Source organism: Mytilus californianus, unplaced genomic scaffold (genome assembly GCF_021869535.1).
Source record: "Mytilus californianus isolate M0D057914Y unplaced genomic scaffold, xbMytCali1.0.p SCAF_10, whole genome shotgun sequence".
NCBI lineage: Eukaryota > Metazoa > Mollusca > Bivalvia > Mytilida > Mytilidae > Mytilus > Mytilus californianus.
The window spans coordinates 32,465,240-32,609,418 of record NW_026262582.1 but is presented as its reverse complement, the minus strand read 5'-3'; the positions used below and the strand labels follow the sequence as shown (position 1 = coordinate 32,609,418).

At 33.1% G+C, this 144,179-nt stretch overlaps 4 protein-coding genes and 3 long non-coding RNA genes across 9 annotated transcripts in view; 4 read left to right on the top strand and 3 right to left on the bottom strand.

The window, feature by feature from the left end:
• Positions 1-2,955, bottom strand: part of LOC127718721 (uncharacterized) — a 6,533-nt gene extending 3,578 nt beyond the window's left edge. The window contains exons 1-2 of the mRNA XM_052224777.1: positions 2,775-2,955; positions 163-354 (exon numbers count right to left, since the gene is read on the bottom strand). Coding sequence (XP_052080737.1) covers positions 163-352 — 190 coding nt within the window. The 5' untranslated portion in view covers positions 353-354; positions 2,775-2,955. The remainder of the gene's footprint in view (positions 1-162; positions 355-2,774) is intronic.
• Positions 2,956-43,668: 40,713 nt separating this feature from the next.
• On the top strand, positions 43,669-50,573 carry LOC127718720 (uncharacterized). The gene is made up of 5 exons (XM_052224775.1): positions 43,669-43,992; positions 45,151-45,432; positions 47,076-47,420; positions 49,837-49,944; positions 50,542-50,573. Exons 1-5 carry the CDS (start codon positions 43,800-43,802, stop codon positions 50,571-50,573), a joined length of 960 nt encoding a protein of 319 aa, XP_052080735.1. The 5' UTR covers positions 43,669-43,799.
• Positions 50,574-55,554: 4,981 nt separating this feature from the next.
• Positions 55,555-58,679, top strand: LOC127717963 (uncharacterized). The gene is made up of 3 exons (XM_052223847.1): positions 55,555-55,732; positions 56,354-56,418; positions 58,206-58,679. Exons 1-3 carry the CDS (start codon positions 55,687-55,689, stop codon positions 58,416-58,418), a joined length of 324 nt encoding a protein of 107 aa, XP_052079807.1. The 5' UTR covers positions 55,555-55,686; the 3' UTR covers positions 58,419-58,679.
• Positions 58,680-67,064: 8,385 nt separating this feature from the next.
• On the top strand, positions 67,065-121,415 carry LOC127717961 (uncharacterized). Of its 3 annotated transcripts, none has more exons than XM_052223844.1 (7): positions 67,065-67,179; positions 95,699-96,004; positions 108,384-108,502; positions 114,523-114,685; positions 118,211-118,330; positions 119,210-119,288; positions 121,306-121,415. In XM_052223844.1, exons 1-6 carry the CDS (start codon positions 67,098-67,100, stop codon positions 119,266-119,268), a joined length of 849 nt encoding a protein of 282 aa, XP_052079804.1. In that variant the 5' UTR covers positions 67,065-67,097; the 3' UTR covers positions 119,269-119,288; positions 121,306-121,415. The 3 variants fall into 3 exon arrangements, with proteins under 3 accessions (XP_052079804.1, XP_052079803.1, XP_052079805.1); XM_052223843.1 differs by having other exon boundaries at positions 119,210-119,310; XM_052223845.1 differs by lacking the exon at positions 118,211-118,330 and having other exon boundaries at positions 119,210-119,310.
• Positions 68,464-73,304, top strand: LOC127717969 (uncharacterized). The gene is made up of 3 exons (XR_007989494.1): positions 68,464-68,990; positions 71,017-71,105; positions 72,746-73,304. It is a non-coding gene; the product is annotated as an uncharacterized LOC127717969 (long non-coding RNA).
• Positions 91,463-93,341, bottom strand: LOC127717967 (uncharacterized). The gene is made up of 3 exons (XR_007989492.1): positions 93,273-93,341; positions 92,182-92,208; positions 91,463-91,656 (listed from the first exon to the last, which is right to left on the bottom strand). It is a non-coding gene; the product is annotated as an uncharacterized LOC127717967 (long non-coding RNA).
• On the bottom strand, positions 93,581-94,365 carry LOC127717979 (uncharacterized). The gene is made up of 3 exons (XR_007989505.1): positions 94,346-94,365; positions 93,777-93,814; positions 93,581-93,600 (listed from the first exon to the last, which is right to left on the bottom strand). It is a non-coding gene; the product is annotated as an uncharacterized LOC127717979 (long non-coding RNA).
• Positions 121,416-144,179: the final 22,764 nt, after the last annotated feature.

Here is a 144,179-nt window from a genome sequence, read left to right as displayed (position 1 = left end):
CAGTTTAACACATATTTTAGGCATTAACATATACATGTCAATATATAAAATGACATTTGTAAAATATGTGTGCCATTGTATGTACAATGTACATGTATATGCAAATGACAGGATCAGGCCTAATTTTGTTATAAAATTATTATATTTAATTTTCATTCAAACCTGCATCAATGGTCATGGACTGGAAAGCTTCGTCAAGTAAAAACTTCCTTTCTGAAGCATTTGCCTGACACTCTATTATGTCTCCAACTTCATTTTCTCTTGACTTTAGTGACTTATGATGAGGACAATGGACATTCATGGCAGCTAGCAAATTTTTCAGCTGTGTTTCTCCTATGCCTGCATGAATCATACCTGATAATATAAAAAACATACAAAAAAATAAATGAACAATAAATTTAAAACACTAGCAAAATTATTTAAAGTAGCTATAATTATATAGGTTGGGGCATATTTTCTGTGTACATGTACATGTAGGAAAATGAAGGCAAACAAAATTAATTTTGTGTCTCCTGTGGCAATGAAAAATAGGGAATTATGATGTCTGACCAGGATAAAATGGTATGTTTTAAATTATCACACTACTGGCAGCTGATTTTAGTTCTAGTTGGCTAGTAAGTCTTGCAAATCAAGAGGATTTTTCATGTTGACCAATAAGATTGACATATGCTTAAAGATACTCATTATCGCAAAAAGTTTCATTCAGTTTCTAGTTGGCTAGAACATTATCAAATTCACCACCTCCTCATTTACCCTATATATATTTATGTAATACATATACCCATTTTTTTTATAATATTCTGAAGTCATTTCTTGTATGATATCAAAAATATTTTGGTTATCAAATTAAATTTCCTCAATTTTGGAGTTACATGTGATGACATCATTATTCTACTTTTATGCACCATATAGCATTTTGAAATTAAACAAAAAACATAAATCTACTCTTTCAATTTGAATGGTCAGAACTTTAGATAAAATATCTTTAATATTTAGGTACATGTATCAGCCCACTAAGCCAATCTCGGAATTAAGTATCTTCTGCACTTTTCATAGTTTATTACATACATACATTGACATATATTTATGAATGTATAAATAACCTGCCACACCAAGTCTGTGTGTTCATTACTTGTTTTTCTGCTTTTTATTGATCTGATGAGTTATAATTAAACCCTTTTCAACTGATTTTTATATTTTGTTCATATATTGCGCTGTTACAACACTGTCCCAGGTTGGGCACCTGCAAAAAATTTAACCCCTCCATATTCTGTATGTGCTTGTCCCAAGACAGGTGCCTGTAATTTAGTGATTGAAGTTTAATGCTGTGTAACATATTTGTTTTTTCATTCATTGTTAAGTACTAAAATTGTTGTTAGTTTTTTTGTTTGAATTGTTTTAAATACAATTATCATTTGGGGCATTTTATAGCTGACTATGTGGTATGGGTTTTGCTCATTGTTAAAGGTTGGACGGTGACCTAAAGCTGTTAACTCATATGTATTTGATCTCTGTTGGAAAGTGGTCTTATTGGCAATCATACCACATCTTTTTATTTTTATATGTACTACAATTTTTTATATTGACCAAACTATATCATTATCATAATTGAAAGAACATTTGTTTACCTGCAGCTAATTTTGTATTGACATCAAATGTACCAACTCCTTTTCTACTACATGTACTATTTGCATGATGTGTCTTCCCTAATCTTATTCGAGCAATATCTCCACATTCTGTACATTGTATATACAAAATACCAGCAACACCATAAGGTTTAACTCCCAACGAATTATGTAATTGTAAAGGGACTTCACATTTGGAACATTGTTTCAACTGCTGAACAATATAGTCTAGTTCGACAACATATCTACAGTGGTTTAAGGGAAGTAAATCAGTAGGTAATGGTAATAAGTCAAAATCAACATTTATATTATATTCATCATCAACCACTACTTCATGATCTTGTATATCAGGTACAGACTCAAAAGCAACATTACACAAATCAGATGTTTCAATGGTTTTCAGTTGGGCATATGAGTGGTCAGGTTCTAAGTTTTGACAATGGACTGAGTCAAATGATGGTATATCGTGGTGGTCAGGTTCTAAGTTTTGACAATGGACTGAGTCAAATGATGGTATATCGTGGTGGTCAGGTTCTAAGTTTTGACAATGGACTGAGTCAAATAATGGTATATTGTGGTGGTCTGATTGCAATACACCTTATCGCTATTTAGTCCAATCCGGAAAAAACAGTCATTTAGACAACTTCCTGTTTGGGTCAACAGGCCGCAAACAAAGGTCATCAGTAACGAGCTGAGGGAGGGAAAAATTTAGAAAGCGATCAATAGGAAACTTTGATAGATTATGATCCACTTTTTCCAAACTCAAATTAAAGTCAAAAAAATATTGTGTTTGAAGTATTTACGATGTTTTAAACAGGTCTCATTAAAAAGTATCATGCATGGTGTATTGTTTAAACAGGGTCCCAGATAGCGTCAATTGGATGAAAAAGTTGTGTAATTTTAGATCTTATCCGGAATGGAATAAATAGCGATTAGGTGTATCCACTCCTGTGAAAAACTAGCCCTTGGATTCGTTGGTTTTTCTCTAAATTCTTCTTTTTTGAAAATTTTCCTTGTTTGTTCCTTTGAGACATTGTTCAGCAGACGATACAATATTTTACGATTGTCGTGATTTTATAAAATTTTTCATCATTCAAGGATTTGCAATATTTCAGTGACTAATTCTGAACGTACTTTTTAGATACTCACCACGATATCTCTTTCTTTGGGTGGATCTACGTGTTGAAAATTAGTAAGACAGCTTAAAAATATACCGAAATGAATACAAATTATAAAAAAAATTGATAGTCATTCTAGTATAAATATAAAAGCTGGTTACTTGTCAAAATATTGAAAGCAAGTTTCTTCCGAGATTCCAAAATGGCCAATCTCGATGTCAACAAACCGTAAAAAGGTCGACTTTGTAGTTTTAAATACCGCCCTTAATTTAATTTCTGTGAATTATGAATCGAGAAAGCACTAACTTAGAACAAAAATGGCTAGTGTTTTTATATTATTTTTAATCGAGAAGAAAGTAAATATTTTGCGACGTTCGACCGATTACCGTAATGGCTGCGTACCAATCGACGCAAGGGGCGCGAAAATTTAAACCCGCGAGCCCCCTTAAAGACAAATAGAACAAGAAAAATACCCACTTACTCTCATTACAAAATATAACCAAATGGTGAAAAACTTTATTAAAATTATAAGAAAACATTGGAACAATCTGCAAAAATACAAACAATACAGTGATTTTTTCCCCAAGTGCCTAATATGAGGAAGGCGCTACCTTGAATGCCAGCTTACCAAAACTATGTCCTACATATTGATTGATTGTTGGTTTGCTTAACGCCCAGTGGCAAATATTTCATGCATGTTCAGGACGAATGTCCTACATATAGTTTTTGTCAAAAATAAAATAATAAGTTTAGATGGAAAATGTTTAGGGAAAGATCATTGAACTTCAAAAGGCAGAAGGAGGTATGGTATTTTTTTTTGGTGTGTCGCAGGAAGCATCAAAGCAAAAATTTAAAATAGCCTTCCTGGACGTCATAATTATTTGGACTAGTATTTTTCTTTAAAAATTGATGACAAAAATACTCTGTTCAAGCAGAGGACAAAAAAAAATATTCTGAATCCAGATTTTCCCCATACCTTCTAGTGTTTATATTTTGACTAAATAATTTTGATTGATAGCATTGAAGTGCTTCACGTGTAAAAAATCTGACTCCAACAAAAAACCATACCCCCCTTTGAAGCTAAATGGTTGCTCCCTTATTGTTTTCTGCTGAAAATGAATTTATTGGTGATTTATATAAATGACAATGCTTACATTCATTATCTTGTGCATTTTCATATCCATTTTTCTTTCTTTGCAAATTTTATAAAATTTAAAACAATAAGACATTTGTTTAATTTCAAAACTATGAATACTGTACAGTTATACAATCCATAACTTTATTAAATTAATTTTTTGTTGATTTTCATGAAAAGGTGGAGGATTTGGAATATCTTTTTCATCAATATCTAAAAGTTGTAGCGTTTTTTTTTATTTAGTATTGCAAACAACGCTTTCTGTTTGTTGAATTATTTTTACTTTCTAAATTAGCTGGTTGTTCATATTGTATTCCCAGTTTCCTGCATCTCATATAAGAGGATCATTCTGATTGTTAAAAGAAGAGTTTGAATTTACAGTGAGCCTGCTTAGAATAATGTTTTGATCAGGTTTTTTATTTTCATCTAAGCATATAAGGAACCATAAATAGGATTGTTAAGTTGATAATCTAAAGATTCATCTATTTTCTAGGATGCTATTTAAAATTTGAGGGGGAGAACACTGCTCAGCAGTATAAATGTATTCCTGATCATCTTCTTTTTGTGGGTTTCTACATCAATTTCATGTACTAATTCAGAGTCGATTTTATGTCATTTCTTGCATAATTTGTTTTATTAGCTTACTTTTCAAGTTTTTATACGACGGCAATATAAAATTGAGAATCGAAATGGGGAATATGTCAAAAATTTGCTTTCGAGTAATGCTATCATGTCGCTGTTGCTGTCCAAAGACACATTTGGTTTCCGGACAATAACTTTAGTTTAAGTAAATGGATCTCTATGACAATGTATGAAATTGTACCAGAAGGTTCAATACACAAAAGGAATGTTAGAATTGATTTTGGGGGTTATGGTACCAACAGTTTAGGAGTCAGTGGTCAAAAACAACATTTTTGGGTTGGTTTTTTTTCCATAATTTTTGGGTTTTTTCTCCAAAAATTTACCATTTTTACATTGATTATTTCTCATTTATATATAAATGCAACAAATACTGATATGGGAGGTGATACACACGAAACAGTGTGTGTAATTCATTTTATCGGTAATTTGTGCATTTTTCCTTTGATGTGTATACTCCTTGTCCTTGATAATGTTGACGTCATTATCAGTGGACTGGTCATGATAAAGAAAATATACTGGGTTAGTTCGCAATTGACATGCACAAATGCACCGCAAAAGGATCTTCTTTCCCTTTAATTCACAAAATTGCACATGATTTTTTTCACAGAAACGCACACGTTATTTCATGAATGAAACACTTGTCATTGTTTGAAACTTTCACAGTAATCAGCTGGTAATAAAACGTTAGTTTAGCCTTTTTGAACGATTCACTGATTGTGTGAAAATTTGAACAGAAAATGTACGATAAACCTGATAAAATTGCGGAATTATTGATAGCTTTCCTTACTATTCACAAGGACATATCACTAACATATCGTCCATGCTATTCCGATTTGAGTTTTTATTCCTACATAGTCTGGCATGGCTGGTGCTGTTCCAAGTTGTCTTCTTTTGCTGCATGTTTCTTGAGAAGTATTTGTTTGACCTGGTCAGTCACTATAAAGTGTTACAATTCATATTAAGACGCAACACATAAATAGTGACCAAAAAGGTACCGCTTTCACATGCATGACATGAGAGAATCTAGAAAAAAAATTAAATGTACACATTTTCAACATTTTTGTGGGACTATCATATAAAATTAAGGAGATATGTAGTTGGAGACTGCTGCTGAATAGAAATGTTTGGGCTCACCTGATACCTGTTTTCAAATCAGTCCATATTAAAGTTTGAAGGGTCCAAAATTAAAATATGTTTGATTTCAACTGACATAAAATTTTTGGTGTTTTTTATATGCTAAATCTACATCTGTGGTTGTATCAGGCTGTGCTTGGAGAAGCATTTTATTGCTGTTTTGTTTGTACTTTATTTTATTTTGGTCATGAAAATTAACTTGTAGTTGTGAAGTTGCTAACATTTTTAAAAGATGATAATTAGATAACTTCGCATGGTGACGACACTGATGTTTTCGTAGATTTACTTTTTCCCAGGAATGCTTCATCTGTTGATACATGTATATTCTCACTGTGAACGATTTGTGTCTCAAAAAAAACTTGTAAGATTTCTGCAGTTATTTTTGTTGAATACATACATACACATAGGGTGAAAATTGGGTACTTGGTGCAATTTGGGTACTGTGACGTTATAGCCATAATTGTTTATTGCTATAATAGGTTGAAATGTGCACCTGATAAAAGTATTCGGTAAAGTGAAAATGTTTTGATCAGGTTTAAACTGACGCATAAAATATACTGGTGACTGCTGGAGGCAAAGATTTATATTGCCTCCAAATAATGTGTCTGCAGCTTGAATTTCAAAAGATGTATGTAGCCCACATACTTCCAAGTAACATGCTCTATACCTATCAAAAGTCATGGTATTATCATGGGTTATCATAACTCCATTGTAATTCCCATAAAATCCAATTTTGGACAATATGGGAGCATACAATATATACCTAAATGTATCACTCAGACTCAAGTCTCCTTTTACTATGATTAAACTTAGAGAGTGAAAAAAAAAAACAGTCTCCATCTCCTGGGACTGTTTAAGGTAGATATGTGTCATAATTAATGACAAGATTTGTTGAGAGTTTGTCAAAGGAAGTACAGTGACAGTCTCCAAATTAGAAGATTGTGAATTTGAATATATATATTTTTTTTAAAACTTTTATTAAGTTTTGAATTACACCTGCATTTGTCTGTTAACAGTGACCACATTCCACAGTATAACCAACTTCATTATCACTGTAACTTGATATGGGAAATTCTGTAGCAGATTTTACTACCTTCACCAGGTCAGGAATAACCACCAATTGATGGATTATACCTCAATTGACGTATAATCCACCAATTGACATATATTGGTATAGACCAATTGGCGTATAATGCAATTTTTTTGTTATAAAATGCTAGTGTGAGATAGGAGCATCATTTTGCAACTTACAACCTATTTTATGACCATTATTGAGTCCTCTAAAAGTTTCAGTTTTGTCAAAGCCTGCTGCATCTCTTGAGAATGCATGTGTACAACAATTCTTTTGTTGAAACATCTGTACTATTGACCAAGAATTGACAAGATAACAATAGAAGAAACTGCAAATACAATTATTGATTAAATGCAATATGTTATGTCACTATACTAAACTAGGAATGTTTGACATGTTTTCATACAGTTATATGGTTTTAAGAAAACAATGCTCCATTTTGGTTGAATAATTAGCTTTCAAAAAAAAAATTATACATCAATTGGTCTATACCATTACATGTCAATTGGTGGATTGTACGTCAATTGAGGTATAATCCACCAATTGGTGGTTATTCCTGACCTGTTCTGTGTTCACCTCCGCCTCCGGCTACGTTTCTCCCAAAATTTATTGCTTGCACTGCAGAGGGTTTTTCTGTGTTCCCATGGCTGGACGGAACTTTTACACTCAAATGTTATCATTAATTATGATATTGTGACTTTTAAATAAAGTACCTGTGGTAATTTAGGAGATTTGTCACTGATAATGGAAAGATGAAGCAGACGACGAAACATGGCGTAAGATGTTGTTCTCCAAACTTCGGTTGTTTCCGTGGTACAATAAAATTGAAATAAACTGCTTAAGTTACTAAAATTTCTAAATTCTTGATTTTGTAAACAAATAAGAATTCATGTCACATTTAACATCAAATTTATTCCGTTTTGTCCCGTTTTTTCAAGATCGCGATTAAACGAGAATCTGGCAGCCATAAAAAATATAAGGGTTAAACTAATGTCCTGAAATTGTCCTTACGGATATTCCAATGCTAATTTCGTTTTCATTATTTGAAGAATGGACCTTATATTTGGAGCCAAGCAAGAATACAATGTTTGTTTAATAAATATAATGAAAAAAAAGAAAACAAATATTTTTAAGAGTTAAATAACTTGACTTGATCTACTTCGAAAATTAAAAAAAAAAAATCGTACGAGATTTAACGAGAGTGACGAAACTTTTTAGATTGCTCATGTAGAGAGAGTTATCGTTCTTTATTCCAATTCGATGCTTCTACCATAAGTGCCAGCTAAAGCTGGCATAATATGAGGAAGGCGCTACCTTGAATGCCAGCTTACTAAAACTATGTCCTACATATATATTGATTGTTGGTTTGCTGAAAGCCCAGTGGCAAATATTTCATGCATGTTCAGGACGAATGTCCTACATATAGTTTTTGTCTAAAATAAAATAATAAGTTTAGATGGAAAATGTTTAGGGAAAGATCATTGAACTTCAAAAGGCAGAAGGGGGGTATGGTATTTTTTTTTTGGTGTGTCGCAGGAAGCATCAAAGCAAAAAAATTAAAATAGCCTTCCTGGACGTCATAATTATTTGGACTAGTATTTTTCTTTAAAAATTAATCATGTTAATGACAAAAAATACTCTGTTCAAGCAGAGGACAAAAAAAAAATATTCTGAATCCAGATTTTCCCCATACCTTCTAGTGTTATATTTTGACTAAATAATGTTGATTGATAGCATTGAAGTGCTTCACGTGTAAAAAATCTGACTCAAACAAAAAACCATACCCCCCCCCCCTTTTGAAGCTAAATGGTTGCTCCCTTATTGTTTTCTGCTGAAAATGAATTTATTGGTGATTTATATAAATGACAATGCTTACATTCATTATCTTGTGCATTTTTATATCCATTTTTCTTTCTTTGCACATTTTATAAAATTTAAAACAATTAGACATTTGTTTAATTACCAAACTATGAATACTGTACAGTTATACAATCCATAACTTTATTAAATTAATTTTTTGTTGATTTTCATGAAAAGGTGGAGGATTTGGAATATCTTTTTCATCAATATCATTATCTAAAAGTTGTAGCGGTTTTTTTTTATTTAATATTGCAAACAACGCTTTCTGTTTGTTGAATTATTTTTACTTTCTAAATTAGCTGGTTGTTCATATTGTATTCCCAGTTTCCTGCATCTCATATATATGTGATCAGCAAGAGGATCATTCTGATTGTTAAAAGAAGAGTTTGAATTTACAGTGAGCCTGCTTAGAATAATGTTTTGATCAGGTTTTTCATTTTTATCTAAGCATATAAGGAACCATTAATAGGATTGTTAAGTTGATAATCTAAAGATTTTGCTATTTTCTAGGATGCTATTTAAAATTTGAGGGGAGAACACTGCTCAGCAGTATAAATGTATTCCTGATCATCTTCTTTTTGTGGGGTTCTACATCAATTTCATGTACTAATTCAGAGTCGGTTTTATGTCATTTCTTGCATAATTTGTTTTATTAGCTTACTTTTCAAGTTTTTATACGACGGCAATATAAAATTGAGAATCGAAATGGGGAATATGTCAAAAATTTGCTTTCGAGTAATGCTATCATGTCGCTGTTGCTGTCCGAAGACACATTTGATTTCCGGACAATAACTTTAGTTTAAGTAAATCGATCTCTATGCCAATGTATGAAATTGTTCCAGAAGGATCAATACACAAAAGGAAGGTTAGAATTGATTTTGGGGGTTATGGTACCAACAGTTTAGGAGTCAGTGGTCAAAAACAACATTTTTGGGTTGGTTTTTTTCCATAATTTTTGGGTTTTTTCTCCAAAAATTTACCATTTTTACATTGATTATTTCTCATTTATATATAAATGCAACAAATACTGATATGGCAGGTGATACACACGAAACAGTGTGTGTAAATCATTTTATCTGTAATTTGTGCATTTTTCCTTTGATGTGTACTCCTTGTCCTTGATAATGTCGACGTCATTATCAGTGGACTGGTCATGATAAAGAAAATATATTGGGTTAGTTTGCAATTGACATGCACAAGTGCACCGCAAAAGGATCTTCTTTCCCTTTAATTCACAAAATTGCACATGATTTTTTTTCACAGAAACGCACACGTTATTTCATGAATGAAACACTTGTCATTGTTTGAAACTTTCAGTAATCAGCTGGTAATAAAACTTTAGTTTAGCCTTTTTGAACGATTCACTGATTGTGTGAAAATTTGAACAGAAAATGTACGATAAACCTGATAAAATTGCGGAATTATTGATAGCTTTCCTTACTATTCACAAGGACATATCACTAACATATCGTCCATGCTATTCCGATTTGACACACGGTTTTTATTCCTACATAGTCTGGCATGGCTGGTGCTGTTCCAAGTTGTCTTCTTTTGCTGCATGTTTCTTGAGAAGTATTTGTTTGACCTGGTCAGTCACTATAAAGTGTTACAATTCATATTAAGACGCAACACATAAATAGTGACCAAAAAGGTACCGCTTCCACATGCATGACATGAGAGAATCTAGAAAAAAAAATAAATGTACACATTTTCAACATTTTTGTGGGACTATCATATAAAATTAAGGAGATATGTAGTTGGAGACTGCTGCTGAAAAGAAATGTTTGGGCTCACCTGATACCTGTTTTCAAATAAGTCCATATCAAAGTTTGAAGGGTCCAAAATTAAAATATGTTTGATTTCAACTGACATAAAATTTTTGGTGTTTTTTATATGCTAAATCTACATCTGTGGTTGTATCAGGCTGTGCTTGGCGAAGCATTTTATTGCTGTTTTGTTTGTTTGTACTTTATTTTATTTTGGTCATGAAAATTAACTTGTAGTTGTGAAGTTGCTAACATTTTTAAAAGATGATAATTAGATAACTTCGCATGGTGACGACACTGATGTTTTCGTAGATTTACTTTTTCCCAGGAATGCTTCATCTGTTGATACATGTATATTCTCACTGTGAACGATGTGTGTCTCAAAAAAAACTTGTAAGATTTCTGCAGTTATTTTTGTTGAATACATACATACACATAGGGTGAAAATTGGGTACTTGGTGCAATTTGAGTAATGTGACGTTATAGCCATAATTGTTTATTGCTATAATAGGTTGAAATGTGCACCTGATAAAAGTATTCGGTAAAGTGAAAATGTTTTGATCAGGTTTAAACTGACGCATAAAATATACTGGTGACTGCGGGAGGCAAATATTTATATTGCCTCCAAATAATGTGTCTGCAGCTTTAATTTCAAAGGATGTATGTAGCCCACATACTTCCAAGTAACATGCTCTATACCTATCAAAAGTCATGGTATTATCATGGGTTATCATAACTCCATTGTAATTCCCATAAAATCCAATTTTGGACAATATGGGAGCATACAATATATACCTAAATGTATCACTCGAGACTCAAGTCTCCTTTTACTATGATTAAACTTTAAATTAGAGAGTGAAAAAAAAACCAGTCTCCATCTCCTGGGACTGTTTAAGGTAGATTTGTGTCATAATTAATGACAAGATTTGTTGAGAGTTTGTCAAAGGAAGTACAGTGACAGTCTACAAAATTAGAAGATTGCCCAGTGAATTTGAATATATATATTTTTTTTTAAACTTTTGTTAAGTTTTGAATTACACCTGCATTTGTCTGTTAGCTAGGAATAACAGTGACCACATTCCACAGTATAACCAACTTCATTATCACTGTAACTTGATATGGGAAATTCTGTAGCAGATTTTACTACCTTCACCTCCGCCTCCGGCTACGTTTCTCCCAAAATTTATTGCTTGCAGAGGGTTTTTCTGTGTTCCCATGGCTGGACGGAACTTTTACGCTCAAATGTTATCATTAATTAAGATATTGTGACTTTTAAATGAAGTACCTGTGGTAATTTAGGAGATTTGTCACTGATAATGGAAAGATGAAGCAGACGACGAAACATGGCGTAAGATGTTGTTGTCCAAACTTCGGTTATTTCCGTGGTACAATAAAATTTAAATAAACTGCACAAGTTACTAAAATTTCTAAATTCTTGTTTTTGTAAACAAATAAGAATTCATGTCACATTTAACATCGAATTTATTCCGTTTTGTCCCGTTTTTTCAAAATCGCGATTAAACGAGAATCTGGCAGCCATTAAAAATATAAGGGTTAAACTAATGTCCTGAAATTGTCCTTACGGATATTCCAATGCTAATTTCGTTTTCATTATTTGAAGAATTGACCTTATATTTGGAGCCAAGCAAGAATACAATGTTTATTTAATAAATATAATGAAAAAAAAGAAAACAAATAATTTTAAGAGTTAGATACCTTGACTTGATCTACTTCGAAAATTAAAAAAAAAAATCGTACGAGATTTAACGAGAGTGACGAAACTTTTTAGATTGCTCATGTAGAGAGAGTTATCGTTCTTTATTCCAATTCGATGCTTCTACCATAAGTGCCAGCTAAAGCTGGCATATTATAGCATATATACGTAACGTGAAAAATATAAAAAATTACCTTGCGAAATCAGGGTAACAGTTGAAAGACTTTTGAAAAGGGACCATGCTTAAACAGTTTTAAGCAAAAATCCCGATATACTGTTAGTAATAATCTGAATTATAGGCAAACAAACTTATGAATACGACGGTTAGCAAAAAAATTTGTTAAGTCTTGAAATTTAATATGAGGAAGGCGCTACCTTGAATGCCAGCTTACCAAGACTATGTCCTACATATTGATTGATTGTTGGTTTGCTTAACGTCCAGTGGCAAATATTTCATGCATGTTCAGGACGAATGTCCTACATATAGTTTTTGTCTAAAATAAAATAATAAGTTCAGATGGAAAATGTTAAGGGAACGATCATTGAACTTCAAAAGGCAGGATGGAGTATGTTTTTTTTTTCTTCAAAAATATTCTGATTCCCAAATTGATGAAAAAAAAAATTCTAATCAAGCAGAGGACAAAAAAATATTCTGAATCCAGATTATCCCCATACCTTCTAGTGCCGGTTAATTTTTGACCAAATAATTTTGATTGATAGCGTTGAAGCCCTTTGCATGAAAAAAATCTAACTCAAACGACCCCCCCCCCCTCCCCCTCCGCCCTTTTGAAGCTAAATGGTTGCACCCTTATTGTACATATTGTTTTCTGCTTAAAATAAATTTATTGGTGGTTTATCTAAATGACAATGCTTAAATTCATTATCTTGTGCCATTTTCAAATCCATTTTTCTTTCTTTGCAACTTTTACAAAATTTACAACAATAACACATTTGTATAATTTCAAAACTATGAATACCGTTATACAATCCATAACTTTATTAAATTTTTTGTTGATTTTCATGAAAAGGTGGAGGATTTGGAATATCTTTTTCATCAATATCTAAAGTTGTAGCTGTTTTTTGTATTTAGTATTGCAAACGCTTTCTGTTTGTATAATTATTTTTACTTTTTAAATTAGCTGGATGTTCATATTTTATTCCCAGTTTCCTGCATCTCTTATATATGCGATCAGCAAGAGGATCATTCTGATTGTTAAAAGAAGAGTTTGAATTTACAGTGAGCCTGTTAAGAAGAATGTTTTGATCAGGTTTTTCATTTTGATCTAAGCATAAGGAACCATAAATAGGATTGTTAAGTTGATAATCTAAAGATTTTGCTATTTTCTGGGATGCTATTTAAAATTTGAGGGGAGAACACTGCTCAGCAGTATAAATGTATTCCTGATCATCTTCTGTTTGTGGGTTTCTACATCAATTTCATCATGGTACTAATTCAGAGTCAGTTTTATGTCATTTTTGCATGTTGTTTTATTAGCTTACTTTTCAAGTTTTTATACGACGGCAAAATAAAATTCAGAATGGAAATTGGGAATATGTCAAAAATTTGCTTTCGAGTAAAGCAATCATGTCACTGTTGTTGTCCGAAGGAAGACACATTTGGTTTCCGAACAATAACTTTAGTTTAAGTAAATGGATCTCTATGACAATGTATGAAATTGTAACAGAACGTTCAACTTGCAAAAGGATCTTCATTCCCTTTAATTCACAATATTGCACATTATTTTTTCGCAGAAAAGCACAAATTATTTCACGAATGAAACACTTGTCATTGTTTGAAACTTTCAGTAATCAGCTGGTAATAAAAAGGTAGTTTAGCCTTTTTGAACGATTCACTGATTGTGTGAAAATTTGAACAGAAAATGTACAATAAACCTCAGTGATAAAATTGCATTATCTGCAGAATTATTGATAGCTTTCCTTACTATTCACTACTAAGGACATATAACTAACATACCGTCCATGCTATTCCGATCTGAGTTTTTATTCATACATAGTCTGGCATGGCTGGTGCTGTTCCAAGTTGTCTTCTTCTCTGCATGTTTCTTGAGAAGTATTTGTTTGACCTGGTCAGTCACTATAAAGTGTTACAATTCATATTTAGACGCAACACATAAATAGTGACAAAAAAGGTACCGCTTTCACATGTATGACATGAGAGAATCTAGAAAAAAATTAAATGTACACATTTTCAACATTTTTGTGGGACTATCATATAAAATTAAGGAGACATGTACTTGGAGACTGCTGCTGAATAGAAATGTTCGGGCTCACATGATACCCGTTTTCAAATTAGTCCATATTAAAGTTTGAAGGGTCCAAAATTAAAATATGTTTGATTTCAACTGACATAAAAATTTTGGTGTTTTTTATATGCTAAATCTACATCTGTGGTTGTATCAGGCTGTGCTTGGCGAAGCATTTTATTGCTTTTTTGTTTGTACTTTATTTTATTTTGGTCATGAAAATTAACTTGTAGTTGTGAAGTTGCTAACATTTTTAAAAGATAATAATTAGATAACTTCGCATGGTGACGACACTGACGTTTTCGAAGATTTACTTTTTCCCGGGAATGCTTCATCTGTTGATATATTCTCATTGTGAACGACTTGTGGATATCTAAATATAACCGATGTTAAAAGACATGTATAATGTCAAATCATAACAATACAAATTGTTTAGTCTCAAAGAAAACTTGTAAGATTTCCGCAGTTATTTTTGTTGAATAGGTACAAATTGGGTTCTCGGTGCAATTTGGGAACTGTGACGTTATAGCCATAAGTGTTTATGTGCACCTGATAAAAGTATTCAGTAGAGGGAAAATATTTTGATCAGGTTTAAACTGACGCATGAATGATATACAGGCGACTGCGGGAGGCAATTATTTATATTGCATCCAAATAATGTGCCGGCAGCTGGAATTTCAAAGGATGTAGCCCACATACTTCCAAGTAACATGCTCTATACCTATCAAAAGTCATGGTATTACCATGGGTTATTATAACTCCATCTTCTCATAAAATCCTATTTTGCATGGACAATATGGGTGCATACAATATATATGTACCTATAAATGTATCACTCAGACTCAAGTCTCCTTTTACAGCTGTTTTAATTTATGATTAAACTCCTGGGACTGTTTAAGGTAGATATGTGTCATAATTAATGACAAGATTTGTTGAGAGTTTGTCAAAGGAAGTACAGTCTACAGATAGTGAATTTGAATATATTTTCTTCCAAGCCTTGTTTCGGTAGGCGAGAAAATAATGTTTATAGACGTTATTATCCATATTCATTTTGTTTATTTTTTAATCACGTTTATTATTATTTTGTTGACTACTTATTGCTCAAAATTTTAGAGAAATGTTTGAAAATACGAATTTAATTAACCCAGAAAAGCGAGGGAAGAAATTCTCTAAATCTAATTTCTATTGTCTACAAGTGAACCTGAATCAATAATAATTCATTTTCATTTTCTATGATGAAGTACACACTGTAATTGGCATACACGAAATATCTTTTAAAATCTGTTGATTGATAAATTGTTCTCTTCTCAACGTTCAGTGGCAAGTATTTCATGCAATATTAAGGACGTCTGAAATTTAATGTACAATAAATATGTTGCTCAGTGGGTCCTACAGAGTAAAAGATCTGTGATGAATGGCTGAAAATTGAGGTTGCCACTGGGAATGGATGATATGTAAGATAGGAAAAGAAATCATTGGGTCACCTGCTAGTTTATCATCCCCATTTTGAATAAAAATAAATAGTTTAAGATTAGTGCTTCAAAGATGAAACGGGTATTAAATGTATTGAAATATCGTATGGCAATACAAGTATATCGGGTAACATTTGTGTACTTTTACAAAAAAAAAATCTTCACTGAGAATTCAATCGCGGCATTTGAGCCCTAAAGGACCCTAAAGAAACTTTCCAGTTCTCTTAAATAAAGCGTGTATTGTGAATATTAATATTTCGCGTAATCAAGTATAATAGTTACCTTTTCTATGATTATTTATTAGGAATGCGATTATTATATGAGATATTCTGATTGAAAGATGTATGTAAAAAACGTTTAACAAATATCTCGAAAGTACGCAATATTTTACATGAAAATAACGAACTAGATAATTAGTAAACACGTTAAATAAGTTGGCATTATAGTACTAACAAGCTTATGATCCTGTATCATTTTTTGACATCCGTTTTAAGTATACAAATAATGCATTTTATTCAGTTTGCTTCATTCCCGCCAAAATCGTCCTTATGGCGCCGTCATTTGACGTTGTCAGTGCCCCTCAGTATTGTGACGTTACCATGGACCTTTGACGTTCTACACAATCAACAAGATTTGTGTGTAGAAGCCATAAATGTCCCTTTGGCAGCAAGAGGGTTAAAACTTTTGTTAAGTTTTGAATTTCACCTGCATTTGTCTGTGAGCTACAGGAATAACCGTGATCACATTCAACAGTATAACCAACTTCATTATCACTGTAACTTGATATGGGAAATTCTGTAGCAGATGAATAATAGTGGTCATGGTCAACCAGAGGCAGAGCACCGGATTTTACTTCCTCCGGCTACGTTTCTCCCGAAATTTATTGCTTGCAGAGGGTTTTTCTGTGTTCCAATGGCTGGACGGAACTTTTACACTATAAAAGTTATCATAAATTATGATATTGTAACTTTTAAATGAAGTACCTGTGGTTATTTAGGAAATTTGTCACTGATAATGGAAAGATGAAGCAGACGATGAAACATGGCGTAAGATGTTGTTGTCTAAACTTCGGTTATTTCCGTGGCACAATAAAATTTAAATAAACTACACAAGTTACTAAAATTTCTAAATTCTTGTTTTTGTAAACAAATAAAAATTCATGTCGTATTAAACATCGAATTTATTCCGTTTTGTCCCGTTTTTTCAAGATCGCGATTAAACGAGAATCTGGCAGCCATTAAAAATATAAGGGTTAAACTAATGTCCTGACAATGTCCTGACGGATATTCCAATGCTAATTTCGTTTTCATTATTTGAGTAATTGACTTTATATTTGTAGCCAAGCAAGAATACAATATTTATTTAATAAATAAAATGAAAAAAAAAAAGAAAAAAAAAATTTTAAGAGTTAGATAACTTGACCTGATCAACTTCGAAATTTTTCAAAAAAAATCGTATGAGATTTAACGAGAGTGACGAAACTTTTTAGATTGATCATGTAGAGAGAGTTAGCGTTCTTTATTCCAATTCGATGCTTCTACCATAAGTGCCAGCTAAAGCTGGCATATTACGAATGTTGGTTGTAGGAACCGCATTTCATTAAAATGACAAGAGTTCGGGAGACCAAGATATTAATCTGTAGAATTATTCATCTCATGAATATTCTTTAGTAATTTGCATATTAATCTCAGTGTGTATTTTTGAAATCTCATTGTGTAATTAACAATTCTCAGTGTGTGTTTTTCAATTTATTTCATCTCAGTGTGTCTTTTTAAAACCTCAGTGTGTAATTTTAAATTCTCAGTGTGTGTTTTTCATATTTTTAAACCTCAGTGTGTAATTTCGATTTCTCAGTGTGTAATTTCAATTTCTCAGTGCGTTATTTAAGGTTCTTAAATCTCAGTGTGATTTTTTAAATTCTCAGTGTGTAATTTTTTCGAAAAAAATGGTTTAAACATAGTTTTGACGAGAACGGCTTGCCATAGAAACACATCTCGGAAAGGCCTCCTTGAAACAGTCTGGTCTTGAGCGTAAAATATCATCTTTATTTGGCCAATGAATCAACCACTTTAATTTGTGGGCTAATTGGGGGATGACCACTGTCAATTAAATTGGTAACCAAACTAAGAGAAACTCCAAAACGAAACGAGATATCAGTATGTGGAGAATTTAAACGTACTTCATTAAAATCAAAAGAAGAATGTCTGCTGAACTCAAAATATTGGAAGAAGGTAAAATACAGGTCACAAAGTTCACCAACCAAATAAAACATGTATAAGATGGCAATCCGGTATAAAATTTTGTTGTTTCTTCTGTTTTTCCAGGGACAGACTTGAAGCCCTCATATAAAGTGGTTTATTTTTTAGAACATTATTTTCAAACTGCAGTTGTTGGAGTCGATCTATAAGGATTTTGTTTTCACTTATGGCATTTTCAAATAATATACTGCAATATTCATATTCTCCTTTACCTGAAATGTAAAGAATTATAAATGAACCAAAAATACTACAAATACAATGTATAAACATTTCCTTTCGGTTACAAAGACACTTGAAACTTTTCTTAACACCCAGTCTTTGATAGAACCATGCAGAAGGCTTTTAAGTGGGTCCACATGACATGTCAACCAAATGTAACGAAATTTTGCACATATGTTATGATAGTCAAGAGAAAAAAAAATTCCAACTTTAAAATTTGATTGTATGCTAATTTTAGATTTTGCAGCGCCATCTACTGGAAAAGGCTTAATTTTCCAAAATTTCCACTAAAATGTTACATTTTTGTTACTCTGAATATGCTTAATATGGTTTTGTTTAGCTGGTATTTGAATTGATTTTTATAACAACCATCAATTGCCCTTCGAAACTTGACAAAATGTTGTAACTTGTTTATAGTTATATTCACTACAAAAGTCAAAAAGTCTGAAAAGACCAGTTTTTGTCTGAATTTGCATGAATTTTTACTCGACATTCTTAATTTGTCTGAATAATTTTTAAAAATTCTTGACATAGTATGAATTTGTCTAATAAGGTTCTTGATTTTTCTTGACAAGTGTCTTGACAGTATGAACATTGTCTTAAAATTTCTCGACACTTCCTGTATCATCTGATAAGAGTCTGGATTAGTCTCGACCAATTCTTGACTGTCTTAAATTTGTCTCGATCTGTCTTGACATATTCTTGACATTCTTAATAATGTCTGAATATGTCTCGACATATTCTTGACATTCAAAATAATGTCTGAATATGTCTCGACACATTCTTGACAGTCTTAAATATGTCTTGACACTATCTCAACAGTAAAAATTTCGCCTGAAATGTGAACAGACTTATTCTGCACTGTTTATGACATTCTATTGCTTTTATATATACTCCTTTTTATTATGGCTAAACTAAACTTTGAAGAATCAAGGATTAATTTGGTATAGTAAGATACCCTTTTGGTGCAACTAAGTTGGAATACCCTGAATTATCCCCATGTATTTCAATTTTGATTTATTTTTATTAAACATTTAAGTAATTGTTTTCACTTGGAATATAAGTGGAAGGTATTGACAAACAGCATTTAGATTTTTGCCGTTCGCTAAACTGCCAGTCAAATTTGCTTTACTGAAATAGGTGTCTTGCATCTCTTTTGAACCCCACAATTCATCTTTTGGGTTTGTGTGGCTAAAAAAAGAGAGAGGGGGGGGGGGGGGGCTTTCGTTTAGGTCAAAGAATTTGTTCCCATCTTGATTCAAAAACCTTATTCATTTTTTAGAACAACCCAAAAACATTTTTTATTCAAATTTGAGTGTTGAATTTTATAATGTTTTATCAAAAATAAATATTTGTGATAACTCCTTCCTGAAAAGAAAAAAATGTTTAGATCTATATTATGCATGTCCGTTTGAGAACCATTTCATAAAACCGATGATTTCTATAGAAATCATTGATGGGACCCATTATAAATACATTTTTTTTTATTATTCCTGGAGTAGATAATAATTTTCTTTTAATCTTTGGGAATTATTCAATTTGTTTTTATGTTAAAATAATTAACTTCATAATTTTGATGAAGAAAATCCATTTCAATTCAATTTTTTTTCATCAAAATGATGATTTTCATTTTCATCTATCAACAAACTTTTTAAATTGTAGTGGCATGGTCGGTCAACTGATAAGTTGTATGGCTTATTACAGGTAAAGCAATAACTTCTATTTGACAGTTGCGTGTACTCTGGGGTGTGGAATACCTTAATTTTATGGGGAACATCCTGTCCATGTGTAATACTTAATATATTCCAACAGATGACATTACACAAATTTTTCTTCTGTTAAATGAATGATTTGTATATCATAATTTGCTATTTATATAAACCACATTTTGGTATAATAATTATTGAATGTAGGACAGAAAGTCACAGGACAAAAAGTCCCAGACAAAAAGTCACGGACAAAAAGTAACAGGACAAAAAGTCACAATTCAGTTTTGAGATTATTTTTCTTTAAACAAGAAAACACTCATTTTTTTGTTTTTTCTTGAACTATTATATATGAAGCAACTTTGCAATTAAAATTTATTCAATAAATATCAATAATGATCAAATAATTGTTATGAAAACAAAATGTCAAAGTGGCTTGGTACTTAAATGGCTTCATTGTGCCAAGAGATATATCCTTTGCATGATTAAAATTTAATAAATTTTCATTTATCAAGGCTTATGAACAATTTCCTAAACTTAAAAATGAATATATGTAATAAAAAGAAAATATTTCAAGTTCTTTCTCTTATATATTGTTCCGTACGATCATAAATAATGTACACTGTAAATCATTACGGTAACCATTTGTATCAATTATTTCTGCAATCTTTTGAATAATATAGTATTGCATGTTCATCCTGTTATCGTGTTCTTTGTAACAGGAGTGATAGTGACATTAATGAAAAATTTGAACTAAATATGAATCGGATTTAAATAAAGGCAACAGTAGTACTGTTCAAAATTCATAAATCAATTGAGAGAAAACAAATCCGGGTTACAAACTAAAACCGAGGGAAACACATCAACTAAATAGTGTCTCCATTATAACTTACATTAAGGTTAAATATTTCTGGTCAATATCTTATCTAAGTTATCAAATTTTATAAATGACCCTAAGCTGAAAAGTATCGGCCTCTTGGGTAATTTTTAAGACATTGCAAATTAAGGCAATGTTCGTGTATCGATAAAGAAGAGACAATTCAAGGTAACGAACAGAGAAATGTGCAAATCACAAAAAAAAAAAAAAAACGACGCAGACCGGTCATTTCGGTCATAAAACTTTACGCTGTACTCTGAGTAAAAATCTACTCGAAACACCAAATCTAGTACTTTGATCGGTTGATTTGTGAATCTTTAGTACGATAATCGTACTCCGAAAGTTTATGCGTGAAGCCAGGTGTGTCGACAGGGAAACATTGATTTTCGAACATATATTAAATTGATGGGGAATATATGTGTTCCTTCCGGATTTTTACCATATAAAGTTATATATATTAAATGTTGATATAACTCAATAAATATAGCATGCCGCTAATTATATTAGAACAATTTTATATGGATTAAACACCAAAGAAAATGACAAAAAAAAAGATTTGATCACATGTCATTTTCGATAATATCATATTTCAACGATTGCAATAAAAAATAGGAATACACATGTTGTATACTTTAATCTGAAACTATGAAACTTTATGAATTGACAAGATATTCGAGCCGAACATTGACCGAGTAACGCAGATTGCCTCCTTTAATTTTAGTATGAATCATAAAAATAATGGATCGATATTCTAAATAAAATAATGAAAACATATGAAAGCAGGTTTACTTTTTCATATGATGAAATTGAAATCAGTAATACTAAAGATATTAACCGTAATAATGCATCATACGAAAATAACTATTTATCAATTTCGTGCATACAAAGCGCTTTTCTGTTACCTTCATAAGGAACACTCAAACCATATCATTCGAAAGCTAAAGATACATACTACATACACACCTTTATGACCAAAAAGGACCTACAAATAGCAAAGTTCATCTGAAGTCAACCTCGCCTGAAGGAGTCGGAACCTTGGTTTCTTAATAATTTCTGAATTTATTAACGAAGAATTTAAGAAATTTTGTTAAACATCAATTTCCTGGTTTAGAAAAATCTTTCTCGTTTGAATTGTTTTGAATTTATTATTTCGAGGTCTATTATAGCTTGATATGCAGTATGAGTTTTGCTCATTGTTGAAGGCCGTACATTGACCCATAGTTCCCAATCTCAACGCCATTTTGTCTCTTGTGGTGAGTCGCGTGATTGGCAATCATACCACATCTTCTTATTCTTGTACTTATACATTTCCACAGAAAGTAGACATCTTTCATCCGCTATTCTAATCCACAAAGTTGATTTTTATAAAAACTCTAAGACAACCCTAGTAATTCAATGATGTCGCTTTGTTTAGGACAAAGACGTTTTAAGAATAGAATTTTATGAAGACTATTTGTAACTTATTCTTTTAAAAGCGATATAGAAACAAATCTGTAGAAATATACAATTAAAACTGAACAATAGATAAAAAAATCAAAAACAAATTATTCAGAGAACAATTCATGTCTTTTCACCTCACATTTGACAATCAAGGTTTAATGAACTTTTATACAAATATGCAATTGAAAGCAGATTTGAGTAAAAAGATAATGTTTAAAAAAAACGGTGTCAGAAGACTTTGCACAGATTCCAAAAATACATATTGGTTGAAGTTCATTTCTATGAAATGATGGAGATATTTTGCTACTTCCGGTTTCAAAAAAGTATTTTCCGTTGTCAAGTGCTAGCTTAATTTTCACTGATTTCAAAAATATCGTTTTTCTGTTGTTTTCTTTTTCAAATAAGGGAGATAATTGGCTACTTTTGGTCGGAAAAATGCCACTTCCAGTGTCATATGATGGTTTACTTTTATAAATTGTAACTTGGATGGAGAGTTGTCTCATAGGCACTCATAACACATCTTCCTATATCTATATATTAATTATTCTGAACCGGAAAATAAATGACGTACTACTATATATACTTTTGTTTGTAATAAGGCAAATAATTTGCCACTTCCGCTTTTCAAAATGTCATTTTGAGTTTATATGAAGGGAAACTTTACAGTTAGTCAACAAATTATTAGGTACTTATACATGAAATAAATGCAAACATGGCTCGTCCTGTTTAAATATTGTCACTTTCGGATTACCTTTTCAAGGTCATATATTGTCTTACTCAATATTTACAACCTCGTGGCTTTATCTTGTATAGCAGAGTTCAAGAACTAGAACGTGAAATTGGCCTTTGGCCTTGACCTCAATTCCAAGGTCAAAAACTTATGAACCGTAAGTTTCTAATATGTATGATTAAGAAGTTATCCTACCAAACAATTTTAATATGTGTTTGGTATATATTTATATAAATATATAGTATGTATGTAAGGGGATACAACTCCAATAAAAAGTCAGCAGAGCACTTTGACCCAATATATTTTCGATGACAACAATAACAAGCAAAGGTCCAATTTAGAATAAGACCTTGGTTTTGACTTTAAACTACATTTTATATTTATGGATCATTGTTTTAGGTTTCATTGACTTAAAGATTTCCTGAAAACCTTCAGGGGATAAACTATAAAAGATATGTGTTATTATGGGGAACACTTTTTTTAAGATTGGAGATGATTCTGATATCAAAAAAATTAAGAACAGTATTTCAATTGTTATCAAAACAGAAAAAAAGTCTGTTTTTCATAAATCATCTGAAAAGCTGGATTTAAAAAAAAAAATCTTTTCAAATATTCCTTTGCAACAAACATATATTAAATATTTACTGTGTACTCAATCTTTAGTTTCTGTATAGTGTTTTGTAGATTATTGTTTGGTTTTTGTGGGGTTTGTTTTCCCCTGGTGTAGTTTACTGTTCTAAGAATTATGATTTTTGATTCCCCCTTTTAAGCTTCTCCCTCCTATTCAGTGATAAACTTCGTAAGTCGTAATAGTAAGCGCATAGAACTGTCCAATCTGGTGTAGAGGTAAACTGTCAGAACCTGCTCTAGGATAGAAGAGCATCCTTCAAAAATTGTCCTAAAGGTGTCAAAAGGGAAACTATGCTCAAGACTGTTTTTGAACAGTTCTCCTAGCAGATCCGGGCAGTTTTTGAATAGGCCATAACTGACCCTTGCAGTGGAATTGCTTTATTAGTGTTATAGCTTTTGTTGTAATGAAGTGTATAGACAATAGATATTCAAGAAGCGATTTGTATTTTTTTTTCAGTTTAACCAAAAAATCCAAAAATTCACGGAAAGATCAACGGTAGACTTGATGGACAGGAAGGTGTATATTTACAGTTACTTTGCACTGTTAAAAGCGGAATTCCCAAGGAAACAATTACTTGGTATAATATGTCTTCAGCAATTGATACAAGAGTCCTGCAATTTTGAATACTACTATCACACCATCTAGATACGACCATAAGAAGAAATATATATGTAAAATTTACCATACATTATTACAAGAACCTTTACAAGAAATTGTGACACTAGACATAGAATGTGAGTTTAAAAAAAAAATTCGAGTTCCTTTATATGTAAGGATTGGTTGCTATTGTTCTGCCATATATGAAGTTTCTGTACCTTCTGCACAATGTCATGTATTACAATTGTTTTCTTATATTTAATACATTTTGTTGATTTATAACACAAATTACTATTAAGGGGTATTTAACTACCTTGATTACCCATGATGGCATCGCACGGTCGGTAAACACAAGTTGTAACGACGCAGCATACCATTTTCACAGAAAGAAATATTTATTTAAAAGCTTTAAGAGAATCCTTTTTAAGAAATTAGTTTCTTATTCTGTTTGAATTTTATATTTCCTTCTTTCTCTTCTTTTAGTTTGTAAGTAATCATGTATTACAGTTACGTTTTTCACGTAGACGCTTTTGTTGAATCAAAAAATCATTATGACTTGTTCAGTTTTCTTGACGATTATAAATTAGTTTAATAATGTGTACATGTATCAAGAAATACGAATATTGTTAGAATTGGTTCTGAATTTACGAGTTAAATTAAACTTTCCCTATTACACAGATGCACCGCGGATGATCTTTAAACATGAAAATCCATTGAGAACAAACGAAGGCAGAAATTTAACCATTGTATGCACATGGGACAGTAATCCTTCAACTATGAATACGAATACGAATACGAAAGTTTTATTTTGATTCGTTCACATATAACAATACAAACGTAAGCTCTTAAGAGCTTTTTACCGAAGATAAGGTAACACAAACACAACATTAAAACACACAACATGCAGACAGGATATATAACAGCACAGTCATATTGAAATACATACAAAAGCACTTTTAAAAATACATATCTTAAGCCAAAGCTGAAGCACAACTAAAATTTAAGCACAACTAAAATTAAGCACAAATAAAATATAGCACACATGCAAACATTTAAGGCATAATAACATTGTAAGAGCAACTTCTAAAATATGAAAAAGCTTATCTACAAGCAGAACAACAACATTTTGAACCATTCCAAGACTGTATAAGGCTCTTAAATTGAGAAAAAAACTGTTTTCAGTCCTGCAATGGTCAAGTAGGCTGTTCCACAGAGTAGCAGCTGCAAATTTAAAACTTTTCTTACCAAACTGTGTAGTTTGTACATGTGGTATATCCAGTATATTACTATATCTGAAAGAATATTTACAATCTTTTACATTTAATAAATCATGTAGTAAACAGACAGTTGCTAATTTATTGACTACATTAAAAGTTTTAATTGCCATAGATCTTTGTCTTTTAATATGCAGTGAAGGAATCTTAGCCTTTTCAAGCAACTGTAGATATGAGCCTAAATGGTCTTCGTACACAAACCTTAGTGCTCTTTCTTGCACTTTTTCTAATTTTTTTGAATTTTTCCCGGTACAAAAATGCCATGCCAAAGGGAAGAAATTGAAGTTTGACAAAATAAATGTATGGAAAATAGTAAGCTTACTTAGCTTGTTCAAATAAGCGTTCAAACGTTTCAAAACATTTAGTTGCTGAGATGCCTTCCTGCATATTTTACCAATATGAATATCAAAATTTAGCTGATAATCTATGTCAATGCCAAGTAATTTGACAGTTGACTCACACGAAAGATCAGCACTTTGGATACGTATAGATGGATATTTGTTATATTTCTTTTTCCCAACTGCTAAGACCTGAAATTTGTCGGGATTTGCCTGCATTTTATTTATTTTTATTATGGTTATTATTAATAAGAACGACAAGCTTATCAATCGCCTTGCTCTTTTACTTTGGATAAAATTAGTCGGAATGACAATGGCTTATATAAATGCAGTGGATACAATATACTTGGTAAAGGACAAACAAATATTACCATAATTGTACAGTGTGAGTAAAACTACCGAATTTTCTTTTAACGTGTATGTGATATTATCGTCCTTCCCTTCGCCTATATCACCCTGCTCAGTCGCTCCATAATTCTTGTATCACGTATTTGAGACGTACGAAGACATTCGCAGTGACATCATAATGAATGGGGAGAAGTTATCATCGACGTAATAATGTGTGACGAGACGTTATCAAGCTTACGTTCTTCAAGCCTAAAACTGAATATCAATTAGTAGATTAACAGAAAAACCTCACAAAAGATAAATGGTTCATAGTTTGGTGCGTTTTGTCTACGTAAGACTCATCAGCGGCGCTCAAATCAAAACAGTTGGATAGATAAACCAAATAGTTGATGAGCATTTAGAATAGAAAGTTCCAAAAAGTTTCGCCAAAAACAACTGAAGGAACCTATACATGAGGATAGTATAACCTGAAATATTTCTACATTTTAAGAACTGTAAATCTATAGAAAATGAACTTATCAATGATATAACTTGTCAACACAAAAGTGCTGAATACTAGGCTGGTGATGCTATCGGAGGGTGGGGTTGGGGAAAACGTCCACCAGCAGTGGTTCAATCTAAGGGTTGTAAAAAGTTAAAAAAAGATACCAGGCTTATAATGTGGTACGACAGACGTGTGTGTAGTCTACATGAGACTCATAAGCAGTGCTCGAATCAAAACATTAGGAAAGCGAAACCAAAAAGTTAAAGAGCAGTAATAAACGAGAATACGACAAGTTGCGATAAATAGGACTAAGGTAATCTATACCTTGGGTTAATAAACCTTAGTGTTCTAAAATTCTAACATTGTATGAATTGTTACAGTAAATTTACTGAAAGTGAACAAATAAATGATATACTAGTAGCTTGTCAGCAAAAAATGCTGACTACTGGGCTGGTGATACCTTACAGGACGAAACGCACACAAGCAATGGCAAAAAATCTCTGAATACACCATGCTTAGCTTGTGGTACGACAGACGCACATTAAGGCTTCTTAAGACTCATCAGTTTCGCACGAAACAAAACAGTAAGAAAAACAAATAAAAAACAATGTTGAAGAGCGAAAGTTTTGCCAAATATGACTAATGTAATCTATATCCGGGTGAACAAAACCCTTAATGTTAACAAAGTGTATATAAAGAAATTGAAATGAAAACTCGAACAGGAAAAAATCAATTTACATGTATAAAGCATAATTTTTAATGTACATGCTAAGATTTGAAAAATATTGTTAACCTGCATCCACCTTTTTTTTTGTCTTGTCATAAAAGTAAAGGAACTATTGTAACGCACTGTTCTTGTGAAGAAATATAAGTTAATTCACTTTAACAATTATATAAAAAAATGTATTTGCAGTATAAACAACATTCTTATTATTTAATTAGCACCGCCAATCTTTGTTTCGACAAACAGAAGAGTACAGTTTGGTCAATATGGTCGTGAACTTAATATTATTGTCATTTTGTACAGTAAACTTGATATTACACAACTGAACATATAAAATCTTAACAAGGTTCTACAGCCAAGAATTATAATGAGAAGAGTTCATACTCCTGATCTATTTCGTGGTTTCGATGTTAGAGTATCTGAAATTACTGTTGTGTTTCATCTGGGTTTAGCAACAGAGGAAGACTTCGTAAGTTATACAATAGAGGCTTGTAATAGAGAAGGGTGTAATGCATATTCTGTTTACCTCAGATCGGCTAGTACGTATTTTATCATGTCTTTTAGATATGTTTCTTTTACCACCAGTTGTATGTAAATAGATACAAGAAACATACTTGTTTTTGATTAAAATGATGGCAAATGATATCACTAAAACTACATGTTCGTCTGTCAGAATATTATTACAAGCATTTATTATTTATTTAGTTATAAGAGTATAATTAGTTATTGCGATTTTAGAACAATCTGCATATAATTGTATGCATCAGATTTAAGAAATTCAATGCAAGTTCTTGTTATTGCGATACTCATTTAATCGTATTATTTGCATTAAAAAAACTCTCAATAATTTCTGAATTTACAGTAGCTCCAAAAATAAAATCAAATACACTATATATAAACTGATATCAAGTAAATGATATTTTGTGTGCATGTTTTCTAGAAATATAACTGGAGCAGGATCTTATTCTTCTTCCGGAGCATATTAGATTACCTCCAATTTTGCTCAATCTTAAGTTTTGTGTGTACTGTTTGTGGAATTTTTTGTCTTTTGTCGTTTTTTGAAATAGCGTTGTCAATTCATGAGTTTTGAATGTACACTTGGTATCTGTCGCCTCTTTTTGAATAATGCAAAACGAAGAAAAAAAAATTCAGTAACAGGTAACCACGATCGACGACGAAAGATTTATGTTTAAACCAATGAAGACTTATTTCATTTCAGAAATTTCTTTTGTGTGCTATATTTTTCATACCATGTTGACAATCCAGTGGCGGTTGATAAGGAATTTGACTAATATTGAGGTTTTCAGCATATTACTATTGTAAATTCCACTACTTTTTATAACATGTTCATAATTAACTTTGCCATAACACGTAATTAGATTTCAGTGAAAATCAACTACAAGATTGCGAGACAAGATCAATATAGTTTTGTACACGTTTTTGAAGTTTGAACTCATCTAGGATTGCGTTTTATCATAGTAGTTTTTTGTAAAACGTATGCTTAAATGGTCTCTTGTGAGAAAATATTTCTGTTTTTGTACCATTGTAAGTAGCTTTAACACATATCCTCCCATTTGATTATTTTGGGGAAGATATTGAAAATGAATATCTGACCTGTTGAGGGCTACACAATAAACACCTTGCATAAGACAGGATGTAAAAGAATATTCCGTGGACAAAACGTTATGATGCGTATCACCAGATTTAAATGAATAGTCAATCCTCCTAGCCCCCCCTCCCTTTTTATTATCGGACTGCTAGTCACACAAATAAAAACTGATATATTGTGAAAAAAAATTTAAGTAAACCAAACTTGCCAGAAACTCAATTCTAGTCAAGTTGCTTGATAACACAATCTAACGCTTAGGAGTTGTAGTAGTAAAAGCAACAATAAACGTATTCAACAGTTCAGTAAAATGACAAATCAGTTATGCGATTATTTAATGTATTACTTTATTTACAGATTAAGGACAAACAATACTTCCTGCATACAATGATTGCTCGGTGATAATTGGAAACATTGTCGGAGGAATGCTTATATGCTGTATTGTCTCAAATATTTATTGCCGTTTGAGACGAAAATGAAGATCTAATGCGACGGTTGAAATCTCTCCAGAAAATCAATATGATGAAATTGGTACAATAAATTATAACAATGTGATTGTTGATCCAAAATCTAACGTTGAACTAGATGATTATGACCATATACTAACAGAAGAGGTGGGCAATAATGTTATATCGAGTGGTGGTGGAGATAGTTCAAGTGCAAGCTCTTTCATAGGACAAACTGATGACGGTTATGAAAATGCGTATCAGGCGATAATTCCTTCAATTATCAAAATGCACCAATACATTAGCATCATCCCTAATATTTATCAAAACACAATTATATCACCGGCAAGCGCGGCAACAATATCTGCAAAGTACATTAATACAACAATTTACACAAAGCCCTAGCTTGTCATACACAAGCGGATACGATGATCATAATGAACTTATTTATATCTGTACTTAGCTATATGAAGAAAAATGTATAATCACTGAACTAGTACATATTTTTGTATAGGGGCCTGCTGAAGCACGCCTCCGGGTGCGAGATTTTCTCGCTGTATTGAAGACCCACTGGTGGCCTTCGGCTGTTTTCTGCTCTTTGGTCGGGTTGTTGTTTCTTTGTCACATTCGCCATTTCCATTCTCAATTTTATGGTAAGGATAAATGATCTGAATGGACAATACATTGTTGGAATAATCTAATAATTAAAAAAAATGTATAATCATGTATTTATAAAATGTGTATGCGGAACAAGATATTGGTTATCCTTTTACAATTAGAGTGATAGGAACGACCAGTTCCCAAGGTCAAATAAACGAAAAGATGCTATTTCAAAATTCTTGCTTGGGGGAAATACAATACAACTAATAACCTTTTGCCCAGAAAACAATTCTTTCCACCCTTGAATTCACATTTTAAGGCAATAGTAGTAACTTCCAGAAAAACAGTCACTTCCGGTTTTACAATATACAGTACTACCTTTGATATACTCTGAAAAATGGTAGACATACAATTTATATCCAACATGTTGGTCCTCTATGTCTTTTATTTTACACAATGCATTAGTAACAATTAATTCACCAGTCAATGGAACTGCTGATTGCATTTTTGTGTTAAACTTAAATAGCTATATAGCTTACAGCTGATATTGTGTCCAAGGTAAATTTTGTATTTTAGTTTTGACAGATTTTGTGCATTTATTAATGTATTAAAGTACTGTAATATTTATAAGAAAAAGAGAAAAAATAAACAGAAATGGTATGTACAAAATATGTATACATGAAGAACTAGTTTAAAAAGTTAGAAATCGCTTAAAATGTCACTGTTAATGTTAATGTGTCTAGATCTTTAACTTTGAGATGATGGCTTAATATATGATTTTAGGAAAACTACTGACAGAAACTGGCACAGGAAGTAAAGTTACAATAAAAAATGAAAATATAAAAAAATATCATTTGTTGACACAATAAATTGAATTTAAAAAAAAATGATTTGTGTGTTTTCTTTCTTTAAAAAAAATAAATGCTTTAGAAATAATGTGAAATATTTAACAGTTTTCCGTTTCTCTTCCGCTCTTTTTTCAAACTGAATACAGAACTTTTATAGGTAAATTATTGCAGTGTTTGAAGATTTGAGAACACATACCGGTTTTCCTCGAGGGATCTATGTCAGTTTTTCTTCAAGACTTTATTTTAACACGCAAGGGTGAAAAGCTTGAAATAAACGTTGTGTATGCTACATGTACACACAGAATTTCGCTTATACGAGTATTTAATCGTGTGGAGGGTCTGTAGGATGAAGTAATCATCTTACTCGTCAGGCAATTTATGAAGAAGATGGCGACGAAAACGATGTCTGATCAAAATATGTAAAGTAAGAAATATTGGAGAAATTATTTTCGGACAAAACATACTACAGTTGAACTCATAAAGGGTGTATTGAGCTTTGGCTATACGAAATATTTCAACCCAGGGAAGAACATAAAGGATCCCGGTGTTCTGTGAATATTGTGCACTGTGAATATTAACGAACACTTGCAGCAACTCTTCTGTGGGGTTCATAGTAGGCTACATTGTAATGATGTCAAAATTCCTACCCTTACAATCTCAATAGTCATAACAACCAATATATACGCTAACCTATCAGTACTTCATTTAAACCATTTATTCAGTTACCTGGTGCCATATTTGCAGCTGGCAACCTGTATATAATCATACAAAAACAAAATTCACTTCGAATATTTTTTAAGAAACCGCGTAGAATTCAGAAATATATCTTTATATGTACTTGTCATATGGAAAATATCGATTCAAAGTTATTTCCCGATTCGTCTTTGCATTTTTTCTAGTTGTCCACCTTAATCCCTTACAAGTGGGCATTCAGTGATTACAATATTTTCAAATTGACTCAAAAATAAACTGCTAGTATTTATTATCCGATAATGGAGCAATTTCTTGCCCTTTTCACAATTCATGTATGATTTTCTGACTGGTTATAACCGCTTGTGATTTTTTTTTAGTACTAATAAAAAACTCATTTACCGAACCTCGAATTTTAAAAAAAGGACCATTTTTCGATTCTACGACTAGGCAAAAATTAAAGCTTAAACATTTCTCTTATCGGAAAGTCAAAATTTATCCTGCAGGTAAGGTGTTCCAATAAAGTTTAAAATTCGTTGGCTGGGTCACTCCGCTAAAGAGTGTCAAAAGATAGCATAACATATATCTCTTTCATCGAAAAAAACAGAAAAAGGTTGTAGTTCTTATTTTTCTGTAATGAGGCAGCTAACTACATGAACTAGTTATTTACAGTTTACATAAGAGTGACATGTTTATTTTCTGTAAATTTTGATTGATGCAATGTAAAAATATTTAAAACACTAAGGTTTTCCTTCATCTGAAACATTGCTTTTGTTGTGTCTCAACTTATTGATATCTTAATACTCATCAACTTAGTATTTGAATTGGAATTCCAACAGTTTTGATTCAAGCGCCACTGATTTGTAGACAATACGTGCGTCTGATGTACCTTTGATGATTTTTATAAGAAAACCATCATATCATTTATGAAAAAGCAAAAAAAGGGAAAAAACTCTTACAAAATGTCACAGATTCAATCTGTCAAAATTGAATGCTACATCACGAGGATGTACAAAAAGTTAAGATAAATCATAGTCGACATATTACTTATTACGACGCATTGAGATATTTATAGAACAGTGTTTTGCGAGGTAGTTATAACAAAGATAATCGTTTGGTTAAAGGGGCAATAGCTGTCAAAAAATGTTCACCGATTTGACTCAAATTCTCATATTAGATTTATAACATTCTAAAATGTATATCCAAATTACAATAAGTCTGAAATAAACAGTTAACAATGCATGTAGTACTACTCGAAAATAATTATCAGAATTTTGTGTCTATCTTAGTCTAGACGCCATCTAATTAACTATCGAGATGACCTCCGAAGACTGCTGACGGTCATATAACCCTATGTAAACTATAAATATAAGTATAAATTGAAAGCGACCTCGTGCATTTGGATTTTTCTACGTCTGTTTGATTTCATGTTATAGGTTAAAAAAATAAGTTCATTATCGTTTATACCTGTCCAAGAATGATTTTTAGTGGATCAAATTAGTCAACGAAAAGGTTCACCTTTGTTTCACTTTCAATGTTGACATTATTTTCCTTTGAATGCCTGAACAAGACTAAAACGTGCGAAACCAATCTCTAGCTAATGGGTTAAATTTAATTGAACATGAATACGGATTCAATTATGTCGAATTATTTACTTGCAAGTGAATAATTAATCAGCAATGTTTCTTTGCTTATGTTGACCAAATTAAACCAAATTGGCTGCTAAAAGCGAATTGTTATTTCAATTTTATTAATGATTAAACTAGACTAAATCATATTCTATTTTTTTCATATTTCGTAGCTAATGCCCCTTTAAACAAGTCGAGATTCAAAAGCGTAGTTATGTTTTGATATAATAATTATCATATTCCAAATATCTTTTCGACATATATCGAAACAGAATTATTGTGCAAGAAATAAAACTTGCCAGGAAAAAAAAATTTGAAATATATTTTGATTTTGATACCTATTTCCTGAATAAAGGGTTATTTTTATCAATGTTCTAGTAATCCAAAGTTACTGTTGGCATCAAAACATGACTTAGTTTTCACTGATTTCAAAAATATCTGATTTCCAGCTACTTTAGTTGTTTACAAGCTTATGATTGTTTGCCATTTTACGGTCAAATGTCTCCAAATCTTATATAAAAAATAAGTTTTCTCATAATTTACATTTTGAAGCTATGACCATGATGACCAATCTCTTGTAACTTTAAAAATTTCAAGGAATTTAAATTCATGTTAAGCATCAAATTGGTTTGAATAAAAAATAGAACATACATTTTTAAAAACAATTAACATGATTTTGATAACCTTGAATAATTATGCATTTTTTTGCAATTTCAGACAAAAGATATAGCTTTTAATGCATGAACTTCCTATTGTGTGAATTGAGGAAACTTAAAATAGACAAAATATTCTGAATTGATAGCATTGATTAAGTTACATAACATAAGCAAACTCTTAAAAGCCTTAAAAAATAGACCAAATATATATCCTTATAATTTTCTGAACACCTGTTTCGCATCTATCAGTATCATCAATGTTATATTTTGGTTCGTCTTTGTACTGTCTCATGCGACTACATGTAGAGCAATGCATCCACGTAAAACTGGGAATAAAAAAAAACATACACTGTCAATAAATACAAATGAAAAATATAAAAAAAAATGTTTTAACATGGTCAGGATTTAATGTCTTATATAATTTCCGAACAATATTTAGACAAACCGTGTCCTCGTTTCCCAGTGTTATATAAGCTTATATGGACACTTTACACACATTAAAGTACATATTCATACTTTCGCGGAAATAGCAAGCATAAAAGAAAAAAATATTGTATGCAAATATCCGTACTAAAAACTCAACAATAACAGATTTGATTTATTTAAGAAAGAGAGATTCCTTGAATGGATATGTGATCAAAATTCAAATATACAATTTCATAAGAAACGACTGCACATTTTAATAACTTAATACAGCAAAAATATGGGTTATACAGTGTTCATGCATAGTAATTCTAATTGAAGCTGGCATGTGACTTTATTGTTACCTAATATGTATTGATGATGCTTTTAATAAAAAAAAATAATGACATTTCGTCAACTGTTGTACTCAATCGAAACCATAGCTCAAGTAATTGTTCAACTCATTTTGTTTTCTTTGCTGCTATAATTGCTCGATTGTGTATAAAATGTGGACAATAAACCATGCATTGTTTTCGTTTTAGTAAAATCACCATAAAACAAACGACTTATCGATTTTTATCGTAATGTATATAGATAATAGTAATAATGAGAAAATGATTTTGAATGCTTTAAAACGAAGACTCAAATATAAAGCTTGGTTGAGCGATGCAAGCTAAGCCGCGATGGCAAACTTTATCAAACTACATGAACTTATTATTGATATGAATGTATATCCCATTCTTAAAAGTTACCTTTTACAGCCAGTTTGAAGTCAATTGTCCGGATAAAACACTTGTCAACACTCTTAATCTTTTCATCATCGCAATACTTGAACTACTTATCAAACACTTAAGAAACGATAACTACTTAATACTTATTTATTAGACTTATTGGTCACATAATATAGTAACGGTCAAGTGATTGTTTATTATAAACAGAAGTCTGTGTTTATACTTAGCACGTGTTTTGTGTTTATGTCTGTTATGATTGCGTTTCACATACCGACAATGCGGCTTATATGCAACTCATGAGATTCGTGAAGAGCACGATTAAGGATTTTTTAAGGGGTTGGATAAAGCATTTGCAATTAATCGAAGTTTACCTATAGTTAATCAATGTTAATGTGACAGCAGTTCGTTATTATGTTTACCGATCCACCCACCCTTTTTAAGTTGATTATTACAAATGTGGGTATATTCTCATTGTTGAAAGCCGTACGGTTGCTTATAATTGCTTACATCCACTTCACTTGAACTTTGGTGGATAGTTGTCTTATTAGCAATTGTTTTATCTATCAATTAACTTATATGTATTAAAGTTTGGCAAATTAGTAAATAAAGATTATAACGTTACAGTTTTTAGGTTTAAAAAGAAGTTCGTTAAACAGTCCTAATTCAGATTTTTATTTATTAAGCATTTATCGAACACAGTAGAAACATGTATATGCAGTATATTTATTTTAATGGAAATGATATGACGGTAGAAGATAAGAGGAGAAAAATCCCAGAAAGATAATCAAATTCATAAATCAAGGACAAACTGACAACGTCATGGTAAACAACAAAAACACGAAGAAAAGATAAAAAACAGTTTACAAAATACAGTGTAGAACCCTATCACAATGTATCATGCATTTTTACATTCTATAATAGATGAGTCAATTTAAACGCAAAAAATGCCCACGTTTTTTGTGATCGTGTTGAATCACAGAAATGACAACATCAAGTGTAAATAATATACAAGGTAACCATTCATAATCATTTTCAAATATGTTGTAATATCGATGACTTTGCAAACTTTTTCATTGGTGCATCAATCAGTAATGCAACTTTCAGACAAACTGGAATGAAGAAACACAATCATCGAACTACATTTATAAGTGTATACCAATTACTCGATCGTCTCATGAATCCTGACTTTATTTATAATATTGATAGATTGTGCACCGTTAGTGGAAATATATTAAAAGAGACACTGTATCCAATCATAGAAATACTTTATTCGTGAGACATTTATCGTCCGCCTAACCTGAACGTATAAATGAACGTCTGCACATTATATTTGACCTGCTTTGATTGCTTACTGCATAAAGAGGAGAGGAGTGAGATTCAAAAAGAGTTCAGTCAAATGTGATAATAACTTAACAGTTTTAGCACCAATATTTTATGATAAAGGAAAACTATTTTCAGTGTTGTCATTATTTAGCTTGATATAGCAAACAAAGTGTCAAGCAAGCTATAAGCAAGATTCAAGTCACCATGAGTATTATTTTCTACGGTACGAGATAGCATACTAAAAGTTTCATTTTGTTGTGGTATTCTGTAATTATGTGTTATTGTATGCATTTTAGTGCATATTTGTGTGTATTTTTGGATCCACCCTTAATAGAGATGTCTAAAAGAAGGTGCGAATGGAGTCTTTGATATAGATAGTTTCTATAAACGCATCTTTGTGACATATCGCCTTTAAAAGTAGTTGATTGTCTTCGATGTTTTCATCTTCGTCACCCTTCATTTGTTTTAAACAAATCTTTTCTGAAACGACTGACCCGTATGAAAAAAGAAAATATGATTATTAGGATATCTTGCTCTATTTAACATTCAACATTTCCGAGAATGAACACATTCACATTAAAAATAGAAAGTAAAATAAAATTTCTTTTTTTCGAACTTATTCTTATATCAAGTATAAGTGATACATGTTTCAAATATAAATAATTTTAGACACATATAACTATTGACTATTTTTATTTTGTTTCCCAATTTAATTGATCTATATACTAAAAATATATATGGAGTATTACTTCTGAACAATAGTCTTTCGCAGAATTGAAAGTATTGAAAGTATTCTGAAAAGGTAAAGCTATTTCTTTTCAGTATTTTTTTACGTGTTATTTAATGCTCAGAATAACTTTTTTGTCATATATATAGCTGCCAGCAATACAGTGTTAGCACGATCGCTCTAAAATATGGTTTCCAACAATAGAAAAGTTTTATAAGATACGTTAATAACATGAAAATGAACTGGCCATTTGGTTGAAATACGGCAAGGTTCGTGGAATAGGTCACAAAAGGCATACGTCAATCTGTGCCGATACAGTGTGTTTCTTCTAAAAGAGGGACGAAAGATACCAGAGGGACAGTCAAACTCATAGATCGAAACAAACTGACAACGCCATGGCCAAAAATAAAAAGACAAACAGACAAATAATAGTACAGATGACACAACATAGAAAACTAAAGACTAAGCAACAAGAACCCCACCAAAAACTGGGGATGATCTCATGTGGTCCGGAAGGGTAAGCATATCCTGCTCCATATGTGGCACCCGTCGTGTTGCTTATGTTATTACAAATCCGGTAAATAGTCTAATTCGGTAGGTCACATTCGTGAAAAGGGAAGGGTATTGTAGTTACGACATAAAGAACATATCCGATATCATCTGTGAAACGGTTATTCCATAACGGTCACCCAACTAGTGATGGCGTCCGTAAAATTTACGAAGGGATGATTTCAACTTCACCATTTGGAACTCTTGGTTTAATAGCTTCCTTGTGAGCAGCAATCCTCTATCAAGGAAATCATGATAGGAAATACAAGCCCGGGAATATCGTATCAATTGGGAGATATATACTCCGTATGCAGGCGCTGCTGGAATGTTGCTACATAGAAATGGAAAGTTCACAATTGGGAAACTGAAATCATCTCTTTTGTCGTAAAGTTTTGTTTTCAACCGACCCTCATTGTCAATTTCTAGATGTAAGTCAAGATATGAGGCAGACTTAACTGTATATGTAGTATCCTTTATCTCTAGTTCGATGGGATAGATTCGTTCAACATAGTCACCAAATTTTGTATTATTTAGTGAGAGAACATCATCTATATAGCGGAACGTAAAGTAAAAGGATATTGCTAACTTCTTATCTTTCTTCCTAAGAAGTTCCTGTATGAAGTCAGCCTCATAATAATAAAGAAACAAGACTGCAAGAAGAGGGGCACAATTGGTTCCCATTGGAATTCTGACAGTCTGTTGAAAAACACGTCCTCCAAACGTAACAAATATGTTGTCAATCAAGAAATCAAGCATCTTGATAATGTCAGTTTCAGAGAATTTTTTGTTTCAATCAGAGTAACAGTGGTGCTCATATAAAGAAGACAGAAAGCAAAATAAAATTGAGAATGGAAATGGGGAATGTGTCAAAGAGACACAACATCCCGACCAAAGAGCAGAAAACAGCCCAAAGCCACCAATGGGTCTTTAACATAGCAACCATACATAGGCAATACTTTTACGAAATTATGAAATACAAATAGATTTAGAAAGGCACTTAAAAATATAAATGCCATTGAAGACATGACCATCTTAAGACAATTATAAGTATAACCGTATCAAACAACATCCGCAGTATATATGACGACCAGCTTAATAAGGTTAACCATTTCAATAAGAGAGCACGATATAGATCACAAACCATGAACGGTAACTCGATGTTGTCCACTTGTTGAAATTAGTCCTACCAATACCAGACACAATACCTACAATAACAAAAATATAATCATATACTTCAAATATGTAATAATGTTTTTTAAGCTGTTGAAGCATATTATCGTATTTACCATAGAAAGCGCTACACTGGTTATAACACAGCGCTTTCTTTTATTTCTGTGCAGGTTGAATCGTACAGCCTTCATTTCGGATAAATTTCAGATCAAGGTTTGACCAGGTTGTGATGTCAATACTGTTTTTACCGTCCTATTGTAACGGGTAGAGTGTTTATCGGGTGTTGAAGGTGACAAGGATTTATTTCTCTGTATGACGCACAATATTTGTTTTAATAATATCGTTCCAGTAATATAATCAATTTTAACAGTTATCGTGATGATATGAGAACCCAACGTATACAAAACATACTTATTTAGTCTTTCATTATTACATTTCAAAACGAAGAATATAAATTTCCTGACACAGCCGGTTTTTGATGGTTAGTACTTGGCAGTGTAATTGGATCAATTGTAATTTGTTGAATTGGTTCTCCTAATTTTTGCTTTCTGATACGCAAGAAGAAATCCAACGTGGTGTCCAAAACATTTTTATCATCCTGAAGGACAATTAACCATACAATATGATCTTCTTGATCAAGTGCTAACACTCCAAGATATAATCGTGACAACACATCAGTAATAACTGATACCAATGATATACAGAAAAACGTCGAAACGGAAACAATCCAGTGGTGAAGTTTAGGAAAATCCTTATCAACCAATTAATATTGCCAATGTTTAAATACATCAATACAGTTTCATCGTTTTACAAAATTTTTTAAAAAAGTATGATTGTTCGTACATGTAGCAATATTACGATTAAAGTCACACAATCTTATTAGTCGATTTTTCCTAAAATCCTTGGTGGTTATATACAAAAAGTGCAAGAATCTGAATAGTAGAAACAAATGGAAAATGGTAGCCAAACAAACAACGTTTATGCTATTTTGGTTTAATATAAAAGATAATTTATGTATACATCTATTAGACCAGTTATGTAACATAACGTTTTGTTCTATGTTCAAAGGTTTTGTATTCATTGTTGATTTAGTTGTAAAAAGTTCATTTGTCAAAATCTAAATGTTCATTTATAGTCAATCTATATTATTGACCCCTTAAATATCAATTTCTTAATTATGGATATACATAAGGTTGCAGTTCGTCGTTCAGTACACGTTCATTTTCACAAATGAGATGGTCAGGTTAAGAAGCTACAATGCACAAAAAACTACACGAGTCCTTGAAATGGCAGTCAGTGTTAAATTTGGTAAACATTTATGTCAGGTTGAAACTTGAATTGTATGTTAAGTTTAGATATAAATTTGCATGCATTATGGAGAATCCAATAGGAAAAAGTAGTATTGATACGAGCTGGAAAATTTTCAACAACAATATCAATTGACGCCAGGAAACGATGACGCCTTTTCTATTTGAATTGTTTCTAATATGTATTGCGGAAACAGGAAAATAAAAGGCATTAGTTACATTAAAAACTTAAAAACTGATAACACAAAATAAGTTTATACACACGCATATTGAATATAAACATGACAATACTACTTTATAAAGTATGTGGGTTTTAAGCAAATTAATTTAAGGCTAGCATTAGTTTCGAAATTATAAAGATAAGAATAAGTTTTATTTTATATTAATCCGGGTTTCAACTCCCTCGGGCCATTTGAATATTTCCAACAAATGTAAAATATGATTTGTGTAGTTAATACTCTGCTGATGTTGTATGCAAAGGTCACGTTTGTTTGGCAGTTTCAAACAAATTTTCAAAATATTATTAGAGCTTTTTTCATTAAAGATTAATCATAGCTCTGAAACATTGAAAACTAACCGTTAAGCTGAAAAATAGTGCAATGACCTGGAGGGAAAAACAAGTACTATAAATATATATCGAGATTGAATTGAATATATTATTGTCAAAATAACAGACAAAACCGGTCTTAAGACTATTGTCGAATATTACACATTCGCTTTTCAAATAAAATATACAATACGCCACTACAAAATTAATAAGAAGCGTCATACATAATATTAAAAAAATGTGTTCATTGAGAATCTCTATTGAAACCAATTTCCAATTTCATATTTTGGTCGTGACCGTCAGTGATTTTAGAAGGAAGTTTTTATGTTAATAAATATTGTGGATGTCAAGTGATAATAGCTCAATGAATGTATTGTATTTAATTAACACGGGAGAAAAACAATTAAGAATGAAATGCAGGTAAAGCCTTTTATGTATATAGTGAATGTCAGGTTCTTATATTTAGAATAACTTAAAGCAGGTAAAAATAGATCTTATGATATAAATCTGTAAAATTGATTTAAACTGATATAAACCAATTTGTATTCTTCTTTATTTTTTTAGACATGTTGGACAGACAAACATTTGTTTATGTATTCCTGAAAGTGTTGCAGGTGACAGGTAACATAAATTTAGTCTTGATAGTAATAAGCAAAATAATCAACCGTTGCAAGACCAATAAAACTATTTCCGATTGTCTAGGAATGAAACTATTCTACTATAATGATACATTAAACGATAAACATTAAACAAATGATTATGTATCGAAAAATACACAACAAAAAATTGAAAACAACACGTTTAATAATATCATACGTCCGATGCGCTTTTCTGGATTTACCTTCAGCAGGAACGCTCAAAGCCAAACATTTGAAATCCGAGGGATGTATAAGTACCGAAACAGTTGAAGAGCTATATGACAAAAATATACCCAAAACAAATAGCCAAATCCATCTAAGGTCAACTTTTCCTGAGGGAGTTGAAACCTTAGTTTCTTTATAATTTCAAAATTTATAAACGGACAATTTTAGAAAAGTTTGTCATAAATCATGTCAGTACCAAAGTACTGACTACTGAGCTGATGATACCCTCGGGGACTGATAGTCCACCAGCAGAGGTATCGACCCAGTGATGTAAAAAATTAAAAACAACACGTTTAATAATTTCATGCGTCCGAAGCGCTTTTCTGGATTTACCTTCATCAGGAACGCTCAAAGCCAAACATTTGAAATCCGAGGGATGTATAAGTACCGAAACAGTTGAAGAGCTATATGACAAAAATATACCTAAAACAAATAGCCAAATCCATCTAAGGTCAACTTTGCCTGAGGGAGTTGAAACCTTAGTTTCTTTATAATTTCAAAATATATAAACGGACAATTTTAGAAAAGTTTGTTATAAATCATGTCAGTACCAAAGTACTGACTACTGAACTGATGATACCCTCGGGGACTGATAGTCCACCAGCAGAGGTATCGACTAACAAATTAGGTTGAAACCATTTAGTTATACTAATATTAGTTAAATGGTTGTCAAAACCATTTTAAAAACCTTAAAAGGACCAAATGTATTGTAAAATCAGGAAACGACTTCCCGTTATGAATGAGGAAAATACATTCGTATAAAAGGATGTTGTCTGCTCTGTTTCAAAAGACTATAACTTGATAGTATATTTAGATAAAAAACAAACAAAAATGACAGGTCCGTGTCCTTATCTTTTATATAAATATAAGCCATTTCATCTTTAGAGTAAAATGATTCTCTCTAGATTTTTCTTGCAGCATCTTTTTTTCTTTCAAATAATTGACCGCCGCGACATGGCAAAGAGTGATGAACGTGACTTAAACACAACCCATCAATAAATCAGTTATGGATCTATAGCCATAAATATATATGTTCCGGACCATATGGGTGTTTTGACCATTCGCGTATGGTCATGACCATTTGCGTGTATTCTCATATGGTCTGACCATACGCGTATGGTTCGGGTCATTCCAACGATAAACGTTGAAAAGGGAGTAACATAAATTAAGAGTTTCTAAAAATAAGATTTTGACTTATTCAATCTTATTGCAGCCATTGTTATTTTAGTAAAGTGAATATCAATTAAAAGTAAGATCTATAGTAAAATACTTTTTACATGGTCATTACCGATTTGTCGTTACGAAACGCAATCTGCCGACTTTGGAAAATTACTTCAAGAAATATCTAGTAAATGAACTGTTAAACAATAAGTAAATCGCTTATTGCACAGGCACATTGGTAATTGAACCATCTTTCTTTTCATTTTTAAATTTCTTTTAGTGTTAAAATTGTTTTTATTTAATTATAATTTCCTAAAAAAATTCTTAATGTTTTTAGTAGATATGTTCACGTGTTCTTGCTCCTATTCGTACAATCTTACAATGACAGTAAGATATCGCGAATAAGAGCAAGAACACATCAGTTCAATGAAAATAAACAGAAATAAGAAGAGATTGTGTTTCTAAAATAAAAATTTTAAAACTAAGAAAACAGAAAATATACCTTTCCCATTAGCACATGTGGTTTCACAAAAATCGTCAGAATAAAGGTTATTCGAATTGACTCGAAGCGAATGAATGATAACAGATACACAAATATTCAGGCAATATGATAAAGACAAAGGAATTCTGTTAGAAATTTGTACCGTTTTATGTTTAGAGAATGAGCCGTGTGTTCCTGAAAGTAAAGGTAAAATTATTAGAAAAAACCTAAATGGTTCTAACTCTTATATGGTCCGGCTCGTTTATAACCAAAAGAGTATGATACTCAGATGGTCCGACCATATGTATGGTCGGACCATATGCATATACGCATATGGTCATGGCCATACGCGTATGGGCAAAATACTCATATGGTCCGGAACATATATAAGGCATTAATACATTTTAAAGGTAGAATAACCTTTAAAAAAATCGTTTCTGTTTGCATTTGTGGATTTCTGAAGTAACGATAACGATATAACTTTTTTTTAAATCTTTAGGAATCATACAGGAAGTACTTGTGAAAACAGGTGATACAGTTGTCTTAAATTGTACATGCACCAGTCAAACAAACGGGCTCTGGGATGGACCAAATAAATCAGCATCAAGGATAAACGGTCTGCACGAAAAAAAATTAATGCCATATGCACAGGGGACGCTACTTAATTCAAAACTTAACTTATCAAAATATTATATTATGGGAAGTTATAAGAACAGAACTTGTAACTTAATGATTAAAAACTTTGTGGCTAACGATGAAGGAAAATACCATTGTCAATATGTAGAAAATGACACAACAATTAGTCGTTTTTACAAAGTTCACATACAGAGTAAGTGCTTATTATATATTATCAAATTTCAATAAAAACATTAAATAAATTGAATATATGCATTAAACAAATTGATTAAATAATTTAAATAAATAACTGATTCAATAGAAAAAGGACTGTCGAAATCAGTTCGAAAAGTGAATGGAGAACTGGTCCATAAACTGTTGAAGAACAGTTCTCCTGATTGTTACTGACAGATTTGAACTGATTCCAACTGTACCATACAGTTATGATCAATTATGTCTGCAAAATTTTGCATATATGAAGTTAGTATTTGCTCGAAGTATATCACCCGAGATGTTAGTTATCATATATGTTGGTTGCATCATAACATTCCTGCAATCAAAGATTAGTTAAAAGTAGCTGTTTTCCATTGTTCCTGTATAAATGTATTTAAGTTGCATGGTTGGCGTCGATAATTCGTATGAGTTTACGGTTTCGATTTGATGATCATGTGCCAATTATGATATTTATATTTTTTTTGTGTTCTTCCATAGTTAATTAGATCAACTGTTCATTTTAACAAAGTTACAACTAGTTAGGAATGATTTTGTACTAGCATAATATTACTTTGAAGTACTGTTGTTGTCATGGTCTGATATATAAAAACGGGGAAAGTTGGTTATACGTCAAACGGCTCAAAAGTCCTAAAACATCCATTCGTCACAATTGGACCTTCAACAATTATCAAGTGCGTTTTTAATATGCCAATCTGTAAATCATTGTGAGGTCATGAAAGCTGAGACGTTAAATATATTAACAGATAAAACAGATGATGTTACTTTCCCCATTATTATTATTACTCAGATGGTGTACATCTATCAGTGTTAATTTTAAATAAATTTGCTTCAATTTTTTAAACATTTAAATAACGAATATTTTGTTTCTAGGACGACCATTGATGTAAACGAAATATTCAAATGAGTATATTGAGAGTTAAAGATAAACTGTTTTATCTTGTAATGACTCAATACCGTTATGGTAGCAACGCCACTAGTGACAATGTGTTAATTTTGTGTATTAATCATATTATTATATTGTTATTAATATCTCATTTCTCCTTAAACATTTATGTAGTGCCCATAACTTCAAGTAAGAATAACCATACAAAATTAATTTAACATTAAAATTTGTTCATGTCCTGTTTCTTTTCGTTAGCTCCGCCTGATGTCTCAATTAAAACAACACATTTAGAAAATGTAACGTATCTTGAATGCCATGCTACCGGTAGTTCTGGGCCATACACGTCCAAAAATTGGGAACATAAATCAGTATCTGGTAAACATATACGATATATAGAAGACGCAAAAGACGGTACACTTGTACTTCAGAAAGACAATTATCAAAACAGCGGGATATTTATATGCAGAGTGAACAATGGCATCATTGATATAAGCGGAGAGCATGATCAGAAAAAGAAAGTATTGGTACATTACGAAGGTAATCATATAAAAATTAAAAAATCAAAGAAAGTCATTCCACCTCAACTTCGATAATAAAGAAGGAAATTTAAAAAACGGTGTTAGAACATGTCCCTTCTGGTTCATATAAATTGTTACTTCAAACTGATTTTGAAAAATAAGATTTCTAGGTACTTTTTCATTGAATTGATATGAATTAGGCTACAATACTTCCGGTTAAAATAATGTCACTTCCGGTTAAATTTTTAAAAGATCAAATGTTAACAAACCAAAAGCAAAAGACTTAATGGTTTTATAATGAACCAGTATCAATGTTAAGCAAAGTTCAAAATCTAGAACTTCAAATTGACTTTTGACCTTGTCCTCAATTTCAGGGTCATATTTCAGTGATCTCAAATCGAAAGATCCCAGGTCATTGATTTGTATGGTTGAGGAGTAATTCTGATTTCAAATCCATGAAAGGAGAAAATTCCTATTAAGGGGTGACCGAAATACTTAAATAGGTTGAAGTTGCGCCTTTTCGTAAACAATCATTTGGCTACTACATCGTATCATTGACTGTTACGATTTCTTTGGAATAAAGATAACAAGCAAAGTTCAAAATTTAGAACATTACATTGACCTTTAACCTTGACCTCAATATCCTCCAATTGGAACAAAGACTTCATACCAAAAGTCGTTAGGCCTCTATGACTTATGATGTATGAATTTATTCAACATATAACTTTTGTTGAATTTTTAAAGGGATATAATTCCCATAAGATGTCATTGGATCACTTATGTTAAACTCAAAACAATATTGTTTTTGTAAAGGAATCACTAAACGATAAACCCAATTAATTCAAGGTTGGCGCTAATAGTAAACTTTTTTCTTCGATTTTCATGTCCTTATTGTTATTTGAATATGTAGGATGGTTTGTTTGAAAGGTGAGCCATTTTCAATTATATGTATGCAGTTTGATTTTCGGGGTATCATATGAAATAATCTTTTCTGCAATGTTATGCACTCCGGATAAACCTTTGGTAGGGTGTTTCTTGGAGGAAGGACGACATTCAATTTTAAGAGAAATAAATTATCTAGACATTTTGGTATTCAACAATCTTGTAAATGTTCCATAGTTGTTAAATATTTATTATATAGTGCTCTTCACTTGAATATGTTGAAAGCAGATGAATTATAGAAAGTTATATAATGTATTGTAATAGAACGTACACTATCATGGCGAATTGATGTTCTTGTAGTCACAAATATTTTAGTATATTGATGTACTTATCCCACAAAATTAGGAGTCGGATATCCTCCACCCAAATATTATTAAAACCATAGACGGTTTTCTCTCTTCTAAATGCCTTTTTACATTAGCATGTACCACTGAATAATGTTTTGATATCATAGAAATATGTTTTTGTTGTCAATTAAAATTCCAAAATGAAGAGCTGAAAAACAATGTTGAAAGGGAAAGGATAAAGATTTGAGGCTGGACATAGATTAGAGGCAAAATATACAAATATACTAACTACAGTTATAATAAATTATCAAAACGTTAATTCATACTTTTTCAGATGACCAAAAAGGTATCTTATCATGTATTTTTATAAGATCATAAATTCCTTTAGATTCGTCTTGTTATAATATTTAATAAATTTTTAATTATATTTCAGGGCCACCGGTGTTTGTTTTAAACAATAGCAAAACTTGGTTAGGTCAGTGTCATGGGGAAGTTATTGTTACTTTGAAAGTCTTTACTTCATCATATATCACTAGTGAACTAATTCCCAAACTTGAGGAAGAGAATGACAAAAGTCAATCGTCTGAAGTAATAGGTTCATTGATGAATTTGACATGTAGAGAGCATTTAGTTTTCTATAATGTCAGTGTTAAAGTGCCATGCATAGAAGTGACATTTAATTTGACCAAATCTATGAAAGACGATAGCAGGAATTATTCTGCGAAAGTGTGTAATAAATTTGGGTGTGATTTCTTTGACGTTATTGTTATTTCAACAGGTACGTATATTTGTTAAAACCCATTGTGTGCCATTAATTTAATATGATTGTATTTCATATGTCAGAAAATACAGAATCTCGACGTGTGTGACGTCAAATGACCAACTTTGACATCTTTCGATATATGACGGAACGCTCTAATGACTTTAAACTGACGATCCATTGAGGAACAAATATAACATGATAAAATCTTCGATAAATTATTTTACAGAGATACATGAATGGACAGGTGATGGCATGTCTTAAAATATGGACATATGCGTCCACCCGGTTGCAAGAAGGTTAAGAGTGATTCGTTTTGTATATTTTTGTTTATGTGTGTAAATGATATGAAAGTATTAACATGGACATAAGGAAGTGAGCAGTGCTTTTCGAGTTTATACGTCTCAATGTGGCTACCGATTCGATTATTGAATACTAGAAATATTGCGTTTTTTATTTTATGTTGTAAGGGGTACCGGAAATGAAGTGATGGTTTGTGCCTAACATTGCATTAACGTATTTTATAATGTCAATCAATAAAATCGAGGCAATGGTTTCTGCAATTACAGAAGAATTACAAGTACGTTTCGAAGGTCAAACATTAATCAACAAAAACAAACCCTGCAAAGTGCTAAAACCAGGTTAAATCCACCATTTTCTACATAAAAAATATCTGTACCAAGTTAGGAATATAACAGTTGTTATCCATTCGATTGATGTCTTTGAGCTTTTTATTTTGCCATTTGATATGGGACTTTCCGTTTTGAATTTTCCTCGGAGTTCGGTAGTTTTGTTATTTTATTTTTTGCAACCCGCTTACGTCAGGCTTTACCTGGGTAGTTGCGAACATAGGTTTATCTGTAAGATTATTGCACTGTTAGAAAATGTATGAAAAAGGCAATCATCTCTCCCCTCAAATAAGTTTAGTTTTTCCGTTCTTTAGATGCTTCATGTATGTTAGTGCAAGTTATAAATAAATCAAGATACTACAATCCAGACTATAATTCGGACACAACATAGAAAAGAACGTAGCCTTTATAGTCAAAGTTCAAGATTTTTGTTTGTAGCAAAATACATGTTTGGGAAAGGCTTGACACCAATTCAACTGCGTATAACAATATTTCAAATTGAAGGGAAGTTTTGTTTTTTGTACAACTACATGATTTCAATAAATCTGAGGCACTAGAGCAAATGTGTACGACATATTTGAAAAAATTTAATACTTATTTCTGAAAGACATATTGTATTCTCATTTTATTTTCGCATGCAAGAGCCGAAAGTATCTTTATGCATGTTATAATACCTTCCTTTCAAAGTCAGTAATGTCAGTTAATCACACACAAATTGAAACATTATCAACTTGAATAAATGCACTCAAATATATATTCATCAATATACAGCGATAGCCAACCAGTGTTACTTATAAAAAACATGATAAATAAATCAACGCATCAAACGAATGTTAAACAAAGATAGACTAATAAAGAGGTACGTGTATCTTCCTTTAACTAAAGAGTGAAATAAGTTTATTTTCCCAAACTACAGGTATTCCAGAACCGCCATCAAATATTTCCCTGATAAGTGACGAGACCAAAATATTTATGAAATGGCATCCAGGTTTAAATTGCGGTTGTAGCCAAAATTTCTTTATTGAATACCGACAGATAACATTGACAATCTGGACGGATATAGGTCCTTTACCGGATCATAAGGAGAAAGATGGTGCATTTACTTTGTCGGACTTACATCCTGATACACAATACGAAATTCGAATGTATGCCAAGAATACAGTTGGAGATAGTTTAAAAACAAATATTACGACCATTTTCACAAGAAGTAGGTGTTGCACGAATTTACTTTAATATTAAATTGATATGTTGATTAAACGATTATTATATTCAATCGAATTTCTTTTTACTGTAAAAAAAACCTGGCATAATATAAATGGACCGGTTTCTTCATTAAAAAGAGGATCTTTAATGATAAGTTTAAAAATAAATTCCATATTCTGTAATCAGTGTTACAAACGGCAATCAAGAACAAGATACCTTTGGATAAGTTTGTACTTTTCAAATATCTCCCATTTCAGATAAAGTTTATTTTCACATTGGATTTCGTACCAACCGGTGTTTAGTACACTAATAAGTTTTTTTCGTTATTGAAATATTACTGTCTCATTAAAATTCTAGAAATTTTTATCGTACATGTATTCATACCTTTTTGAACAATATGTCTCTAGAAATAAAACACAAAAACACCGAAAATAATATCTTTCAATAAGGAAAACGTAAAATGCAACAAAATCCTTACTATAAGATGGAATATTTTTCGATATTTTATCTATTAAAAATTTCCTTAGTCATCATGTCATTATTTCTTTATATTTGTACAACGTATGTTTGTTGTTATTCGAACAATTTTTTCATTCATGAAGAACTGATGGAAAATAGGCAACAGTTCTTGTGGTGGAGTGTTACTGTTGTTATGGTCATATTAGCTGTAACATGCTGTGGATTGGTGTTTGTAGTCGTTCGAAAGAGAGGTAACAAACTCGAACATTAGTGCATGGACGGAATCTTTCGTATTGTCAATATTGTTTCAATTTTAAGACGTATATTACTTTGAATTTATAACGTCTGTCATTTATAGATTTGACCAGTCGGAATTTAATACAACTTAACACTTTTGAACATACTGACAGAGCTAAATTTTCTGGTAAAGCTTAATTTCGTTTGGAAAAAAAACTTATTTGTTTAGTAAGTGTATCTATATAAAATCTCATTTCATAGTAGATATTCTTTCTAATAATATTATCGGTACTGCAGCAGATGCAGATTTCCACACTTAATGTCTCTTCATTGACGCTCGGTCTCGAAGTATTTGAAAACTATAAACCTAATACAACATTGAAGTATCAGCACCCTACACAACAATCGTATACTAAAACTGTTCTTTTCTCATCGGTACGAAGTTAAAATTTGTGTAACGGTAAATAGAAAACAGTTAAATTCTTTTAGCGGTAGCATAATTTTCATAGTAATCATTTGTACCTTATAATAATATGATATAATATATGATAATGTAATTTCACCAAACAATATTCTTAAACATGTTCAAGTGCGAATGAATAATATTTTAGAGAAAAGAAAGCAGTGTCACAACATACGGTAAGCTGTTATTTATTTTCGTCTTAAAACGTGTCTTATTTATCTTCTTGCATGACATTCTCTAATGTATGGATGTAACATTCACTACAAAAGTCAAAAAGTCTGAAAAGACCAGTTTTTGTCTGAATTTGCATGAATTTTTACTCGACATTCTTAATTTGTCTGAATAATTTTTAAAAATTCTTGACATAGTATGAATTTGTCTAATAAGGTTCTTGATTTTTCTTGACAAGTGTCTTGACAGTATGAACATTGTCTTAAAATTTCTCGACACTTCCTGTATCATCTGATAAGAGTCTGGATTAGTCTCGACCAATTCTTGACTGTCTTAAATTTGTCTCGATCTGTCTTGACATATTCTTGACATTCTTAATAATGTCTGAATATGTCTCGACATATTCTTGACATTCTAAATAATGTCTGAATATGTCTCGACACATTCTTGACAGTCTTAAATATGTCTTGACACTATCTCAACAGTATAAATTTCGCCTGAAATGTGAACAGACTTATTCTGCACTGTTTATGACATTCTATTGCTGTTATATACTCCTTTTTATTATGGCTAAACTAAACTTTGAAGAATCAAGGATTAATTTGGTATATATAGTAAGATACCCTTTTGGTGCAACTAAGTTGTAATACCCTGAATAATCCCCCATGTAGTTTAATTTTGATTTATTTTTATTAAACATTTAAGTAATTGTTTTCACTTGGAATATAAGTAGAAGGTATTGACAAACAGCAGTTAGATTTTTGACGTTCGCAAAACTGCCAGTCAAATTTGCTTTACTAAAATAGGTGTCTTGTATCTCTTTTGGACCCCACAATTCATCTTTTGGGTTTGTGTAGCTAAAAAAAGAGGGGAGGGAGGGGGGGCTTTCGTTTAGGTTAAAGAATTTGTTCCCATCTTGATTCAAAAACCTTATTCATTTTTTAGAACAACCCAAAAACATTTTTTATTCAAATTTGAGTGTTGAATTTTATAATTTTTTATCAAAAATAAATATTAATAAATAATAAAAAAAACTCCTTCCTGAAAAGAAAAAAATGTTTAGTTCTATATTATGCATGTCTGTTTGAGAACCATTTCTATAGAAATCATTGATGGGACCCATTATAAATACATTTTTTTTTATTATTCCTGGAGTAGATAATAATTTTCTTTTAATCTTTGGGAATTATTCAATTTGTTTTTATGTTAAAATAATTAACTTCATAATTTTGATGAAGAAAATCCATTTCAATTCAATTTTTTTTCATCAAAATGATGATTTTCATTTTCATCTATCAACAAACTTTTTAAATTGTAGTGGCATGGTCGGTCAACTGATAAGTTGTATGGCTGATTACAGGTAAAGCAATAACTTCTATTTGACAGTTGCGTGTACTCTGGGGTGTGGAATACCTTAATTTTATGGGGAACATCCTGTCCATGTGTAATACTTAATATATTCCAACAGATGACATTACACAATTTTTTCTTCTGTTAAATGAATGGTTTGTATATCATCATAATTTGCTATTTATATAAACCACATTTTGGTATAATAATTATTTACCATATCAACATTGAATATTATGAATGTAGAATGAAATATGTCTACAGTATGATTGGTTTGAATCATTTAATTTATAAGATTTAGGAATCAAAATTCGTAATTATTTAAAAACCTACATTGAAATTGTTTTATATCAACACAACCACATTTGAATTATTTTATACTTTAGATTTCAAAGCCATATTTGCATTTGTAAAAATATTTATATACCCAAATTTTCAATTATTTTACATGCCCAACTTTTATTTTTGTTGTAAAGAAGTGTAACTTGAAACAACAGTATATCATATAAAGAGAAATAAAGATTAAAGTTATATCATGAATATTGGTCATGATTTGTAAAACTCAGAACTGTCAAGTAAATTTAAGACACGATTCAAAATGTTCAGAATATGTCAAGCCATACTGAGAAAAAATAAGAATGTCGAGAATATGTCGAGAAATTTCAAGACAGTATTCAAATGTCAAGAATTTGTCAAGAAATTTTAAGACCATATTCAGAATGTCGAGAATATGTCGAGTAAATTTCATACAAATTTAATATAAATGAGAATTTGTCAAGAAAAATTAAGACACAAGTCATACTTTTGGAGAATGTCGAGTAAAAGTTCATGCAAATTAAGACAAAAACTGGTCTTTTCAGACTTTTAGACTTTTGTAGTGATTGTGAAGATGAATAAGTATAAATTAAGTAATAACATATGATTGCAATTCATTTTGTTTAGCGTTTTTGTGTTTTATGTTAAATCATTTGAGACATGATATACTAAGAACAATTATACGAACTGGTCATTTTTATTTCCCTATTTATATGAAATTATGTATCTAAGTATTTCTTTGTCGACTGTTTGGTTAACAGACGTATTATTCACATTAGTTAATTGTTTGGACATCAATATTAGGTTTTTTAATAATTTTGCACGACTTGAAGCACACATAAATAGTTCAAAATATTCTTTGAGCAATGATCATCGTATTTTAAAGAGTGCATGACTAGTTAATAAAGTCATCCCGGATAAAATCTTCCGGATAAAATCATCCCCGATAAAATCAGCTATGATTAATTTATTATAAATATTTCAGAAACTAGGAAATTTTTAATAAAAAAACTAATATTCCAACTCTCTCAGGCAAAGTTTATTTGAATAAATTTTCCTATTTTGTTTATGTCTCTTTGCTGGGGTATATAATTTCTAATGCTGTAGCGTATCGCATTTAGGCATCATTGGTTTTCAAAAGTGCATATTAATTTCAGACGCTCAAAGTTTATAAAGTGTTTACTTCATCTTCAACAGTGTATTAATATGTCCATAAATATTACGAAAAGGGGTAATTGATTACTGAAATGAAAATAATCCACATTTCCGAAGTAACAAACCACATCAGTGGTAGGGTTTGTTTTTTTATTTAATCCAGCAATTTGTTTTACGGGAGATGATAATTGAGTTGTTGCTTTCTCGATTATAATAGCGAGTTTGAGTTTGACATCTGGCATAGACGCTTATATAATGTAGGATGATCTTTTTACCTTTATATGTTCTTTTTATACTCCTGCATTAAAAAATTGGGGGTATACTGTTTTACCTCTGTCTGTCTGTCTGTCCGTCCATCCATCCGTCCATCCGTCAGTCCGTCCATCCGTCCCATGAATATGTCTCGTCGCATCTTTCTCATGAACTTCATCATAAGGATTTCTGAAATTTTGTTTCATGGTTTTTATAAGTCATTTTTTCTAAAGTTGTTAGCCTGTCCTTAACTGTTCGCCCAAGCTCACTTCCTAATTTATCGTTTAACACGATACGTGGATTCGATTTTAAGTGAATTCTGTTTTGAATTTATATTGCTATAGAGAAAAAGATCGTTATTTCAGATAAAAAAAAATTGTATTACCAAATAATTATTCTTCATTTATTATTATTTTTATTATTATCGGCGGGGGTAGGGTGGGGGGATGGTGTATTCTTTTCTTATATTTGTCACTCATTTGTATACTTAAATGATATCCATTTTAAAATTCATATCAGAAAATTTCACATCTTTAATTCATTAAGAGATTGCTAAATTAAAATTATATTTATGTATTTATAATTTTTAGACCTTCAGACCTGGAAATGAATATACAAGGTACAAATTAATGCAATAGAAAAATTGATTTTTTTTACGAGAATATTAGACTTTTGTTCGTGTGTTTTAGAACAAGATTACAATTCGAGCCGATAAGTGCAGATAATTATATCACAGTTACACTCTCGTGTTTGATTTTTTCTTCACTCGAATTTTGTTTTACTATTAATAATCTTTAAGATATGTATATACAGATACCTATATTGGTATATCAATTACTATTCTCGTGTTAAATGAAGAATTCAATTTGTAAAAAACTTGGATTAACAAAGCTAAGTGAAAATTAAGAGCAACGTTTTGTTTATTATGTATATGTATACACATTTATCAATTCACATTCAATCACAGGATTTACATGTACCTACATCAAAATTACTAAATATCTTTTAGGAGTTGTTAACGACCTGTTTTCGTTAGAATTTTATACATTCCTTTGGTTTTATTCACATGATTTTAAATCGAAAACAATTAGCTATAGCCATCAGTGAACAAATATATTATGATTGTAAGTGATCGATTATGTTCAAATTTTATCAGAAAGATGTATCTTTTATTACAGTTCGAAAATGAATTTGAATTACCATATTATAAACAGGAAATTTCCAATTCAATATTTTGAGGGAGGAATGTAATCATAGAAAAAGGAAATGGGTTTGTCAGGATATTCAACTTGAATTGTTAATTCAACAAATTATGTCAAAGCAAGACAAACACAAAATGCATATAATATATGGACAGAATTTTTATTACGAAAACAGAAATATAGCCGTATTAATCTTGGATACATTTAACCTATTTGCAAAAAGTATGTAAATGCGTCTTCATTTTTCGGTTGTTCTTTCTTTTTCTCTTTTTTTGGTCCATGAAGAATTTGCACCAAAACAGTTTTGTATATTGTATATTGAATTATTTAATTTGAAATTTTCCTTACATGTTTTGTAGGTCATTTGTACTTTGGGTTTAACATGTAATAAAACATGACTTGTCTATACTGCTAGTATCTTTTTTCATTCGAAAGGCATTATACAATTGTGCGATGAATTATATTCCTTTTTAACGACATCAAGACCTTAATTTTTTTTTTCACCCAGTTATATATATAAATCAGAAATGTCTAAAATTTACTAATGGATATAAGAAATCATTAAAAAGGGATTGAGAAATATATTTGGTGAGATTTAGATGGTTCTGTGTAAATGGAAGGACATTTAAAAATCTGTATATGATCCATCACATTTTTTTACTTATATTTGTTGATATATAAAACTATAAAAGTATAAACATGTTTTAATTAGCATGAACAAATGATGATTGCGTACAATATTTTATTTTTTGTTTGTTAAATCAGGGGAGTCAGTTGATAATTGTTTGTACCTGTCATCAGACTTTCGTCAATCAAATTCTACTAGAAATCAGTCAGAACGATATGAAATGGAAATTCAACCTACTGGACAGCCAAGTTCAGCTTTAGACAGTCGTATGTAAATCATGCATGTAACTAAAACGCAATTTGCATTTCCAATTTACCTTGAAAAATCAACAACGTGTAGGAAAACTACGAAAAGTTTACAAAGATTTGTCTTAAATACAATCATGACAATTATAACGAAACCTAAAAACTTATCATAGATGGCAGTAGCAATGATTTTAAATGTAATTAGCATACGTAGCATAACCTACTTTCAATACTGCAGATGCAATATGTAACACATATCGGTAGGACACGACTGCGAAATCCAAGTATTAGAATTGCAATCTGAATGGCGGATACAATTCTACTGTACACGATAGTTGAAACAGTTGTTTTGCATGAAGTCTTTAACACAGATCCTACCGTATCTCCTGAAGTGGTAGCCGTTAAAATGGACATGATTATGCACACAAATTGATTGATTGATTGATTGATGTTCAACACAACTTTCAACACTATTGTGCTATTTCATGGCGGTTAATTTTTATTGGTGGAGGAAGCCGGAGCCAAAAAAGAGAAACATATTTAATGATAGTGAAGTGTACTTCTAATTTTTGTCGAAACGATCAGCGATTTATGTAAAAAAAAAACATCATATTTTCGTTTTTCTTTTTGTATTATTCTCAGATTATCAAGAAGAATTGATAGAGGAACAAAATGTGTTTCATGCCGACCGAATCATTTCGACACAGGTAAAATTATTACACGCATAGAATCCAAACAGATTTTTTTTTTCAAATGACAATTTAGTTGAAGTTTTTTTTAAAGTTGTGATATGAGTTATATTAACATTGAACAAACGTTTAAGTTTTTTCTAGTTTGGATATTTCGCAATACTTGTCTCTGTTACTCATATTACTTTGTAAATAATTCAAAAGTTGGTGACTATGTTGAAACGCAAATATCCCATCGAACTTGAGATAAAGGATACAACAGATACTTTACGACAAAAGAGATAATTTCAGCTTCCCAAATGTGCACTTTTCATTTCTATGTAGCAACATTCCTGCAGCGCCTGCATACAGAGTATATATCTCCCAATTGATACGATATTCCCTGACTTGTATTTCCTATCATGATTTCCTTGTTAGAGGGTTGCTGCTCACAAGGAAGCTATTTAAACAAGAGTTCCAAATTGTGAAGTTGAGATCATCCCTTCGTAAATTTTAAGGACGCCATCACGAGTTGGTTGACCGTTATGGATCATCCGTTTCATAGATTATAGCGGATATGTTCATAATGTCGTAACTAAAATCCCGTCCCCTTTTCACGAATGTGACCTACCAAATTAGACTTGTTACCGGGTTTGTACTAACACGAGCAACACGACGGGTGCCACGTGTGGAGCAGGATCTGCTTACCCTTCCGGAGCACCTGAGATCACCCCAGTTTTTTGTGCGGTTCGTGTTGCTTAGTCTTTAGTTTTGTATGTTGTGTTTTGTGTACTATGGTTTGTCTGTTTTTTTTGTTTTTTTTTAGTAATGGCGTTGTCAGTTTATTTTCGATTTGTGAGTTTGAATGTCCCTGTTGTATCTTTCGTCCCTCCTTTACGAAACATATGATTATTTTAGAAATATTTGATTCTATGAGAAAAATATTAAAGTCATTTTAGTATTATTTGTATTTACTATTATTATTACTTTCATCAAAATTATCATCTTTAATATGATTAAATGAACTCGATTAGAAATGCTTTTAATCGGTAGAATCGTCGAATGAAAGTGTTTAAACTTACAAAAACAAATCGTCTTCGAGAAGGATACCTCAAGTTAATTACTCTGAACATCCTTACTGTGATTTTTAAAAGAACAGTTGGTTTTGATGAAGCAGGAAAAATGTCATTATCTAAAATTTTCCAGATGCAGTAACACTTTCAGAAGATGTTTCATAGCTTCGTGGATGTGGAATGAAATCTTAATTGCGTCTATTTTCCAGTCATACTTGATACCTCAACGCTGCTTTTGTGGGTCAATATGAATCTCTGTACTATTATGTCTGTTTCTGGTTTATTGTTATCACATAGTCCGTTTCTCTGTATTTTAACGTTTGTTTTTGTAGCAGTTCAATGTTTCTGTTGTTCCGGTTTCTTTTTCTATTATAGTTGATGTGTTTCCCTCCGTTTTGGTTTGTTAATAAATGATTACACTTTTATGTAAGTACAATATACTGGTTTTGAAATCTCATTGATCTTCGCCTCTTAATACAATTTGATGATCTGTTATCTTATGAATGAATACCTTAAATTCTACAGCATGCCATGCAAGGTCATACATTAACTTAACCATGGCTTTTCTGATTCGTTGAAAAGCAGCTGGTGATTATAATCTGCTATAAGTAAGATAGTGGTTGTGCGCTTTATCCATATCCGTATCGACATTGAAAAGTTCCATAATGTGATAGAAAATAATTTGAAAAGTTTTCATTTCAGTTATGCAATAGGGTATAGTTTTTACTAAAATTTGCACATTTTCTTTTGCAGCATACTGAATCTAACCTTAACTATGCTGAAGTTATATTTGAAGCAGTGCCTTCTACAAGCACAAGTATTATCCATGGCAAAGAAGACAGAACTATTTATTCTGAAATAGATTTGTTGTGCCATGCAGATGTCATTCCGTCCGGCAGTGAAAGTGACGATGACTTTATGTATGTGGATGGGATTGAGAATTACAAAAAGCAAACATGCATCTAAAATTACAATATCGTCATTGATTGTGCAGATGAATGTAAATAATATAACGTCACGTCCTCAACCTTTTACATAGGGAGAATTTTTGTATAGACTAAAACTTTCATTATACATTTTGTAATTACTTAAGTGTTTTACGATATTGTTCCTAGTTTCTGTAGTTATAATTATAATAGTTATAATACTTAAGGGGTTTTACAGTTTTGTTTCTATGTGCTGCAGTTATTATTGTAATCAATGTAAATTTAAGAAAACTTTAAAACACTTGAGTCTTAAATTCCAAATTTAGATGACACCGCAGTTGTGGGAAACTGGTTAGTTAAATCGTTTGAATAAGAATTCGTTATGTTTCATCCAGGACAATTTGTTCCTTCCTTTACCTCACCTCCGCTCAATCATGATATGCATTTCTTCTGAATTTCTCTGTCCTAATTTTTCACTTAAAAAAGACGCTTGAAAGCTTTGAAAACTTTGTTAATTTCTTGCGTAACACTACTGGCAATTCATTGTATTACCTGTAATACGTTTGGTTCCTATCATTTCTAGTACTGTAGTTGAAGAGTTGCCACCGTCAAGTGTAATTTTACGGTCGCAACTGCAGTTTTACTGGTGACGCGTAACATAACGTAATTATTGTATTTCAGTCGAGGAATCACAGGCGCTTCGTGAATTAACCGTTTTATTTTTAAAAGTGTTTATATAGATAAGAAGATGGGTATGAGTGCCAATGACAACTCTCCATCCAAATCACAATGTAAAAAGGTTAACAATTATAGGTCAAAGTACGGCCTTCAACACGGAGCTTTGGCTCATACCGAACAGCAAGCAATAAAGGGCCCCAAAATGTCTAGTGTAAAACAATGCATACAGAAAAACCTTCTTAATGTCATAAATCACTTATGATTGTTAATGAGAAGAAGGGCAAGAACCTTTTAGGGAACTGTATTCCTTTATTTCTAGAAATTACATTGAATTTTGATATATTTGTAGAATGGCAAATGGCTACTACATTCTCCACTGGATACTCGTAAACCACTTAACAAATACAAAATCGTTATTTCAATTGTTATGAATGAAAGGCCAAGCAAATAGCATAAAAGTCATCATTCTGGATTGCCGGAATAAGATCTATTGTCTGGCTAGTCAGGAAAATAACAAGTTCTTTTATATTGTTTTATTAGGCTGTGCGGGAAGAAGCTATTGGCTTTAAGATAACTTCGACAAAATCAAATAATTTCAGGGTGAAATGATAAGGATTGGAATCAATCGTACATGTGTAAGTTCCCTTTATTAGAACTGAACTTAAATTTGCGTGGATTACGTAATAAATAATGCGTATTTTAAGATTTTTCTTGTCGTAAACAATCTAACACATCGGTGGGTGTCAGGATTTATCATGTGAGAGACAGACCTTTAATAGGGAGATCTTTCTTTTGGGGCAATCGTGGCAGTCCAAGGTATGTTATACGAAAATAACAAACCTTAGAATATGAGTTAGCTGACTTGTGTACCGCCAAAACACATTACCAGTAAGTATATATATTTTTAAAGTTATTTAAGTATAACAAGCCCCTACGGTTAAATAAGGTGAATGCAACTTACTAATGTAGATATTTATATACATAAGTGATCATTGTCATGTTACATTAAAAATTACATTTAATGACAGGAAAAATGTAGCATGTGCATTGTTTCGACGTTTGAAAAATACAAGTCACTTCAGTAAGTAATTTATTATTGTTTTTTTTCTGGTTTCATCACATTTTTACCGCTGAAAAGCATGTAAGTTTTCAACAATGTTAAATGAATCTATTCCTAAACAATTATTTCCTCACTTCCGTCTGGCAATAAAAAAATAATCTTAAAATAGATGATAAGGATGAAATAGTATTACTCCTCCCCTTACACCCCTTTTTGCGCTATAGGAAATGAGAACATTTGGTAATTTGATAGTGAAAACGTTACAATGACAAAAAAAGGGAAAACCTCGTCTAATAATATACGTCTCCGGCTTATGTAACGGGAAAAGGATAAAGGATATTCATAAATAATAATTATTACATTATGTGTATGTTTCACTATAATACGGTATTTTGATTGGCTAACAGCAATCTCGCGTCATTCTGAAATTAACCTTCATTTCAAAATGAAATGTAAAATTGATGATGACACGAGCTTCCACAATAAAGTGCACAGGCAAATAATAGAAAAACTTGATAGAGATCGTGTTTTCATCCTAGCAAAAAACTGTAATTATAAGTATTGAATGCTTCTTTTAGTAGTTTTATTGGGTTGTAAAAATAATAAAAAAGATAATTATAGAACTCATGTAACTAAATCAAAAATAAAAATATAAAAAAAATATCAAACGAGTGACTAAACAACACATTAATTCACGAACGTATGACGGTCAATTTCTTAAAATAATTTTCCGAATAATGCGATCGGATCGTGTAAGATCTGGAATGCAATTAAAACACACAGTCAAAATGGTTCCCTCTATACAAAACGGTGCACTAAGATAAAGAAAAAAGGAGTAGTGTTTAAGTTAAGACAACAGGCGACACACAATCCTATGCGAGTTATTACAAAAAAAGTTGCCATTTGTCCTGCTGGTCGGATGAATAGTGCTGTAACTATTTGTCCAGCTAGCTAGCAGTTTAGTGGTGTAACTATTTGTCCGGCTAGCCAGAACAAAAGTGCTGTAACTATTTGTCAGGCTAGCAGAAAAAATAGTGCTGTCACTTTTTGTCATTCTAGCCTGGTGAATACTGCTGAGACTATATTGCTGGCTAGCTAAATGAATACTGTTGGGACTATTTGTCGAGTTGTCCTTGTATAAAAAAGATAAACAAACATTTCCTGTAAAAACTTATCCTTAAAACTAAGGTATATTTCATTTGAAAAACTGTGCATTTCAAACGGTTTTATCTTTAAGAAGAGATTAAATTCATATGGGGACTTTCTAAACTTAGTTCGTTTTCGTATTATCTTGATAAAGAAAGATATATTTTTATAGTATTTTGCAAGCATGAATGTTTATATCATGTTTTTGTTTTGCAAATACATTATAAAAAGTATGGGACAGGGAGCTATTTTTTCAAGCTACAGATTGTGCAGAGTTGTAAAATTGTGTATGGAAAACACAATTTTGTGTGATAGAAAGAGAACTAAACCATAGAATTTTTAGACAAGATATGGGAAGATAATTCTGATAATGTACTTCCAGAAACAAAAACAATAATTGGAGTCACGGAATTGTTCCCTACACATTCCCTTATACAAGTAAATTATCTAAGTTATCACCCCTTATATGACATAGATGAAAATAGCATCATACAAAAACTATTCTGTATTTTTTAAAAACCAGTGAGCATGATGAGTGACAGGAGAGAAATTCTGTCCTTCGGTAGGAGAACTGACAATCCTAGTCAATCAAGATTGGAGTCGAGGACACTTGTCACGTGCTTTGTACATGTAGTAGACTCATTGTCAGCACAGAGACATGTTGTATCTGCACCTATGCTAGATAGCATACGGCTACAACCTAAGAGTGATTGTGCTGAAAATAAAATTTATCTTAGGAAATCGTTTTGACCAAGGTAACATTAGACATCGCCTTCGGGAAAAAAATATTGGTGAACTGTAAAAGTCTTGTTATGAGGCATACAAATATGTATGCTCTACGAATAGAATATGAACAGATTTCACTATAAATTATTAAACGATAAATGATATAATGATGTATGTTCCTGTGGGATAAAATCTATTTTTGAATTATAAAAGTCTTGTCGACTTTTTTCATTCTTGGGTAGAAATTCAAATAGGGGACACAATTTACATTATAGTACTCATTAAAATTTTTAAAAGATGTTTTGACTACTTCTTCAAATTTTCAGTTTTTCTATTATTTTGCTAACCTACAAGGTCGTCAAGTTAATCGTGGACGGTCAGGACCTATCCGGTCTCGCTCAGAGTGGAGATCGTTAGCTGCCATAATTTTTTTTCTCCTAGTTGGATCTTAAATAATTATGTCTTTCATCTTTATAATTTTGATACATTGTGTACATTTACCAACTTGGCGGTCTAAAACGGTTATTTTATTGATTTATTGTTGTCTTGTAAACGTCCAGTGGCAACTTTTCCATGCATGTTCAGTACGAAAACAAAGAACACTACATACAATAGGTAGGTCCTGTAATAGGAATCAACGGAATGAATGACTGGAAATTTGGACTGCCACTGGAAAAGTAAATTAATTTAGCCTTGCAACAGGTAACCCGCGGATCCCTTGCATTGTGACAAGGGTTCGTAACGTCTCTCTCTCTCTCTCTCTCTCTCTCTCTCTCTCTCTCTCTCTCTCTCTCGATCTCGATCTCTCTCTCTCGATCGACGTGGCTGTGGCTGTGAACAACTGTTAAACAAATTCTTAAATTAAGATAGTTACTCTATCGAACGAATAGAATCATGATTATTCCATTCTCTGATTTTAGAAGAAACGTTCTGTTTTTTGTAAAAATTGGTAAACCTATCTCTTTTCTTGGTGTATCCATTTGCAGTTTTTTTTTGAGATTTTATCTTCTCAATCGAAATTTCAATTTTCTTACTACATTTACCTTATTATTAAATTACTTAATGCTTGTTGTCTGTTTTTTTTTTTTTCTTTTTTTAAACGATTACACTAGAAATGTTTTAGTGCAAAACTATATATGGTAGAACAATTCTTCATGACGTAAATTAGAACAGGGATAGTTAGATGGGTTTTCTCTGTAAGACATATTTTAGGTAAAAAGAATTAGATAATAAAAATGTCAGGGTCTTGGATGTATGTTTAAGTAAAATTACTTGTATATCTTTACTTACGTTATATTTGAGGATCATTTGTATATAGTAAAGCTAAATAAATGAAGTTATACACTTTTAATATGTGAGGTTCTGAGTAGAAGGGGGTCCTCATTTCGTCATTTCTTTTTCATTTTGTTTTTCAGATCATTTTCATTATTCTTCATTTAAGTTGCCCATTATTCTCAATTCTTTATATTTTTGCACCCTCATTATTCTCTATTCTTTATTTTGTCGGCCCTCTGTTCTGCACTTCATATCCACTATTCTATATTCTGTAAACACCATCCGTACCCTCATATGTCTGTATAACTTTTTTAAGACTCGAAGTAATATTAATTTCTTAAAAATTGTATGCACGTTGATAGTGAATGTTTCAAACAGATAAAAATTCTGATTAAACAATGACCGTATTTTGTCTTGAGGAAGTTCGGTTTATACCCGGTTTACCCGACATTATATATTCTAACGTAATGATAACGCACAAACTGAGTAAAATATCAAAACAATTAACATTATGAAGTATTCTCTACTAAGGGGGGAGAACTCCTGCTATCTTACATCATTTTTTACATTTTTATCTCCCTTCTTTCAACAGTTAGTCTGTATATCTCAAATATGCGCGCAACCAAAATGATAAAACATTGAATTGCACAGCTCTCAAAAGATCTAGTGACGGCAATTTGTAAAAAAAAAAGCCTTAACTATATATAATTTTAGTGCGGAAAACACTGCACATGCTTCGCCTGTTTCTGTGGGATTTGAATCAACGCTTCAATGATGGCGTGAAAATTCACGGTGTCCAGCACCCTATACTGCTAAGGAAAAAAAACTATTAAATTAGAACTGTTACAGTGCAAAACTGCCAGAATCATTTCTGCATGGAGAAGAAGACCCGAGAACACAACGGACTTCTGTTCAATAAATTCAAAGTAACAAAAACCGCACCTGCTCTTTCTCAAAAAGATGTTTACAGTGAGTTGTGCTACTCTTGGGACAATTATATCAAAATTAACGAAAGGTCTGCCAGCTCTAAGTCAAAATATGGACAATTCTACATTAAGGGGGTCTATACTTCAGTTTGACAGCTTAGGACATACTAAATTTTTACCTTTTTTAAATGATCCACATCACTACTTTACCTTAAAATTCATTACTCAATTCTTTTAGTATGTAATTTCACACCCTACTTAATATTTTATGCTTAAAATACAAATAAACAAATTCAGAAGGTGTATGATAAACATTCAAACTACGAAAATCAAAGGACATTAAGTGTGTTCTAGGCCCAAAACTTCAGAATCTGGGGTAAAACAATTCTTCCTGACGCAAATTAGAACAGCTCTCTGCTAATTATTTAGAACTGGGGAAGATAGATGGATTTCCCCTGTAAGACATATTTTAGATATTAAAAAAATAACTGAGCCTTGAATGCATGTTTTAATACTGTTATTTCTCCATTCTCCTTGTTCATACGAATTTAATGTTTTCATCCATTTGCATATCATAATGCTTAATAAATGAGGTTATATACTATTAATATGTGAGGGAATTAGGGGGGAGGTCCTTCATTTCTTTTATTCTATTTTTTTTAATTTTATACCATTATTATCTAATATCTTCATATCTTAAAGGACACCATTATTCTTTATTCTTTATTTCTTCCTTCTTTTTCTTAATTTTTTCGACACTTTGTTCTATCCTTTTTGTCCATTATCCTCTATTTTGTAATCCCAATTTGTGTGCTTTTCTTTTCTAAAAAAATATATAAATCTCAAGAAATTTAACAGTTTGAGAAAAATCCACACCCACAGTTTTAGAATGCATGTCAAGTAAGTGCAATAGTTCATTTTCTATTCATATATTGAATATTATACGGCGTAAAAACCTAAATATGACAATCGATTCAGAAATTGTGTGGTCGATATACGTTTTAGCTCACCTGTGCAAAGTAACTCCAAGTATCAGTTTGAGTAAAGGTTCGACTTATGCTTCGAGCTCAGCCAAAGTTTGAGTAGAGGTCAGAGTTTTGAGTTCCGCTCCGAGTTACAATAATAATTGATGTTTCTTTTTGTAATTTTTTGGGGTGTAAAAGCGTTAACGAAACAAATTTGTTTGAAGCGCGGAGGCGCATCATACTAAAAATATGCGAATGATCTATGCTTTTACTTTTTCATGTGTTTTTCTGTGCATTGTTGTGACTTTGTCACGGTACTGTCAGGAACGCTTAATTTTACTGGGATATAAAATATAATTTCGAAATGCCTATCGATCGTTTTCAGCCAATCAATAGTACGGATTTTTATGAAACATGCATGCAAAATGGTCGCCCCTAACATGACTGCTATCTTCCTGATATATGCAAGTAATATTTGCCACTGAAAATAAATTAAGCACCAATTCACGATTTCTTTCATTTTGGTTAACGCAACCTGCACAATAATCCAAAGTTTTTAAGTAAGGATTAGCACATTATGCCTTTTTAAGTATCAGTGAATCTATGAGTTGTTACCATTTTCGAAATAAAGTCGATAAGCGTGCCTAAATAAGCTTCCACCTGTGTATATGTAACACCAAGAAACGTGTCCATACGACGTCAGGGAACCTGTAATATATATAATTTGCAATTGTGAAAAAGCTTTGGGAATATGGTACATTGTTTTTCTACGTCCAGTGGTAATTGATACTTTCATTTCAGGATGAGAAAATGTTTAATAGAGTTTAATATTTATTATTCGAAAAATATTGGGAATGAATTCTCGTTAAAATACACTTGTGACGTGAATCTTTTGTTCAAACTCTCCATTATTTTTCAGGAATGAAGAATTATTTTCTATTGTTCATCTTCATTCATCCGGACGTTTTGACCTTTGGATATTTCCAATGGCACTTTCTTAAAAAGTGTTCACCCATTGAAATAATTCTAAAGGACGTAACGCGAAATTGAATGAAGATGAAAACTTACAAAAACGACTGATACTGGATTTTTTGTATTGCGATCGTAGTAATACAATGAACACAAAATCTATCATTATTTACAAACAGCCATATTTTCATCGTATGAAATATAGTAATTCAACAACATTATCCACTATTTGTTTTCCTATGTAAATCTTGACTGACTTTCTGTCACGAATCCAAGCTGATAAACACGAATGTTTTCCATTGTAGCCATTCCCTTTCTGTGCATCTACAAAAATATCAAAATGTGTTGACTCAGTTGAATTCTTTTGCAATATTGCAAATATTAACATTAGGGAGCTACGATTTGATTTTTATGGGGGGTGGGGGGTGGGGGGGGGGAATGCTAGGATGAAATTTGAAAAAAAGACAGGACAGGAGTTTTGAGTAGAAAAAAAAGTCAGGATGACAATTTTTGTAAAGAAAAGTCAGTATAAACTAATAAAAAAAGCCAGGACCGAATAGAGTGAAACAGAGATTACAACTTAAAAAAAGCAGGACAAAATATTAGTTATTTTGCCCCAACATAAAAATCCTTATGAAATAACGAAAATTAGAGAAAAATATATTTCACTTAACGATTTGCGCGTTATTTTACCATTTAAGATATCAATTCCTTGAAATTTAAAATGTTGTATTTTGATTTTAGTACAGCAAAAATTGTTTGTTGCATTTTACTATATGCATTAGAAAAGCAAAGGTTTGCGTTATTTCGCAAAGTTACGCAAACATAGAAAGATATAAAAAAAATGTGTGACGCTTAAACGCTTACGTAATAACCATGATAACATCTGCTACAATGCATTTATATTGTAATTTGTACACATATTAAGGTGCCGTTAGGTATTCATTTTTACCTGTTAGTTTGTTACAGAGCAGATGGATTTGATGTGCCTGGAACATTGGATTGTTTTGATTTATACACTCGAAAATATCAAATCAGGTGTCATGTCAGAATCAGGTAAGTTTTTAATTTACTCATTATTTTCAATGCATTTTTTGTGATTAAAGTTACATTGCTCGAGTATATAAACGTTTCTGTTGACATAAGAAAGGATTTAAAGTATGTGTGTGTGAGCGCGACGCAAGAAAGTGCACCCTATGATTCATCAATGTTTAGATTCGAATGAAAAATACACCAGTAAAAAGCAAATGCAGAAAACAAAGAATAGAATATAGGGATAACATATAAAAATTATTAGGAAATCCAGTTTAATCAGAGGAAAAGCGTGTATCTGTATTTAATGAATAAAACTAGTCAAGATTTAGGTTTTTTTCTTCAGTTTTTCTATTCAAATACCGTGTGACGATTCGCAGTACTGTTAATTTACAATAGAGAACATAGAATTAGGGACGCACAAAACATGTTAAACTAATCCGTATGTTTGATTTTTGTTTTTTGTTTTGTTTTTTAAATGCAAGCATTTGACACATGCATCTTTCGAATAAAATATATTGTTTGTGTCTAAAGGGTGTCTCTTGATTTTTCATATGGAGTATACATGTATATACTTTTTTTGTGTTTTTTTTTAAGAAATGATTATACATGCATTTATCAAAAGAGTTCCTAAATACAATGTACATTGTACAACCCAAAGAAGTATATACACAAATTTTAATCGTCCAGGGTTAAACGGTGGATTCTTATTCATGACACCAAAAATATGCAATCAAACAGTGATAATTGAAATTCCTTAAATAAATCAAAAGAACCTTTGCAATCTTAAAAACTTCACTTTTACCTTATTGTTGACATTTACTTGTGTATATTGTTCTTGGTTGTATGATGGTCTTGATAGCAGTCCTATGTTTCTGTATTCTTCAAATACGTAGGGTATTTTTAAATCTTTTTTAATTAATAGCTTTTCTGCAAAAGTCTCACGAAAAGGAGTTTATTATAATTTTTCTGCAATTATATGTTTTCTTTATTCTTTCGTTTTCAGTGCCAGTCTGTCTAAGAATCAGGCAAATTATAAAAATTTCAAAACATGACATATTTCAAATATTCATCTCATCCACAAAATATGTTACCTTTAGTCAATCCAAATAGAACTGTATAATCAAATTTTAGAAAATCAATTGCAGTATTATGTATTAGCACTTCGAAGTTCTATATATGTTTTACTATTATCCTATGTAAATTCAGGCAATTTCAATTCAAAATAATTTCTATTACCAGAACCGCACAATCACAATGATTGCAAATATAAATACTAAGTAAACAGAAATTTCAGGTTTAAGCCTTCGTCTCGTGGGTTTTTTCGTCTGCTAGTCAAAATTCCATTCCAAAGATTTTGTTGCTTTGTTCATGAAAGAACACAATTTACAGAGTTACCTCCCCTAGCAGAACTCTTTTGATGTAAACAATACTGATACATGTGGCAGACAATGTTGAACTGTAGTTTTTCAATCTTATCTGAGATGAATGTGGGAATTCACAGTATTCTAAGGATGAAAAGACAACACGCTTATTGGACAATGTAATAGAATTGTTGAACCACTTCCTTAGGATTAAAATATGCAAAAATCAAGTCGGAGGGAAAATTGATTTGATTGAATATGAATCTAACATGCTAATATTGGGATCTTTTCCCAACTACATGTACATTCATACTTTGTTTGTCCAAAACACCAACAAACCCTAGGAATATGCATGAGATTAAGAGAAGGAATGTTGGTTGTGCACAACCGTCTCACAAAGGAAGGATCAAAGCCAGACAGAGCAGTGCCCATCCAGATGAGCAGGGCCTTTTTCTAGGTTCTAAACACAAGGTACACTATTTACATATTATTATATATTCAAAAGATAATTTTGGTCATACACCATTCTCCTTCCCCATTATATTTTTTACTGTAAAATTGAAAATGGTTTAGGTTCAACATGTTCAACATGAACAGTCAGGGGTACTACTTAAACAAGTGATTTCATTATCACCTATTTCAGTGATTTTTTAAATTCAGTTATCACCTATTTAAGTGATTTTGGTGTTTCCTTTGATCTTCAAATGCTAATTTCATTGATTTTCCATATTTTCACAAACTTTTCTATAATTTTCCTATATAGATCAATTATCCCTTTATCTTTGGATATCAATTTCACTAGTGCGCTTGGCCAGTAAGTTAGTGCCTAAAGCTTTTAAAAGTACCCTTGGGAATTGTTCTGTAATCAAATATTCATTAACTACTCTTACTATCAGACAAAGGTCAACAATATTAGGTAACCTGATTGGTTTTCTTTATAGTTAGAATAATTTATTTCAAGGTTATGTCCTGATCTACAAATTATTCCAGTTTTTGCATATTTAAATAAACTTTAAAAACTGACAGGCTTATCAAGCAAAAGACAATTTCTGCATGTACATAGTTGTCTTTTCAATGGAATTCTTGTCTTTTTACCAATAAAAAAATCAAGCTTGTGGGAAAAATATCAAAAAAATGTTATAAACACTTATTGAAGTGATTACATTTTAACTTCTCAAATTACTTGTTTCAGTGATTTTAAAAGTCTGTGCGAAAATTTTTAATATTTCACAGCCAAAATCACTGAAAGAAGTGATTCTGAAATCACTTGTTTAAGTAGTACCCCTGACTGATGAATATAAAAAATATTTTATAAAGGATTTTAGAAAAAAAATGGTGATAATGCCAAAAATATGAGTGTGTACTAAACTGAAGGAGACCCCTGGCCCTAAAAAATGGACTATTGCCCTTTTGAAGGAGACCCCTGGCCCTAAAAAATGGACTATTGCCCTTCCAAAGGAAGGTTCACATGAATTTCTTTAGCAATGTTTAAGTTTCATACATAATTATGATGCATTTAGGCCTAAAAAGATAGCACCAGTGTTTCGATCTACAGCTGAAAAGAATTAGGTTAGATAGGTATTTTTTTTAAGTTTTTGACTGGTTTAAAAAGGGGAAATAATTTGACACAATATAAATAGGGCTCGTTCAAAACTTACAGAAATGTTTATGCATCGGTAAGGTTATCCAAGGAATAACTAAATTTTTTTTCAAATAGGCGTTCAACAAATTACGGAAATATTTTTTATTTGATGATTTAACCGTACCTTATTGGCTTAATGGGAGGAATATGTTGTTTTTATTAGTGCTATTAAAAAATGACAAGAAAACTTTCCGGTGTACCATGTGCACTGTAGGCGTTTTTAATCATAAAATATAGGGTCAGTATTTTTAGTACTTTAAACACACACACATTTTTGGTTTGCCTTAGGCCAGTAACCTTATTTATATTTTTTGAATCTACCAAAATTTTTTTAACCCAAAGCCCTTGAAACTCTAGCTCTCAGCATGCTCAGGGGTTAAAACATATTCTGCATAACTTGTACTTAGGGAAATTATTTTTCTTAGTTAATGTTATTTGCAACTTATTACATTGGTCTGAAGTAAGAGCTACAAAGAAATTTGTATTGTATAAATAAATTCATTCTTTCATTCATATACATTGTACATGTCGTTTGTTGTCATTTGTTGATGTGGTTCATAAGTGTTTCTTGTTTTTTATATAGATTAGACCGTGGGTTTTCCCGTTTGAATGGTTTTACACTAGTAATTTTTAGGGCCCTTTATATAGCTTGCTGTTCGGTGTGAGCCAAGGCTCTGTGTTGAAGGCTGTACATTTTGTACTTTGACCTACATGCATTTGACATGTAAAATGGTTTACTTTTATAAATTGTGACTTGGATAGAGAGTTGTCTCATTGGCACTCATACCACATCTTCTTATATCTACATGTATCTATATTTTTATCAGACTAAACAAATTTGAACTTTTTTTTCAGGGATTTGCTGAACTGCAGAGGTTATTTGTAAAGACACATACCTTTGATATTTGAAAGAACTGTTTACAGAAGACTATTGCATTGCAGAGGTACACATTATTTGAATTTAGATATTTTATATGTATACCAGTAAATTCCAGTAATTGAATGTTTACTTCAACCCACTCCCACTAGTGGGTCCATATTTTTAGTGGAAATATCTTTTTATACATGATTATGGATTTTTGAAATAGATAAGAATTACTTCAGCTACATGTACAAGATGTTTTTTTATACCCATCCACAACGGGACAGCTCATAGATTTCCCCATCGGAATGCAAATGCTAATTTACAAAATGATTTGTGTATATATATTGGTTCAGTTTTGAGCAAGTGGTGAATTCATCTTATGATATAGGATATACATGTATATACAAAATGTATATATATATACATGTATGTTACAATTAGAACTAGGTCAATATGACCTACATTTTCTGCTGGAGCTACTTGGGTAAAATTTTTACTGCTAAACACGAGTTATGCAGAGATCACCTACACATGTATTGTCAACAACATCTAGAGTCTTTTTGCTTGTACAAAAATCATGCATTTCCTTTCCCTACTCAAAAACATATCATGCATATTGGTGTTTAAAAAATTTTGATTTTCAGTTTAAGTGAGACTACTAATGGTAAATAAATAATATTTGATATAAAGTTGTATAAGCATTCAATTTGATGCATATTATATCCATGGAGATTATTTGGCCCTGTCCCCTTACTGCAGCCCTTAGTCATGGTCTATTGATCTTGTCATTTTAGCAACTAGTTTACATTTTAAAGTTTGTGATTTCATGTAGATCAGTTAACAAAGAACCACTTATGATAAGCTAGTTTTATTTGAGGGTAGGAATGCCCTTTACCGTCAGGCGTCAAACGGTCATTTGAGGCTTCCGTTAGCATGGTTAATGTCAAATTGGTTAAAATTTTACCGTGCACTGATTCGTCAAAATATCTTTATTGTGATTCGTCAGAGGCCTAAAAAAATTATCGTTACTGTTAATTTTGGAGAAAAAATTAATGTGATTCGTCAAAATCAGTTGATTTTTTTATCGTCTAAAAGAAAGTGTACATTTTATCGTAATGGACCAAACATTATCGTTAACGTCATTTGGCAAGAATTTTTACCCTTATTCGTCATGATGGTACCCCCATTACCACCCTCTTATTTGGTATGCAGTTGTATTTAGCATTAATGGCATTTCTTATTTCTACTGACATTTTTAGTAATGGTTCATTCACTTTGAATATTTGGCATATTTTAACATTTCAGAGTATAACTGTTTGATTTCATCATTTTAATTTTTCTACCAAATTAACTTACAGACTGTGTCAAGTTTAGTTTTTAACTTTTACATATTTTAGCGACAAAAAATGAAGAAATACTTTTGATATTTCTAAAGAGAAAAATGACGAGTCATTGCTAAATCACTGGTAAGCCAAAAAAAAAAACAATCTTCCACCTGGGACTTGCACATAAATTTACATATTGGTCCCATTGCCCACATACATGTACTAAAATTAATGGTTGTTTCCTTAGCGTTCATTTTTTAAACTTCCATTGTTTACATTTCATTCAACCAAGATGATTCATTGAACTTGAAATTATCAACATGAACTGTAAATAAATTGCTATTATCATGATTATATTTATTTTAATTTTTACTGAAATTTCATATAATTGCAGGATTGATGATTAAAAGATTCGACTACAGCAAAGTTCAATGAGGCTCATCATATTGTGATGCCAATATTGCGCACTTGAGTAGGAAGATCAAAATGTTTGTAGTGAATGGACATAAGGAAATAGCTTGCCTTCAAATTGACCAACATTTCTGAAGTCAAGGATGACAACTTAGTCTCTATTCATAAAGAAATTGCATAGCCATGTTTGAACCTAAAGAACAGATATACCAAATCTGAATGACAGATAAAATAATAAGACATGATAACTATAAGAAGACTCTGAACAATCTGAAAACTATCAATTCAGGAATTCCATGTACATGATGTATGTGACAGAAGTTTTTAAAAACATTTGAATGTTGAGATTGGTTGAGTATCTCAATGATAAGAACTTTCATTCTGAAATCAGAATTTGGATGATCTTTTCCTGTATGAGCGTAAATTAATCTCTAATTTGGTCAGTTATTTTTAAAAATATTATAGTAAATGAATGAAATAATTTGTGCAATTTATTATTTTCTTTTTGAAAAATGTTGCATGTTTATTATGACATACATTTTTGTCTCGCAGTGTCACAGTATGCCAAACAAAGGTATAACTATCAGAAGGTGACAGGGTCAACTATTATATTTTAGAAGGTAGAAGACCTGGATTCTTAATATAAACAAGAAGAGCTTACAAAGTTTCCGTCTGTCATATGTCCAATGTCCTGGTCCTCATTTTCATAGTTCAGTGACTGCTTGAATTTTTTTTTAGATTTTTGGTCATGTGAATTTCTCACTTATTATGAATAATATTAGGATAACTATATTTGGCATATGGGTTACTTGCTACATCTCCATTTCGGTCAGACAGGGTTCACCTGACCTCAACCTCATTTCTTGGATCAGTGATCAAGGTTAAAGTTGCATGCATGAATAGGTTCATTTCTCTTATACTATAAGCAGTAGGTCATCAACTATGTGTGGTGTATAGAATGATTGTAAGGAATAGATGTCAGTCTAGATCTGACGGGTTCACTTTTTGACTTATAATTTTGAATATTAAAAAAACTGCACCAAATTTTATAAAGAGGGTACTTTTTGCCTGTATGTCAGATCTGAAGTACCTGTTTTGGTACATCCGAAGTTCCGGGAACCAGTTCTTTCTTATATGCCATTAAAGGTATGTTGATTTTTCCAGTACAAGACACCATAAAGTGTTCCTTTGACATGCAATGATTGTCACTTTATTTGAACTTGAAACAAAAGAGCTGTGTCTGCTTGAAATTGGGGAATTTAACATAGAAAGCAATGGGGCCATGAATTAGTGGTGTACTTCCTTAAGCAGTAGGTTAACTTTATTTGGTTCATGGAATAATAAGTACATGTCAGTCTGGCAGGTTTCATATGACATTGACCTCATTTTCAGGGTTCATTATAATTTTTTTGTGTGTGTTTTGGTCTGTTGTTTGAGTACTGTAAGCTATAGGTTAAACTATATTTGGTGTATAGAACGATTGCAAGGTGTATATGTCTATGAAGTTGGTATTATCTGACCTTGACCTCATTTTCATGATTCAAAGATCAACGTTAAGGTTTTGTAGTTCATGTCAGTTTTCAATTATCAATAGCAATTCAATATTGAAGCATTTAACATAAAAAAAATGTATAATTTTGATAATAGCCTATAATTTTGATAGAAAGAAGGTGGAATATGCATACTTTACTGTTGCTAAGGAGTATTTATGGTTTTTATGCAGATCCCTTATTTAAAAAAAACCACCACGATCAGGTTGTAATACAAATTTTAAAGCATGACAGTGTCAGTGACTATAATGATAGGTCTCAAACCAAAATGAATCTGGTATAAGAAGTAAGCTCACACCAAAAATGGGAAACTTTTGAAAATATCCTCCTTTATAGGTATACATGTATGCATACAACTGTTAATCAGTTATTAGTTAGGGGTTAATGAGAACCCATCACAATATTTATAATGGCTTTTTCCTAGATTTTTATTAAAAAACAGCTCTTTACATAAAAAAAATACATGTTGATAGTATTTTTGCCCCCGCAGTAGTGGCGGGGGCATTAAGTTTTACCCTTGTCCGTCTGTACGTACGTACGTCCGTACGTCCAAAAATTGGTTTCCGTTCTCTAACTTGAGTTTGCCTCAACCAAATGTTATGAAACTTATACACAATGCTTATTACCACAAAACACAGATCAAGTTTGAATTTTGGTGGCGTCACTTTAACCGTTCTAGAGTTATTTTTTATTATCTTTTTAGATTTTAATTATTGGCAAGAATCTATTTTGTTACTAGGAGGTTTAAGTTATTGCTAATGAAATGTAGATTTAGTTCTATTTACTTATTTTATATAGAAATGATTGATATCCGACCACTTAATTGTCACTTTTTGCACTGGAGAATATTTTTGTTTTAAAAAAACCCAAAAATTTTAAGTTTGTTCATTTTGGTTGCTAAGGACATTTTTCGGTTGCTATGTAATACTTTCTGGAAAAAAATGGGAACAATTGACAACACTCAAATGTAACTAGCTTAAATAAATCATATTGAGTCCATTTATATGCATTTAGACTTTAATATTGAATATATTTGTTACAATTTGTTTTTTAGCTTTGTTGCTATAGGGTTAACTTTGTTGCTATGGTTACTCAATATTTGGAAAAAACCCACCGAGCTTTTATGAAATAATGAAAGTATGACCCCTACTTGTTCCATATTAAGTAACACGATGTATGTGCTGTTCTGGTAATAGAAAATATTTGAACTTGATTTCTGGCCTTTTTAGCTTTTTTGGACATGATGGTCCATGGAGACCATCCGTACCCCAAAATTTCTAGAATGAAATAGAATTTCATCAAAACAGTTGTTCTTCAAGAATATTTGATAGTTGAATAAGTTGCAGTACAATGATTGAATACTACATTTTATATGAAAAGCAGTTTTCACGAGACTGAAATAGTAGAAAAACTGTGAGTTTTATGCTCATCTCAATAACTCGTTCTTTGGAAAAATCAAATGGCTCTGTTTCCATAGCAACCATATGTAATTGGTAAGAAAAGTATTTTTTTCTTTATAACTTGATATTCAGATGATTTGTGCAAGTTTTCGTCAAAATCTGAGACTATCATGTTTTGGTCACTGCCTGGTCCTTAGGAAGTCTGTAATATTATTGTATTATCTAATTCCGTTTTTTCCCACAGTAAATTAACAGTTATTCTTTATATACTTTGTTCTGTGTTTAGTTTTAATCCATTTTTTGTCTCGCTATTGATGATATTGCAAAAGCGACACTTCATAGTGGTGGTTCCAGTAACCCTGACGTCAACAGTAAAGATTTGAGGTCAGTTTAATGGAACCACACATAGTTGCAATTTCGTCTTGATCATACATGAACTAAGTTTGTCCCACGCGTAACGCGTTACCTGGGACATGGAAATACCGGGTGTCCATCCGTCCGTCCTGTCTTGTTATCGCTCTCACAGGTACAATTCTTGCCAGGTTTTCATTAAACTTATATATTTAATGAAACTTATACACAATGTTTATTACCACCAAACTCAGATCAAGTACAAATTTGGGTAGCGTCACTTTGACAGTTATTGAGTTATGTTCCTTTATGATGTTTACTTATATGCAAGCGAGGGCATCAACTGTGTCCCATGGACACATTCCCAATTTTTTTCAAAACAACTGAATTGTTGATTTACACAAAGAAGAAAAGAGACAAAAGTTATGTTATGTATGTACAGAAAGATTGAAGAGAGAATACAAATTTTGTATTGGTAAATATATGTACCACAAAAATTGTATATAACATTATTTTATGTGAAGTTAGCAGCCGGTTCGTTATTCGATATTCGATATTCAATATCCAACCGGCTGCTAGCTGTACTTTTATATATTATATTTCTAGAAACATTTAAAAGTATAAATAGAAATAATTATGGAAAGCCAAAATAAAAAAAAATATATAGTGAAAACATACAGGAGATCGCTTAAATGACGTTGGGACCCCTCTGATCTCTCAATCTTCCTAATATTGTGCAGGTAGTTAGTTAATATAGAGATACAAACGAGACCAAAAGGAATTTGGATAAACTTCCTGTCTTCTATGTTTACGGAGGGTTCAAAGTGCCAGTTTGATATTCAAAATATATAGTGAAAACCTACCGGAGACCGCTTAAATGACGATGAGACCCCCCTGGTCTTTCAATGTCCATAAAATTCAATTGGTCTCGTTTGTATCTTAATATTAACTAACTACCTGCACAATATTAGGAAGATTGAGAGATCAGGGGGTTCTAGACATTGCCCTGTGCCCTTTGACCTGATTTTTTGATGATTTTTAGCTGAAAAGTGACAATTTAAGCCCTCTGTAGATATCGAAGATAACATTATTCTGGGAAATCCTTTTGATACCATCTGTATATATGCATTGCCTAAATGTTCATTGAATTTTATGGACATTGAAAGACCAGGGGGGTCTCGCCGTCATTTAATTAAGCGGTCTCCGGTAGGTTTTCACTTTATATATTTTGAATATCAAACTGGCACTTTGAACCCTCCGTAAACATAGAAGACAGGAAGTTTATCCACAATATTAGGAAGATTGAGAGATCAGAGGGGTCCCAACGTCATTTAAGCGATCTCCTGTATGTTTTCACTATATATTTCTTTTTATTTTGGCTTTCCATAATTATTGCTATTTATACTTTTAAATGTTACTAGAGTGATCGTTTTTTAAAGTTTCTAGAAATATCATATATAAAAGTACATCTTTGGTATCGTTTTATTGATAAAAATCTATATTCCATAAAGACAAATGTGCGATTTACATAAGGGTTTGTATTTGAGGACAACGAGAATTTACGACGGCTTGAATGGGGTCATAAAACGATTTCCTACATATCTTTTCACCCTTTTTAACTATGAGTATCATGCTTTGAATGTTTTCGAATATTTTAATATTGATGATTTTCAACTAAATTTGAATATCGAACCGACTGCTAGCAGCCGGTTGGATATTGAATATCGAATATCGAATAACTAACCGGCTGCTAACTTCACATACATCAAAAATCCTTTCCTTTTTTGATGTTAGAAAAGCCAAAAAAAAAGGGTAATGGATTTTAATATTTATAATTTTTCATTGTTTCCACTTAATATTCTTTGGTCTTTTTTCTTATATATTTACGTCTTAACATTTTAATTCTACATGCATATTGGTCTTGCGTTGCTTTGGGTGAATTTATATCAACCCTGACACAATCCCTTATTTTGCTATCCGTACTAAAAATATAATTTTTAAGTATGTGTTATACGGACGGACGGACGGACAAGGGTAAAACATAATGCCCCCTTCGCTTCGACGGGGCATAATTTAGATAAAAGATTTATTATTTTTCTTTACGTTCAAAGGCAATATTTCATGCATTTCCATGACTATTAAAAACGAGACAAAGTATTTTTATTCTATCATATACTATTAGTTCACATTCGTCCTAAATAGATAGTTGAATATTCAGAGCAAATTACAAAAAACAAAACAAAAAGAAATATCGAGATCCTGTACCAAAATACCCGAGACACGTTCAACAGATTTTTCATTTCACACGTGCTGTGCATAGACCAGACTGAAGCTAGCGAACAATAACTAGCGAACAATAAGGCGATATATCTAAAAACTAAAAAATTGCAAAAGACAGCAACGGCCGTAAAAAAAAAATATTTTAAAAGCAGAAATTTACATCTCTATCATGAAATACGATTTTCCACATATGTTTATAAAACAAGCCACACCCCTTTTCATGATAACATTCAGTACCACAGTTAATCTGCACATGTCAACGGATTGGTTGTAGGTGTAAGACCACCAATGCACCCATTTCAATTTAGAACGTATGTAAAAGTAGTCCTTCCCTGAAAAAAATAGCGCCTTTGTTGTCTTTGTTTCATTGAACTAACAAACAAATTTGCAGAAATGAAACTTTTGGTAATAAAAAAAAAATATATAGACCATTTGAGCCAAAATTTACTTACCCTTGATTTATTGGCTATATGGGTCTTGTAGAGGAGAAACAGGCGCATCGTTTGCGCAAGGTTTCGAGTGGCGCTATGTTCAAAAATCTGAAACTAGGGCTCGAAATTTAAAAAATTTGGAAAAAAACCCGGGGGTTGGCCTATTCCATGGCTTCTAGAGAAAAATAATGAGGGGTGTCACGGGGTATGGCTATATAAGTTTTGTAGAGGAGAAACAGGCACATCGTATGCGCAAGGTTTCGAGTGGCGCTATGTTCAAAAATCTAAAACTAGGGCTCGAAATTTGAAAAGTTTTGAAACCGGGGGGTTGGCCTATTCCATGGCTTCTAGAGAAAAATAATGAGGGGTGTCACGGGGTATGGCTATATAGGTCTTGTAGAGGAGAAACAGGCGCTTCGTTTACGCAAGGTTTTGAGTGGCGCTATGTTCAAAAATATGAAACTAGGGCTCGAAATTTGAAAATTTTTGAAAAAAACCGGGGGTTGGCCTATTCAATGGCTTCTAGAGAAAAAAAATGAGGGGTGTCACGGGGTATGGCTATATATGTCTTGTGGAGGAAAAACAGGCACATCGTTTGCGCAAGGTTTCGAGTGGCGCTATGTTCGAAAATCTGAAACTAGGGCTCGAAATTTGAAAATTTTTGAAAAAAACCGGGGGTTGGCCTATTCCATGGCTTCTAGAGAAAAATAATGAGGGGTGTCACGGAGTATTGCTATATAGGTCTTGTAGAGGAGAATTAGGCGCATCGTTTGCGCAAGGTTTCAAGTAGTGCTATGTTAAAAAATCTGAAACTAGGGCTCGAAATTTGAAAATTTGGAAAAAAAAACCAGGGGGTTAGCCTATTCCATGGCTTCTAGAGAAAAATAATGACGGGTGTCACAGGGTATGGCTTAATAGGTCTTGTAGAGGAGAAACAGGCGCATCGTTTGCGCAAGAATTCGAGTGGCGCTATGTTCTATTATCTGAAACGAGGGCTCAAAATTTGAAAAAATTGGATAAAAAACCGGGGATTTGGCCTATTCCATGGCTTCTAGAGAAAAATAATGAGGAGTGTCACTGGGTATGGCTATTAAGGTCTTGTATAGGAGAAACAGGCGCATCGTTTGCGCAAGGTTCCGAGTGGCGCTATGTTCTATAATCTCAAACTAGGGCTAAAAATTTGAAAAATTTGGAAAAAAAAAAACCGGGTGATTGGCCTATTCCATGGCTTCTAGAGAAAAATAATGAGGGGTGTCACGGGGTATGGCTATAAAGGTCTTGTAGAGAAGAAACAGGCGCATCGTTTGCGCAAGGTTTCGAGTGGTGCTTTGTTCAAAAATCCAAAACTAGTTCTCTAAATTTGAAAAATTTTGAAAATAACCGGGGGGTGGCCTATTCCATGGATTCTAGAGAAAAATAATGAGGTTTGTCACGGGGTATGGCTATATAGGTCTTGTAGAGGAGAAATTGGCACATCGTTTGCGCAAGGTTTCGAGTGGCGCTATGTTCAAAAATCTGAAACTAGAGCTCGAAATTTGAAAAATTTGGAAAAAAAACGGGGGTTGGCCTATTCCATGGCTTCTAGAGAAAAATAATGAGGATTGTCACGGGGTATGGCTATATAGGTCTCGTAGAGGAGGAACAGGCACATCGTTTGCACAAAGTTTCGAGTGGCACTATGTTCGAAAATCTGAAACTAGGGCTCGAAATTTGAAAAACTTGGAAAAAAGCCGGGGGTTTGGCCTATTCCATGGCTTCTAGAGAAAAATAATGAGGGGTGTCACGGGGTATGGCTATAAAGGTCTTGTAGAAGAGAAACAGGCACATCGTTTGAGCAAGGTTTCAAGTGGTGCTATGTTCAAAAATATGAAACTAGGGCTCGAAATTTGAAAAAAATAAAAAAAAGCCGGGGGTTTGGCTTATTCCATGGCGTCTAGAGAAAAAAAATGAGGGGTGTCACGGGGTATGGCTATATATGTCTTGTAGAGGAGAAACAGGCGTATCGTTTGCGTAAGGTTTCGATTGGCGCTATGTTCAAAAATCTGAAACGTGGGCTCGAAATTTGAAAAAAAAATTTAAAAAGCCGGGGGTTTGGCCTAGTCCATGGCTTCTAGAGAAAAATAATGAGGGGTATCACGGGGTATGGCTATATAGATCTTGTAGAGGAGAAACAGGCGCATCGTTTGCGCAAGGTTTCGAGTGGCGCTATGTTCTATTATCTGAAGCTAGGGCTCAAAATTTTAAAAATTTGGGAAAAAAACCGGGGGGGTTAGCCTATTCCATGGCTTCTAGAGAAAAAATAATGAGCAATGTCACGGGGTATGGCTATAAAGGTCTTGTAGAAAAGAAACAGGCGCATCGTTTGCGCAAGGTTTCGAGTGGCGCTATGTTAAAAAATCTGAAACTAGAGCTCTAAATTTGAAAAATTTGGAAAAAAAACAGGGGGGGGGTTGGCCTATTCCATGGCTTCTAGAAAAAATAATAAGGGGTGTCACGGGGTGTGGCTATATAGGTCTTGTAGAGGAGAAACAGGCACATCGTTTGCGCAAGGTTTCGAGTGGCGCTATGTTCAAAAATTTGAAACAAGGGCTCGAAATTTGAAAATTTTTGAAAAAAACCGGGGGGTTGGCCTATTCCATGGCTTCTAGAGAAAAATAATGAGGGGTGTCACGGGGTATGGCTATATAGGTCTTGTAGAGGAGGAACAGGCGCATCGTTTGCGCAAGGTTTCGAGTGGCGCTATGTTAAAAAATCTGAAACTAGAGCTCTAAATTTGAAAAATTTGGAAAAAAAACAGGGGGGGGGGGGGGTTGGCCTATTCCATGGCTTCTAGAAAAAATAATAAGGGGTGTCACGGGGTGTGGCTATATAGGTCTTGTAGAGGAGAAACAGGCACATCGTTTGCGCAAGGTTTCGAGTGGCGCTATGTTCAAAAATCTGAAACTAGAGCTCTTAATTTGAAAAATTTGGAAAAAAAAAGGGGGGGTTGGCCTATTCCATGGCTTCTAGAAAAAATAATAAGGGGTGTCACGGGGTGTGGCTATATAGGTCTTGTAGAGGAGAAACAGGCACATCGTTTGCGCAAGGTTTCGAGTGGCGCTATGTTCAAAAATCTGAAACAAGGGCTCGAAATTTGAAAATTTTTGAAAAAAACCGGGGGGTTGGCCTATTCCATGGCTTCTAGAGAAAAATAATGAGGGGTGTCACGGGGTATGGCTATATAGGTCTTGTAGAGGAGGAACAGGCACATCGTTTGCGCAAGGTTTCGAGTGGCGCTATGTTCAAAAATCTGAAACTAGGGCTCGAAATTTGAAAAATAAAAAAAAATAAAAAACAGGGGGTTGGCCTGTTCCATGGCTTCTAGAGAAAAATAATGACGGGTGTCACGGGATATGGCTATATAGATCTTGTAGAGGAGAAACAGGCGTATCGTTTGCGCAAGGTTTCGAGTGGCGCTATGTTCAAAAATCTGAAACTAGGACTCGAAATTAATAAAGCTATTTGTTAATTGAAATTTGAGTTGATCTTTAAGCTTTTGGTGTTTTGACCCTTTGGACCACTGGTTCTTCAATATTATTTTAAAAAATTTGAAACCTTGTCCACGTTATAGTTTATGTCTAGTTAATAATAGTTGAAGGAGGTATACCAGACAGATGCAGTGAAATAGTGAGCTTGCTGAAATATACAAATAAAATTGTAATGCCTCTTATGTTTACATCTTTAAAATACACATATATATATATGGAGAGATATGCACATATCAACATTGTAATATGAAATGCTGCTTAGTTTCATTGGTAATGTATTTAAGCCATTAATGACAATTATGTCCAATATGAAAGACTTGCTGGAATGGTTCTTTGAAGCGTGGTTATATTACTAAGAAAAAAAAAACACAAATTCTAACAACCACGCTACAACATTAGGTCACGATACCGTCTTCAACATTGACAAAAACTCATACCGTACGTATAGTAAGCTATTAAGGCCCAAAAATGACAAAATGTAAAATAAATCAAATGAAAGAAACCAACAATAAACGAAAAACATTATTATGAAAGACAGGGACCATGATGGGTAAACTGTCGAAAGGCGGAGTCTAGGATTGCCAAAATGTATATGCAAGTCAACCCTCGGGTTGTATTCAACAGTAAATCAAGTAGGTTCTGCAAAATGGTAGGTCCGGAATTAAGGAGAAAAATTTTGTTTGCCATCGGAAAAAGAGCGTATTGAAATAAGACAGAAATGTTCTGCAACAGTTCCCGACACCAATCCCCCCAAAGGATTGTTCATCAAACCGAAGTAAGCGTGTCATTATACCTTACTATGTTGGAAACTGGTTTATGATCAAACGAAAATAGCTGACAAAATCATAATCACCTCTCAAAACGCCATGATTTTAGGGGACGACCAATTGATTTTCAGGGGAGAGGGAGAGTCAGTTTAATTTTGAAAATGAATATCCTGACCTTGGAAGAACCTGAAAATAAATAATCTTGCACCAGACAGGATCATAATGAATATTCTGCAATACGAAATTTTGAAAATAGTTTTGTACAAATGTAAAAAATAAATTTTCAAACGGCTAAGCGAAAAAGATTAAGAACGCGCAGCAGCAGATGGAAATGACTATTTAATCTGCAAACAATCCCTCTCCCCCTCCCCAAACCGAATATCGATTGGTCGTCCCCATATACATATGATACAGATTCGGTGGTATTTTAGTTTAGGATCAGCTAAACGTGTTGTACTTTTATACGTTAGGGGTTTGTCAAAATGAGTAAAAGATGGTGGCGAGTATACGTTGATTTTGGACCGGGGAGGAGAGAAGATTATGTTTGCGCGTACAGTCGGCTGAGCAAAGAGATCGGGCAGTCGGGGAAATCGATCCTACGCCGGCAGTATAAGGTGTTCAACTATTGAATACAATACTTGCAAAGAGCGTATGATTTCGACGACTATGAATTGGTGTAAACCCTGAAACAGTTGGCAACGCAAAGTTGAGTGAGGGGACTATGGTACATGCGCATGAAGATCCTCGCTAAATGTAGTCGAAAGTTGTCATAGTTTTTATTTTTTATAATAGTAAAAAACAAACCTTTAACAAAGGCTGCTAATTCTGTTTCGCTGATGTCGTTATTATCCAAATCCTTGCTGACTGTATCTTCGATCTTGGATCTATATAGTACCTAGGTACTACATTTTGTAACAAGGCAAACGGTATATTTATTTTCTTTTCTTGTCGATTTGTTTTTATAACACCGTTAACATAATCATTACGATATAGTTGAGGACAGTTAACGAACTAAGAAGGCATGTATGCGATGGCGTATATTCCTCTTGCAGCTGTGCTGAGTGTATTAGTTTTGTAATTGACTTTTAAAACAAAACAGGTTCAAAGTGCAGTGGAAAACACCTTTTTTCAGTCTGTTGTAGGATTTAGTATTTATGAATCTAGGTCCCTAGCTCTTTCTTGACGCATTGGATGCGAGCCTTTCGGTACGTTTGCTATCCAGTGTCTACTTTATTCATTCATTTAACGTCTATAGGAGCATACTGGACCTTTTTAAAGGACTGTTATGAAATTGTATCAACCCATCACCATCGTAGAATGAGTTGTCTTCCTTGTTTCGAGTACAGACCATTTCCATAGATAGAAGGTTATTTACCTGGGATGAGGTACAGATCGTTACAACGAGCATTTGCACAGTAAACATCACCTGAACTTTTAAGATAGAGATCTTATCAAATAGCTTTGTTGATGGCAGCGCTTCCTTTACCACTCAACACAGCAACCCCCCAAGGCAGGTACTGTGGATTCATTCGTGGGATGTTAATTTTTGTTGATTCGTGGAAACAGGTGAACCACGAATCGAAATGCTCAAGAAAGTACAACTTTTGTATAGGCCTGTATGCAAACCTAAGTAAAACAACAAAATCAAATATCCACGAAAATACTAAGTTTCCTCAAACCACGAAAATTGGTACCCACGAAAATTAATGAATCCACAGTAGTACGGTTTTCGCTAACACGGGAAGCGCTCTCATTGCTAAATCTATTAACATGGGTAAGAATCCAACTTTCTTTTGCATGTTTTGTTTTAGCTGTTTTACCAGGTATACGAAGCTCCAAAACTATATCACCCTTATCACTATCTGACATCCTGTCGATTTTTTGTTCGCCGAGCAACATCTTTTGTCCTCTGATAGATTGGGCTGCCTGCGACTGAACAACCATTCTTTGCTTCTTGTTGTAATTTGCTGACTTGACCCTGTGTCAATTTTAAACTGTATTCGTGATAAAGCATGATCATTTGTTTTTACCTCGCGAGGAACAAAGCGTATGGTCAAATGTTCGCCTCAGAGTTCGATGGAAATCCCGCCTGTTTTCAGCGTCACTGGTAAATGTTCAACGTTTTTAGGATTTTAAAAATGAAGAAAGTGTAGATAATGGATTGTTGTGATCCGTTTACATATCTACCACTGATGATGATAATGATGATGATGATGATGATGTCTACATTATCTGTAGTCGTGTGTGTACATTTTTCATTCGAATCGCAGTATTGTTTTGATGCTGTCGCACTCAGTATAGTTCGATTGGAATTGGTGTTGATTTTGATTGGGTGTTTGTTGAGTCGTAGTTGTCTTCGCAACACGTCGTTGATGTCTTCGATAGTGTAAAAACCAGTGTTCAACGCAATAGTAGATCTACGTCTAGGAGTTATTTTTATTGTTCGAATAAACGAAAGCTGTTTTCCCCGCATGAGTGTTTGGGATAGAGTAGTAAGTTTACAACTTTACCAGACCTATCTCGTAACTCTTTCCACTTTTGAGGTGAATGGGTTGATTGAACCGAGTGTCGATTTTGTCATTGACGGACACGATGAAAAAAACCTTTGCTCAGGAGATGTGTTGTCGAAGATTGGTCATAACAACTCGTTATCCATTTATTTACCTTAAACACAACGTTCATCTTTCGTCTGTCACACTCGAACTGCAAAACGTTTGTGTGTTTGCTGGGACATTGCGCTCGAATTTTGCTCTGATTTAATTGTCATCACTCAGATTCTTTCAATTTCTCTGACTTGTGAATCAAATCGATGATGCACAAGGGATATAGGCCTGATAAGTCGAAAGGATTGATGTTACTGTTGCTGATGAGATGATCCATATTGAAGAACTTCTTGCGAAAGTTGGCTGCATCTTTATACAACCAAAATTTTTGCATTGGGTAATTGCAGTATTGAAGTATATGAATGGGTAGCGTTGTTCGTTGAGGATGACGTGGATGTTTCGCAAACGCCAATGCTGCGTTATGAGTCTAGTCGTTACACTTGTCGGTTTGGAAGGCTACGATGATCAATATAGGTTTTTCTCAACCGCTTTTGGCTAAAACTTGCCAGCTGAATTGTGTACTCTGGGAACGACTATGGAATTATACTATTTCACGCGAAAACCACAGTTGAGTTTTTATCGAAGAGAACAACGCGAGTAACACCAGGATACTTTATTCAAGACGATATTTGCCATATTGCTGACTGCCGCTGTTCTTTACACAGCGTTAGTATCAGAGTTAAGGTAACGAGTTTTAGTTTGTGTTTGAATCCGTACACGATTTTAGCATAGTCTTCTGCGAAACCGAAGATATGCTTTAATGGTGTGGTGAATGAGAACGTTCCTTTGCTCGCAGGTTTCATAACGATGTAACCATGCCTAGCTGCAAAGCCAATGTTGTCGCCTACGGCTTCAGCCGTCGAATCTTTTTACCAAAAGTGGTTGAGACCCTGCGAATAACGCAAGTCGAAGTCGTCAAGTTAATTCAACAACCTAAACATGGTAGAAGCTAAACCTGGATCATTCACGTGTTCATTTATGTGTCCTGACAGTCTGTAACCAAGACTGTTGGATAGGTAAATGACACCATTGTTTACAAGTGTCACCAGATCTGCATATGCTTAAACCGTGCCGTCGTTCTTTAAAATTTGTCCTTCAACCGAGAGATAACTCTCATCAAGATGGACAAATAGATCTTAGTTCTCAATGTTAATTCGTATCTCTGCGCTAGAACTGTTCAAGGAAGCTCCGGAATGAGGCTCGTATTCATGCACTGTGACAGTTTTTTATTCGTGAGCAACAAATGTCGTGGTTTAAGCAAAGTTAAGTTACATTTTCGTGGGTTCTTAAATTCATCGATTTTACTTTTCTGAGAAAAAATCGAGTGAACTTTTTGAAGCCATCAGAAACGAAGAGTCTTGAAATTAATCATACATGTATTTTGTTTTATATTGATTTTCACTTACTTGTTCGTCTTTCATAACTGACAACATTCATCAAATTTGTAATCCAATAATTGTTTTCGAAAATAAGCTGATGCATCTAACCTTACAGATCGTCTAGATTGAAGGAAATTGCAAAGTAAACATTTCAATTGTTGAACACACTGTTGTAATCAGTAGTGACAACACTAATTAACCCGAGATCGAACGATCATCAGATTAACGGTCATCAAAGGTGTTAATTGAGCAATAAACTTGTAACTTAAAGAAAATGGTAACATAAAAAATGCTACAAAAGTACTTTTTAATCGTAGAATTTATTCTTATGCAATAAAAAAGCAATCCCAATATGAAATTATATTTCTTTCCTATGAGAATTATGAGGACAGAAAAATTCAAACTTCATAATCGCATATCATCACCGGAAGTCTGACTTGCATCGAACAAAACTATTTTTTCATGAAAATTAAAAGGTTAAAAATCGTACAGTTTAGGTTTTTAATAAAAGATAAAATATTATGGGAAGTTGCTGATACTCGTTGTAATCTATGGCCATGTAGTCAAACATACATTAGCATCTTTCCATGTCCTGATTTGGATAACACTTTATAGCTCGTTGACCAACACTTGAATACGTGGATAAAGTCATCCACGAAAATCACGAAAACTGGTATCCAACGAATAGAAGTACTTTTACAGTATTTCGTAATCCTGATAATTTTCATCGAACGACATACCTTCTTTGATGATAAGTATTTCAGACATTGTTATCTATTTACTAGTATAGCACTGGACGAAATAGCGAATAGTTGCAATACCGCTACCTGAGATAATATTGTTTTTTTTAAAGGGGCTTGCTGCGGAGAAGTCTTGGTTTTAGGGGTTTTGTTGGGTACGTCTGTCTTCTTTCAGCTGGTCACTCTGTCAACGACAGTTTTAGTGGCTCCCTTTTCAACACCTTTTAGGGTTGCATTGGTGACAGCACCCATGACTTTAGTACCCCATGCCTTTGCGACAGAGGAGGCGAACATGCGTCCGGCTTAATTGGTCAAATAATAGACAGACGCCGCCCGCCTACCACGTTTATATGTTTATGTATAAGATGTTACGATGTGCCAGCTTGTACTCCCCACTGTCGATTATAACAAGCTTCTTCATTGCGTTGAGGATGGATACGATCCTGTTGCTTTCACCATTGTTTCCAGCTCGAAAGGAGGCAACGCACAGGTCCAGTTGACCTAGAAGCTGACCAAAGTCTGATGGTATAAACATGGTTGGTAGTCTACCACCAAACTTATTTTTCTTGTACATATGCAACACGATGCACTTCTAAACGTTTGATTTAGGTCCGGACTATGGACCGGAATATTTATTCATTGCATTTGTAGATTTCAAAATATCTACATAGGCATTTAAGTCTTCTTGTTTGATGTTTCAGGGCGTTTCTTGACCATGAGTTACCACAATACAAGTGTTGCTCTGTATCGTACTCTATTCATATTCCAAAAAATATTATCTCCTTCAAAGGTAAAGGTTGCATATCCGATGTAAATACCATTGTTTTCAGATCTTAGTCCATATCTGTATCATTCGTTATATTGAGTTGTTGGTACTCCTGTGCACGATGTCCAAGGGTAGCACGTTGAGCTGGTTCGATAGGTAATGTATCTGCAAATCAGGAGTTGGAGGAGGCAGTGCAGGAAGCGGTAAGATTGCAAGAAGGTCTTCATTCGTCTTGGTGGTCTGAGAAGCAGTTTTTTTCTCTTGACCTTTTTCGACTGGTTAAAAAAACTGTTTAGATCACGACTCAACCTTGTTTGTCAAGCCATATTCTAATGTATACGGAGTCTTCAGAATAAGATGTGTTGCTATCGGAATTCGGATTGATGTTGGAATACGTGGATGTTAGGTGTCACTTTTATACAAACGTATTCAAGCTTTTGAATATTTGCTAATTTTTCTTTTGTTTGAAAGATTCGTTGCTAGAAGGTTCTTCGAACTAAATTCTTTCAAAAAAATTTCATCTTTATCAATTTTTTTTCGAAATACCCTTGAAAAAAACCAGCCTGTATTCAGCCTTCTCTTTATCAGTGCTTACAATACACGTTTAAACATCTCTTTTATCATATAATTCGAATGGGGGATTTTGCATTTTCATTTCGACTTTTCAAATGACCAGAAATTCTTACAATTAGTGTTTGGTAACTCTGATATGTCTTTTTTCACGGTTTGTACGTTCTCGTGTGACATTTGAGTTGGCGTTATTCATAGCTAAAGTTTAGTTCCTTTAGATATAATTAAACATAGCGCCACTCGAAATTTGGCGCAAACGATGCATCTATTTGTCCTCTACAAGACCTATGTAGCCATACCCCGTGACACCCCTCATTATTTTACTCTAGAAGCCATGGAATAGGCCAACCCCCCAGTTTTTTCCAAATTTTTCAAATTTCGAGCCCTAGTTTCACATTTTTGAACATAGCGCCACTCAACATCTTGCGCAACCGATGCGCCTGTTTCTCCTCTGCAAGACCTATATAGCCATACCCCGTGACACTCCTCATTATTTTTCTCTAGAAGCCATGGAATAGGCCAACCCCTCGGTTTTTTCCAAATTTTTCAAATTTCGAGTCCTAGTTTCAGATTTTTGAACATAGCGCCACTCGAAACCTTGCGCAAACGATGCGCCTGATTCTCCTCTACAAGACCTTTATAGCCATGCCCCGTGACACTCCTCATTATTTTTCTCTAGAAGCCATGGAATAGGCCAACCCCCCGGTTTTTTCCAAATTTTTCAAATTTCGAGCCCTAGTTTCAGATTTTTTAATATAGCGCCACTCGAAACCTTGCGCAAACGATGCGCCTGATTCTCCTCTACAAGACCTTTATAGCCATATCCCGTGACACCCCTCATTATTTTTCTCTAGAAGCCATGGAATAGGAAAACCCCCCGGTTTTTTCTAAATTTTTCAAATTTCGAGCCCTAGTTTCACATTTTTGAACATAGCGCCACTCAACATCTTATGCAACCGATGCGCCTGTTTCTCCTCTGCAAGACCTATATAGCCATACCCCGTGACACTCCTCATTATTTTTCTCTAGAAGCCATGGAATAGGCCAACCCCTCGGTTTTTTCCAAATTTTTCAAATTTCGAGTCCTAGTTTCAGATTTTTGAACATAGCGCCACTCGAAACCTTGCGCAAACGATGCGCCTGATTCTCCTCTACAAGACCTTTATAGCCATGCCCCGTGACACTCCTCATTATTTTTCTCTAGAAGCCATGGAATAGGCCAACCCCCCGGTTTTTTCCAAATTTTTCAAATTTCGAGCCCTAGTTTCAGATTTTTTAATATAGCGCCACTCGAAACCTTGCGCAAACGATGCGCCTGATTCTCCTCTACAAGACCTTTATAGCCATATCCCGTGACACCCCTCATTATTTTTCTCTAGAAGCCATGGAATAGGAAAACCCCCCGGTTTTTTCTAAATTTTTCAAATTTCGAGCCCTAGTTTCAGATTTTTGAACATAGCGCCACTCGAAACCTTGCGCAAACGATGCGCCTGTTTCTCTTCAACAAGACCTATATAGCCATACCCCGTGACACCCCTCATTTTTTTTCTCTAGAAGCCATGGAATAGGCCAACCCCCCCGGATTTTCCGAATTTTTCAAATAACGAGCCCTAGTTTCAGATGTACACATAGAGCCACTCGAAACCTTGCGCAAACGATGTGCCTGTTTCTCCTCTACAAGACCTATATAGCCATACCCCGTGACACCCCTCATTATTTTTCACTAGAAGCCATGAAATAGGCCAACCCCGGGTTTTTTCCAAATTTTTCAAATTTCGAGCCCTAGTTTCAGATTTTTGAACATAGCGCAACTCGAAACCTTACGCAAACCATGCGCCTGTTTCTCCTCTAAAAGACCTATATAGCCATACCCCATGACACTCCTCATTATTTTTCTCTAGAAGCCATGGAATAGGCCAACCCCCCAGTTTTTTTTTTCAAAATTTTACAAATTTCGAGCCCTAGTTTCAGATTTTTGAACATAGCGCCACTCGAAACTTTGCGCAAACGATGCACTTGCTTCTCCTCTACAAGACCTGTATAGCCATACCCCGTGACAACCCTCATTTTTTTTTTCTCTAGAAGCCATGGAATAGGCCAACCCCCCGGAATTTTTTCCCTGATTTTTTAAATTTAGAGCACTAGTTTCAGATTTTTGAACATAGCGCTATTCGAAACCTTGCGCAAACGATTTGTCTGCTTCTCCTCTACAAGACCTATATAGCCATACCCCGTGACACCCCTCATTATTTTTCTCTAGAAGCCATGGAATAGGCCAACCCCCCGGTTTTTTTTCCAAATTTTTCAAATTTCGAGCCCACGTTTCAGATTTTTGAACATAGCGACACTCAACATCTTGCGCAACCGATGCGCCTGTTTCTCCTCTACAAGACCTATATAGCCATACCCCGTGACACTCCTCATTATTTTTCTCTAGAAGCCATGGAATAGGCCAACCCCCCGGTTTTTTCCAAATTTTTATAATTTCGAGCCCTAGTTTCAGATTTTTGAACATAGCGCCACTCGAAACCTTGCGCAAACGATGCGCCTGTTTCTCTTCTACAAGACCTATATAGCCATACCCCGTGACACCCCTCATTTTTCTTCTCTAGAAGCCATGGAATAGGCCAACCCCCCGGTTTTTTCCGAATTTTTCAAATAACGAGCCCTAGTTTCAGATTTTTTAACATAGCGCCACTCGAAACCTTGCGCAAACGATGCGCCTGATTCTCCTCTACAAGACCTTTATAGCCATACCCCGTGACACCCCTCATTATTTTTCTCTAGAAGCCAAGGAATAGGCCAACCCCCCGGTTTTTTCCAAATTTTTCAAATTTCGAGCCCTAGTTTCAGATTTTTGAACATAGCGCCACACGAGACCTTGCACAAACGATGCGCTCGTTTCTCTTCTACAAAACCTTTATAGCCATAACCCGTGACACCCCTCATTTTTTTTCTCTAGAAGCCATGGAATAGGCCAACTCCCGGTTTTTTTCCAAATTTTTCAAATTTAGAGCCCTAGTTTCAGATTTTTGAATATAGCGCCACTCGAAACCTTGCTCAAACGATGCGCCTGTTTCTCCTCTACAAGAGCTATATACATGTAGCCATAACCCGTGACACCCTAATTATTTTCGCTAGAAGCCATGGAATAGACCAAGCCCCCGGTTTTTTTCAAAATTTTACAAATTTCGAGCCCTAGTTTCAGATTTTTGAACATAGCGCCACTCGAAACTTTGCGCAAACGATGCGCTTGTTTCTCTTCTACAAGACCTATATAGCCATACCCCGTGACAACCCTCATTTTTTTCTCTAGAAGCCATGGAATAGGCCAATCCCCCGGTTCTTATTCAAAACAATTTAAATTTCGAACCCTTGTTTCAAATTTTTTAACATAGCGCCACTCGAAACTTTGCGCAAACGATGCGCCTGTTTCTCCTCTACAAGACCTATATAGCCATACTCCGTGAAACCCCTCAGTGTTTTTCTCTAGAAGACATGGAATAGGCCAACCCCCAATGTTTTTTTCCAAATTTTTCAAATTTCGAGCCCTAGTTTCAGATTTTTGAACAAAGCGCCACTCGAAACCTTGCGCAAACGATGCGCCTGTTTCTCCTCTACAAGACCTATATAGCCATACCCCGTGACAATCCTCATTATTTTTCTCTAGAAGCCATGGAATAGGCCAACCCCCCAGTTTTTTTTCAAAATTTTATAAATTTTGAGCCCTAGTTTCAGATTTTTTAACATAGCGCCATTCGAAACTTTGCGCAAACGATGCGCTTGTTTCTCCTCTACAAGACCTATATACCCATACCCCGCGGCAACCCTAATTTTTTTTCTCTAGAAGCCATGGAATAGGCCAACCCCACGGATTTTTTTTCCTAATTTTTCAAATTTCGAGCCCTAGTTTCAGATTTTTGAACATAGCACCACTCGAAACCTTGCGCAAACGATTCGCCTGTTTCTCCTCTACAAGACCTATATAGCCATACCCTGTGACACCCCTCATTTTTTTCTCTAGAAGCCATGGAATAGGCCAACCCCCCGGTTCTTTTTCAAAAAAATTTAAATTTTGAGCCCTTGTTTCAAATTTTTGAACATAGCGCCACTCGAAACCTTGCGCAAACGATGCGCCTGTTTCACCTCTACAAGACCTATATAGCCATACCCCGTGACACCCCTCATTATTTTTCTCTAGAAGACATGGAATAGGCCAACCCCCAATGTTTTTTTCTAAATTTTTCAAATTTCGAGCCCTAGTTTCAGATTTTTGAACATAGCGCCACTCGACACCTTGCGCAAACGATGCGCCTGTTTCTACTCTACAAGACCTATATAGCCATACCCCGTGACACTCCTCATTATTTGTCTCTAGAAGCCATGGAATAGACCAACCTTTCGGTTTTTTTTCTCCAAATTTTTCAAATTTCGAGCTCTAGTTTCAGATTTTTAACATAGCGCCACTTGAAACCTTGCGCAAACAATGCGTCTGTTTCTCCTCTACAAGACCTATATAGCCATACCCCGTGACACTCCTCATTATTTTTCTCTAGAAGCCATGGAATAGGCCAACCCCCCGGTTTTTTTCCAAATTTTTCAAATTTTGAGCCCTAGTTTCAGATTTTGGAACATAGTGCCACTCGAAACCTTGCGCAAACGATGCGCCTGTTTCTCCTCTACAAGACCTAAATAGCCATACCCCGTGACACCCCTCATTATTTTTCTCTAGAAGACATGGAATAGGCCAACCCCAATGTTTTTTTCCAAATTTTTCAAATTTCGAGCCCTAGTTTCAGATTTTTTAACATAGCGCCACTCGACACCTTGCGCAAACGATGCGCCTGTTTCTCCTCTACAAGACCTATATAGCCATACCCCGTGACACCCTTCATTGTTTTTCTCTAGAAGACATGGAATAGGTAAACCCCCCATGTTTTTTTCCAAATTTTTCAAATTTCGAACCCTAGTTTTAGATTTTTGAACATAGCGCCACTCGACACCTTGCGGAAACGATGCGCCTGTTTCTCCTCTACAAGACCTATAAAGCCATACCCCGTGACACTCCTCATTATTTCTTTCTAGAAGCCATGGAATAGGCCAACCCTCCGGTTTATTTTTCCAAATTTTTCAATTTTCGAGCCCTAGTTTCAGATTTTTTAACATAGCGCCACTCGAAACTTTGCGCAAATGATGCGCCTGTTTCTCCTCTACAAGACCTATATAGCCATACCCCGTGACACCCCTCATTTTTTTCCTTAGAAGCCATGGAATAGGCCAACCCCCCGGTTTTTTTCCAAATTTTCAAATTTTGAGCCCTAGTTTCAGATTTTTGAACATAGCACGACTCGAAACCTTGCGCAAACGATGCGCCTGTTTCTTCTCTACAAGAACTTTATAGCCATACCTCGTGACACCCCTCATTATTTTTCTCTAGAGGCCATGGAATAGGCCAACCCCCCGGTTTTTTCCAAATTTTCAAATTTCGAGCCCTAGTTTCAGATTTTTGAACATAGCACGACTCGAAACCTTGCGCAAACGATGCGCCTGTTTCTTCTCTACAAGAAATTTATAGCCATACCCCGTGACACCCCTCATTATTTTTATTCTAGAAGCCATGGAATACATGTATGCCAACCCTCCGGTTTTTTTTTCCAAATTTTTCAAATTTCGAGCCCTAGTTTCAGATTTTTTAACATAGCGCCACTCGAAACCTTGCGCAAACGATGCGCCTGTTTCTCCTCTACAAGACCTATAAAGCCATACCCCGTGACACCCCTCATTTTTTTCTCTAGAAGCCATGGAATAGGCCAACCCTCCGGTTTTTTTTTCCAAATTTTTGAAATTTCGAGCCCTAGTTTCAGATTTTTTAACATAGCGCCACTCGAAACCTTGCGCAAACGATGCGCCTGTTTCTCCTCTACAAGACCTATATAGCCATACCCCGTGACACCCCTCATTTTTTTCTCTAGAAGCCATGGAATAAGCCAACCCCCCTTTTTTTTTTCCAAATTTTTCAAATTTCGAGCCCTAGTTTCAGATTTTTTAACATAGCGCCACTCGAAACCTTGCGCAAACGATGCGCCTGTTTCTCCTCTACAAGACCTATATAGCCATACCCCGTGACACCCCTCATTTTTTTCTCTAGAAGCCATGGAATAAGCCAACCCCCTTTTTTTTCCAAATTTTTCAAATTTCGAGCCCTAGTTTCAGATTTTTGAACATAGCGCCACTCGAAACCTTGCGCAAACGATGCGCCTGTTTCTCCTCTACACGACCTATATAGCCATACCCCGTGACACCCCTTATTATTTTTCTCTAGAGGCCATGGAATAGGCCAACCCCCCGGTTTTTTTCCAAATTTTTCAAATTTCGAGCCCTAGTTTCAAATTTTTGAACATAGCGCCACTCGAAACATTGCGCAAACGATGCGCCTGTTTGTGCATAGTTATAGAAAACAGCCAGTTTGCAATGCTAACGATATACTTTGTGCATGTGTCTGATCAAAACCCCAATTTCACAATCATAACATAATATATACATACTATTGTAATTGGATATATTCATTTCAGTAACATGGGAACGTGAGCCAGGTATAATGAGAATCAGCGAACCAGTTACTTTGATATGTACCGTCCATGGTGTACAGACTATTGACCAGAATCTGACGCGCCAATGGTCAAAAGGGACCGAATCAATCGTATACAATGGCCATTTGGATAAACCTTCAGAATATAAGGAGATATTAACCACACATAACCAGTTTGGGCTATTGGTCAAAAACCTCACAGAGTCAGATTTGACATCCAATTATCAATGCCGGTATAACTTCGACACTGTATCGAAAAAGTTACAAATAAATGCAGAGAACTTCGAATGTAAGTACGTATTTTACGTTTTATTTAGTTGATCGACAGCCTCTCGTTATCATACTGGATGGATGAAAAAACGAAAGTATAAATTGATAAATACTGATTATGCATGTTCACTCTACTATTTCCATTGTTTGGTTATCAGAGTTAAACGCCTCAGCAGCACAAAAAGGCTATACAGCCGAGCACCATTGATGTTCGAAAATGAACATGAGGTATAAGAAGGATGGGGTTGGAACGCTTAAGTGGGACAACTGTTGACTGTTTCATGCAATAAACGGTAAATGAGGTAGACTAGTGTCAAAAAACTAGACGCGGCACTGGGGACATTGGTTACGATTTTGTTCATTTTGTGATGCAAAAAAAAAAGATGAGATGATCCTACAACATGCATTTTTTTAGTTCAGATGTACACAAGTAAATTCTTTGTCAAGTTATATTTAAACATTGTTAAATGGAGTAATGTATTGTCCAGGATCTCAGGTTTAATTTTACTTTTTATGGAAAAAAGTAAAATCACAAAAATACCGAACTCCGAGGAAAATTCAAAACGGAAAGTCCCTAATCAAATGGCAAAATCAAAAGCTCAAACGAATGGATAACAACTGTCATATTCCTGACTTGGTACAGGCATTTTCTTATGTAGAAATTGGTGGATTAAACCTGGTTTTATAGCTAGCTAAACCTCTCACTTGTATGACAGTCGCATACAATTCTATTATATTGGCAACAATGTGTGAACAAAACAAACAGACACAATAGGTAAAAATGTCAAAAATTGGGGTACAGCAGTCAATATTGTGTTATAAACTTAATCATTAAAAAAAAACAAAAACAAATATTTCGGTTATGGAACATTTCGCATGTAGTAAACATTAACGAATAAAATTTGAAACTTGCGACAGAAAAGTGCACCGTCACATTCGTTAGTTGTATTGAGCTGTAGCTCTAATTATTTGATTATGTACAAAACCTTTCTACATTTATTTAGAATAAATTTTTAAAGTACGCATTTACATTTGACACCCTCTTTCCTGTCATTTGTTATTAATGGAAATAAAATCATTCTAACAATATCAACATGACCTTTCTTTTTGTTCTTCTTTATATGCGAGGTCTGTAAAGTTATAATGTTTATTTCAAACGTTTAAAACTGTTTTGGCTGATTGAAGTAATTAAGTGAATATAAAGTGGATCTCAAGGTATTGTACACCATGACCACATTTCATCATGTGTTGTTGTGCATTTAAAGTGAAATTTTAGCACATACCTACAACTTCTCGTCCAATCAAATTGCTTATATTTGCCTTCTAATTTTCATAGTACATACTTTTTCCGTGTACTAAGTAACTACGCATGAATGACCACAAGGGTAAGATTTCGTTGTATCGTAATCAAGATATTTTAAACAAATATTGCCACTGGCTATTTTGAAATAAAATGCTGTGTTCCAAATTGATTTAAATAGTTTGTAATTAGTTTTCACGTTGATTTTTAAATATCCTGGTATTAAAATCTTTGGATCTAAAAAATGTTTTTGACAATTGCAAATTTCTTTCATTTCAATAAAGGGTAATACATATGGTTCTTTATACCTTGATTAGAGTTCAACGATATCTTAAAATTATGATAATGTATCATCCATACAATTACTTTGTACACAAAAAAGTGTGTACTATGAAACCTTGTGAAGGGAAATTAAAGCAACTTGGTGATAATTTTTTAAACTTTCTTAAGGAAGGTGATCTATTTCGTCATGAATTGATTGATTTATTGATTATTGGTTGCTTAATTTCCAGTGGCAAATATTTCATGCATGTTCAGGACGATGTCATGAATTGAAAAACTGTGATTATGTCTGAAGATAATGTGCCACCTATATATATATATATATATATATATACATATAAACATATTCTGAGAAATCTTTTAGTTTTTACTTTGAAATAATAAAAAAAAAAACAAAAAAAAAACACAAAACCTATAATCTCTGATCTATTGGTAGTTGCTTTTTAATGCCTATCTGCTAGACTATATCCATGGGGACAAACTATCTATATATGTTTCAAAATTATTATAGCTTTAGTTTTACTGTGAAATTAAAAAAATGTTTTCAAAACAGGTAAAGCTTCCACTGCAATTTAATTATTGCCTGCTTTTGGTCAATTTATTTGGTCATCTTACCATGTAAGAAGAACATGTATAGTAAAACATCGCTTTATATCAATATACATACTTACACCAGCAGCTACCATCTTTTCATTCTGGAGTCAAGGGCCTTTTGAAATCACATATTTTACAATGATACTTGTGAGTAGATTTACAAAACTTCGTTAATGAGCTCCGTTTTACAAACACCTGTGATACAAGTAGTCAGCCAAAATAAACTATCAATAGGCCAATTAAAAGATTACTCGAGTTGTAAATATGTGGTAAATTGGATAGTCTATGAAAAGGTATATACTATGAAATTAAGAGCTCGGGGCAAGCCCCTCGCTCTAAATTTCATAGTATATACCTTTCCATAGACTAACCTAGACTTATCTTTAATAAGTATTCACACAAAAAAGAATAATTTACACTAATTATTAATATTATTTGTTGACTTTATTTCATACACGAACTTTAAAAAACTAACCTGTTATCAAACTTCGTGTACAGCTGTAGCTTGCAATCATGTAAAATATCATTAAAACTACAGATGCACCTGCCATACTATTATCTAATGTAATAGTCTGGAGAGCTGGGTCACTTGAGGTCCGGTCTAAAGAGTCATACGCTGCAAGTCACAATGGGGGTAAATATGTTAAGGGATTCTCATTGGTAAATTCTAGCTTATTACGGGGTCCGCTTGACAGTCCGACGCCCCTTTAGTCCGACGGTTCGATAGTCCGACAGTTGGATAGTCCAACAGTTCGATAGTCCGACAGGGTGACACATTAAACTACAAGTCGAAGGCATAACTATTCCTATGATAGTCCGTCTGTCCGTCACACTCAGGGTGTTCATCTGTCCTCTAAACCCGGCTATTTTTCTTTTAATTCGCCACTAGGATCTATTGTAAAATATACCAACAATACACATGTGTTAATGTGTTCAACCAAAAATAAAGTATACAAATGTCATTTTTTTTTAACTTCTGAAATTTTTAAAGTATTTGTACCTAAAAAGAAATTGTCTGGTCCATTTTTACCGTATTTTTTTCATATACGTATTTTTAAAGTTCGATAATTGAGATAGAGAATCGAATGCCCCTCATGTCAATCAAACATTTCCTTTACTTTTTGTGTGTTTTTCTGTGCATGTACTGATTTTGTGTCATGAATGGATACCCCACATCCTTTGTTTTTCTAGTATGTAATGCATTGTTCTTTTGATAATTATACAGTATTTTTAAAATAGAAAATAAAACCAAATGCTGATACTTCACATGCTTAAAAATACCCAAATCGCATACAATAACAATAAAATGCTTCGCTGAGCGCAGCCTGATACGACCGCAGAGGTCGAACCCTGAACAGTTGGGGCAAATTTGGACACAATATTCAAGCTTGATACTGTCTGAATTTGGATTGTGATCACATTTTTGACATAATATAGGTTTCTGACACAAAATAAATGTGGTCAAAGATCTTACAAATATATTGCGCAATACTGTGCAATTGAAGGTTTCTTCTTTCTTCTTGAAACTTTTCAGAAATTTGAAATTTAAAAAATTTTGAAAAAAAATAATGACCCCTTTAAAAAATTGGAAAAAAAATCCCCCCCCCCCAAACTTTTTGAATCCCTCCTAAGAGCAATTACACCCAAACTCAATCCCAGCCTTTCCTTTGTAGTATGGAACCTTGTAGTACAATTTCAGAGGGATCCATTCACTTAAACACAAGTTGTTGTCTGGAAATTAGAAAAATGCTTGTTTTTGCCCTTTTTTGGCCCCTTATTCCTCCAAGTTTGGGGCAATTACCCCCAAACTCAATCCCAGACTTCCCTTTCTAATATGGAACCTTGTGGTACAATGTCAGAGAGATCCATACACTCACACACAAGTTATTGTCCGGAAACTACAAAAATGCTTGTTTTTGGCCCCTTTATTCCTAAACTGTTGGCACCATAACCCCCAAAATAAATCCCAACCTTCTACTTGTGGTATTAAACATTGTGGTACAATTTCAGAGCAATCAAAATACTTATACACAAGTTATTATCCTGAAACTAGTAAAATGCTTGTTTTGGGCCCCTTTTGGGCCCCTAATTCCTTAACGGTTAGAACTATCATCCCCAAAATCAATCCCAAGCTTCCTTTTGTGGTATTGACCATTCTTTAAAAATTTCATAGAGATCCATTCACTTAAACTAAAGTTATTGTCCGGAAACCAAATGTGTCTTCGGACGACGACGCAGACGACGACGACGACATCATACCATTATACGATCCCAAAATTTTTTTTTGCGGTCGTATAAAAACAACTGCCAACAATGTATATATACAAAAATTGATCACACGAACTCGGAACCTATACTTAAAACCTCTCATACTTTTGTTATGGCTACGTTGTCTTAACCGACTGAGCTACAGATGCACGTAATAAACCTAAAACTACGCGAATTTGTCTGCAAGAAATCTGCATAAAAGGTTTTATGATTTTCTCACAAAACTAAGAAAAGTGCATACATATCTGTGATGTTTTCTCCCTTTATTTTTTTTTATTTTTATAGATATCGCAATTTTTTTTTTTCAATTGCAAAAAGCAAAAATAGTAATTTTAAAGTAAACAAAGGTCAGGAAATATATGCTATACAGAAACAGGAAACTCCGGTCTACCAGTAATGGATAGTCACTATAGTACCACTGACCATCGAACCGTCGGACCATTGGACCGTCGGACTATTGCACAGTCGGATTACCACTACGGCGCCACTTATTATGTATGAAGTAAATTCTTTCTTATCGTCTGATAGGGTAATATTGGGATGCCTCTATTGTATGTTAGCGTATCCGTAAGTGAGCCTGGAAAAAATCATGATACATGTGTAGTAGGACCAGGCTAAAGCTAGCAGTCACTACGCTAGCAGTCAGTTTTCAGTTATGTCTATAAACCCAAAAGTTGCATAAGATTCAAATTTATTTAAAACGTTTTCTATTAATATATAACCACTAAAACTTTTTTAATATATTTTTAAGCAGTCGAATACACTATTCAATGAATTTTAAAATTTATTTCCTGTTCATTAATTTAGGGACAAACGATACAGTTACATGGAAGGTAATGACGTCGCTAACTTAAATTGTTGTACATATCGGGAAAAGATGCATTTTTCGACTGATTTTTATCATTCAGACTGATTCGACTTGAAAAGTTGTTCATGGACCCCTCTTTTTAAAAATGGCATTTGGTTTGATTCCGCATGAAGATTATTTGTACCAATTTTTATGAAAAAGTCACCGATGAAATTTTTTTAAATTAGATAGTTTTACATATAACGCAAAAAAATCCGTTTTTTTTCTAACAATCCTAAAACTTTGATAACAATCAATTGTTTCCAAAGAGTTGTTATACAAATTAAGAGCATACTTATGTGAAGAAGATTTTCCAAAGTTTTTTTTTTAAATCCGAGTGTGTTTATCTTTTGAAACAAAAAAGTTAGATATGTCTATCTAAAGGATAAAAATGTAAAAAAAAATACCGAATTTTGAGTAAATGTCTAAAATTTTGGCTCCATTTATCTCTTAAAGTAGCACATGAAGGTATATTTTTACTACATATTTGAATTGCTTAGATGAAAATTAGCTTGTATGCAAATGTTCGTCAAAAGTTCACCGTGGGATCGAAACTGTATCGTATGCCCTTAACACTGTGTCTAAACTACACCGGCAAAACATGTTAGGACTCGATGGTATCTAATATCCGGCACGGTGACGGAACATTAATAGACAGAGAAAAGGTAGGTTTATGTTTATTTATTTGTTATTTTTATGATATCGAAGAATATATATACATATATAACTATTTTCTATTGTGAGATGTAATATTTTCTACAACCGTTCTAGATTAACGGAGAAATAAGTAAAAATGCATGTCAAAATGACGAATTGAATGAACCTTGCCTCGAATTTGTTTAATATCTCGTTAACTTGTTCACATTGTACAGAAAGAAAGGTACGGAAAGAAAGATATTGACATTGAGGTTGAAACACTAGCCACTTTGAGCACCTCAATACTTGTATTTCTGTGTATGGAACGAAAGAAATTGGTCATGTCAAAATGGAAGGAGCCTGTTTTGTCAATGTGTACAACCCGGTTTTGTCCTAGATTTCACAAGGCAGAACCCGGTTTTGTCAAAGAAAAAAATGCATAATCGCATAACATAATTGAACTTTGGCGTTTAAAAAGAGTCTGGTGGGTTGTTGGAAAACGATTTCTTTCAGAGGACAACTTATTATTTATTTGAATCTGTAAACACTTGAATTCCTACTTTATTGGAACAAAAAAAAAAATAATTTTGTTTTGCATTTAAAAAAATACTTTAACTGCGAAATAGGTAGAAATGAAGGTTATAACTCAAATTGAGGTTTAAGTTCTCTATACGTTTTTTTTTATATGAAATATGTAAATGTAAGTGATCAAACTTGAAATTACAGTTTACGGTCTTAAAAATTGAAACACGCACATTTGATATGTTATTTTCTTGCACAACAGGATGGTTATCTTCATAAGTGATCCAATCTACCAAGGGATGTAATCTTTCCTATGATCGTTTGAAATAAATCTTCTTAAGACTTAGTGTTTATTATAAGACATGATAAGAAGACACATGTATATGCATGCAGAATCGCCATAGAAAATGAATGTTTATGGGAAGAAAAGGATAATACCATGGAAGTATTATATTGACTTTACTCAATATAATACTTCCATGATAATACTAAGTATAGATTTGTATAATAGTCTCAGGTCATTAGGAAAATGCAATAGTGATTATTTTATTAATAGTTCTATTAATAAACGGTTCTGTTATCTCTCCATTGTGTTATGATTATCGTACATTGATGTTGGTCAATATATTATTGGCAATATATAGGGACGGATTTAGGTTTTTTCAAAGTGGGCGTAATTCAAACAACTTACATACCGCCGAGCATATCGAGGCGAACAATTTTTTGGACTGGCGATTTTAAGCTAAAAAAAAAATCGTAAAAACATGATTTAATTTTTTGGGGGCCATCAAAGGTGGGGGTGGGGGCGTGCGACCTATACGCCGCCTGGATTCGTCACTAATGTTATATAACTAAATCGTATACCAACTTAGAATTTTATAAATAACAAGAAAACAGTGACACCCGCGAAATGTTTATTCTAAAAATTCACATTGATATTTTGAATCGTTGAAATGCGAGACCAAGGGATGCAAATTCGTGGCGGCTTGAACTGTTTGTATGAAACTTTATATGTCAGAAGTTAGAAGGCCTGACTACAACAAACCTCGCACACAGGTCTTTTATCTTACGATGTTTCTATCTGTCATATGGCCATTGCCCTTGACCTCATTTTCAAAATGAATAGCTGTGAATGTCACACTGATAATGATTGATATCCATGATCAAGGTTAACATTTCGTGTTCAATATAAAAAAGAAAATGTGGTATGATTGCCAGTGAGACAATTCTCCACAACAGACCAAATGACACAGAAATTAACAGCTACAGGTCACCATACGGCCTTCAACAATGAGCAAAGCCCATACCGCATAGTCAGCTATAAAAGGCATCGAAATCACAAACGTAAAACAATTCAAACGAGAAAACTAACGGCCTAATTAATGTACAAAAATATAATGAAAAACAAATATGTAACACAAAAGTCCGTATCTCTATTAATACCATAAGTAATAGGTCAACTATATTTGCTCATATGGCCACATGACTATTTATGTGACCTTGAACCTATTTTCTTAATTAATTGGTAAATGTTAAGTTGTATTTTTTTGGGTTGGTTTTAATGATTGTAATATGTTCATGTCCGTCAGGCAGGTTTCATTAGACCTTGACTTTTTTTTTTCTGGTTTCATGAACAATGTTAAGTTTATGTGATACTTTTATTAAATTATTCATCTTCAGATCTTCAAAATAGATTCAATTACGATCATTCAAGCAGTCGCTACATGTCAGTGCGTACGCTCTTGTATAAATAATATGTAGTACTTATTTTTGTTGAAAAAACGCAAGTGAAGTTGTTTTACAATAACATATATGTTGAATTTCTTTCGATGGAAAATGTTTAGATCCGTGTTAGCGTTGCTTTTCATAAATTTGTGGTTTCAAAACAAAACAAAACCGGGTGATATACATACACAAAACCGGGTGATTGTGTAGTAAACAACATTGACAAAACCGGCTCCTTCCATTTTGACATGATCCATTTCTTTCGTTCTATACACTGAAATACAAGTATTGAGGTGCTTAAAGTGGCTAGTTTTGCAATCTCCATGTCAATATCTTTCTTTTCATACCTTTCTTTCCGTACAATGTGACCAATTTAGCAAGATATTAAACAAAATCGAGGCAAGGTTCACTCAATTCGTCATTTTGACATGCATTTTTACTTATTTCTCCGTTAATCTAGAACGGTTGTAGAAAATATTACATCTCACAATAGAAAATAGTTATATATGTACAAATGTATATATATTCTTCGATATCATAAAAATAGCAAATAAATAAACAGAACCCTACCTTTTCTCTGTCTATTAATGTTCCGTCACCGTGCCGGATATTAGATACCATTGAGTGCAAACATTTTTTGTCGGTGTAGTTTAGATACAGTGCTTAAAGACAATTGTATTCTCTTTAAAATATACCAAATAGCGTGCTGCACGCTTTAAATTTTTAATAGTCAACACGTCACATTTGAGTGTATATATAATCGTAAATAATTATGAAATTATATAAATGCTGGCAAAATTGCTTGTAACATGGTTATCGTATTGACTTTTCCATCAGAAATTATTTTTGTGACATTGTGTGAAATAGCTTTCCATATTCTCGGTATCCTGTCAAATAATTCCTGAAAAGTGATATTTTTTCTACATTACAAGAATAGAAAGTTGCGCTCGTGCTTTAATATATTATTGTAAGGCAAATCTGTTCTGACGAAACATTCTACTTCCGAACCAGTGGATTTCGCTTACTTTTTATTCTTTGTACTCAAAGTATGGTATGCAAGGAAAATATTAATTATCTGTTTAAAAAAAGTGCTAAACCCCACTTTGGAATTTTGGTCAAGCAGGCCCTATGTCTTTAGCTTCCGTTTGCACCTAGTGCGGACAAAAGTATTGATGTAAGGAATTTTTTATCAACTCTAATGTAAGGGTGAGATAGGGTGTCATACCCCAACTTTGGACCTATTTAAAAAAAAAAACTTAGCCGAACAACACCCTGGATTTTTTTCTCAAGTAGACTACAGCTACTTCAAGTAGATACTAAAAAATATACGTCACCTGTTTATCGAGACTTTTATTGAAAGATATTGATCATACTTTTCTCAAACAGAGAGAGAAAACAAAGAGTAAAACTTGCATGTCTGCCGAAAAAATAATTAAAAAAAGTTATCCGAAATAAGTAGAGGCAAAAACGCAAGTGATTTCGAAATTTAAAAGCTCTTTCCAGGCGTTAAAAATGACCACAGCACAAAAAGAAAATTGTAACCCTTAAAATACTATATTGGCCTTTCCTCTGTTTCATTTTTTATCACCCAATTACAATTTATATGCAGAGCAATATCCTGAATGGATGAAACCACAAAGCGAAAATTTTGTTTTGAACATAACACGCTTAAAAAAACGGCAAGCTTTTTAGAAAAGCTATTACTTGTTCATATTAATGTTCTTTGTTTTATTAAGCTGAAAAATTGATTTATAAAAAAGTTTTACGAAATAAGTACAGGCAAAAACGCAAGTGATTTAGAAATTAAACTCTTTCCGGGGGGTAAAAAATGAAAACGCAAAAAAATATTATGCTGAAAATATCCAAACTTAGGTTTCAACACGTCAATTTAAGTCAATATGCAATATGGATACAGGTACATCAGGTACTGTCATTACTGTGTTATCGACGATTACAGAAACCGGAGTTCGAGGCTGTTGGTTGTTTGAGGGTCTGTTGATATTAGCACATACCTAAATGTTACAATTAACCACCCGAGTAGCTACAACCGTATGTTCGAAGGCTGACCGTATATATCATAATCTTAATGCTGATCGTTTTTCAAATCGTATACATTAAGTGATTGGCGATGAAAACACAATCAGTCCCAACTATATGATCTTTAAAAACCAATAACAGTTATATTTGAGTAACGTAAATTTAGTGGTATCACCTACACACAAAAAAAGAGAAATCCTAACAAAGAAAAAAACACACTTTTATTGCAATATCTAATATCAAAGACACCATGGGGACTTACAGTGTGAAGCTAAAGCTCATTCCTCACTGCAAGTGAAAGACGTAGGCAACACATTAGCCCAACCCGACAACAGCTGGCCTAACTCTGAAAATACATTTTCCTTACAGCTGTTATCCTAATAATACATTTCAATTAATTTCTTACCATATTCTTACTCCTTAACTTGATTTTTTAACAGAAGCATGTACTGTACATCTGTATGCCTTTTCAATGTAGATTAAGACAAATAGTGTGTAAATATCAACTAAGACGACCAGCGCTTATATTATACAATGTGAATCTGACTCGATCCTGACTTTCTGTAATTCTATAACTAGTGTAAACCAGTAGAATCAAAGAATGTTAATATTTCTACGTGTATATATCTTTAATGAACATCTTCAAAGTAGGTGGGTTGGCAGAACAGTTACTTACGTTACTTAAAACAAGATGTTGTGAATTTCGAGAATACATGTACAGTGACTTATTGTACTCAGAAAAATGAGTTTTCGACATAAAAGCTGACATCTCTTTTATATAATGCATGTACTATTAAAAAAAAAACCACCAAATTGCGTGTTTTTTTTTTACTAGTACCTCATGTAAATCATATATCAATACATTTTTTCTAAAATTTCCCAAAGTATGCATTTCTAAAACATTATCGTTCGTCGTAGAGACATATAGATGATATGTGATATACCAGTACTGTTCTTGTATGTCTCTGCCAAACGCCTGTGAAAGGTTGTGTGGTAACAATTTTCGTGTCGAAAATCCCAGAGATTCGAGGACTTTCTCCAACCTGAGCCTTCGTTGTTAGAAAATAGTTAATGTACCCAGGTGAAAAGATGTGGTGATGCATTAACCAGGCCCCTTACTCGTTATCAAATACTGCGTCCGGGAGGTTTTTGACTTGATCATCAATCTTGCAATTTATGACTTTAACTTGTGAAATGTATTCCGGATCGACCGGAGTAAATCCACCGACTTTAGACTGCGACACGGCAAAAAACTTAAATTCAGAAGCTTGCTTTCCCTAACTACGAGTATTCGTTTGTGTCCAAATGACTAAGATGTAAGCGAGTATAGGTCACCATAAAGCTGTAACAAAGATCAAAACCCACACCGTATAGTCAGACATTGAAGGTGCCGACTTGTTAAACAAAACGTGAATCATTTCCGGCTGAAACCAACGACAACCACTGACTTTGGACAAACACATACAGAATGTGGCGGGGTTAATATCTTCTATACCGTATAGTCGATTTTGTTTCTTTATTGATTTTTATCGTACGTTATTTTGTCAACTTTTGATATAACATACTTCAGATTGAAAAAAGGGGGTGGGGGTGTTTATGTTAAAAAAGATGTTTTCCCCCCCATATGGTCGAATGTCCGTCCCCAATCAGTTGCTATCAATTGTTTTTCTTCATTATACAATCCAGGGAATTTTGTATAATTTGTAGATCTTTGTTAACAACTTTTCTGTAACAGAGATCAACAGATGCTTAATCATTGTTGAAGACTGTATATTGCATGTTGACCTCTAGATGACATTTTGTTTTTTGGGTCAATGAGTTGCAATCTCCTTTTTTTTCATTTGGCGTATACCCAACATGTTCAAGTTATACCTACACTATATACACTATATCTAAATTGTACAATTATAGTAGTTCTATACTTCATACATGTGCATCGGTATGTTGACAAGTGTACATGTATAATACGAAAGCTTTTTATATCGTAAGGTTACAATTAATTTGGAAAAAAAAAATGAAAAAAAATCTTAATTTCTCATTTTTAATCTACAAAAGAAAGGTCCACCTTTTTGAGTTTTAATTTCAATTCGAAAATTTCCTCCTGCTCAAGGCATGTGGTATTTTTTTGTAAGTCGAGGTAACTTTCACATTCACTTTTCATTATACACGACTTTTATTTTATTGCAGATATTCCCACTGTTGAAACAACAAATATTGTGTATAACACTTCTAGCAGTGGCCAAACATATATTCATCTTCATTTTGCAAAAGTTTTTCCATTGCCAAATTGTAATTTAGCTTTAGAGGTAAGTATGTCAAGTTTACATGATTGCATACTTTATAGATATAAGAATATGGGGTATGAGTGCCAATGAGATAACTCTCCATCAAAGGCAAAATTTGTAAAAGTAAATTTGTAAATATATTCTCTTTGGCTTAATAACGAACTTGTAATACTGTCATGGCTAACATTATGAAGGTAAACTCTATCTAAATTTTAATACAGAAATAAACGGGAGCTTTGCATGCAAAAAATGGCCCTATCAATAGTTTATAATAAAAAAATAACAGTTTGGTACTTGAATGATGTATTGCAAAATAATGAAATTAGAGGTAAGAAAAAGTTTAAAAAGATGATGTCCAAAGATGTCAATCATGAAGTATCTTTTACAAGGTCCTCTTCTGCCACACGAAACACTGTAGCATTTGATTTGTGCGTTCCGCGGAATATCCTTCGGGATACCCCTCATTTGAATTAAGTTCAGCCAGAAGGTAATTACTATTTTAAAAATTCAGATACTTTTCATAAATTAAAACCATGTTCTATTAATATTTTCGACTGTTTAAAGACAACTGCTTCTAATGAATCAACTCCAATTATTTCTTCTTGTAAACATAAAAAAGGAAAAGGGAGCACGTGCAAGACATGTACATTGTAATATGTTAATCACGACTCCTGATTTTACTAGTAACTTAACAGGAAAAACGTATTATACTAAATCTTTTGAGCCTCTGGACTGTTCCACGGACAATGACGTTTACGGAATTGAATGTAATTTGTGTGGCCTAGTTTATGTTGGTAAAACTCGACACATTTTGCGTAGAAGGATGAATCATCATCGGTCTGATAATAAAGATCCGCAATTCAGGGTTCTTCATAACCATTTTAATCACCGGACCATGATCCTTTATCTACGAAAGTACACATCATCGAGAAAAATTTATCACAACACCAATAGCCCTTTACTAAGTACTCATTTCCGAAAAGATAGAAAAAAAATTCTGGATAAACGAACTAGGTACTGCAAGGTCATATGGTTGCAATGATAACATCAACGGAGTAGAAAATTTGTCAAGTCCAGCCTGCAGTGATGTAAATGTAATGAGCTTATTTAATACTACTTTAAAACACACAGTCACGTAGTCATGGGCAAACCATTACCATCGGCCTTATGTAAAAAAGTCTTCCAAATCTGGATCGCCCTCTAGGAGCTTTGACGACTTTCTTTCACATCTTCAGCAACTGTTAGGGTTACATTACATTAAAACTATTCTGTTTTAACTGCCTGTTAATTTTCGAAAATGTTTGAGAGATTATGCACTTGACAAAGGATGTATAAATATATTTTCTCCAATATACAGACTGGTCAGTTTAATTTGTGATGTAACTCTTTTCCGTCTTTTTAAACCAGTAAGATTGGAACCTTTACATGAGGAAAAAAGGAAATTCCTTCTTGTTCAGTTTACCAATAACGGAATTGATTCAATCAACATAAGCAACGTTCTACATCACAAGGAAGTAACATCTAAAAATCCACTTTATTTTCAAAATCAGTCTGTTCCTATTGTATCCTACTGTTACACCAAAACCATTGCACCTTAAGTATTTAACTAAGCAAGCATTGCAAGACGTTGATTTTGAACATAACCTAAAAAAAAAACACCTATGACATGTGACTGTTCCCACTCGCCTTATATTCACATCCCCTCTGGCCATGTTTTTACTGGGGATCTAAACATAATTCAACATGAACATCTGCGAAAGGTGATATCTCATGCTCAGACAACCCCAACAATTAATTGGAACCATAACTTCAAAATAATTATGGATTCCATTGAGGACAACGCTAGAGTATGGGCTTAACGAGAAGAAGTTGAACTGGACAAGTTGTCAGAATGGGTCAAAACAATCAGGTCTCTGATGAAACGTCGCATTCATAAGTTGAAAATATGTGTGAATCATCGACCAAAGTCCGTTTTCAGAGACAAAAAGGCTGTGAAATGTCTATTATCTCTTCACGATACGTATGTCGTTGTTCCTGCGGACAAAGCTTCAAATACTATTGCCTTTGTATGTAAATCGTACTACTACGAGTGTCCTGTAAAAGAGTTAGGAATAAATTAGCACTCAGGAAATCCCACATACAAAAACATATCATTTGACAAGGATGAGATTTTGCCGAATCATAAGTCCTTCATGGCTTCAATCAACATTACATTGAATAAAACGAAGGATTTACCTTGTTTGTATTGGATACCTAAGCTTCACAAAATTCCGTACACACAACGGTACAATGCCGGCTCATCTGCATGATCGACTAAAGAACTGTCTATTAAATTGACAAAGATTCTGTCCGCAGTGAAAGAGGGTCTTCAGAAATACCGTGAAACTGTTTACTCGCGTAGTGGTATTTACCATATGTGGATTCTAAAAGAACTCTAAAGAACTTCTGGATAATTGTAAATCTCGATCTTTCTCTGAAATTAGTTCTATCAAAACTTTTGATTTTTCAATCCTATATACCACCATTGAAAAATAAAAGATATAATCCACAATGCTTTTTAACATAAAAATGGTAGCATACGCTATAAATTTATTACTTTTGAATACAAAACGGCATATTTTGTTAATATTGAACAAAAGGGTAAATCATACTACACATAGGAGCAAGTGATCATTATGCTGGAGTTTCTTATCGACAACATATTTGTTGAATTTGGAGGAAGACCTTTTCAATAAATTGTCGGCATTCCTATGGGAACGAACTGTGCGCCTCTACTTGCCGACCTCTTCTTATTTTCATATGAGTCGGAGTTGCTTCAGACACAGAAACAAGAAGATCAAAGAAGCCAGATCGTTTAATTTCACAATCAGGTATATTGATGATGTTCTTTCCATTAACAATCCAATCTTTTCTGATTTGGTTCCATTAATATATCCACCAGAACTAGAAATTAAAGAAACAGCAGACAAGGCTTCCTCTGCCTCATTTTTAGACTTACACCTCGAATTTGACATACTTTGTCATCCCAGTACCAGAATCTATGACAAACGAGATGATTTTAATTTTGAAATTATCAATTTCCCAAACCTTAGTAGCAATATACCAACTTTACCTGCATATCGGATATACATTTCCCAATTCATTCGGTATTCAAGAGCTTGCATCTGCTACCCAGACTTTGTAAAACGTCACCAGTGTCTGTGCAGAAAGTTGATGAACCAGGGGTATTTCAAAGAACATCTCGTCCTGTTTCTAAAAAAGTTCATCGGAAGATACAAAGGACTTGTTGATAAGTATTCCGTATCAACGTCACAAATGATGGTCTTGAAGTATAGATTCTAGGTACTGACGTTGTTTATCACCTTAATAACGTGTTAATAGTATTCTTTTATTTGTCTTTGTAAATTATTACTTTAACTGTTCAGCTTCTGTTCGTGGCTCGGTATGTGTACATCCCGTCATTGTGTTGTTGTGCTATGGTAAATTTTTGTATTCTTGTCGTTCATTTTTCTAATGTGCTTTGTTTATATGCATTTTTGTTTGTCTTTATTGACATATTTGCTTGTTTTTGTAGTGATAAAGATTATAACACAATTTTGACTGCTGTACCCCTATTTTTGACATTTTTACCTTTTTTGTCTGTTTGTTTTGTTCACACATCGTTGTCAATATAATGAAATTTGATGCGACTGTCATAAAAGTAAGAGGTTTAGCTAGCTATAAAACGACTGCAAAACAGTGTTCGTGCATTTACTCATGAACCGTTCAACTGAAGCTTTTCAAATTTTAATATGTTGTTGCTGATTACAAAATGGAGTTCAAGTTCAATATTGACGGTTTTTAATTTCACCGTTCAGGAGTTATAGTTCTTGACAGATTGAACAATGGTGTTTCCAGTCGTGTCCGTAATGTAACTCATTAACCGTTTGACGAAAGATTTTCAAATTTTAATTTGTTGTTACTAAGACACAATGGAGGTCAAGTTCGATATTGACGATTTTCACTTTCACCGTTCAGGAGTTATGATTCTTGAAAGATTGAAAAATGGTGTTTCCAGTCGTGTCCGTGATGTAACTCACGAACCGCTTAAAGAAAGCTTTTCAAATTTTAATTTGTTGTTACTGATGACACAATGGAGGTCAAGTTCGATTTTGACGATTTTCACTTTCACCGTTCAAGAGTTATGGTTCTTGAAAGATTGAAAAGTGGTGTTTCCAGTCGTGTCCGTGATGTAACTCATGAACTGTTTAACCAAATCTTTTCAAATTTTAATATGTTGGTAATAATGACAAAATGGAGGTCAAGTTCGATATTTACGATTTTCACATTCACCGTGCAGGAGGTATGTTCTTGAAAGATTGAAAAATGGTGTTTCCAGTCGTGTCCGTGCTGTAAATCATGAACCGTTTAACCAAAGCTTTTCAAATTTTAATATGGTGTTACTGCTGACTCAATGGAAGTCAAGTTAGATATTGACGATTTTCACTTTCACCGTTCAGAAGTTATGGTACTTGACAGATTGAAAAATGGTGTTTCCAGTCGTGTCCGTGCTGTAACTCATGAACCGTTTGACCAAAGCGTTTCAAATTGTATTCCCTAGAAATTACATTGATTTCAAAATATCCTTTTGTAATTCGATATATAATAAACAAATGAGTTTCTGCTTACATGTATATCCACCTGTACGCTTTAACGAAATAATTTGATATTTTACGACACACCAAGAAAGCACCAACAACAGATTGATATTGATTTCTAAAAAGAAAGCTGCGCCATGGTTCCGAGCTGCAGTCCTTCATCATTTGACGAACATACAAAATTCATGCTTTCTAAGAGGGCAAGAATCAGTTGCCAGTAACTGTTCGAAAAGCTTTATTCGAGACCGTAACTTATAGAACCTGTATTTGGTCCAAAAATAATTTGGTCCAATGCATGTTGTACATGTATGTATGTAATCACTATTGTATCTTATTTTATGAACTTTCAAACTTTATCATCGTATTACGTGTAACGAGGATGTGATATTTCGCCTGTAAAATATGTTTCCGGATACAACCAATCTTCCGGTCTTACCTATGACAAACAAAACATGAATTACTTTGTGGTAACGAAATCACTGACTAAGAAAATATTTACTGGTTCTAAGTAGATTGCATTTGTTTAAATCCCGAAACGTCATTACAGACACGGGCAATGCAGAAACAAGTGCATAAAAATGTGATGAAAATTGCTAAATCTATGTAGACAACTGTTAAGCCTTCAAAAACACATACCGTATAGTAGGCCATCAACAAGATTGGGTATTGAATTAGTTATTAATATATCATTTTTACTAGAACACACCCGCGACATCGCGGGTCCGTGGTTGAATTTAAGTACCTACGCCTAATGTTTAGCCTGGATTTTTAGTATTCGTTTTGTCATCTGATAAAGCCATGCTGATTATAAGAGGTGCGAAGTTTTCTTTGCTTTCAAAATCTTTCTGTTTGAACCCGTCCTGGTTTTCTTACTACTTCTGGTAGTAAGACCCGTCACGACCAGCCTGGAGAACTGGGTAGGCCAATGCTCATATTAAATCAGTACCGAAACGGCTGTGTTTAATGTCCTCCTATACACCATAACTCATGGTGATGCCCCTATTAAAGGAGGAAGATACAAAACATACATATATATACTACAACCAGAAACTATATGTGACGTATACGATTGGTATGGTAATTGGATTCGATCCAGATCTTGTTAATTATGGGTAATATTAATTATGTGGAAAACAAAAGGGCCTGAAATGGTGTAATTTTCAATCAACACCATTGTCCTATATTATTTATACAAAAATAATGTATATAAAGTTGAATTATTTGATTCGTCGTTTTTACGTCATGCCGACCATAAAATTGGGCCTCGTTATTTAAGTAGTATAGATGTTAAAATTAGAACATGATAGCCCGTTTGTAATTGGTTTTTAGTTGCAGCCAAACTTTCAAAAACAGCCATCTGTATATATTGAAAATGTGCAGGAGATTATTTTGTTTGAATTTCAGAATGAACATTACCAATGCACCAATTCCTCCATAGTTAAACATAGCGTTTATTACGAGGTCTTCTTGAACTGTGAAGTTAACCACTGTAACATAAAACCGCAGATACGTTGTCATTTGATTAAAGAATATCCGATACCATTGACGACGTTTCAAGCTTGTAAAGGTATAATTTTGAATAAGTGATAAATATTATACCACAATGTTGACTGCTGTACCCCTATTTTTGACATTTTTACCTATTATGTCTGTTTGTTTTGTTCACACATCGTTGTCAACATAATGGAATTTTATGCGACTGTCATACAAGTGAGAGGTTTAGCTAGCTATAAAACCAGGTTTAATCCACCATTTTCTACATAAGAAAATGCTTGTACCAAGTCAGGATTATGACAGTTTTTTTATCCATTCGTTTGATGTGTTTGAGCTTTTGATTTTGCCATTTTATTACGGATTTTTCGTTTTGAATTTTCCTCGGAGTTCGTGTTTTTGTAATTGTACTTTTGAATAAACTATTTTCATGTTTCCGATTTTTTACTACGTAGTTGGCTTACAATCGTTGCAATTTTAGGAAAAAAATAACTGTCTTATGTTTTCTATACACAACACAATCAACGGAAAATATTTGTTTCTACGTGGTACCGATTGTAAGCTTGATTTTACTACAGAAACTTTAGTTGATCTTACTTGTCAGAGACATGTACTTCGGAGTCTAAAGTCGGTAACTTAAAAATATTCTATTTGAAAGAATAATACATTCTGCATTACCTAATTGTGATCTTACTGTTTCGATTGATATTAGTTTTTTTTTTAAATACTGGATGCTAGTGCAATAGACAAGTTATAATATGTGAAAAAAACATTTTTTTCTCATATATCTGATGTAAGCAATATTGTCCTTTCGTAAATGTATACTCTTTACAACTTTATTGACCGGTGACTAGTATTGTTTGCTGTTTTTGTCAATCCATTCAATTGCCACCAATTGTCATTGAAATGCATGTGATTTAAATAGGATTGATGTTACTTAAATTTGAACATTTTTATACAATGAATGAGAGTTATCTCAATTCAACACTTCAAGTCAACCGCCTCGGTGGTCTCGTGATAGCGTGTTAGCCTCGAGTTCGGCAGGTCGTAGGTTCGAACCCCGGCTTGGTCAAACCAAAGACTTTAAAATTGGTATTAACTGCTTCTCCGCTAAGCAAGCGGCATTAAGAAGTAAGAGCAAAGACTGATCGGCTCGGAGTCAGAATAATGTGTCCGGGTAAGGTGACATGTCTTCCTGTGGACTGTTACCTTGTGAACTAGCATGTTAAAATCCGTCTCAGCGTGTCGGTCTAGTACAAAGCAGGGTAAATATTCATATTTCATCAACATGTTCTCGTCCTGAATATGCATATCAAGTTGCCACTGGACGTTAAGCAGCCATCCATCATCATTATCAAGTCGAACGACAATTATATGAAAATAAAACAACGAAACATAGTTGTTTCAAAATTCTAAAATACTGTCCAATGTCGGTACATCTTGACAAAATATTAAAACTACACGTTATACTATATATATATTGCGTTCATGCGTACAAAGCGCTTTTCTGGATATACCTTCATCATGAACGCTGAAAGACGAATATCTGAAAGACAAAGATGTATAAGAACCGAAAAAGTTAAAGAGTTATTAGACCAAATAATGCATAGAAATAGCCAAATTTAACTAAGGTCAACTTTGCAACTTTGAAAACGTATCCTAAAGAGCCATATACGTTGAAAAAAATTAAATCCATCATGTATTGGTAAATGTTGAAGTTTGTAATTGGAAAGCACTGTTCTTCTTTATAGAACAGAAGAGGCTGATGAAGACGGATGATTTCGATCTTAGCTATGGAAAAGTGTAATCTTAAGTGGGGTTTTGCGTATCTCTTTTCAATTGACCTGCTAGTGGTGTACTTATAATGACATTTTGTTGCATTCGGAGTATGATATTGGACCTCATTTTGGGGGATATTGTGTATTTCTGTTCAATCGAGATTTGCAATGAGTGTTCTTTTTTTGTGGTATCAATGGCAGTTGGAGAATTATTGTGAATCCCATTGTGAAGAAACGAACACGGTTCCTTTATCCATAGAAATTTTATGAACTTTATCGTTGTGAAGAAAAAAAGGATCTCGGTTTTCGTTATCGTAGATTCGACATGGACTGGTTACTTGGTGATAATGTACATGTGAGTAATTCATAACACTTGAAATAAATGATACCTGAAATGGAATTTCGAATGTTTAATCTTTTGCAAACATCATGTCAAGTTTTATTTGACACACACAGTTTCTTTTCCCACCTGTTAGGTGTATGAACGGTTATCGCTACATTCTGTTTTGTTATGAGTACAAACTAATATCAGTATTATATACGTCAATCAAAAATTCTTTCTAAAGGACAATATTCCTGATTTATTCTTGATTTTGCACTCAATGTCTGCATTTATCATTTTCCTCATAGATTTTCACATCAGCTTACACGAAAGCTTATGATTTAGAGTGTTAATATTTGTTCATGTTTCAATATTCTGATCGTTATCAAATGACACACGCTTTCATTTCCGTCAAGTCTTTAAATAAATTACAGTCACAAGATCAAGAGATAATAAGAAATTAATATAAACACTACACGAACTGTACGAAAAGAGAATTTATTCTCTCCTATAACTCTACTCACGATGACCAGACTTCCACATACTTTTTAAGGTACAATACTTACATCATATAAAACTAAATCAATGAATTTGATCCTAAAATCAATTAAATATACTTTTCCTTTAACAATTCCAATGCATGTGGCACTAATTTAAAAACAAAATAATTGAATGTTGACGAGTACGCTTGTGTAATGAAGCTCCGATTTTAATTTAAAGGGACACTTTTTCTGTTGTTATAAGGTGAGCACAAGTTGAAGCATTTGACAATAGAACATCCATTTATATATATTATATGAATGTTTTGAATTAAACCTATGAACAAAATACTGGAAAAGAATCTATGTGAGATACATTACATTATGACAAAACAGGCGGATACCAAAAGGAGAATCAAAATACAGAAGTCGAAAACAGATCGATTTATAATAATGGTAAAAAATATGAAAAATGAAAAATGACAAAATAACAACAACAGTCAGCAAATGACTACTTACAAAAACCCAAAGACCGATCGTAAACGAACCCTAAACAAACCGAGGGAGGATCTCAAGTACATTCACTGACATCTGATGCATCTTGATTGAATTGGGATGATGATTTCCTCTCAACAAAACAACGACTTGTAGTATTGATAACAATATTGTATCCATTCAGTGATACCAGAAGGTCATTTGTCTGATTATATGTGAAAATGCATGCAATTATTGCTTGTATTTCTGTTCTGGACTAACTCACCTTTTGCCTTTGATCATGATGATGTATCGTTAATATTTATATCTTTAAGCAAATTCAGATTCCGTCCGCAAAACAATAATTGATTGAGATGATTCAAGTCAGTGAGAATATATTGAGTGAACATTCAGTAATAGATAACAACACTCCTCTGAAACTATGTTAAAAGTATTCTAGCAATACATACAAATGATTAACATATGTCAATACTTGCTTAGACTCTAGCAAACGTAACTTCTTGTTTTTGTCTGCATATGTTTTCCAGAAAATAATCACATGATGAAAACCATATTGATAGCAAGTATAATTCCAACGGGCTGCCTATTTGTTATTATTGCTATTGTGATAGTGATTTGCTATAAAAGAAAATCAAAGTCTGCGGGAGGTACTTTATTATTAACTTTGTATTTATTGTAAGTTTTTAATTAATATTTAATGTTGGCTTTGAAAAAGTACAAATTACAGTAAGTAGTCGGTCAAGTCACGGGTGATGAATAGAGCAACTGTTCTTGTACATGTGTATCAAAAGGTTTAAGACAATGAAAACATGCCGTTAGTGAGGTGAGACCTCAGACACATCGTATTGGTGAACCAATACGTGATGTTGACCGTAAAAATTTGTAGTTGCTATATCATTCGTTCTTGCTCAAAAATCTGTTTTAGCAGTTTATGTGTACGCAACGAACGGTACGTAATAATTGAGATATGTAAACACAAGTTAATCAAACGTACAAAGTCTTCTCCCATAAACACTTTATAACAGTAAAATACTTACAAAACTTGGATGCAAACAATACAATTATTTATTTTTATTGTTTACTGGAGTATGAGTTGCAAGCAACCCCCAAAAAACTGGGTTACTGAGTAACAGAACATCATCAATATATATGACATTTCAATTAAAGAACTTACAATATTCCTGTTTTGCCTTTGAGAATGTTTGTAGAAATTCTGCTTCATTTCAGTGCAAAACATGTCGACCATTAGTACCCTTTGTGTTAATGTCAATTTTTTGTCATAGTCCTCAACTGCATTCATGCAAAACGTGTTGCATAGAGAGATTTTTAAGCTAGATATGTTTTGAAACCAACCAAAAGATTCTCTTTTAATGTTGATTGTACATTTTTATATTATAATCTTCAATATTCAATTTCAATAGTGATAATATGAATGTAACCGGAAACCTTATGCAAGGCAGCAACACATTGATGTATCAATATAATTGATGCCGATAATCATTTTAATTTGTTGACTATAATTGCAGCTGAGGTAGCTGGAGAAAAAATGCTTAGAACTGAGGCACGAGATTCTGAGCAGTCATAATAACAATTATGTCAGATGCGGTATGCTCAGTTGTATATGAAGGTAAGCAATACGGTTACTTTCTCTTCTTTTGAACGCATATGCTTCAACCTTTTTTTATACATTTTAATACTATTCAGACATACCATTTGTTCTTGAAAGTTTTTTTTAACATTTTCAAAAAAAGAATCGAATGATACAAAAAGGTTATTCAAACTCATAAGTCGAAAATAAACTGACAGCGCCATGGCTAAAAATGATGTATGTATTTGTTGAATATGCTTGCAGTTGAAACAGAACATAAAAGAATAAAACTACTATAGAATTGATATATTTGTGACATTGGTGGTGTTTTGTTGGATTTTCCTACGTATCAATTTCTGAGAAAAAAGAATGCAAAGAGATAATTAAGTGCAAAAATATGAATCTTGATAAAAACCATTATCCTTGATATTATATAATACCGTCTAGAATTATAAAGACTAAATAGAATAATATTGACTTGATCCTATTGTTGGCATAACTCCTTTTCAGATATTTGATAGGATTCGATATCTTGTATCAAAAAGCATTTTGAAAGCTGTGGATGATGTCAAGCTAAATTGGTCGAATAAACAGTTACATATTCGAATTAAGAATTTTAACAAAAACAAGATAACATTCCCATTAAATGTTGGTATCAAAACAAGATGTGCTAGTAATGGTTTCGATTTGAATCAGTAGGAACATGCTATATTTATTAACATGTCTGTACAGTTGCAGTTGGTTCCCTGTTGAATAATTTATTAAATAAATCTTTAAGAACGTACGTACTAGTCTCCGATTCCAGGGTGACACAATTTTGTTTAGATCATTTAAACTGCACGTGTTATGCAAGGAAACAAAATCCAATGTATTTATACGTTTCAAATTCATTATTATATTGCATATAAACATGATAAAGCAGCTGGCTTAGCGTTTTTTTTTAATGTTTGCCGGTCATACCGAGTTTTTGTATTTTTGTTGCATTGTCCTTTGATAATAGCGTGTTTTGGTGTCATCAGTTCCTTGCATTATTCTGTTTGATTGAGAGCTCAAAGCTTTACATGACAATTATAGAAATAAGAAATCTGGCGAATGGTATTGATTCAAACTGCATTTGATTTTTGTAGCTGGGGATATAACTGATGTTTACCCCCTTACATGTACAAATCAGATCTCACTAGAAGTTACTTTTTACCAAAACCTTGAATAAAAACAAACCCAGTTTCCGGAAAATACCTTTAAAATTGGAAATTTAACCCGTGTGTATTTCTGTTGCTTAGACCAGTAAAATATCAGTTCTTAATTTTTCTCCACGTTTGACGCATTTTTTCTCAGAAACAGTTTCCTTAACTTTGGTATCTAGTTTCATGTGAACATGCTTTACTGTGTGATGCGTTTTCATGCCCCTTAACTACCTATTAACCGAATACTTCTGTATTCCTACACATAATAGCCATAGATGAAATTTTTGTTGCATTGGTCTCAAGAGCTGCAAATCTGGTATCAAACCTTATCTAAGCATGCTCAACAGTATGATGCGTTTTCACATCCATCGTTTATTACCTACCTTTATTTCGAATACTTAAAGCCGGGATTTCATTAGTAAGTAAATAAAGTTACATTGTTTGCAATGTATTCACGTGATTTCCCTGTATAAAACAAACCGATAATTCTACTAAGGATTTCTACCCCATGCACAGATTACCTTAATCGTACTTGACAAAGCTTTTTGGAATTTTGGGTCCTCAATGCTCCTTGTACTTGCTTTGGCATTGTCATTGAAACTGTTCGACTCGAGCGTCGCTGATAAGCTTAACTGTGTAGCTGAGTTTTATACGTGCAATACATCCGATTAGTTCAGTCCTCTGTGTTGTCCAGACATCGTTAATGACGTTGCATCAAAACGAACGTTAATGCGTAGGAAAAATATAATGTAATTGCTTGCATTTTCTACTTGGGTTAAATTTGAAAATTCCTTGAACTAATGCTTGACAACATTTTAGCAATTTTCTTATGAGGTTATATTTGTTGTAGGATGAAGATTAGAACTTGCTGTCTGGATCAAACTTTATTTGAAATAGCTCATCAGCATTTAGATTAAAAGAAAGATTTTACACGGTGAAAATGGCAGCTTGGGGGGGGGGGGGGGGGGATTTGTAGATACCAATGGTAATGGGGTGTGTTAATGAAGTACGCTGTTTGTTTTTACACAATGTATGGAAAATACGAATTTATTTTTTATTGATAAGCATGTTTTAAAATTTTTTCATAACCTTAGTGTTCACTATGTTTTTCTCGATGCCTTTTTTGTCTAGTCCTGGTACACATCGCTTTGTTTACTAATATTTTCATGGATGACGTCTCCCCTGAAATTTCCACAGATCTCGAATGTTTCACTTTACAGAAACCAGAAAATTGGAGTTTCAAATACTCTAACATCATGAACATTTTCTATCACCCAAATAATTTAGTCTTTTCATTGAAACAGTTTTTTTTAATTTTCATTAGAAATGTTCTTTCCTTCTGTTATATATTCATAAACGTATGTCATGTTTTCAACCATATATAGGATCATCCAACTGTATGAAAACAGTACTAAGGAGAAGAAGAAAAACATTTCTCAATGTCCAGTCATACTTTTTATAACAAGAACGCAGAAATGCCTCGACAAAACTACATTGTTTAGTCTAATGACACCTTTATTATTTTTTCTTTGAATTTTGTATTATTTGTCACATTTATTCACGCCTCAAACTTTTAGAATAAACACAATCATGTAATCATGTAATCATAACACAAGAGTGTACTGTATGTCAAAATTAGAGATTTAGATAATGTCAATTTAGTGTATCAATAGTAATATTATACAGCATTTTAACAAATAAAACTACTCTTTATACAGACACAAGAAAGCTATAGATTGTGCATAAATATATTTAATGATTCTTTAAGCATACTATACTTGTGTATGCATTTATAAAGTTCAAGTTTACCTTTTAATCCATTAAAATCAGTTAACTATTAGTAAAACTGCTATTTTTTTTTTTCTATTTTTGTATATACATTTATACATTGTAAATGTTAATTGGTAATTTTTTAATCACTTTTTATTCGAAATTGCACGTATTCTTACTGTCATGACTGTAGTGAATTCATGTTCAAAGTTCATGCAAATGCGCTAAGCTTTGTGCAATGATCATTATAATGTTGTCCACGGCATGTTTTTAAATATAATTATCTATAAAACGCGTTGTAATTTTTTTAGAATGTATTCTTTTGAATTTTGTTTTAATTTTGTGTACACATAATTTTGGCTCCTGATTAAGGAAATAACATCGACATTTCATCTAAAACAATTTGTTTATTCATTTCAACTTAAAGCTGAAGATATAATCTGTTTATTAGGGAGCCAATGCAATGTTCAGGTCTGGTATCAATTTGAAATATTGTTTTCAATTACCTGATAAACTTCACCAATGAATATATTTGTTGGGAACAATTATCTATGATTTGAAAAAAAAAATAAAATTCAGTAATTTAATAAATCGTTTGACGCGAAAATTAACAGTTCACGAAATAAACCATACTTTTAATTTTTAATATATATTCCTGCATATTTTGTTTTGGGTTTGAAAAGGCTTTTGACATATCTAGGGGACCTAAAACGGACGAAAATAGTAAATTGTAATTTTCTTCCCATTAGGCAAAAAGCAAAACCCTTTTTTGAGGACAATTTATGGTAATTATGATAGATTTTATTACGCTATTTTCTTTTTAAGTTCTTGCATGTCTGCGGCTCAAACATATCTCACTTGGATCTTACGGTAAGATTGATTCCGTCAGACATAAACGGACCGCCGATGCCATAGCATTGTCTTTTCCATTAAATCGAAATTTCCTCGTAACTAGTTACTATTTTAACTTGGAATAAGATTGAATTTCCTCCTGAACATTCCTTAATGAGAGACATTTTTATTAAAGAAAACATGCTGTCAGTCAAAGACATATAGAAACTTCTCCCCAGAGGGATACAAAAAAGTGTCTTCAATACAGAAGTCTAAACAGTACATGCATGTCGAACTCAACGTATCGTTTCCTTTTATGTTTTGAGTATTTTTGTCGAGTCTGCGACTTCTGCGAGGTGTGATTGCCTATTGTACAGCTATGCTCTACAATTCATATAAAGTGTCTGTAAGCAATAATACACAACCGTACGGTCTTTAACAATGAAAAAAGAAAACATACCGTATAGTCGGCAAAAAAGACCCAATTTGAATTGGGATACAATAAGAAGTGCAGTCGAAGTGTGTTTCTAAATAGTTTTCTTGATAGGCCGAAAGTATTTAATTTGGTTATTGATATTTTTTCTTCTTATTTGATTATGTTTTATGGCAATTTGATTACAATACAGATCCTGTGTCCGCATACTTTGCAAACAAAGCAGCAGATTTTATTTGGCCTTTACTTCTTCTTCATAGAATATTGATCAGTATAATTTTTTCGTGATTAAGTGTGTTTGTAAGATTTTAAAGTAAAGTGTCAATATAAGGCGACTGCATTTCCCTATTCAAATGTCCTTAAGGTCTTATCGTTTCTCAAACGTTTTACAAAGTTCAAATCAATCTTAACCGGTACGATTTGTTGCAGGAATTTTTTTTTTTTGGGATTTGTTTTTTAAGAATCATAGAATTATAACGTAACAGCAATATTCCGAGTAAATTTGCTTGGTTACTATGTGATATAAAACACATTTTCAAAATACGACATAAAGATGTTTGCATTTTCAACAAAATTGGTTAAAGAAACCAACATTAAACATTGAATGCGTATGCAGTTGTGATTCACTTTTCTGGATTTATTACGATCAGCATCAAAAGTTTGTTTTCAATACTCTATGACAGCCTTTTTGTAATTATATTGAATTCGATGAAACAGTTCAAAATATGAAATAAAATTTAATTAAGTCTATAAAGTGTTTAACATGTTAAAGGTGAACACTCTTTATTTACTTTATATCGTGCTATTACAACAAAATATAATTATACATAAATAAGGCGTCAGTCAGTTCAAGGGTTAAGTTTGATAGTTTAGTCAAGCACTATGTTTGATACCTTTAGTTTGATATGATAAGTTTTTGAATGTTTATTTATTGTCAAATTCAAGCACACAGAACACATATATATATATTACGTTAAAATTCAATATTATGAACTATTCTTTGCACACATAGTCATTTTAATGCGGTTAGAGAAAAGGGAATTTAAGAAAAAACGACGAAAAGACACAGAAGGCCACACAACAGTACATAGACAACTAGAAATTGACTTCAACGTTATCATTTGGAACGCTTGGTTAAATGGCTTCCATGTAAGCAGCAACCCTCTACTAAGAAAATCATGTTATGAAAATTCTGTAATATCGTTTCAATTGTAGGATAGTACTCGAGCAGAAAGTTGATGAACCAGGGGTATGTCACGGAACGTCTCGCCGTTTTTCTTAAAAAGCTCAGCGGAAAATACCAAGACCTTGTTGATAAATATTCAGTATCAACTTCGCAAATAATACACGATGGTCTTGAAGTATAGATTCTAGGTGCTGATGTTGTTTATTTTACAATAACGTGTTATAGAATTCTTTTATTTGAATTTTTAATTATTGCTTTTACTGTTTATAGATATAAGAAGATGTGATATGAGTGCCAATGAGACAACTCTCCATCCAAGTCACAATTTATAAAAGTAAACCATTATAGGTCAAAGTACGGTCTTCAACACAGAGCCTTGGCTCACATCAAACAGCAAGCTATAAAGGGTCCCAAAAATTACTAGAATAAATCTTTCAAACGGGAAAACCAACGGTCTAATCTATATAAAAAACGAGAAACGAGAAACACTTATGAACCACATCAGCAAACGACAACTACTGAACATCAGATTCCTGACTTAGGACAGGTGCAAACAATTGCAGCGGGTTTAAACGTTTTAATGGTACCAAACCTTCACCCTTATCTGAAACAATAGTGTAACATCACAATATAAAAAGACACACTATAAAATATCAATTGAAATGGTTTAACTCAATCAAAAGACATATTAACACAAGTGAACATACACTGAACGAATAAATTTGATCTATGATACAATGTAAATACAAAATCAATAAAATAAGGGATGAATAATTAAAGTAACAGTATTATACCGCTGTGAAATGTTAAACAATTTCAGAAAAACAACAATAACCTTGAACAAAAATCCGTCATTTACAATAATATCATACACAGGTTAATGAAAATAATTTAGTTGTTAGGTATACAGTTTAAATGAAGAAAGGAAATATTATTACAAAATAAATAATTTTGATATTCATAGTACGAAGAAGTGAAAATTTATAGTAATACCAAACACTTATCAAAGCTGGTATATAGACCAGATATAACCCTGAATAAGTAAACATTTAATAACAAAAAAGCAATACAAATAGTATCAACAGGCCAAATTAACAAGAAAGTACGATATGAGAGTACTCGCAGTTACTGACAGCTAGTTAAATGCCAAAAACAATTAATTGTTGACATACTTGTTTGTTGTCATAATGATTAAGATTATAACACAATGTTGACTGCTGTACCCCTATTTTAGACTTTTGTTCACACATCGTTGTCAATATAATGGAATTTTATGCGACTGTCATAAAAGTGAGAGTTAAGCTAGCTTTAAAACCAGAATCAATCCACCATTTTCTACATAAGAAAATGCCTGTACCAAGTCAGGAATATGACAGTTGTTATCCATTCATTTGATGTGTTTGAGCATTTGATTTCGTCATTTGATTAGGAATTGTTCGTTTTGAATTGTCCTCATAGTTCGGTTTTTTTGTTATTTTACTTTTTACTCTATATGCAGGCGCTGCTGGGATGTTGCAAAAATTCACAATTGTGTAGCTTATTTCATCCCTATTGTCATAAACTTTCGTTCTCAACCGTCATTGATCATGTTGATTTGTGTATGAGGCAGATTCACTTTCTGTGATATCCTGTCTCTTAAGGTCGAGGTGATAGAAGGGTCGATGCCACTAGTACTGCTGGTGGAGTTTTTATTCCCCGAGGGTATCACCAGCCCAGTAGTCAGCACTTCTGTGTTGACATGAATTTTCATTGATATGGTCATTATTATAAATTAACTGTTTACAAAATTTTGATTTTTTGAAATACTGAGGCTTTTCTACCTCAGGAATAGATTACATTAGCTGTATTTGGCAAAACTTTTAGGATTTTTTGTTCCTCAATGCTCTTCAACTTTGTAATTTATTTGGCCTTTTTAACCTTTTTTTTATTCGAGCGTCACTGATGAGTCTTTTGTAGACGAAACTCGCGGCTGGCGCAAATATAAAATTTCAATCCTGGTATCTATGATGAGTTTATTTCCACATAGTCACCCAACTTTAGATAATTAAGTGAGAGAAAATCATCTGTATAGCGAAACAAGAACTTAAAGAAACTAAGGCTCTCAAGAGCCTGTGTCGCTCACCTGATTCTACTTTGGTTTTGGAAATCATGTGAAAATAACAGATACCCAAATAATGATTGAGGTCAAATTTGGTTAAAATATTGGCCCCATAATTTAATAAAAAATCCTGGTGGCCATCTTGAACAGTAAATCGGCAACAAAGTAGCAACACTTCATGCACCTCATAAGGAACATTTATGCCATGTTTGGTTTCATTCCATTCAGTGCTCCTCTAGAAGAAGCATTTGTATGTATTTCCCATAGGGTCCTATGTTAAACTTACTCCTCCTGCTGGCAGCCATCTTGGATGACAAATCAGATACAAAGTAACAACACTTGTTCAGCACCTCTAAAGAAACATTCATACCGTGTTTGGTTTCAATCCTTTAAGCGGTTTTCTAGAAGACATTTGTATATATTTCCCATAAAGTCCTTTGTTAAACTAAGTCCTCCCGTTGGCAGCCATCTTGGTTGATGGATTTGTTACAAAGTAACAACACTTGGTTAGCACCTCATGAGGAACATTCATGTCATATTTTATTTCTTTCCATTCGGTTTTTCTTCAAAAGAAGACTTTTGTATGTATTTCACATAGGGTCCTTTGTTAAACTAAGTTCCCCGCTGGCAGCCATTTTGGATGATTTATTGGCTACAAAGTAACAACATTTGGCCAACACTTCATTAGAAACATTCATGCAATGTTTGGTTTCATTCCATTCAGTGGTTCTCTAAAAGAAAACATTTATATGTATTTCCTATAGGGTTCTATGTTAAACTAAGTCCCTGCTGGCGGCCATCTTGGATGATTGATCGCCTACAAAGTTACAACACTTGGTCAGCACCTCATAAGGAACATTTATGCCATGTTTTATTTCATTCCATTTAGTAGTTCTAGAGAACCATAGACATTTGTATGTATTTCCCATAGGGTCCTATGTTAAACTAAGTCCCTCTCTGGTGGATATCTTGGATGATGGATCAGCTACAAATTAAAGTAACAACACTTGATCAGCACATCATAAGGAACATTCATGCCATGTTTAGTTTCATTCCGTTCTGTGGTTCTCTAAACGAAGACATTTGTATGTATTGTCTATAGGGTCCTATGTTAAACGAAGTCCCACGCTGGCGGCCATTTTGGATGATTGATCGACTACAAAAAAAAAAAACACTTGTTTAACACCTCATAAAGAACAGTCATGCCATGTTTTATTTCATTCCATTTAGTGGTTCTCTAAAAGAAGACATTTGTATGTATTTCCCATAGGGTCCTATGTTAAACTAAGTCCCTCTCTGTCGGCCATCTTGGATGATGGATCGGCTTCAAAGTAACAACACTTGGACAGCTAATCATAAGGAACATTCATGCCATATTTGGTTTCATTCCTTTTTGTGGTTCTCTAAAAGAAGACATTTTTATGTATTGTCTATAGGGTCCTTTGTTAAACTAAGTCCCCCTCTGGCGGTCATCTTGGATGATGGATCGCCTACAAAATAAAAAAAACACTTGTTCAACACCTCATAAGGAACAGTCATGCCATGTTTTATTTCATTCCATTTAGTGGTTCTCTAAAAGAAGACATTTGTATGTATTTCTCATAGGTTCCTATGTTTAACTAAGTCCCTCTCTGTCGGCCATCTTGGATGATGGATCGGCTTCAAAGTAACAACACTTGGTCAGCACCTCATAAGAAACATTCATAACATATTTGGTTTCATTCCATTTTGTGGTTCTCTAAAAGAAGACATTTGTATGTATTGTCTTTAGGGTCCTTTGTTTAACTAAGTCCCCCTCTGGCGGCCATCTTGGATGATGGATCGGCTTCAAAGTAACAATACTTGGTCAACACCTCATAAGGAATATTCATGCCATGTTTGGTTTCAATCCATTCAGTGGTTCTCTAAAAGAAGACATTTGTATGTATTGTCCATAGGGTCCTATTTTAAACGAAGTCCCCTGCTGGCGGCCATCTTGGATGATGTATCAGCTACAAAATAACAACACTTGGTCAGCACCTCATAAGAAACATTTATGTCATGTTTGGTTTCATTCCATTCAGTGGTTCTCTAAAAGAAGTTCAAAATGTAAAAAGCTAACGGTGACGACGACGGACGACGGACGCCAAGTGATGAGAAAAGCTCACTTGGCCCTTCATTTTGCCTTCCTGAAAAGCTCCAGTCTGAAGTCTGTACCATCTGAATAAAGGAACAAGTCGACAAGAAGAGTAGCTCAGTGAGGCTTAATAAGGATATTGGTTGTTTCATAAAAAAACGAATTCCCCTAAATGTAAGTAATATGTTGCTTATTAAAAGTCGACTGTACTTAATATGTCACTGATAAATTATTTCTTTCTTCTTAACTTTATTGTAAATTCGTCCGATTTTGTATGCATCTTCGTCAAAAACTGTGAACATTACTGTCTATTCTAACGAAGAGTGGTGTTGATACACCATTGTGTAGAAAGACGTGGGTCTAGGAGCTCACTAAAACTTAAAGGGTCTAAATAAGAAAAGAGATGTTATTTGGTAAAAATCGTCAAGACGTAAAATAGTAAATACGAAATACAATGGATAACGTAAGTTTATCAAAAAAATACGATACAAGGGATAACAGTTTCTTTCAAATATATCTATTCATTACATTTTAGACAAAAATAATACACACGACTTACTTTTTGCAATACGACTTTTCAGGTGTTTTGCTAGAATCGAAGTAGATATCGATAAAGGTTGTAGAGGCAACTCTTTATTTCAATGACTGTCATAAAACATTGAAGAAACTGTATTTAGAGAATGTTTTGCTTATAAAACACAATTGTCATTCTGTACCAGGTACTCGGTTAATCATGGCGATATTTGATTCTTCTTGTTGTGTTATACGCTGACAATACTTCATATATTTACCTACAAAATAGACCGATAAGAATACATTGCGCCAATGAAAAACCGTATCTATCATACACTCCCTTTCCTATCTTCAATGATGTATTTGAAAATACTAAAGAACAAAACATTTACAGCACCAAAAATTTGGGCGTATTTGAACATTTCGATGTTCTTTATAAAATTTACAGATAAGATACGGTCACACTATTCATGGATTTAAAACAAAATGTTATCTAACGCTAGTATTCATGATTTGAGAGAGAATACATGATATCTATGTTCTAACATATAAAATAATATCGATAGTTGATGCATGTATACATCAATATAACCATTAAGTCCTACACTTCATAAGACAAGCAAAGAAGGACTTAATTGTAAAGTAAATATGTCTTCTTCCATCGTTAAGATTTCATCTATGGAGATCCCTGATCATATCCCTGGCTAATATAAGTATTCAAAAAAAGATTTACTTTTCCAGAACTTACATTTTCGACGAAAGCAGTAGATGAAAGTTGTTGCAATCAAAACAATTGATAAACATACTACACCCGACAGCAATAAAGGTTTCAAAATCAGCCCAGTTAGTGGTGCTGAAATAAAAAATAAACAAACGTCACTCAGCATAATCGTTGTTTTCGTGTTTAAAGTAACACAAGTCAGATATATGTATTCTTTTATTGAAGGTATACACCAAAAGAAGCGTATACACGTTTGTGGATATCTTTATTAAGAAAATAATATTTAAAAATCTCAAGACTTTTTGGGGTGATCAACATTTTAGCAGTTTCAATTAATATATGTACTAATTCACACACATATGTTGGGTAAGGTCAATTGCATGCTGATTAAGTGTCTCTTGTCTACGTTTATTCAACTGGTGTTATTACATTTACTAACAATTTAAATACAAACATGTTAATATCCCAGATAATATGAAAAAATCGTTAAACATTATGTGAGTGTTCAGGATATTGATTGATGTTTCCTTGAAATATAACTGTTATTGAAAGGTATTTCAGTTTTCGTAAAAAAACACAAATCCTCTTCTAAAACATGAGTACCAATTGTCATATTTGCAGATCACGGTACATTTTAAGCTTCGTAACACAATATTAATGATTTTCAAAATGCTAGCTCAAAACATAAAGAATTGGTGTTAAAAAAAAAGGCAACAGTTGTATACCGCTGTTCAATAGTCATAAATCGATTAAGCGAAAACAAATCCGGGTCACAAACCAAAACCGAGGGAACACATGAACTATAAGAAGAAAACAATGGAACAACATAAACACTGAACTGCTACAAAAACAAACGCCAACAAACATAAAAACGAACTATTTGATGACACCTGACATAGTCCTGACTTTTTAAGAAAAACATGTTTGATTGAACCTGGTTTTAAGGCCAGCCAAAACTCCCTCTTCATGAGAATGTTAAAAATGGCGCTAAAATTAAAACATCAACAATTTACGTGACAGGGATACAGAACAAATTACAATCGTCTTTTTTAGAAAATGACTACTATACAAAAACATGTCCGAAAGTGTTGGTCAAAGTGGACAAAAGGTAGATCTTTTTACCTCAGTTGAAATTCTCTATTTAAAATGGTTTTACTAGGTATCTGTCGACTACTTGCATTTTCCACTCAGTTTTTTTCTATTAGTCACCATATTGGTCGGACAAAAGTTTGAACTCTATACCCAAAAAAAGACTTCAAATGGTGAAATTATATTCTAAATGACGAAGTGGTTTTTGTGGATAATGTTTCCGTAACGGTTAACGGACGACGGACGTAAAGTTAAAGTAATATTTCATTCTGGTTCTTTAAACTGGTGAACTAAAAATGAATTGCAGGTCAACATCACTACAAAGCCGTGGTGTAGTGGTAAGCGCATCGGACTACTAACACAAAGGTTCCTGGTTCGATCCCCGTTGCGGGGAGAAAATTTCATGGACTGAATTTTCGGCTGTCCCTTGACACTATTTGCGAGTATGGTCTTGAGAAACGATGATAATCCGTCAGAAGCGGACGATAAATGGTTGACCCGTGGTAAGAGAGAGCCATATCTCTAGCACGTAAAAGACACCCTTGTAGATTTCGAAAAAGAGCAGGCTAATGCCGCTACAAGGCAGCACTCGCACCCGCAGAGTGGAAAGGGATTAATATAAGTTGCAATAACTTGTTTCCCAATCCACTATAAATAAATATGCTTATACTAACATCACTACAAATGGATGCCTTTATCAGTATTATGATATTTACTTTTCAAAAATAAATGAACGGTCTGACAGTAAACCAAACGTGTGTGTTACTACACATTCGATCAGTACTTACTTTAATTACAAGTGTGGTATTGTCCATGGTACTTGCAATTAAAGTATCAATTGCTACGCTGTTCTTGACCCGCTTTTTAAATTGAAATTCTTGGCTGTTTTCGTTACAATTTGAATATTAAAAACTTTAGAAAATTCTATAGACATCATACTTAAAGATCGTTATTTTATTCAATTTGTTTATTTTGGGATTTTAATAGCTTGTGTGAAAGATCCAGTACGAATTCTTTTGACGGTGACTTCACAAATTATGTTCAATTCAGACATTACGCAAATAATAAATTGTGCTAATTTTATTAAAACTGTTTTAATGTAATTATATAAAAAGAACAATAATGATGTATTTCCTTAATAGTGGCTGTCACGGATAAAGGTCGGGAAATTTAGACTACCACTGGAAAATGAGGGTATATTGGATTGGGAAGGAAATCTTGCCTTGCAAAAGCCACCCACAGATACCTCAGGAATCGGAATTAATGTACCCCATTCTGACCGGACTTGACCGCGCAATTTTACCCACAGCCAAACGGACGCCCAGATTACAAAGGATTTTCCTGTCGGTCGGAAGGAGGCCAAGGGTGGCCATATTTCTATTCCCCAGTTACCATTTTGGGATTTTTTTTAAAGTTATTTTTCCTTTTGTCTTAAAAATTTTCATTGACAAATATGTAGTAACTTTTTTCTCCCGGTCTAAAAATTGAAACTCTAAAGAGATTACGTCGCTCACTTTGCATTGTTGTATAAAATGAAACCAAGTGTTGCTTATGTTTGCTTGAGCAAATTTTTATCTTTCCAATTTAATCCTATGATTCACTGGGGACAAAGAGAATACGCACGTAACGTATAATAGTTTTCAATATATGTCTGAAAAAGAGAATTTGGTTATTATTCTGATTTAGAGGCAATCATAGTTTTAAGGAACCGATTAATGATTGTATTCTTTGAGGCTTATTTGTAAAGTGTGTGTTGCCAATCATTTTGCTGTTCAAAGTTTCAGTTTAACGAAAACGGTTGTCTATTTATGAGTCTAAACTTAGAAAGATTATATCTTGTTTGAGAAGTATAATCATGATGATTTCGTTCTGTATCCATATTGTAGAACTGATTTTGGCGATCATGTAACTATTGACAATTTTCCCTATAAGTTTATCAAACATTAAGCTAAAAAGGGTAACAGTTGTTATTCAATATTTGAGAAAATCCAATGCCTATTCAGCACATGTTCTGTGATGATAAACAAAATCAAAAAGTAGAATTGGTTGAAATATCGTCATTCGCAGCAAATCACTCATTCTAATGCAATTTTTTTGTATCTATGGTTCTGATTGGATGACAGTAAGCGTCCAGTTCTCTATCTCCTTGTCTGTAACTAAGGAAGCCGACATTTTGAATTCCGGAATGTACTGACATGTAATTTCTCCAATAATAAGCAAAAAAACTTACATTTTGCACCTACAAATTTTCTTTTTATCAAATTGTATTCCATTCTGAAGCGGACAAGAAGCCAGAAAACGCCCGATGTTTACGTTTGATGCCGGAAGCTTACCTATGACGTCACATAGTTTAGGCGCCAAAGAAGATACCATTATTTCGCGGAATTTTTGTTTAATGAAAATTTTACACTGAAATAACGACTTAAATTCAACGATTTGTTTATTTTGCATTAGAATAGAGATAACTGTATTGTATTTGAAGCTTTGCGGACGTCCATCGGTAGTTTTACTGTCGCAAATATCCGTTTACCTGTCTCCGCTACGCGTCGCCAGGTAAACTCAATTTGCGACAGTAAAACTACCGATGGTCGTCCGCAAAGCTTCAAATACAATACAGTTATCTCTTAATTTAAAGATTATACTGACGAAGTCTAACATGTTGTACTGATTTGTAGATTTTTTTTTCTATTCTTTTTTGCTATTTACTGTTTCGGTCTACTTTAAGTTAAGAAAGCGAAAACAAAATTTTTTCTTAACGTTAAGCCTTTATGACCATTTCAACATTCGGATAATTTTGTTACCTGGGTACATCAAATACTATCGCCTAGTTTTTATACGAACAAGACAACTATTTCAGAGTACAGTATACCTAAAAGAATACGGATGATGGGCGACGGATACTGGTTTAAAAACAAAGGATTCTTCAACATTGAACAGGAATTTTTTTGTTGGATACGATATTGAAATACACCTCCCCCTCCCCCCCCCCCCCCCCCCAAAAAAAAAATGGAAAGAAAATGAATTCAATTTGTTCCATGTACAGAGAAAAATTCTAACTAACACTTTTGCTCACCTTGTGGACATAATATGGTGTTGTTTACAATTGTCAAAGTTGTGTTGCCAATAAAACATTGAACTAAGATAATTTTATTACTGTAACAGCTGTTTCCCACGTCATATACTAACTGGATGTTTGATGTGTAAAACATTCCTTTTTTATCTGTTTTTACTAATAGTCTGCTGGATATATTTTTTACCTGTGTAAATGGATATGTAAACAAATATGAGTGAATAATATCATAGACAAACATATCCAAAAAAAAAAACAATTTGTGTTTTTACAAAACGTATCGATCCTGTCCCACAACAAATTTTATTTCAACAAGCTAGCATGTGCAATAAGCGGATAGATACGACTGAATATTTTGAATGTAAGAAACAAGAAGTCCACGTTCTAATAGACTATTACTGTACAACATTATTTTCATTTACCTGTGTACATTATTCTATTTGGCGGCATTTTGTTCAAGGTTTACATCGTTATATGGCGGCATTTGCCACGAGTGCATTTAAATGGTCTTGCTAACTGCTTTTATTGAAAATTTGTTATTTTTTACACGACAGAAACTCACATCTTCTAATGCTGAACACACTGGAGGAGGATAAATGGTTTTGAATGTGATATTAGAAACAGCAAGGTGGTTTTCGTTAATATCTATTTCAATAGGAATGTGCTCAACAGGATGATCTACAAAATAAAATGTATATAGAGGAATAATTGAACTGGTAGTGCTAATTCAATAGCTTTAATTTACTTAGAAGATCACATCCCACTTTTATATTGTATTACGTTTAGATGCAATTATAACTTCTAAGTCAACCTTGTCGTTTATTGGTGTGGTTCATAAGAGTTTCTGGTTTCTCGTTTTTTATATAGATTAGACCTTTGGTTTTCCTGTTTGAATGGTTTTACACTAGTCATTTTGGGGGCCCTTTATAGGTTTATGCTGTTTGGTGTGAGCCAAGGTTCAGTGTTGTAGGCCGTACTTTGACCTATGACGCGAAAATGTCATTCTGTACTACAGCTAAAAACTCGCAAACGTTATGAGCCCTTGAGTATATCCTTAATATGCAATATTATATGACACCTATATAATAGGTGAAATGAAAAAGTGATGTATGTAAGGGCGCAAAACGCTTATGCATCAAAAAGGGACATGTGAGCTCCAAACGTGATTGACACATGCACTTTATATTTTATACACATATTTTGAACTGCTGAAAATCAGTATACAAAGAGAGACTTATAGAGACGAATTCAAGAACGAAAACGATAAGCTACTCAATGGCGGTCGCTTACCAATATATTAAATTTGATAGCGACCATCATTGGCATTTAAATATTATCTGAGTCACTAAACGAGCCTCTGTGGTTTAATATTTTAATTTTCGCTGCTATTACTTGAACATGGTTAAGGATTATATGTATTCATCAGTTGATATATTATCTCTAGACATCATTACTAGCAGTTAAAAATATACATATACTATCTTATTTGTCACATTTGTTCATATACTTTGGCTAGAGGTATAGGGGGAGGGTTGAGATCTCACAAAACATGTTTAACCCCGCCGCATTTTTTAGCCTGTCCCAAGTCAGGAGCCTCTGGCCTTTGTTAGTCTAGTATGTTTTTTGAATTTTAGTTCATGTATATTTTTTGGAGTTTAGTGTGACGTCCATTTTCACTGAACTAGCACACAATTTTAGTTAGGGGCCAGCTCAGGACCTCCTCCGGGTGCGGGATTTTCTCGCTGTATTGAAGACCCATTGGTGGCCTTCGGCTGTTGTCTGCTCTTTGGTCGGGTTGTTGTCTCTTTGACATATTCCCCATTTCCATTCTCAATTTTATATTGGTCATACATCTTATTAGGTACTCAGATATTGATACATTTTAGCTTTCAAATCTTTGGATTGAGCTTTACTGATGCTGATAAATCCAGACAAATATTAAAAAACATGTGGCCTGGAAACTATCAGATGGTCCATAGTGGATTTCTATTTTTGTTATTGCACAGCATTTCTTTTTCTTATTTCCATCATTGGAATGTCAATATATAATTTAGTAAAATATATCATTAATATAACATGTAGAGTTTTCAGTCAAAACGCTTATTCCTATTTTCAAATGCTTGTAGTTTAAAAGTTTGGTTGGCCTGGTTACTTTGCTTGTATAAATGTAAGTTCAAGCATTGCAAATTTAAACGATGGACATCTGCAATCAATTGAGGCTTCAGTTTGTATACATTATATTAGTACTCTGCATTCTAAACATCCATTTACATTTAAGTTTAATTTATACAAGCTCAAGCCCAACCTATCTATTGATTGTAGAAGTCAATCTTAATCAAAATAATTAAAATGCTTGAACAAACATTTGTACAAACAAAGCAAGCAAGCCAACCAAAACTTCATACTCCACGCATTTGAAAAAATGCTCTAGAACTAGTACAAGTATTAGAAATGAAAGACGTCTCTTCAAAAATAGTTTAGAGCTCAACATTTATGTCCTTTGGTGCATTATGCAAAACCAATATCAACTACTCGCTACTTACATTCAAAATTTGCTGGTGTCAGTTCTAAGATTTTGCTGAACGTTTCAAATCCATATGTACATTCGTATGGTATATTGACGTCCTTTTCATTGAAGTCAGTTATGATAAGAGTAGAAGTATTATACTCATGTTCCACTATTTCCTTATACTTGGTTTTATTTGAAGAAACTCCATTCAGTATGATTTAGTTAAATGTTTTTCCAGACGACCACTTACGTGCAAAACTGTCACAACATAGCAACTCTGATGTAAGATGACATTTAAGACTTACACTGTTTCCAATTTTTTCTGGCTTATTTAAAAGAGTCCATGATATACATTCTGCAATAAATGAAATAAACAATAGACTCAACAGCATGTTTAAACTAAATGTCAATCAAAATATTATAATTCTATAAAAATTAATAAAGAGTCTAAGTTGTAAAGCTATTGCCCTCACTAACGCTTCAAAATACCATAAAATATAGCTTTTAACGTTATGTATTGCTTTAACGCATTACTTGTAAGTGCTATGTTTTATAATCCGTTACACATTGAACAGAACAGAATTTTCATTGTTGTGATTGTGATACATGACTCCTGCTTTGTTGTGTTTTTTTAGGAGGGGGATGTAAAAGTCCCTATGTATTTTTTTAAATTCGTCTCACCTGTACACGTTTTAAAGCAGAAAAATATCAGAATCTGGAGATTGATCTTCATTCATGTTGGCTGTACGCTAAAAAAAAAAATACGTTGTTAAAAAAAGAAAAATTTAGTTAATGTTACGTTCTAACCCAGTATGCAAGCGCATTCATATGTTTTTTCACCGTTCCATACATACTACGTCAATTTTTATACAATATCACCTTGATCACTTAATTTCAATTTATCATATGTGAAAACCGTGCATTGGCTTCTATACGGAAAGTTAAACTCGGAATATAGATATTTAAATATTTTAAATTTACCAAAACACAATTTCATCTTTTAGTATCTCATTTTACATGTCTAGAGTTCTAAAGCAATCAAAAAATCTCAAGATAACATTCAATTGGGAAAAGTTTTAATTTTGCTTTAAATCTTTCAGGAATTTTAAAAACTCATATAGATGATTCTATTGAACAATTCTCCAGAAAACAATTGGCTCTAAGGACTTATGTAAGCTATTGTCAGCATTTGATCCGAATGACGAGTTGGATATGAGGTCAATGTGCCGTTAAATTATATATAAAATAACCATACATTGTTTGAAAAATAAATAATTTTATTTGTACTCGGCTCAAAACAGGATAGAAATGCTCGACTTAGCATTTCTATCCTGTTTTGAGCAGAGTACAAATACAATTTATGTTTCGAGACAATGTATGGTTATGCTCCATATACTGCAACTACTACAACTGTTCAAAATAAATATTTAGGGTGAAACCATCATTTCGAAATCAGGAGAGACAACATAACAATTCCGCGAAACTGTACTTTTAATGATGTCATAAATAAAACTCTACGGAATAGTTTTGATAACATCCTTAAAAAGGCGATAAACGGTCAATGACTGTATATCACAAATGAGTATACAATCAATGCAATTTGACTGCGCAAATAGCACAGCTGTAGTACAAAAATAATCTGTCTGGCCTCATCGACAATTTATTCCATGTTTGCCAGTATGTATAAGCTATACAATGTAGTAGATAGCGGCAAATTGTTGACACCTCTCCGTAGACCAAAGGAAGACTACTGGATCGATGATTGGAAACTGGGACACCCGTATGGTTGCAATGACAAATTGGTGGTATAGATAGTTGTTCTAGTCCTTCATGTGGTAGTTTCAAGACTACTTCTCGACGAAGACGCAGTCATGGTCATCGCCATTATACAATGTCAAACATCACCTATACTGTCCATGGTGTCTCTATGAATAGCCCTTTGATGTTTTTACACTAATCTATCGCAATAAATTTTAAATAAAGGATACAGCAGACACATTTACTGTCTTCCTTATATATTAGCTCACACAAGAGGTTACTAATACGGGTCGGTATAACACAGCTTTACGATAAAAAGAAACAAAAGAGATGATTTCTGCTTCACTATAACATGTATAATGAACATTCCATTTCTAAGTAGCAACATTCCGGACGTACCCTGATATGGAGTATATAACTCCCAGCTGATATTCCAGAACTTCCATTTCCTATCATGATTTTCTTGATAGAGAGTTACCGCTTTCACACAAGCTATATACCCAACAGTTCCAATAGGTGAATATGAACTCATCACATAGAAAATACGGATCAAATCGTGAGTTGGCTGTTATGGAATATCAGTTTCACACATGACAGATATGTTTAAATCGTCGAAAACACAATTTTCTCTTCTTTTCTACGAGAGTGACCTACCGAATAAAACTTATTACTGGGTACATATATGTTCTTTTTCTATATGTTGTTTAGTTGGGTTTTTTTAGTTGTACTAAAGCAATTAAATTACGTGCATGAGTTGTTTACCAATCAACTCGATGGAATATTCAAGAAACGCCTATTTAACCATGTTAATTTACAAAAACTATAAAATAACAGATAAAAAATGTTTCATTCATAACATTGAGACTGGAAATGAGGAATATGTTAAAGAGACAACAACGGACCAGGAGCAGAAGTCAGCCTAAGGCCTTCGATGGGTTTCAACACAACGCGAAAATCATGCACCCCGAGGCAGCCTTCAGCTGGCCCCTAAACAAAATGGACTTCATTCATAATTAAATTTTAACATTAATTTGCATACTTTAACAAATATGTTCAAGTTAAAATCGTAACAGTAAGCATTAGCAGCAACAAACCTTACTTTCTTTGTGTATTTATAAATCTGACATATTGCCAATACAATTACAAGTCTACATAATTATATGTATCGGTAGATTATATCGTGACAAGTATAATTATCCTTCCCTTTAGGGTATAGTATTTTAAGAAATTAATAACTGAACACATGTTTATCTATACATTACATCCATAGCGTAGAATTGATGAATAATTGAGTAAAAACTAAATAAAATCACACAAACTGAAAAAAAAGAATAGTAATGCATGAGAACATAATTTTTTTCTTATTTTCTGATAAAGGAAACTGAACCAAAGCGGATACACAGAAAGTAGCAGAATGTAAGGTTAATCTCCACTGGGTATATATCACTAGTGACATTGTTATTACATTGCAACCACCATATGATGTAATTCTTCTGTCATTATTGTTACTACAATCAAGTTCATCTCAGTCTCCTAGTTTATGACCACATAAAAATAACGTATTTTCTTATTTGTGATTGTAAATACAATACGAGAATTTGGTACGCATTGCTCAGTCTTTAGTGTTTCTTATTAGAATTTTGTTGTCCGTTGTTTGCACAACAGCAAATTTCTTCAAATTGAATATTATTACCATTGACCACAAAACAAACAGCTGTCATCTCGAATATTGAAATTCACAGACCGTTCAGACCAATTCGCATTTGCAAAGATTCAACAATAAAGCAGTAATGTTTATAACTCCTTTGCTATCAATGGTCTCGATGCAACCACCCATTGACATTATCATAAATTAGTTCACGCAAACAGACCTCTTTTCATTCAAGGTCAATATGTTCCTATCATCTCTAATGGATCCTAATGTCTATACCAAACCAATTGCGACTTTAATTATAAAAAAAAAGTAAAATAACAAAAAACACCAAATCCCAAGGAAAATTACAAACGGAAAGACCCTTATGAATAGGCAAAATCGATATATCAAACACAATAACGGAATGGAAAGCACCTGTCATATTTCTGACTTGGTATACGCATTTCCTTATGTACAAATAGTAATAAAACCTGGTTTTATAGTTATCAAAACCTCTCAATTGTATGACAGTCACATATAATTTCATTATAATGACAACAATGTGGTAGAAAAACAAACAGACATTATGGTAAAATTGTAAAAAAATTTGGTACAGCAGTCAACGTTGTGTATACTCTTAATCACTATAGAAAAAAATAACTATGTCAACAACAAAAAACATGGCATATAGACATTCTATATATAAAGCATGTTAGAAAAACGAGAGACAACGTTTATATAAACACGTGTTGCAGGATCTCAATATTGCCGACTTCAAATCTAAACCTCCCGATTCCACATTGGTGCAAGTTCCCCATTCATATAAAATCTTACTGGTCACCTTCTAAATGTTCACCTGAACATTTTCAATTACATTTCTGTGTGAAATTTTGTATCCGAACGCCCGAAATATCTTAAGGCAGAATCCATTAATTGGAAACATAACTTCAAAGTACTGATGGATTTAGTCGAGGATAATACAAAACAATGGGTAAAACGCAAAAAAGTTGTAGATGCTTTTTTCAGCATAGTTAAGGGTATGACGTCGTTGATACAAATCAAAACTAAAAAACTTGAAGGGTCAATGAATAGTAATGCTACATCGACCTGTAAAACCCAAATTGTTGTTTAACATTTGTCATACCTCGATGACAGATATATTGTTGTTCCCGAGGATCAAATCCTAAACATCACTGTTTTGGTGTGTAATTTACATAAATTTGCATAAATGCTTAATAACGGCTTTAAGTATTAACACTTCACTTGGAGACTCAATATGTAACCCTAAGACACTTACATATAAACGGGAATTTTTGTTAGCCATAAAATCTTGTTCAATCTAACATTTTTTCTTAAAATGTCATGTACCAATATAATAAAGAAGATGTTGTGTGATTGCCAATGAGACAACTCTTCACAAGAGACCAAATTATACAGAAATTAACAACTAAAGGTCACCGTACGGCCTTCAACAACAACCAAAGCGCATACCGCATAGTCAGCTTTAATTGCCCCGAAATGAAAAAAAATGTTAAACCATTCAAACGAGAAAACTAATTGCCTAATATATGGACAAAAAAATTTACGAAAAACAAATATGTAGTACAGCAAGAAACGACAAACACTGAATTACAGGCTTCTGACTTGGGACAGGCACATTCACACAGAATGAGGCAGGGTTAAACATGGTTTCCTGGAGTTTCGACCAAAAATGTATTTGATATCATTAATACCCTTACAATTACCGTTATATTGCTATGTCTCCACGAAACATCTTTTTTATTCATTACCAGCAATTGTATAAGAAAGCAAGTCCGGGCTTCCGATTCATTGTAAAACTATCTACACCAGGGACGGGGTGAATCAGATGTGAATGATAACAAAATCCATAGATTTCTGACATTAGAGAAAATCTTAGTCTCCGCTTACGAAGAAGCTTTTTAACCCAAGACCTCCAATTGGTGAATATGAACGCATCACTTCGTAAATACAGACGCAATCAGGAATTGGGAGCTATGGAATATCAGTTTCATTAATGACAGATCTGTTTAAAAGGTAGTAAACACAATTTTGTTTTCTTTTCTTCGAATGTAACCTACCGAGTACAACTTATTACTGGGTATGTTATAGCAGGATTAACCTGTTGATGCATATGGATCAGAATCTGCGTACCCTTCCGGAGCAAATGAGATCGCTTGCAGATTTTTGTGGGGGTCGTGTTGCTAAATACTTAGTTTTCTATGTGTTGTTTGTTTGATTGTTGAGTTGCACTGGAGTAATTAAATTACGTGCATGTATTTTTTACCAATCAATTTGATAGAATCATCAAAAACGTAAATGCATCAATGATAATGTCATTATTTTATAGCAACTATAAAATAACAGATTTACAGCGTTTCATGCACGCATTCATATTCCTATCGTGAAAAATGTTTTGATATTCAATTACTTTTCATAATTTAACAAATATTTCAAGTTTAATTCGTACAGTAAACAGTAAACATTAACATCAACAAACCTTACTTTCGTCATACATACATCGATCCGACATGTTGTCAACACAACTACAAGTCTTTATAACTTTATGTATACGTGTATAGAAATTGATTTATCGTGACTACTTTCACTTGAAGATAGGTTATTTTAGGAAATCAATTTACCTGAACATATATCATGTATATAGAAGATAACAAAATGAAATCAGACATACATTTTAAAAAAAATATAATGCCCAAGTACGTTATAAATTTCAACCTATCTAATAATGGTGAACAAATGAAGCGCATGCACAGGATATGGTGAACGTATGCTAGAAGTAGAATCGGTAGGATTTACTCCTACCGGGTTAGGTAATCATATATAATAACATTGTTGCTAGATTGTACTTGTAACAAGATTTGTTTTAATTATGGAACTCTCCAATTCCGTCGTGTGTCGCTTGTCACTTACTAGCTCTGCCTCCTTGGCCCAGTAAGTTATTAAATCAATGACCAAAACATGTCTAGTTTCATGGTGTTTATTATATGAACATAGAATGTCAAACTTTGTTGAAAAATTCTCCGAATATTTGTATTGCTGCAACAGAATAATTAGTTTCCTTTGATTTGCATAGTAGTATAGCTAGAATACAGGGGTCTGAAATAACTATTTCATTATACCTTATATTCTCAGCAACAAAAAATAAATGTATGACAAATTGCCGATAAACAAAATAATGGCATTTTTTGTTTTGATACTGACTAGCTCGTCAGATATTCTTGCTAATAAAGTCAGTATCGAAAACAAAAATGCCATTATTCTTTATAACTTGCACTATAATTTTATTCAATTGTCATTCATGTTGTGACAATCCTGTTCTTCCCAGTCATCACATACATCACTTATATGTTTAATCGTGCTTTTCATACGCAGTACGATAAGTGCTATTAATAGATGCGAATGTTCTAAACATGCCGATGTTCATGTACCGTGGGATAGGAATTCGGTTCGCAGAGTTCAGTCTTTTGTTTATTAGGATGAGTGTTTTGTTGACTTTTTTGTATTTTGTTTTTTCATTGCGTCCATTTTTCTATATGTCATGGTGTTGTCTGACATACAGTTATAAAGCCTTCTTATTTTGTCTTTCTTTTTTCGTTAGTCGAAGTAACGGAACTGGCCAAGATGTATAAATCACATACTTTGTGGTTTTTTTTTACATATTTTGTTATAGTATTCTTCACTTGAACTGTACATTCATCGCGCATGGTTTTTGTGTAAGGCCCTGTTGGGTCTAATGTACATAATCTGTTGCAATTAAACGTTTGAATTACAAGGTTGTTCTAAGTTTATTTAAAACTAAAACTTCTGTTAAACGTGTGATTATTTTTAAGTGCATGTTTCAAGTGTTTATATTATTAGACTTGTGACAACTTTCGTAAAAAGGGGAGAACTTGTATATATGTGTGCATTGAAGTGCGACAAAGTTGTTCCCTTTTCCTTTATATATACATATGCATGT

Coding starts and splice junctions, on each gene's coding strand:
- LOC127717961 (XM_052223844.1), top strand. CDS start 67,098: ATGGATTTGATGTGCCTGGAACATTGGATTGTTTTGATTTATACACTC. Junction 96,005..108,383: donor AAATGCAGAGAACTTCGAAT/GTAAGTACGTAT, acceptor ATTTTATTGCAG/ATATTCCCACTGTTGAAACA. Junction 114,686..118,210: donor GACGTTTCAAGCTTGTAAAG/GTATAATTTTGA, acceptor TATGTTTTCCAG/AAAATAATCACATGATGAAA.
- LOC127717963 (XM_052223847.1), top strand. CDS start 55,687: ATGGAAATTCAACCTACTGGACAGCCAAGTTCAGCTTTAGACAGTC. Junction 55,733..56,353: donor AAGTTCAGCTTTAGACAGTC/GTATGTAAATCA, acceptor TATTATTCTCAG/ATTATCAAGAAGAATTGATA. Junction 56,419..58,205: donor ACCGAATCATTTCGACACAG/GTAAAATTATTA, acceptor TTTCTTTTGCAG/CATACTGAATCTAACCTTAA.
- LOC127718720 (XM_052224775.1), top strand. CDS start 43,800: ATGCCATATGCACAGGGGACGCTACTTAATTCAAAACTTAACTTATCA. Junction 43,993..45,150: donor TTACAAAGTTCACATACAGA/GTAAGTGCTTAT, acceptor TCTTTTCGTTAG/CTCCGCCTGATGTCTCAATT. Junction 49,945..50,541: donor TGTAGTCGTTCGAAAGAGAG/GTAACAAACTCG, acceptor ATAATATTTTAG/AGAAAAGAAAGCAGTGTCAC.